This window comes from Mya arenaria, chromosome 3 (genome assembly GCF_026914265.1).
Source record: "Mya arenaria isolate MELC-2E11 chromosome 3, ASM2691426v1".
Classification (NCBI taxonomy): Eukaryota; Metazoa; Mollusca; class Bivalvia; order Myida; family Myidae; genus Mya; species Mya arenaria.
The window spans coordinates 20,635,092-20,755,091 of NC_069124.1; the positions used below are offsets into that span (position 1 = coordinate 20,635,092).

A 120,000-nucleotide genomic window follows, 5' to 3' on the forward strand; every position below is an offset into this window, starting at 1 on the left:
TCCTTTTTTAAATGCATCATGACTGAAACAGTGTGTATACATCAGTCATGCGTATGACCCACCAAAGGGGAAGCGAGAAATGCTATGTGTATTGTTTTCGCTTTACTGGACTTAAGAAGGAACACAAATACCATATGAAAAGTCAGTCATAACGATTTGTATACCTTGCATTTACATACGTTGATATATCCAATCACCTTTATTCGACTGTTACTGAATCAACTGTCTAATACATACATAAATACATCAAGTTTGAAATTTGTTCAGTAAACTTCATTTATTACATGTATTAATGTTTTTGAAGGATGAACATAAAGAAAACGAGATATACTTGAAGTTTGATTTCGATACACTGACCAACAGCCATAAACATACCATATCTGAAATCCGAAGAATCGTTCACGCACAGATGGAAGATCAAGTTGTCAAGGTAATAGCAATACTATGCCTTGATGTTTGTTGTAATTATGCAAGATTTTCAGCACGGCCGTCTTACATTTAACTTCAATGACATATTATCTTGGGAAAATTTAGGAACATACTTATATTATACAATAAAAATGGTCACTGATATTAAGTTTTACATTGTTTAATATGATGTTAAATACATTTAACTAAAATACTAAATTTCTTTTTCTTAAAGGCTATTTCTCAGGCTGTGCTGGAAGAAATGGAGCTCCCTAGAGAGACAGGGATCGTCTCCTACGTAGAGGAATGTGCTAAAATATGTTGGCTAGCGCGTTTACATGATCCGCCGGTTTACATCGAGTTTGAAGATATTAAAGATGACTCACTGTTTAAGGCTGAAATGTATAAGGCATATACTAAGACAGGCAAACGGCTGGATTACGTTGTTTGGCCTCCGGTTTTCCTGTATAAAAATGGACCAATGTTGAGCAAAGGTGTGGCGCAAGGAAAGTAATTCTAAAGTCGCTATTATTGTGTATATGTTTACTTAAGGTTTAAACAGGATACTGTTTATATTGTTGGTCACTGGTCAGTTCTGTTATTGTTACTTAAACATTGTATATGTGTGCTACTTAATGCATGTGCATTATTCTTATCGAATGAACACTGTGTTTTTTTTTTAATTTAATTTAGTGTTTAAAAATGTTTAGCGGACTGCGTAGTGTTCGTTTTCAAACCAATATTTTCACATGTGTTAAACATATTTCGTTTATGCAAATATTCCTTTTGGTTATACCAGTCTTCTAAAGGGTAATTATTATAAAAAACAAATTCAATTTAGCTCTTGGTCAATTTTTAAATATAAAACGAGTAAGCTTCTATTTGGAAACTGATTTTTTTTTCAAACTGCATGCTGTTATGTTATGTAATATTATTTCATTAAGAGCGACTAATGGCGGATTCTATATTTATATGGTCTGAGTTCAATACTATTCCCCTAATCCCCTTATCCCTCAAAATTGTAAAATATCTTTGAATAGTACATTAATTCTTCTATAAGAAGAGAAATAATGGTACAACAGGCTACATATGTTACAAATACAATGTTGTAAAGATAATGTATGCATTTTCTGCCAGACATAATTGCTTTAAGTATAATTCACAATTTTAACATAATTAAAAGTTTTCGTTTGAGTTTGAGACGTTACGAATACAGGCCTGGAACGATCTTACAGACTCTATGTTTCTCGACTGATATTAAATGCATACATCTTTTCTAACATAATGGGCATAATGTCATGATAAATATCTTGTTGCACGCTGAAAATGAAGTTATTTTTTTTCCATTACATTGTTGTAATGACTATTGTTTTAATGTTTTTTAACCACAAAAAAGCTCCAAATATCCGTAGCCTTAGGCACGTTACATTAAATGTGTGTATTTGTTTATATTAGCAAATTCGCTGGAGAAAAACTAATGGTTGATAGTTAGCAAACCCTGCTTAAGAAATACACCTTTATTTGATATGAAAATTAATATATATTTTAAGCGAAATTGAGATTTCAATGTCGGAATCATTATTATTATTACCTTAAAAATGTGTGTTTCGATTGAAAGTTTCCTATTTTTTTTTATTTTTGAATGTGTTTGTTGCACTTTGATTATGTACCACTTTTTTTTGCTTTATTTTATTGCTAATCAACAACATGTTATATCTGTAATATACTTTCAGTTACCTTAAAATGTGTGTTTGTCATTAAAATTAGCCTACTGATTTCCTTACCAAAAGTGTGTAGTGTATTTGTCTTTTACATTATTTGATTTTTAATATTAATATAATAGTATGCATGTATTTTAATTTCTAACATGGACATCTTCACATCTATGGTGAATATGTTCTATTCTTGTAATATACATATTGTTGGTTAATCAGAATATATACCATTCGATACAAAACAATTTATTAATATTCTTCCAACATTTTAACATCTGCTTTTGTATAGTACTTGACTATAGTTGTTCTTTCTTGGACATGCTAGGTATGGAGAGCTAAAGGTTTGTTGTTAGTGGCCACCGATCTTTAACATAGGGCACCGCCAGATTGTCGGTTTAGTTGCAATAAGTTAAATTGTTAATTGAATGACATTTATGAATGAAGTAACACTAATATTGACTTAAAATTAAATTGTTGAAGAGTATATCCCTTTTGACCATAGATGGGCATGACCATCATAACAAGTTGATAATGTGACGCTGGATGTAATTTATTTGAACCACGTCTGGATTCAGGGAAGACAAATATGATCGTTGTTTGCATTCAATGTGTAAACTTCATTCAAAAGATAATAAATTGGAAACTTAGTATAATTGAAGAGAATTTTCCTGGGGAGTAATTGACACTAAATTGGCTTACTATAGGAACACTTACAAACGTATTGTACCGCGAAAGTTCGCGAGATGGTTTATTTATCTAGAAAGTTGTAACACTAGTGTTATGCCATCAGTTCTTGTAAAAATCGAATTTTTCACACACATACCAATATTTACAGTTCAGTAAACTATTCAAAATTGTAACTATGTTTTATTTCAAAATGGTCGCAACAGTAGACATTCATACGTCCGTCTGCAACCAAGCGATTAATAAGGGTCATATAATGCCGGGTCGTTCGATTTAAATCCGATATTCCCGATAACGGTATCAGACAAAACATGTATATATATATATAAATTCCTCAACAGTATATTCTTATGTAGTTTGTAAGGCTCTTAAAACATAAAAAAGTGATATAACAGTGGTATTTATAAGATAAAGATTGTATTCCTTAACATATCGCGATACGCTGATGAAATATCGTGATAGCTTTAAGCTTATAAAACCCCTTCCTAAAAACGAAGGTAGATACATACAGTATAACACATTTGGTTGTAATGTTTAAATTAAACACTTAATTCATCGGGGCTTGCTTCTGACAGTTGACATTGTCATAGTTGGTATGAATTGCTAGGCAGTTACATTAATAACAAATACTTTATTCACTGACGCTTGATACTGACAGTTGTTTACGGAGGGTAGTACACGGCGGTATGAACATTTTTATTTTACTTTTATTTTAAAAATTATATTCGCTGGCGCTGCTTCTTGACAGTTGTTTACGGACGGTAGTCAACGAAGGTATGAAACAATTGGAATTAACCTTTATATTAAACATTACAATCGCTGACGCTGGTTACTGACAGTAGTCACTGACGCTAGTCACTGCCGAGATGACACACTGGGATGTTCTGTGTATATTGTACATTGTATTCACTGAGGCTTGTTACACTGGATGGTAATGCTTATTTTATACATTGTATTTACTGACGCTTGTTCTTAACAGGTGCCACTGACGATAGTAACTGATGGGATGACACACTGGATGGTAAATTTCTTATATTAAACATTGTATTTACTAACGCTGGTTACTAACAGGTGCCCCGACGTTAGTCACTGCCGGGATGAACCACTGGGTGGTAACGCTTATAAATCGTCATGGCTTATTACATCATTTATCCATACTCACTGACGGTTTCGTTTGCATGGAAAATGAGTTTTCTGCAGAAGGGAGACGTAGGTGTTGGTTGATGTGGTAGGAAATATGTGTTTACTGCAGGAAGGAGACGTAGGTGTTGGATGATGTGGTATGAAATATGCATTAACTGAAGGAGGGGGGCGGTGGTGATGAATGATGTGGTATGGAATATATATTAACTGAAGGAGGAGGAAGGAAGTGATAGTTGATGTGGTATGGAATATATATTAACTGAAGGAGGGTGATGAAAGTGATGATTGATGTGGTATGGAATATGTGTCAACTGCAGGAGGGAAACAGAGATGTTGGATGATGTGGTATGGAATATGAAATACCAGAAGGAAGGAGACGGAGGTAATGCATGATATGGTATGGAATATGTGTTAACTGCAGGAGGGAGATGGATGTGTTGGATGATGTAGTATGGAATCTGTGTTAACTGCAGGAGGGAAACGGAAATGTTGGATGATGCGGTATGGAATATGTGTTAACTGCAGGAGGGAAACGGAGATGTTGGTTAATGTGGTATGGAATATGTGTTAACTGCAAGAGGGAACCGAGGATGTTGGTTAATTACTGCATAAGGGAGATGGTAGTGTTAATCTTTTTGGTATGGAGTATATTGTTTACTGCAGGAGAAAGACAAAATTGTTGGTTGGATAACGATGGTGTCACATCGGTATATCTGTCTAACGGTATTTACAATCACTTTATACTAATATTTGCTATATAATCTAGTTCCATCCATATTGCAACATGCCGTATATTTTCGAATGCTCTGTTTATATATGACGTTTAAGGATACACATGATGTTTATTGAATATAATTTGTGAGTTTCTGACGAATGTTTGAATAACATATTTTGAACATTTGCATTTTGTATAAAAGGGCAAAAATCTTTGATAATGATTGGAGCTAGTCGCTAAATTACCGAGCGTGTCAAAAATACAAACTGTGATGGATTGGTTGATTATTAGTATATAAAAGCATAAAATCATAAATTCATGACACATGTTTGAGCAACATGTTTTGTAAATGTGCTATCAAACATGCATTTGTTAAACTTGTGTTGTATCTTATATACCATGTGCGTGTTTGATTAGAATGTAAGTGCTATTGTTTTATTGTTTATACAAAAAACTTTAATAAATAACATTCTTATAAGAAAATAAACGTTAATTGATTATAACCTCTACGCGTTTGATAAATTGGCTCAATCCGGTGTAAAAGCAAAAATAACAGTCTGAACCAGTAAAAGAAAACCAAGTAGGTTTAACATCTTCAGCTTGTTTTTGCGATTACGTGCTCGTGAATACCAACTATAAAATGAACGACTATGTGCGCACCAGCCGGGATCGATATATTTTTGTTAAATAGCCTTGTAATGTTTTAAACAATCAAAATGTTACCTGTTTTTTATTGTTCAGAAACTGTAGAATAATAATCTGAATTTGATTCGACTCTCGTCAACTTTTCAACTAAACAAAGCTAGCACAAAAGTCAAAGTTGGTTTAAAGGTTAATATATCATCATATCTTTGAGTTGTCAGGTATAAAAGAATAATAAGCACATCGTCTAAGAATCTAAACTAGCAGTTTAGGGCGCAACACCAACATATATCACTTCGCGAACTTCTGTATTAGATATGACTATAACTCTAGGACACTTGGATCGTCATTTTTGCTACTTGCGCCTTTGGTTGTGTTTTTTCTAAACCATGCATAGCCACTCGACTTAGTCTATTTCCATAGCAGCCAACCTCTTAATACTCTAGCAGACTTACAACCTTCTTTCGAAAGCAGCGTTGTCTGCTAAAAATGTTTGATTTGCTACTACCAACCACTGCATTTTTACCAGCGGTTTATTGATGTTCTCATATGTAATAAGAGAAACACTTGATTTTTACAGTATGAAATTTGTAAAGAATCCCGGTTTAGCGAGGAATTTACGTTAACGAATTGAAAACACAATATTTTAATTATTGTCTATTTCTATATTTCTTGCTATACCTGATTATTTACCTCTGTACCTTTCTGTACTAATTATTTTTATCGCTAAAAGTATACATGGTAACCGTATGCCGACCATTACGATACCCTGTCGACTGTAGTTTCCACCGTGAATCAAAGCTGCAAAGTTGTAGAGTAAAACATTCAGTCTGTGAATAAAGCCAACATTTCATTTCCCATGTTTTCTTTTAAACGTTTCTAGCTGTTGCCGAAAAGGCTCCCATTCTGAAGGATTTTTTTCTCATGTTGGTAACAATATATCACTTCGCCCTTAAAATTAGCCGCCTTATGTTTGTTCCTTATGTGCCATCACATTTCGGATATGGACAAAAAAGACAGCTTTTTATAAGTAGTGGGCCGATTATTGGTTCAAATCGATTAATCGTCGCCTCGGGCTAGAAGTTTACCATAGTCAGCGACGTTTTGTCGAATAAGATTTATCTAAGAAATGTCACAGCGTACTCTAAATTAATATGTTGTTTAACTTCCTGTCCATAGTTATTCTAATCAATATTGCTGAGAAGATAATCGCACGTATGCTTTTATAGAAATGTAATCATTTAATTTAACTCATGGACCGACTGTGAGTCATCATGATACACAAATTATTCAGTAAATAAGTCTGTCTGTCTGTCCGATAAATTGTTAATGAAAATCCAACCTTTTGCCCATCGCTTCTTTAATTCAAACATAGAAGACTTTGCTACTTGCATGCTGACCTCAGGAGTTCAGCACGAAATAAAGTATGCGCGCGTCAGTTTTACAAATTGGAATAAAGAAAATAGTGGTTAGTATGTAATAACTGATAGAACCTCAGATGATTTTAACTTAATGAGTCTGAACTTAATTTCCGACCATTTAATTGAAAATGATTTTCATTTACCCGTTATAAATGGCTTTTAACAAAATGTATCCTTTTTACAATATAACCATTGGCATTTGATAGTAAGAACGTGTACAATTTCCGTTGAATATGTTGTAACTCAGGTACTAGGACAATGTTGTTACCGGAGTCTGCCATCTGGAATATTTGACCAAATGAGTTTTGCATGTACAACCATTGTCGCATCACAACATAGTATATAAAAAACAATAACCTCTAAATGTATAATTCGTCTTTGAATTATAAATACATAGTCAATATACGATTATGCCGATGTGGTCAGCAATAAACGAGCGAACTGATAACACAGAATATCACTGGCAATGGTTCATTTACATTGGCACGTTAATGACCATTTGTTTACGTACAGAGGTTTGTTAACGGCTTTTAGAAATCTTAATGCGTAAGTGTACAATGTACGCATCCAAATGAAACGAATGGCATCCAACGTGATCACAAATATTGTCAGACTCTAACTGACAACAATTCTTCAAGTACTTGTAACACAAATCTTGCATAAAGCTCTGATGTGAATATGTAAACCTCGTGCTGATAGCACATGCAACATACAATAACTAGCTACCATGGTAAATGTTACTCCTGCTACCTCGTTGCCCAGACATTAAAGAAGTAAAACAACTGACAGCAGTTGGATGTGTAAGAATTAAAACTAAACGCAAGGTATCAAAAGTGACAAATTTGTCAGGCTCTGACTGAGACCAATTAAAAAGTACTTGTAACACAATTCCGGAATAAAAATCTGAGATGAACATGTTAACCTTGTGTTAATTATACATGTCACATACACTAACTATGAAGGTTTTTAGCCAGGTGTTAAAATGGACAGTGTGATAAAAAAGAGACAGGGTTCTGAGGGACAAAATGGCACATTATATAGGGCAGTAAATCATTAAAGCATTTTGAGTTTCATACAAAATGTTTGAAATTGAAAGTAATATGTGGTTTCAACTACCAAATATTTCCATATACAGTGAAACTGCGTTTCCTCGAACGAGCGGTCGCTCGAGAACCGGCATTCCCTCGAGGTCGGAGCTTGGTTCCGACTTTTTTCCTTCTATTTTCATATAAAATATACCCATGCTGCCTCGAAACCTAATTATGTCGAGCAGTCGAGCAATATCCTCGGTCCCAAGTACACAGATCGTGCACAAAATCATATGGCTCCCTCGAGGTCCCAAACACGTGTTCCAAAATAAACAAACAATTGCCAGGTGTTAAAATTTTCGCAAGTTGTAAAAATTGCAATAACAGTTGAAAGGCAATTTGATAAGGTGTGAAAAACAGTTTGTCACTGTTAACGCATGACCGATATTAATTGATATGGGCATTTGAGATGATAATTATGAGAAGTTGATTGTGAGAAATTTAAATGAGGAATAAATATATGAATAAAACACTACCATATCGATCGAACATCGTGATCTTCAGATGCTCTGAAGGCGGTCATGTCACATAACGATTGAACAGTTTCGCGAAACTGACAAGATGCGCCAATCCTTGATTTTGCGAATGTTAAATCTGACTAATGCCACAATATGTACTGTCATTCAAATGTTGCTTGGTACGAAAATGTGTTGTTGTTTTTTGTTAAAATAAACATTTCTATTTATTCTTTTATTGTTTTTTTTTTTTCTTTTGCGTTTTACATTTAGCTTACGACAGCCTTTGAACATATTAGCGATTTCCACAACGCAACACATAATCGGTGTCTTAGTAAACAGTCTGTTTGACGACTTCAAACTTAAAATACACTGAAAGTTATTTCATATCAAACTGGAAAATTGAAAATCGGGTCGCTCGAAACATCGGTTCCCTCGAGGTTTTGGCTCGGTCCCTGGCGACCTCGAGCGATCGCAGTTTTACTGTACCACATTTCAATTATTGATAAAAAAAACAACAAATATTTTATTGTCTTAAGCAATTAACTCTTTGAAGGTAGGACGGTTCACGTTCAGGTCTTCATGAAGGCAAAACCCTACCATAATGTTTTAAGCTAAAACCCCAAAGTAGATTTCTGAAGTTTTTTGACTACATATTCATTTCAACGAGTAGTTTTTTAACATGTTAAAGCAGTTAACATTAGTTGTACAAAACATCTTTTTAAATCATGCCACATCAATGTCTGTAGAAACATGTACTTTTATTTATTTTATTTCACTGTGTCAGGTCAACATGTTGCTTTTGATTTCTGTGGTGATATTACGTTTAAGTTTGAATGTTTTACTCCTTCGTTTGAGTGAACGTTATTACTATAAGGGTAATCAATCTGTCTTACAAAAGCATAATACATTTTCAAGTCACCATTGTTTGCATTACCTCTAACTGAGTGTCATAATATTTTATTTTCAACGTAATTTCATTAAAATAACTTGACTAAGAAAAAAAGCAGGCAGGGGTTGCCACACACTCCACGCCCCCCACGTTCACTTCATACCTGGGATCATTTCACACAATTCCACATTCAGTACTCTCTTCATTATCAAATTAAGTGCAGTAATTATTAAGTGTTTGACTCCTTTATATCGAACTTCATGTTTTCATTCTTTAACAATAAATTGATATAAGTATCCATTTACTCTGTTCGTGAATAAGCAGTGACCTGACATATGTGTGCTTCATTGTTGGAAGGCAGTATGGATCAACCAAATCGCTGTATCAATGAACTGCATTTTATACGTTGGGTAATTTCACATAGTTACATACATTTTACAACATTTTTTTTTTGTATTACGAGCTTTGACTTTTTTGGAGTGATCAAGCAACAAAAAACAACAGATTTATGCAGTCTTTACAAATTAAAACATATATGTATTCACTTCCTATCTCCACTTCATATTAACACATAATAATGATGTACACATTATGTACTCTATGCATCTATAGGCAGTGACTTGGCACTGTTGTGGCTGCCTGTAAGTGTGGATTGACCAAATTGGTGCATCACAGACGAACATTTACTAAATATTCATGTTATTCACATTGTGTTTTATGTACATTCGTTTCTATGTTCTTTATTCCTTCAAGTAACATTTCATATTTCAAATGAATGCCATACTTGACCAGTCACCAGTTAACAATCAATTGATTGTTTGGAGAAAGTACTTTATTTTGTTAATAACTTAAAGCACATTCTGAAACAGTCTGCCCACATCGAGGTTGCTATTGGTAACTGGTACTTTCTCTTCCTAATTGAGAATGATGTGTTATTTGCCGACCAGTTATATTTCTTTATATCTGTAGTGTTACTATGTGGTATAGTTGACACATAAACTACAATACCATGAATTGCCAAATCGACTTGTTTATCAATTTTGTAATGTTTTCCTTCATTGCTTTTTAAATATTATATGTTGGATTATCGACTCAACTTGTACAGATGTTGATATAATCAGTTTATTGTAAACACAACTTCAATAAATGTTTCACATATGGTTTTAAAAGCCTTAGGCTTACCAAAAGCAGAACAACAGTGTCATGTCTTTTATTTTATGATTGAAATGTATTTCGTCAACATTATCACTGATTAATGTTTTTATCCCCCGTAGATAGTTTAAAAGAGATAGTAATGGTAGGCGCGAGGGTGTGTGTGTGTTTGTGTGTGTGTGTGTGTGTGTGTGTGTGTGTGTGTGTGTGTGTGTGTTTGCGTGTGTGTGCGTGTGTGTGTGGGTGTGCGTGCGTGAGTGTGTGCGTGCGTGTGTGTGTATGCGTGCATCAGGGCAATCTTGTCTAAAGCATAATCTGCAGTTTTTCATGTTTTGACTTTTAACTTCATGTTTAGATATATCGCATTGATAAGATGTGCAATGTTCAGGAAGAATGATTCTGGAGCAGTAATGGTATTTGTTATGGTCGTTTGTTAATTTTCGTCCTTTTTTGTCTGGAGTGTTACTTGAAAAGTCTTCAAGGTACAGTATTCACACATCATTTACAAATACATCTCAATAATTAGAAGTGCAGTACACAGGAACCATAACTCTCGGGCAGTATTTAGGTTGTTGTCCTTTTGTTATTTTTAATACATTTATTTTGTCTGGAGCATTGCTTGAAAAGCCTTTTTGGTATTGACTACAAATTTCATATACAGATATATCTCATAAGAATTAAGTTCAATTCAAAAGAACCATAACTCTTTATACAGTGTATTTTGAGTAAGTGATCTGTGTTAATTCTCAATGTAATCCTTTGTTGTAAAGCAACGTTTATACTGTTCTTACTTTAATGGGGAATATGGCAGTTTGTGACTGCTTATATATTTACATCCTTACACATAAGTGGGTGCACACCTGATTTTGCCGTTTTACCTCATCACTGTAATATCATGATGGTACTCAAAACATATTTTCAAAGGTGCACACAATTTTCTGTCTTTTTTGTATGTTTTATTCAAGCACTGTGTTAACTTGAAAATCATCGAAGACTGAAACTGACACTTGGAAAACATAGATAGTCACAGTAACTATATGTTATGTTAGGCCACTTGCTTATATTAAGTTATTAGCAATGTAATACAACTCGGAAAACATCGGGTAACATCAACATATATCGCCACTCGCCGTAACAGATCGCGACGAACATCGGGCGTATTCAGCCTGTACCGGATGTTGCATTTTTTTGAAACAGAAGGTATTACCCCGCTATTCATAGGTCAATAAGGGAACTTCTACATCGTAGTATTTGGAAACTCATTGATGTTTTTTTCTCATGGATATACATTTCAATTAAATTCACACTAAAAGTGCACGCTAACATTTGATTACGATATATCTAACAATTTGAGTCATTACAGTAAAACATGGATTATAAGTGAATTATACGTGTAAGAGAAGATTTTCTGGTGAAAAAAACGTATTGTCAACAATCAGCATAGAACTGGGATATTCAGATATTCGTGTCAAAGGGCTATGAATGTAGACCTTGAGCAGTTTTGTAAGCTGATGTGTTCAAAAACGTTTGTTTTTTAATTTATCTTTGGAATTCTTAAATCATTTTTATTAGCTAAATGTAAAGACAACATGTTCATATTTTTACATGTACTTATGTACATGTTACATATTTTACATATACTTATGTACATGTAAAAAAATGTATATGTACTTATGTACATTATGCATGTATATGATATGAGTATGTAATCTTTAATTTGATTGTTTTATTTAAGAAAAATATTAGACTTAAAAGTTTGTTTAAAAATGATGTGTTTTAGTAAGTGATCATTTCTAACATAACATAATACATGTACATACCCGTTATTTATTTACAAAATGCATATTATCAAATTAACCAGTGAGAAAAAATTGTACGTGGTTTTGGCTTGAAGACACGATTGCTCAGACACTAGCGACATTCATTTGCTTGGTGTAGGTCTCGTTAAAACCCCAGACTGTCGTGAATCATTATCAATCATATGCACAACAACTGCACATTCGTGCCTACCAACCCTTACTGTTGGCTAGAACTGATATTAGTGCAGAATATATAATACTTGTCCATTTGTATTTTACGGTGGTAGTTTCTGCTTGTTGATAATCAGAAGTCTAATTTCTTTCAGACAGGAAAATACCTGAATAATACAAAGTCAACAACACTGGGTTATGAAGAAATTCCAGCCTGCATTAAATACTGGCCCGGTTGTTCAAAACTCTCGTTAGGGATTTAACGTTAACTATCATCGTTAAAATGAACGTTAACTTTAACGTTGACAAAAATGAGTTGTTCAAACTTAACGCTTACGCTTACAGCGATAAAGTAGGCGTTAACTTAACGGCTCTTCTAACGTTGATCTGGACCAACGTTAGAATCAACGTTAAATAGTCAGTCGAGGTTAAAAATGGCTGAGACAGTAAAGGCTTTTCTCAACAACAGAAGAAACGAGAGGATTAAATTATTTCTTTCGATCCACATGAAAAGTAATGACTTAGAAATGCGATGCCGCTACTGTTTTGATATCTATAAATCAATTGTACAGCTGCTTGCCAAGTCTTTCAACGTAAGACATAATGGTCAGAAGCTGTGTCAGTCTGGGAGCGAGCAAGTGTGTTTGGTCAGAGGTGGTGAATTGATTAGATATGTTGACTATACTGTCCCTGACATTTGATGCTATCCTCTGACTGGTCACTGCAAGTTGAATCACCAACCACATGTCGAAACATTTTATACAATAAGCGCAGTGTTTTATAGTACTTGTTTCTATGTTACATACACATTTATTTACAGTACCAACAGTAATCAGTAATTCTTAACAGGCCTTAAAATGAATATGGTTGCCATTAAATTGCACAATATTTACCTGCATAAATGACCCTGAGGTGAAATATCTCCATGATGACAGATTGGGCTTCCACAAATGCACTGTCAATGTGACAAGTGTGGACGACCAACTCACTTTCCTATTTCCATATCGGTAGTTTACCATAAGCGGAGGAAGCCACTACAAGTACAGTTTTAAATCTAATTTTTCTAATTAAATAATATTTTCTTCCACTGTTTACATCATCTGAACGCTTGAATTTATGACACAGATAAGTCGGTAAATAAGAAACGGTCGGACGCTTCACCCCACTGATAAGTCGCTCCTTTTATGGATCAAGCTGCTTCACTTCAATTAACAGGTTAACTGTTTATCTCAAAATACAAAATAAGCATAAATATTGCATTAGAATCACCAGTTTTGAACAACATAATTGTGAAAATGTAACACTAAAGTATTGCAAAATTATATTGCAGGAGGTTTTAGTTAAATCTCCCCATACCTTAAAGCCTAATATTTTCCATTTCTGTTGTGATCCCCATTTTCATATCATGTTCTGTTTATATAAGTAAAGCATGTTTTTCCTCCAATGCTGACCTATTTTACAAATTAAGTTTTTAAACTGCCCGTTGTGGCATAAATATTGCACATGGGTTCATAAGTTTGGTCTTATAGCACTGTATATCCCCTGTTTGGTCTATATAATCGAACACCATTTAAGAGTTTATACTTATCACGCAGATTAAATCAAAGAATCAATCCACATTACATTTGATAAGTGAATATAAAGTAAACTAGGTTCTTATACTAGTAATATTATTATTTTTTCAAAAATTGAACGGTATTAAAAAAACTCAGCTGATATCCTAGTTAAGGGCAAGTAATTCAGTAAACGTGAATATTTAGTGTAATGTAACCTCAAATCATTTTTCCCCAAATTTTTCGTTGTGGTTAAAACATGGCCTTGACATTCATGAAAAAACAACGCATTTTTAGAAGCAGTTGTAGAATTTTGGTACATATAGATATACATGTGTATATATATCATGTTATATACTGGACACCTTTACGTATAACGGTTGGTTTACAAAAAAAAAAACGTATCCTTAATTTTTATATCATTATTCATTTAATCTTGAATAAACTTGAGCAAAGTGATGAAATTAATAATGAAATACACCACTGCCTGTGACGAAGATATAAAAACTTAACATTATAAAAGGATTAATCCTTCAATTGGACGGGGTAAGCTTAATTGTAATTTTACCACATCAGGCCACAGAAATTGTAAAGGATTATGGAAATACAAACAGGAAGTGAGCTTAACGCTGATGTTAACGCCAACAGGTAAGCATTACATCAGTGTTAGCTAACGCTTACGTCGATAGATTTTTGAACAACAGGATAACGTTGATTTCGTTAGTTTACGTTAACGCTTACGGTTAACGCTAACACGTTAGCGTAAGCGTAAGTAATTTAACGATAGTTTTTAATAACCGGGCCACTATGTTGGATCCTTGGGAGCGAATTTGACAGCCATGTATATCCACAAGGCCGTCGCATCTGATAAAGATGATGTGAGTATTTTTATAAATCATATTTGACTTGGTTTTTGTTTTTAAAAATCAAGTGGTGGCGGTGATGGTGGTGGTGATCAAGTGGTGGTGGTGGTTGTGGTGGTGGTGGTGGTGGTGGTGATGGTGATGATGACGACGACGACGACGACGACGAAGACGATGACGATGACGATGACGATGATGATGATGATGATGATGATGATGTTACAAGTTACAATATTTAAAAGACATTAGTTGAGAACTTTCACTCTGGCATTTTTGGAGGGGCACTTCCGCCCACAAGATCAATTAAAATGATTTTTTTTCCATGTGTTTCAATAATGTGTTCGTTTGAACTTTTGTTTTCTGTTAACTGAAGTTTATTTTACCAGAAACTGTTGTGTTTATTTAATAATATCTGATAATGCAAGAAAAAATCATTATTTAATAACAGTACATATTGTCAACATGTGGGAAATACTGTTACCCGAGGCGAAGCCGAGGGTAACAATATTTAACCGTATGTTGACAATATGTACTGTCACATTGGAAGCCATGCAATATTTATTTTATTATACCAAACACAGTTACATTTATATACTTATATACGATTTTTACCATAACAACAACTTTCAAATTTAATTAATTTATTCTGTAATTATTGTTTGTTTACATTGTTAGCTGTCATTCTGTTGCAAATGACGTTTAGAAATAATGCAAACACCGGTTGTTACCAGATTAACAACACATTTTTAATAAGCTTGGGAAACCAAAAAATGCCTATCTTTAGACCATTTTGTACTTTTGGAATCTTTATAGACTCAACTAATGTATTTCCATCGGCCTCCGTATGAGAGGCAAATGGTTAAGAATTCAGTTTTCACTGCCTCTGATGTCCTGACAAAAATCGTAGTTTTTAATATATATCGTAGTCGATAACTTGAACGGTTCTGTTATGCAATTTTATTTATTGTGCGGGCTTTTATTATTAATGCGGCCATTAAAAATTCTAAAGCGCACGCGGATCTTTTCTGCGCATGTGATATTACTTTGCCATTCAACATTACCGGGCAATATTAAAAAATATTGACTGCTCGGGTATAGGGAATGTATCATAGAGAATATAAGTGAGGTATAATAAAGACAAAATATTTACTGGTAGCTCTTTGTAGCCCTTGGAGTTTAGGGGCGGGTGTAATGAAACATAAATATTTTTTTTTAATTCACGATTAAAAAATCTTCAAAATTTGGATAAAAGTCCCATAGTTTACCATGATATTAACTATGCTGTCGGTTAAAGCTTTCATAAAAGTGTGTATTACGCGGCTAATACCTTAAACTATTCCCTCATATGTAAACATAGCGTTGTTATAGCATTTGTACAACATCGTTTGCAATAATATATGACGACTCATTTTAAAACTACCATCAGTACCGTCCTTCAGCAATTTTAGTGCTTTGATTTTTTAAATATCTATAACCTAGTCATGAGCAGTGTTGTAAACTTTACCATTCAAGTTTGTATAAATTTACCACTGAAAGAACATTAATTCAATACACATTATACAGCATAAACCAGGAAGTAAATAACTGAAACGTTTTTCTCAAGCGGATAAAGCGTCATGTTTCAGTTATCAGCCGGTGTATTCACTTCCTGCAGTAGATTAAGATCTAGTTAAATATGGTCTTACATACATGCTGTTTTTAATTTAAGCATATATATGAATATTAAGTTGAAATGAATTATAAAATGGATTGATTTGCAGGTAGGCATTCGAGTACTTTAGTGAAATAACCTAAACCAACGACCATTTCATTTGACGTATTTAAGAAATATTATATATGTAAACCAATGTCTTATTTTAGTTCGACATATAAGTATTATACATGGTTTACTATTTATCAAATAGAACATTAATTAAACACTTAAGTGTGAAATCAAAACTACGTTATGATTTTAATAACATAAACGGATTTTGCAATTTACTTCCTGGTTATACTTGTTTACTTTGTAGAATACTCATCATGTCAAGTGAAGGGCATACGTTCAATGACTCAGGGTAAGCTTAGTGTATTATCTTTGAAGATGAAATCACAACCATTAATATTAAGCTACATAAGAAAATAGAACGTGTATAGTGGCTAAAAATAAACATAACACTCGAACAAAATGCGAACATTAATGTTAAACAAAGATAATGTGTATATATGTATTCTTCGCAGGATGTGTAAATGTATATCATGATCAAAACTACATTTAAGCCTATTTTTATCATCATATGCATGATACAATCATTACTATGTAACATTTTTCATTATGTACATTGAGCATTAATAAATAATAATATCCGTTCTGTTCTAATATTGACTCCGATACTATGCTCGTTATATTTCTTCTATATTTTGACATTTTTTTGATTTTGCAAACATCAGATGTAATGAGCGTGTATCTAATTATTGCAGAGATGAAAACGTCGGTGATATTGATTCCGATGCAGAAAATACAGAACCTCAGTCTAAAGCGATGAAGTAAGATCATGTTTTCGTTTAATTCTGTCAATATGTTTTGGACAGTGACATATTTCAGTTTGAAAAAAACAAACAAACACAAATTCAGTCCACTCCAATAATGCTCTTATACGAAATAAAACATAAAAAATAACGTAAAAGCTAATGTTCCTCTTAAATATGGCTATACAGTATATAACAAATATATGCTACGAAAACATGCACAGACGTTTGCATCTGTCCCCTGTGGTGAAATGGTATGCATATAATTTTTGTTTGACAAAACAAGCTCAGACTGTCGCTGGGTATCGTAATAAGATATCCCTGTTTGAAGTTCGGCCGTTTAGGCGCTGAATTCTTGGATATCATTGGCTTACATTCGTGTAGTATTTACGACATTCTAAGTGATCGGATTTTGTCGATCGTTTGTGCATACCTTCCATTAGATTAATGCTTAAAAGATAATCGTAAGATTATCAATTGTGTTTATGTTAAATATTCCACTTCAGTTTAATCGAATGCTCATGGTTTGGTATAATCTGATGACAGCTGGTATGGCCAATTCATTAATAATGGAATATGTTTCATAGCTAGATAAATTTGGGAAGAAAACATTCGTTTTCAATTGTAAAACAGGTCAATCGGTGACCATTTGTGAAATACAACATATCTTAGTATTTGCACGTGTTCGTGGACCAATTCGAATTCAAATTTGCGCTGGTTGTCATTCATCCAATCGATTGATCAATACTTGGATTATATTTCGTCAATAAGTAATAGGGCCTGATTTTATAATCCAGTGAATAACGGTTACCACCTCTGATACACAACCTCCAACGATCAGGCGGAGCAAAGCTAGACTCGCTTCATGTATCTTGAGTGTTGTTCATTTTGAAACGCTAGGTCGCCGACTACATGTTTATCAAGTATAACGAATTGATTGAAAACTATGCCGATTTCATGCTTAAATTAGAAGATCTAATTGAATGAGATTCGCCGGTTTGTTAAGGTCGAAACTTCAAAGACAATTCCCTTGCGAATAGTATTCAGTATACCTTACTGCGTTATTGGGAATTACATAAACTGCTATATTAAAAAGTTTTCTCTAAATTAAAACGACCAACAGATAAGCTAGTTATAAGTTAGCTCAATCAGTCTTAATCTTATTGCTATGCCTGGTGACCCTATTTGTTTTTGGTATCAGTTAAAAGGTATTTGCTTTCTGATAGGTAAAATAAAGAGCCAAACTGAAATCGGACGTAAATTGCATACTTTGCAATCTTATAAGGCCAAACCTAAGCTTGTTTCTTATATAATTTTCGGTTATTCGGTATTTCGAATATTTGCATTATTTCTGTTAAGGTCGTACGTTGGAAGATATATCCCTTGTGAATAGTATTAACAGAATAAGTATACCTAACTGAGTTATTTAGAATTACATAAACCGCTATATTGAAAAGTTTTCTCCTAAGGTAAATGACCTACAGATAAGCAAGTAAAAAGTTATCTCCATTAGCCTTAATTTTAATTGATATCTAAAATAAAGGGCCAAATTTAAATCGGACGTAAATGGCAAATTTGCAATCATTGAAGGCCAAACCAAAACTTGTTTGTTATATTAGTTTCGGTATTTCGAATAATTTCTTTATTTCTGTATAGAAAAACTCACTTATTTTCGGGTCGAAAAATTTAAACAGAAAAATGCTTACGTCATTGCCCGGGAAGCATGATGCGACGCAGAAAAAGTGAATAAGGCTCGGATATCATAGATCCCCCAAAAATTGCATACAAGTAACATGACGCGCACTTTCTTCGGGTACTACTATATACTATAGAGCTTTTCAGAAAAATATATTAACAAGTGACATTTTATTTTCTAGGAGGTTGGATAAATCAGAACAAGGCCTGGGCCAAATATCTTCGTCCAAAAATGGAGCGGGAGAAAAGTAAGTGATCAAATATTGTTTGAGAGTAGCAATTTGATGATTTACTAATAGTCTAGACATTAATACTAAAATAAAGTGAACATTGAAGCTAAGGAGTTAGTTCCATCCTTCCTAAACGGCACATCAAAATGTTTATCTCACCCATTACGTTTAAGAAAAATACTCATTAAACGTTTCCGATGGATCAACTTTCATGTGTTTTTTTCGGTAAGCAAAGTAATTGCATGTAACGCTATGTCTAAGTAACCTCAAATTGGTAGGAAAGTTAATAATGCTCAGAAACAAAAATAAATTGATATCCATTCCATTTTGCAGTGACCTTTCATTTGCATGTACATACTTTTTTTTAAATGTAATTGATCGATATTTCCAACCCCTTTGGAAGGTTGAGTAGTTCATCATGGAAATGCTCAATGTTCTCTGTCCATACTGTCACAAATGCGTATGGCTATATGTCCCTAGAGGCTTTTCGGTGGCATTTTTGCACGTTCCTGTGAAAGATTTGATTTTGTTTTGCGAAACATCAGGTGTAATAAGCATATATCTTATAAGTTTTAGATGAACATATTATACTTATTATATCACAGCGTTGAGAACGTCGGTGATAATGGTCCCGCAGTAGCAACTACAAAAACTCAGCCTATAGAGATAAAGTAAGATTTTGTGCATGCATATTACTTCAATTTACTAAATAAGTGATTATTTAGGATATCATTAACCGCTTAATTGAAAAGGTTTTCTCTTAATGAAGACGGCAAACAAAAAAGCTAGTTTCAGTCAGCTCCGTTAGCTTTAATTTTTAATTTAAATGCTTTGAAAACCAATAAGTTTTTGGTATCATTTGAAATGTATTTGATTACTGGTATGTTAAAAGAGACGCCGAAAGTTAAGTATAAGTAAATTTATCACAGTTTGTTTTGCTGCTTTTTGTTTAAGCTCTAGAAAGGGTAAATCTTTTTCAACCCAAGAAAGCCCAAGCTAAACTTTATTTGTTTGTTATTTTCCGTAAAAAACATATCTTTGTTCTGCGTAATGATAATGATTTTTTTCTGCACGAAAATCTGCTTTGAGTAATACCAATATAACATGGGGTAAACAAGCATATATAATTACAATATTTCCGGGTCAGAAACCTGAGCAAATATTTCGCTGACATTGACTAGCAATCGTGAATCCACGAAATAAATAAACTTAAGCTCGATTTACATTGGTCGACAAATACTTCCATTCACTAAACATGCTGCACACTTACTTCGGTTTCTAATTTTAGTGTAGATCGTTTCAAATTTACACTATTCAAAAAATGTAGATCTGGAATATTTATTTGTTTGGTATTACAATCGTCCGGACATGTGCATTATATATTCCATTTACCATGAAAAAGCCTTTATAATTCTAGGATGATGGATACATCAGAACAGGATCTTGGTAAAAAATCTGTGTTATGTCGTTTTATATGCTAGATATTGACACTTTGAACAGCGACGAGTAAAAGTATCTTCCACTTTTCTCAACGGCACATGGTGTATAATTATCGCACCCATTCAGCATACGGAAAACACATATTGAATCGTTTCGCTGCAACTTTTGGCATCTTTGCACGTATAAATATATGTTATTTGTAACGTTTTGACATTGGCCATTGAAGGACGTAGACTAGTTGCAGGCCTCAGACAAGATAATTCAAGAATTACTCGTTCAAAAGATTTTATTTTAATTGAGAAAAACACACACTAATAATTAAAACCTGCTATTTGGCATCGTACTTAATTACTCTTTAAGTGTCACTAGCGTTGCTCCATTAAGTCACACTAGGCACAGGTGGTCACAAAATGATAGTATCTTAAATGTCCGAAATCAGTTAAAGCTGAATAGGTAGGGGATTTAAGAATTTAAGATTCAAAAGTAATTCGTTTGTATGTTTATATACTAGTAGAAAAGAAACCAATTCATACATTAAAACACTCACAGACACGGGAAGGGGGGGGTGTATTCCTTCGAATACCCCTTGCAACCCCCCCCCCCCCCCCCCACCCGAGTGACATATCAAAAGTTCTGATTTACTGATTTTTTTGTGTTTGTCCATTTTATCTTTAATACAATGAAAACTACAAATTGTAAAACTAGAATATAACTAGGACCCTGTTTAGACGCAAAGGGGTTTAAGCAAATCAGACAGTACGGGAGGCACAAAACGTGACAAAACAACAAAGACAAACTTAACAGCCCTGTCCATATTTTTTACATACCTGTTTAGGCTACTGCCTTTGGACGGCCTACTTAGTTAAGGATTGAAATTAATTTCCGGGGCATTCATGCGATCTTGAATGCCCCGCTCAAAATGGCTATTCCCGTGAAGCGCGTCTTATTTACAAGTTGTCAGCACTCTAAGTGCAGTACTTTTTTCTCAAAATCATAAAAAAAGATTGCACTTTTACATACGAAAAGTAACAACGCGTCACTGTAACATTGAATGGAGTAGCAAAATACCGCCCTATTTTAATGGCTTTATACCAATGCAATTTTCATTACGCAGAAAATAGCACTGTTATTTTGTCTCGTATATTATTTCTTTATTTTATCTTTAAAAAAAATAAATGAAATCTGCCTCTTATCTTTCAAGACGCCTATTGTATTATGATACTATGCGTTACCTTATTTAACATCAAGACACTTCAACTATTCTTCTTTTGTAAGTTTACTATGCTGGTATTATTTTTAATTTAACCTCCGCTCCTCCTGTATTCGAGTCGCCTTGAAGCTTTATGACGATGATTAAATTTACTCGCAACTTAATTATAATTTTTCAGGGAAAGCCAAAACTGAAAATTCATAATTATGCAGCCAATTCGTTTTTCTATCATTTCCATTTATTTGCTTTAAACTTCCACAAGTTTATTCGAAATTGTTTAAGAACAAATTACTGACTCTTTTGTATGTCTTGAAATTCAGGATTTAGTTTAACATTAAACTCATATAAGGTAGAACAACTTTTTGTTCTGAATTATACATATACCTGGTATTCATTATATCAAAATATACCTTAGTGTACACAGTGTAAGGAAATACAAATTTGCCGCTTTGTTTGCATAGTTTTCAATGTCAATGTTGAAAAGAATCGTCGCCCTATTAGTCTTCACTGAGTATATCATTCTAGCATAATTTCCTCAACTGTGTCGATTTTGCCTCCCTTTCAAGTTTTGTTTTAAAAAAAACTACTGTTTGAACGGTTCAGTACATTTTGATTACGAAATTAATACTGCTCTTCGTCCGTTTTTATTTTACAGCGATAAATGAATTCACATTCTACAGGCCCTGGCCTCAAAACTAATAATGGATAAGTTATGAAAATAACAGCCGAAACCCTGTACAAATATGTTACTAACATATTTATTAATAATTGTATTTATAAACACTTATTTCATCATGTTGTTTGAAATGTTTTGATAAGAAGCTTAAATAACATTTGCTTAATAAGAAAATCACCGAAATTACTACACCGTTGATTCGTCAGGGGCTTTTTATTTATACAGAAAAGTATAAGTGAGTGTAAATATTTCGAAATGCCAATCGGATATGTTTTCTGTATATAATATCCGAACGCAAAAGCATATCCGGAATATATGATTAACGTGAACAAGATCAGTTAATATAGACATTTTTGCAGGTCGGATAAGCAAGAAAACGACAGTGAACCAAAATCAGCGTCCCAAGATGGAGAAGACAAAAGGTATTGTCTTCGTGTAGCAATTTAAAAATACGCCTCATAATAGCATAAAACATGCTTATAAGCAAATGAAAGAAAAGCTTTATTATGTATTTGCAACACTAACAAAACACTGCTAAAAAACGTTCACATGAAATGCTATTTTTTAATTGCAAAGAACCGAAGAGGCAATCACGAATATGTCAGATTTTGTCGGGTCAATGGACCATTTTGGAGGTATTGAATGGCTATTTATTTAAAAAAGTGATCATATTACCGCCATTAAAGACAGTGTTTTGGGCGTTGACAGTGTAACACTTATCATAACTTTTACTAAACAGTTTTAGTCAAACCGGGACTGCTGATCTCATACCTAAAATGCATGTAATGCTTCAGAAGAATCCTTTCCAGAATATAGTATAAAATACCTAGTCTTTTTAGGTAAATTAAGAAATGTAGTCATAAGGATTTCTTTTTGCATTGTCGTTTCTAAATCAAGAAAATCATTGGTGGCTATTTTGAATTGAATCATACTAGAATTTAATCGTTTCGTCGAGTTTTACAGGTTTATAGCATTGCCCTATCTGAATTCGTTCTAATCGATTGCGCCAATACAATACACACACCGAACAAATACGAGAACGACCAAGGCGCTCTGTCTCAATCGACTTACACTAACGCTAAGATGTTGTGTCGGTATATCACGTGATACTTATTGTATTTATCTTATCATATAGACAATCCCATAGTCGATAAGTTGACCGCCACCATTTGGCTGGCCACGTGACCAGCCAGCCATCGGTACTGAAGATTGCTGAAACTACGAAAAATGATATATTTACCAGAAATTAACTTTAATTCTGAGCGATCCACACAGTATTCGTAAGTATCTTTAAATGGTAGAATTAGGAATGGAATGAGTTAGCTGAATAGCACTTTAGTCTGATATGTAATTGTTTTTATTCAATTATGAATTGCATTATAAATCAAAGTAGACTAGACAAAAGATAGTCGGAGAAAATTGCGATCTTTGAAAAGTAAGGTTTTGGAAGTGTTTCGATCGTATCGATTGCGAACATTGAAAACGTTTAGCTTTGAGTTGGTTATGATATTGGTTTAGCTGTTGATAATGAAGATGATGTATTTCAGAGATTTTTCGCAAATTTCATATTAATGAGCGTGACAGGGGTTAAAATGTATAAAGCGGTTTTGTTTACAATCTTACGCAAATCAAGTTTACATGAGAATATCTTTTCTTTTCGCTTTATGTATCACAAGTGTTGGGGCCAGTTGAATGTCATGACTAACCCCAGTAAGAATCATTTGATACAGCTAAGCCTTCGTCAATGTCCAAAAAATCCAAATCACTGTTAAAGAATATTATATTTGTATAATTGTCAGTGTATGAAAAATACATGTGTACGGTATCGATAAACTGGGGCGGATCCAGATTTGACGTTAGTGGCCGTGTAACTGAGAAGTACAACCATTTCGATATGCTTTCCATTTTCAAAACCGAATTTATTATTGAAATGTTTATATGTAGGTGACACCCCTTCCCTCGCAAACAGCCCGCCCCTAACATATTGCTTTGACCACACACAGCTGGTTCTCACCTGATAACTCTGCAGATATATCTTAATTTATTTATTTCCAGAATTACCACCTGATTGTGTAGCATTGTCAGAGAAAAACCCCAAGGGTTAACCAATATCAGTATATGAAGAATACATGAATCTCAAGAAGGCATTCGATGGAAAAGAAATGAGGGCGTTTAGATCTTTCTGCGGAAAGAACTATGTGAAAAGCAAATGGCTTTGGAATGTATATGATTGCAAGATAGATGAGCTGCATTTCAAGGCAACTGTGTCTCCAAGTCAGCCTGTTGTCGGGAGAGCCAATAACAAATCATGGGTAGTGGTACGCTGATATTGCAAATGGAAACTCTACCGGCCTAGCAGGTACTAGCCGATCCTGCAGTTATAAAGCTGCAGTTTTGAATGCAATGTTTATGGCATTGGAGTATGGCATTCCATGCGAAACATGTACTGACTGAAGTAAAAGTAAGAAATCAACATGTGATAATAATCTTCCTAATTCGAAATGATCTTGCAAACAATGGTACTGTGAAACCATTGTGGGAATGTTAGGGATCAATGCTGAACAAAATATTAACACCCCAAGAAAATGAATCCAAGACCAACAGTCTCTTGAACACGGACACATGAAATCTCCAATCCTGAAAGTCTCGGCTTTTCTTGCTGCATACCATGTAAAGAGTTATTTGATAAATTTGTTTAAGTTGGGTAAAGACAGATGGATTGTAGAAATACCATCTGAGCAAACACCGTCATTGTGGCTAGACAATCGAGAGTTAGAATAACTATAGTAAAGGTTCATAATTTACCAAAGACAGCTCGTGGCAATATGTGACAAGTCACATCAATAACCAGTTTGAAGAATGTGAGGCTGAACCTATTGCACAAAGTGGTTTGAAGATACGAGTGGACTGTCTTTAAGGCAATCTTGAATTGTGTCTAGTTAGATCAGATGAACAATATATTGCTGCAAATCCTGATAATGGTATATATGCGTTAAATTTTGATATCCATTATATATTCCATTTATACATTTATATATATATAATGGATATCAAAATTGAACGCATGTGCCCTTTGAAACGCCTTCAAGAACTTGTGAATTCTGTCCTGCAAAATAAGGAGGCGGCTTATTTGAACCCTAAGGATAAATGCGGATACTCCTCGCAAGTGCAGCTGATCATATGCAGTGCCAATAATGTGTCATATACACTGTAGACGACCAACTAGTGGTAAATTTGCAGTTTAATTAGGACTTTCTGGGTATTATCTGACCACAGACCATGTCCTTTAATTTAAACATTGACTTGTTTGACTGGCAAATGAGTATTACTTGTGACGATTAGAGATGACACCAGCTTCTCGTGAGCTCTGTTCAAAACTAACAAAACAATTCAAAATCTTGTATAAGAATAAATTCCTTGATTCAATTATTTTTCAATCATTCATTCTTATGAATAAAGTAAAAACATATCCAGTTTTCCTTTGTAAATCACATTTACTGAAAAGATAACATTAGATTTTGCAAATATTTTATTAGAAAAGAGCGCCAGTGCGCGTTCGCTTTCAACAAAGGGGTATTATTGGAGTCACGCCTGTGGTGTGGGTATTGTATTTGGGAATGTGTGAATCAAATTTCATGAGAATATTAAATACATTTAGAGTTATGTTTAGCGCTCAATATATTGCATGAAACTCCCTTTGAGAAAGGTAATGTACTAAATGTATAGTTTACTGTTGATGCCAATTTATTCTGTTTGATTGTGATAAAAGCTTACAGCTTAAGTCCGTTTTCTGGCTCAAAATCGCTAGTTTTAGCGTCACCATTTCATAGGCTACGACAATGTTACCCAACTGGGAATCGAAACCCGGCCCTCTTGGTCGGGAGGCGGACACTTTACTTCGGAGCAATCCGGACCGTGTAAAGGAACAGGTAGAGTTATGCTGTGCTGTCTACAGCAATGTGTGTACCAAGTTTTAAGACATTGAGAGAGTTTTTAAAGATTAAGAGTGGATTCATTTCATTTTTGTTCTTGCAATTTATGATAAATAAAGAGAATACTAACTACATTCAGCGTTCATATAGATAATGAAATTGATATATATCATCTACTTTCATGAATAATGTTATTGTATATGTATGATGTAGATGTATAATAATGATGAAACTATTGAAGTAATAAAACATACATTCTGTAAGATTTCTTCACAATTTTATGCTAATGTTATAAAGCACTTAATTTGTTAGAAAAATGGTCTATAATAACTGGTGTTGATGATTAATATAATACTTTAGATATGTATGCTGTATAATTTGTGAAATAAATATGTATGATGAGTGTCCTGGTTCTATATAATTTGTAATACATATATACAGTCAATTAAAACAAAAACAAAACGAGTTCAGCATCAGCCAAATAGCATAATTGTAAGAACATCGTATTAAATGAAAACATTACACGCACCACATCCAAAATATGCATTTTTTTTTAAATTTCAGTGTTTTTTTTTAAATTATACAAATGAATATTTTAGCCCAAGAGTTTTTTTGTATTAAAATAATATCAGATTAAACTTCTTTATTGTTTACTAGTATTGAAAGTTATTTGCTGTTTTCTTTTCCATTGCCATATTTATGTTGTTAATGGCCAAAGGTTTCTTTATGCCGATTTGCCATAACTATGTTATTCTTTATTTTTTACCCGAAGGATTGCTTCAAACAAAATCCATCATGGAGGCAGCCATAATATTTAAAAAATAAATTTCAGTTCTTTTAAATTATTTATTAATCCATAACAGTCATCCCTAATCAGAGGTTCTCTTAGATGACAAAGTACTGACACTACCAATAAAATGTTTTATCCTTTTTTTCAAGGAAATGTTGGACGTTTTCATATCTTTATATAATTATGTATTCTATATGATTGCATGCGCATTAAAGCTCGCTTTACATTGATTCCTTTTGAAGCAATCCGTCAGATATCTATAATCTCCTTTTCTGAGGGCCGATCTCGTCCGTTTATAAAAGCTGGAATGTGTAGCTTTACTTGGCAAAATAACAAGTGTCATGTATTAGAAATAAATGCGTGATCTTTTTTGTTTAACTGGGTGGGGCAAAGTTCAAAAGTGATATTATCCTTTTTCAAATATTGCCAGATGTGTTTTTGAAGGATTGTTTTTTTTTTTATGTTAATTGACTTCACAATAATAGATGTGTTTTTTTTTTCATTTTTTGGAATACAGTAGAATTTATAGGGAACAAGACAGTCACAATCTTGGTGTTCAATTTTATGTTTAAAACACTTAATTCGACAATTCCCAGTCGTGTGACTGTTTGTCAATAGCGACACATTTTTTTTCAAATCAATTCGTTTATTTACAGTCTTATGACTCTATCATAACAAATAAGCGAAATATATTGGGGAAAAACTTCCGGGTTTGTTATGAAAAACTCTTCAGTACGGCATTGGCCGACGCGGAGACCATTCAGGGGCAGTAATTGGGCGTTGTCGATTACTAGGTTGTCTATTTGCACTATATAAACAAACGTCAACAAAAGTACTTATAAAGACCATGGGTAATGTTATGGTTCGAATTTGACATTTCAGCTATGACCGCTTGGACAAGACTTAACTTTAACTTTATGGGTTTTAATTGAAATAAGAAAAAATACCCATCCTATGTGATGCTCAAATATATTTAAATACAAAAGAACATTCACTGCTCAGTGCGTGAAATCCGATTATACATCACATAAGCTAAAGTGTCATAGGTGATAAGGATATATTTTTAGCAAAATATATTGAAAAAAACGGCTATTAAGTCTTAGTATTTTAACATCTGGCATAACGTATAGCAACTCTACCAACTTATTTTGAATCATTGCCTGTGCATTGTGTCTAAAGGGGTTCGCTTTACTGAATAAAAATATGTTTAAACGAGAAGCATTTGCCTGCGATATTTTACCGCAAATCTAGTTCAGCTAATCTCTTGTTTCTATGACATGTTTTCATTTTTTAAAGGCACAGAGACAACCAGCCGGAAGGTGATGTCACCAAAGATGAGTTGTTCACGGAACAGTCGACTGATCAGTAAGTTAACGATAAACAGTGAATCAGTTTTTAAAAAAAACAAAACATGGTGTCTGTCTCATTTAGAATTATGATCAAAACGTGTCAAAGTTTACCAGAGTTGTCTATAACAACGATATTTTACTTTCACCGAAACTATACTTTTATTTGATCTTCTTGTTTAATATTTGATAATTTATTTACCCCTTAAATGTATAAGAATGTATAGTACTATTTGTTTGTCACCTTTAGAAATTATGAGTATAGGGTATGTTTTCTGCAACTGGGTTTGATCCTGTCATTTTCATTGTATTATTGTTTCAGAAAAATCGCTCAGCTTTTATCAACTATTGAACTACTGAAAAAAGAAAACATAGATCTTAAACAAAGGTAAATGAATGTGTTATATGCATCTAAACTGTGTAAAGAATGACACAGGGAGAGGTTATGCTCTGTTGAAAATGGGTTTAATACTTCTAGGAAATTTGATAACAAGTTTTCGGACAAACACATCCTGGTTTAATTTTGATACTGATAAGCATCGAATAAAATATCCAAAACAGGAAGTTTGAAGCCCTTTTTCAATCAAGTTTTTATTTTCTCATGTTCTACGTTTTCTTATTTCACAAATGTTCTCGTGTCGGACAACGGACAAAACGAGGGAATACAAATACAATTTTGATATCAAAACCCTAGTATAACCGATATACATATATACATATTTTATTTATATGTACCGTTCGTTATGATTCCTGTCATGTTTTATTTAAGACGTGTAAAGTCGATGGCTATAATTGGGATTCAAGTATGAATAACTCAACGTTTACACCTCTTTCGTGGTGAAATTTGCTCTTGGCAAGAGTACGTGCGTTAAGAAAATACAACAGCACACATCTACCAAACTAAATGATTGTCAGTCTTAATCTCATTAATTACAGAACATCGACAATAATTTACACAAACTATTACACAACATACATACTGATACGTGTAGTCTCGTACATCATTTCAGTGTAGATGCAGCCGAGAAAAAGCTATCCCAAGAAATTGAGATCATTACAAATGACATGAAGAAAGTTATTGACGATAAAGTTGAAGCAGTAAGGTAAGGAGCATTACAAAAATGTTTTGTTTCTTTTCGTTTATATTCTGATTAAAGTCAGTTTATAGTAACGTTGGATAAAATACACCATTTATCTTAGATCAATGCACGTTACGTTTAACTTAACATGTACCAATGTACAAATGTTTTCAAAATCGGACAATCTATACCCTATCTGCAATTGGAGCACCTCGGCCAGTTTTCTTCAAAATAAATTTTGGATGTATATGGCGTGTTAACAATTATGTCAGAAGTATTTACATTTAGCTACGCAGCAAGTAGATCGCGTAGAAATTTCAATTAAGCAGTTAAGCCTAAGGACAGTATTCCTAGGAATCTAAATGATGTATGCAATTCTTACTTTACTAGGAATCAGTTTAAACTTAGTTATGAAAACTACGCATTGAACTATACAACAAATGAAAGTTATTATTATTATGTTATTATGCACTTGTAAACATACGCTCGAATGGCGAGGAGTTCCGAATTCCATATCTGTTAAAGTAATGAACACCGAACATGTTGTTGGTGTTGTTTTTTGTTCTATTAGGCCCTTTTAAAAAACAAAAGTATTGTTTGTTGCTTTAATACTATATTTATATTATGCCTGGAATTCCAGTTAGTGTAGCTTTTCGCAATCGTTACACTTAACAAACATCATAAGGTGTAACACAGTTTTAAACAATCTCGACGTTTTTCTCTGCCTGCAACAACACATGTAAGACGATAGTAAAAATTGTGTAAAACCCTGAATTATATATGCATTTGCTTCCGGTTTGTGGAGATTTTCGCAGTTATTATATATAACAGGCGTTACAGGGCGCAACAATTCTTATAAAAGTTTGACATATATGTTACTCATATACCATCAAGGAAATGTGTAACACACGGTGACAAGCCTTATAAACAACCGATTTTAAGAGTATTTTTCACATTTTACACCCTTTTCCGCCACCTGTTGTAGAAGGTCGTAACAGAGTATAACAATCTAAAAAGGCCAACATGTTTTATTTGTGGCCGTTTCTGCATATGTTACACGTGACAAGCGTAACAGGATGAAACACAAATTTATTAAAATGTCGACTTTTTTGTGCTGTAACTCATATTCATGTTACGAAAACCACAATTTACAGCTCCAATTTTGTATCCGTAGCATTACATTACAATTACAATTGTTACTACATAACAATTATTACAGTTTTCCAGTCCATAAACTTAACTTATTGAGACGTGCGGTGATATCTAGAGAACATGTCAAATCGTGTTCTATAAGTAACGTGTTTTATGCAGATTGGTACTCTCATAATCTATCTTTATTTTTAGAGTCGTCCGTTCTTTTGCAATTGAAACTTGTATAACATAATTATGATACAAAAAATGTTTTATCAATCAACCTAGTCATGTTTACCATACAACTGTATTCTATATGCATACGATTAGTTTTTTCAATAATGGGTGTTGTTAGCTTTTGTGCCGTATACACGGATTATTCCATGAATACGATTTTCTCAATAACGAAAAATGCTTAATGTAAGCATAATATGCATTGATAGGTAACATACCTTTCTATTTATGCTACGTTTTATACACGTGACATTGACATTATATCATCTTCATCATTACTGACTGTAGTTTATTTTTCTAGTTGTCTACACAAGGTTCGGAATCCTTGTATGCTTGTTGTTCATCATAAAAGGAGTCTGAATTAATGTAAACTACAGTATTTTGCGACATGAACAATATTCTATTTTAGCTAGAATCATTTTAACTTGTTTTATTACGTCACATACTTTAGACGTAAAACGGTTGCCTGTACTTTCTTTTGTATATAATTGTAAACTATGACAAGTGAAATTATCTTTGAAAATAAAAATTAAAAATTAAAAATTTGGTAATGAATTTTAAAATTGATGTTCCAAAACAACGACTAAGGGTGTAAACATGTCCCAGAATGTTTATAAGATGATGCACTTTTAATCATGGTTTACAAAATTGCCCCTGAGTGTGAGCATAGTGTGATATATCGTGCGTAATTAATCTGTAATTACTTTCCAGCAAATCTGCAGATGCTGAGGATGTAATTCGAATGTAAGAAAGCATCTTAATTCAAATTATATTTTTTTATATCAATGTCAGCAGCACATTTAAAAATAAATGATTAAAGTGTGTTCAATGTACACGGAGTATGATTTTATTAAAATGACATTTTTTTTACCAAAATTGTAGAATTTTTATAATTTTGCTTTATTATTACATTTGGGTGACATTGACAATTCAAGCGGTGCTTTTAACTGAGCTCTCTTGCAGAACAGCGTTAAAAAGTCCATAACGTCAAAACACTTTAATTAAATAATTTATTTTACAGGCAAAAGATTGATATTGAGGAGATGACTCGAACAATTTCCTATTTCGAGGAAAGGTATAATTCCCTTAACATATTGTTTTAATATGTGTGAGTTATATCTGAAAGGTAGAAAGTGCAATAAATGATTTCTTCAGCTCCTATTCTCTTTTCTATTATATGCCTATCAAATTCTTTTTCCATATACAACAGGGAAAAATACAGCACGCCGTATTGAAAAATCCGTATCATGATACTGTCGTTTTCTGATTTCGTATTATGCGAGTACCGTGTGTAATCTCGGAACTACTTCCGCGTTGCTAAAAACAGCGCGACCAAAAAGCTTGTTAAACATGTCAACGTTTAAATACATTGAATTAACTAACTTTACTTACGCTCCAAAAGCATGTTAATATTCAAGAACATGGTTCTCATATTCTTCAAGAAACATGAGGATAAGCACGAAGCATAGAACACTTCCACTCTATATAGACAGCTTCTTCGTTGAACTAGTTGTTTGCCATATAGAACTTCATAAATTGTTGCATTTACCATGTTTATTATCATAAATATGAGCAGCTCGCCAATTCAAAGAAGAAGGCGAATATCGTCATCGATAGAATTAGCGATTGACTCTCGAACTTCCCTCCATTCTGCATATTATGATTGAAAAAATCTCACTAATATTTGCTTTATCTAAAATGGCCGCGTTACGTCTACAGGAAATGACGATTAGTGTTAAATCGTAAAATAAGTATCGCTTTTTTGTTTTTGTTTTTGGTGCTGTGACATTTAATAATTGTTCTCGTTTTAGCAATTTGTTAATTATGCTAAAACATAAAACAGTTCTTATTTTGCTCAATAAAGGGAATTCTGTAACTTCTGACTTCGTTTCGCTGTAGTAGCCTCCCTTGAATTCATTACACAAAACTACGTAACACATTCGAATTCATACGCGCATTTGACAGATGGCGATACAATTAAATCAAATTAAAACCGAAAAAAAAAAAAAAAAAAAATAAGTAGACAGGTATATAATAAGTTAAGTACCTGCGGTCTCGACGGATACGTGTTTACACATCGAACTCGACGTGATTCCGGTCACCAGAAAAGCGTCCTATCATAATATCTATATGTATCCTATAAAGGTCTTTTTTCAAATAATTACAGTTTATAACGTTCATGTACATGAACATAGTCATTTAACAATTTATTGCTATAGACAATATATTTTATTGGGAAGACATATTGACAATTTTGTTAAAATTGAAGAGAGACTAAATAAATAAATATATATTTCGGTACTTCTCAATACTGTAAAGTCAGTATTATTGCTAGCATGGCTCTTAATCTTATTGCAATACCATTTGCTTTCAATTTTCCGTTCTTAATCTGTTTTACTTCTACTTATTCTACTTCCTACTTCTACTGCTACTGCTACTGCTGCTGCTGGTGCTGCTGGTGGTGCTGAAGCTTCTACTACTACTACTACTACTACTACTACTACTACTACTACTACTACTACTACTACTACTACTACTACCACTACCACTACCACTACTACTACTACTTCTAGTACTTCCTCTACCACTACCTCTTCCACTACTACTATTATTATTACTATTATTACTTCCACTACCACCACCACCATCACCACAACCTCCTCCTCCACCACCACCACCACCACCACCACAATCACCACCACCACCACCACCACCACCACCACTACCACTACCACTACCACTACTACTACTACTACTACTACTACTACTTCTTCTACTACTACTTCTTCTAATAATAATAATAATAATAATAATATCAATAATAATAAAAATGATTATAACATTATAACAATAATAAACCATTCCGATAAAAACCCTCCCTTTTTGTGAGAACTGTATAATCAACTACACATAGTAGCACGGAGCACTTTAACAGTGCCTATATCTCTACCGCATGTGATTGTATTATTTTGAGTGTGATTTATTTTGTTTGTTTATGATGTAAATATAAGACGAAAAGATCAGTCCCGTGAAAATCTTATTCGAATTTGTGTGTTCGTACTGAAGTAGTTTTGTTGTGCTCTGCTCATAAACATCTTTAGATGCATTTTCCCAAGTCTCATTGTTCGAAATTTATACATGCTTAAGAAAGAATATGCGCATTTTATTTTATTTAAAACTATTCAGTATTGGTATGTATTGGTATGTAAACACGTTTTTTTAAATACCAAACAAGACTTAATATATGTCAACCAATTGAAATCATATGCCTCTTGTGCTTAGTTTCATGTGTTAACGTACAATGAGTACCTTTAATGAATATATGCTCCGATTAAAGATGATCATTTAACGAATTGCGCAGTTTATATTTGCGATGTTTGTTGGCATAAAAGTTAGGAATTTTATATTATGAGTATTTCCAATAATGTGCAGCATAATTATTTGAAAGAATGATCTGTGCAAGTATTTTATTAAACTGAATCGAAAATAAACATATATCTGTTATAAAAAAAATGTAATTAAGGATTTTAGCTCATTGTTAAGAATTGTTATAATATGCTTATCGATTATATTTAACTTTTGAATCGGTTTCTTCCAGCATAAGACAGGCGAAACAACAACCAGGAAAGTTGGACAAGAAAATTAAAGAGCAGAAGGAAAAGTACGTTTTATTGACTAAAACACTGAAAGATGTCTTTTTTTACCTTCATTTTGTAATGAAAGGGATTTCCTCAAAGTTGTTCATTTGTTTTAATCTACTAAGTATTTATCGATGAAATATTATACAAGACACTTGGCTAAATGTTCATATACATTCTGAGTTATATATTGTTAAGACCTTTTAAGGTAGTAAGACCCTAATAGGCATCAGTTCAAGCTTAGATCAGCTTGATATTTTTTTAATGTGTATCATGTCCTTAATTAATCAAATGTAAAGAAATTAAACGCAAAATTACAATTTTCTTTGAAAAATTGAATTTCCCTATCCCAATTTCAGAATTATTGTTAAAATAGACATCATCCATATAAATGTCTAAATAAATTTCGCTTTCGATTTCAAATTTAGACAATAGTGAATGGGACGTAATTCGAAGGTTATCAAATTCTATATATACTGCTGTTAATAATATTATACAAATGTACTATTTTAGAGTTTAATTCATTTATTTATTATTCATGATATGTGTCGAACTCAATAGATGCAGTTGCTATTTATTTATTTATTTGATACAACATACTTGTTATATAGTTTATATGTTCACTATTTGTAGTTCTATACGTACACCATTACATATTCTATGTTGATTTGATCACGGTTCATGTTGGCCTATTTCAAATATATATCGTGTGTTATATTTCCATGAATAAACCTTCTTCTTCCAATAAACATAGAAAATCCTTTCGCAATAATTCATAATTGATCTTATATTTCACAAATTTATTCAAACTGTAATGAACGAGCAATATGGTATTATAATGCTTTGATAGCACACGATCTAGAAAATCAAAGTTTTAAATGTTCATGATCAGTTTCTTTTTTCAATAACTTTAAACTTTTGGGAACACTATGGTAAAAAATCCCAAACAATCAACCCAGCGGAAATTACTTCCACTAATAAAATATGAACAATTTAACTATTATTGTTACTTATGTGTTGTTGTTAAACCTAGGCCGTTCAATCAATCTATACGATTGTTTAACAAAGCAATGTTTATGTTTTGTGTAACTATTTTCTTTTAAACAATAATATTATTGTGACATAACTGATATCATTTTTCAGCAAGTTAAATGATGATAAATTACAAAAAAAAATAAAGGACTTATTGCTCAAACTTTAAATATGATCAGTCCTTTGAAGAAACATGTTACTGAAGAAGATACGATAATTTATGAAAACCGAACAAGATAAAGTAATGGTATGGATATGTTGCATATCAGTCATAGATGGTGATTTTTTAAGTATATACATTTTAGATTGATGAAAATATCTGCTTAACTCTTTATCCTCCCAATCATTATGATAAAAATAAATTTGCTACCTATGAAAGTAAAACACATAATAATTGATAGGAATAAAACACTTCCAGTATTTGTGTCATTATGTAAGACTAATAGTAATCGATATGAACACGTGATAATATTTTAGTCAAATGAAGAAATAAATAACCCGGATATATAATAACAGGGAGAGATGTCTTAAACTGAAACTTGTTGTAGTAATATCACAATATTAAAAGCCCAAATAAACAATCAGTGTTTCTATTTACCAACACATAGAACTGAGCCAAAGCATGATTTTACCATATCAGGACATTGGCTACATTCAACCTTTATCTTAATTGAAGCTGACTCGTAATACTTGCTAATCATGCGGGTACTAATTAGTCTACTTTGTTTTTATTTACATATTCAACGCAATGATTGTACTTCTACGCAGTAACTATTTAAGACCATTTATTTTGCTTAATGTTAGGTACACAAGTGGAACTTTTATTCCATATATGGTGAAAAACCATGGAAGGCACTGCAATCTGCAAATAAGTGTTACTGTAAATCAGACTATTTGTTACTGAATGCATATAAGGACATTATATGGTGGTCTGTAACGTATACACATATTTTTCAACCAACTTTAAAATTAAACATTTCAAACAAGTGATGCATGCTTATCTTTAACTGTATATTATGTAAAATATACACTCGCTTTTCCTCATTTCAGTGAGAAAAAACAAATTAAAGAACTGCACGATTCACAATCAAAAATAAGGAGTCTCGAATGTAGTAAAAAACAGTTACTGGACGAAGTAACTTCCTTAAAAACGAGCAACAATGATTTGGTTAAGACCAATGACAGCTTAAGACAAAAACTTACCCGGATAAATGATGAAAAAGATGCATTACGAAAAAGGCTAAAAATATCGGAAGAAGACAGAGTAGGCTTGACCCTCAGGCAAGTATATGAAAACCCTTAGTGAACCAAGTGATACGTATCTTTAATGTAAATTAAATGATTAAAACGGTTTAATTTTAGTTTTATATAGTTATTTTAAGATTGCAAAACGATTCAGGTATTGATATGAACATTATATAATTCGACACACCCATTATACAGGTTAAGCAAAATAGCCGGAGCTAACCTTGCTTTTCAAAACCCGAACATAGCAGATTTAGGTGACCCAAATCGGCCAACCAAGCTTGCAGAGATATTCAGCGAGCTTTATGACAACCAGTGGACAGATGCATTTGAACAAATAGATTTAGAGGATGATCAGGAAAGAATTAAACGACTGTTTGATATATTAAAGGTATTAAATCATATGTTATAATTATCAGTTTTGTTATTAATGGAGCTATTGTTATACGGATCAGTTTAATAATCCTATGAATTGGTAGTAGTATATTATTTTATATATGAGTAGGTGCAGCAGTAGAAGCTGTTGTAGTAGTAGTAGTAGTAGTAGTAGTATTAGTAGTAGTAGTAGTAGTAGTAGTAGTAGTAGTAGTAGTAGTAGTAGTAGTAGTAGTAGTAGTAGTAGTAGTAGTAGTAGTAGTAGTAGTAGTAGTAGTAGTAGTAGTAGTAGTAGTAGTGGTAGTGGCAGCGGCAGCGGCAGCGGCAGCGGCAGCGGCAGCGGCAGCGGTAGTAGTAGTAGTAGTAGTAGTAGTAGTAGTAGTAGTAGTAGTAGTAGTAGTAGTAGTAGTAGTAGTAGTAGTAGTAGTAGTAGTAGTAGTAGTAGAAATAGTAATAGTAGTAGTAGAAATAGTAGAAGTAGAAGTAGTAGTAGTAGTAGTAGTAGTAGTAGTAGTAGTAGTAGTAGTAGTAGTAGTAGTAGTAGTAGTAGTAGTAGTAGAATTAGTAGTAGTAGTAGTAGTTGTAGTAGTAGTAATAGTAGTAGTAGTAGTAGTAGTAGTAGTAGTAGTAGTAGTAGTAGTAGTAGTAGTAGTAGTAGTAGTAGTAGTAGTAGTAGAAGTAGTAGAAGTAGAAGTAGTAGTAGTTGTAGTAGTAGTAGTAGTAGTAGTAGTAGTAGTAGTAGTAGTAGTAGTAGTAGTAGTAGTAGTAGTATTAGTAGTTGTAGTAGTAGAAGTAGTAGCTACAACAGCTACAGCAGCAGCAACAACAGTATTAGTAGTAATAAAGGTTTAAGTAGAAGTCATACGGTAACTAAAAAAGGCATGCATAAATTTCAAAGCAAGTTTACAATATACAGAATCTCGATGGGCATTGCCTTGATGTTTGTTGGGATTATGACGCTGCTGTGAAAGATAGCCTAACAAATCTTACTGTTACGAGTAAAATCAAAGAACTAAAACCCGAACGATCAAAAGAAGCTGAAAATACCGGTTCACCATCGCAAAACGGTGTCCAAATACCATCCGAAAAGGATACCACTTTACCTTTGGAAGAAGAATCAGAAGAAGAAATGACTGGGAATGTGGGTCTATGCTACACATATATGTGGCACAAGAAAGAGACTGAGGTTTGTGAAGAATATTTACGTCTTCAAAAATAAATAATATTAAGTCTAAATATGATGTTCAATGTTATGTTTGATATGTATTGTGATATTTCAGGATATAGGAGGCAGATGCAAAATGATAAAATATAAAAACGATATTGCTGTGGTAAGTACGCATTTTTTAATCGACATTTATATGTATAATTTTGCTATTTAATGACGGTGATATGTTTGGTATTTGAAATAAACAATATCTTAAAAGTGTGTCTTATATTTTATATAAAAGAAATGTATAAGCCCTAAATCAATGACGGGATCTGAGTGTACAGGACATGTACCGGCAGAGGGAAACAATGAGGAAAAAGCAGAAAAAGGAGCAGAAGAAAATGAAGGAGGAGAAGAAGAAGAAGAAGACGAAGGCAAAGGGGACAAAACAGAAGAAAAAATTGAATCAGGTTCTTTTAAACAGGTCATTGAACACGATACTTTTGTTAACATTAAAATATCATGTCAATTATAAGTACCATTTTTTCAAAATTGATGTCAATAATAGAAGAATTTTCGAAGTATATAGGAGCAGTACTTCAAAACAGTTGGTCATTTTGTATATAGGAAACCTTACAAAGTTCTAACAGATTTATCAAATATCAAAACTAACATTTAGACACATTTGGCCTGGTGTTGCCCTTAGAATGTAAGACAGCATTTTAGTGTTACGAGTGCCGTGACACTTAAAATGTTATTTGACTTATAAGGTTCAAGTGGGTACTTGTTGTTGTATTAAGTGATTAACTAACGTATTGTATTTTTATAAATGAGTTGTTTAATGTATCTTCCAGACTGGACAAATCGAAGCAAAAATGAAAATTGGAGATGAACTTTCAGATGAGAATAATGAGTATAATCCAGATGTCAAATCAGACAATGAATCAAAAAAGGTAAGATGATGATGAAGTTGTTTAAGAATCGTGTTTATGTAGTTTTAATAATCAGTGATAGTGTGATAGTCTTTCTGACGTGTTGCATGACAGATGTAAAGGGGTCATCTTGTACGGCGTCGTCGAGCGCGATGAAACATGTTCACGTCCGCTCTCTTTTTTGAGCAATTCTTTTTCAAGTCGCCCGTCTTTATTCACCATTGAATTTATGTTGAAATATGTAAACATATGTCAAACATTCTTTTGTAGTACAGTTGTCACTATGTTTGTCAAACCAAATTTATAAAATGTATTTTGACATTTTTTTTAAACTTTATAAAACGTAATTTAATCAAAATTTATTCATAAACTCTATCGCATAAATGCACGAAAGGTATCGTTTAAAATCGGTACAGCTCAATCAGTTCTTAGTTGCATATGTTTTTATCTATTCATCAATGAAGGTCACTGCTTACTATATTTATAGTACGTCAGTTAGCTTTACACATATGTACATATCAGAGGAAAAATGGCGTACATGCTACGTTAATTTACCATTCCTAAATTCCATCATCGGAGGAATTTATTATCTCAGTTATAACAAAGTCAGCATAGCAAAACTTGTAATTAGATTCTTACTTACAGGCTGCACCGGACGTTACAAAAGACAAACAGGAGTTGAAAGATGATACTGATTGCAAGAAAGAAGCCAACAGTAAACTAGCTAATAAAAATGATTACTCTGCAGAGGTAATACTTTTATCACATCATTCCATTGCCAAATATAAATAAAATCAAATTATTTACCCCTTCAAACCACTGACATGACATCTTTGATAACAGCTTGTTTTGCTGTGACTATTAATGAGAAGTTATAATTCAATTTAAAACAAGCTATGTGTAAGCATTTCAACAAAACAATTTTAGGTTTCGTCGCAATACTGTTTACTTCTTGTTTGTTCTCCAGTTTAAATCAAACTTCAATGCAAAGACGGAAGGAAACGAACGCAATGGCGACAAATCTCAACATGATGTAGAGCCCAAAAAAGAAAAACAGACAAAAGAGGTATTCCTTTTTTAAATGTATCATAAGACTGAAACATTCTGTATTCATCAGTCATTCCACCAAGGGGAAGCGATAAATGCTATATGTGTTTTCCCTCATTACTGGACTGGAACACAAATACCATCAGTACTCCCAGTCATAAAAATTCATATACCTTGCATTTACATACGTTGATATATCTTATTACCTCTATCCGATTGTTACTAAACCAACTGTCTATAGCATAAAGAAATACGTATAGTTTGAAATTTGTTCAATGTACTTCATTTACTACATGTATTAATGTTTTTGAAGGATGAACATAAAGAAAACGTAATATACTTGAAGTTTGATTTCGATACACTGACCACCAGCCATAAACAGACCATATCTGAAATCCGAAGAATCGTGCACGCACAGCTAAAAGATGAAGTTGTCAAGGTAATAACTATGGCATGCGTTTATGTTTGGTGGAACAATGCACAATTGTCAACCCGTCCGTCATACATTTAACTTCAATGACATATTATCTGGGGAAAATAAGAATTAAATAACATCAACGTTTGCCTATTTTGTATACCATTTAGGAACATACTAATATTATACAATAAAGATGGTCACTGATATTTTGTTGGGGTGATCACTGTAAAACACGTCGTGTAGGTCTGTTTCCTTTATTTTAAAGTCATACATAGAATAACAACCAACCGGAAGTTACGTTACGTAAGTGTATTTTATTTCGCGCGTTACGTCACTCCCGTACTTCGCATTACGTTACGCCAAATTCTAAACAGATATTAAGTGAAGTTGTGTTGTTGTTTTTTTTAATTTTCAATTGAAACATTTAACTAATAGACAAAATTTCTATGTCTAAAAGGCAATTTCTCAGGCTGTGCTGGAAGAAATGGAGCTCCCTAGAAAGACAGGGGTCGTCTCCTACGTAGAGGAATGTGCTAAAATATGTTGGCTAGCGCGTTTACATGATCCACCGGTACACATTGAGTTTGAAGAGATCGACAATGACTCACCGTTCAACGCTGAAATGTATAAGGCATATACTAAGACAGGCAAACGGCTGGATTACGTTGTTTGGCCTCCTGTTTTCCTACATAAAAATGGACCCATGTTGAGCAAAGGTGTTGCACAAGGAAAGTAATGCTAAGGTCGCTTTTATTGTGCATATGTTAACTATTTATATTGCTGGTCACTGGGCAGTTCTGTTATTGTTACTTACACATTGTATATGTGTACTACTTAGTGCATGTGCATTATTCTTATCGAATTACTACTTTGTTTTATTTATTAAATTAAGTGTTTAAAAATGTTCAGCGGACTGACTAGTGTATAAATATAAACCAATATTTTTCACATGTGGAATACAAATTTCGTTCATGCAAACATTCCTCTTTGTTATTCCAGTCTTATAGAGGGTAATTATTATAAAAAAACAAATTCAATTTAGCTCTTGGTCTATTTATAAATACAAAAGAAGTACACTTCTATTTGGAAACTGTATGCATTACAAACCGCATGTTGTTATGTTATGTTATTTTATTGAGAGCGACTAATAGTGGATAATGTATGTATATGGTCTGAGTTAAATACTCATCCCTCATCCCTCACTAAATAGTAATATTTTCTATCAAAAGAGAAATAATGGTAAACCTGTTATGTGTTAAAAATACAATGTTCGAAAAAGAATTTACACATTTTTTCCCGGACATTATTGCATTAAATATATTTATGACATTAAATAAAAATATTAAACATAATTAAAAGTATGTGTTAATGTTTGAGACTGGGACTCTAAACGTTAATAAATACGGGCCTGGAACGATCTTACAGACTGTCTGTTTCTCGACTGATATTAAATGCATACATCTTTTCTAACAAAATCGGCATGTGTCATGATAAATATATTGTTGCACGCTGATAATGAACTTAGTAATTGTTCCATTACATTGTTGTAATGACTATTGTTTTCATGTTTTTAAGCACAATAAAGCTCAAAACATCCGTAGCCTGAGAACAGTACATTTAATGTGTTTTTCAAATGAGCAAATTGTTAGAAGAAAGACCACTGGTTGTAAGTGTGCATCTTCTGCGCAAGGAGAACACCTTTATTTGATGTGAACTTAAACATATATTCCAAGCAAAATTGAGATTTAATAACTTTATTATTATTATCTTTACTGTTAACATATGTTTATTAATTATCAAGCAAATCAACAACATATTATATCTGTAACATACTTTCACTTACCTTAAATGTATGTTTAACATCAAAAATAGCCTACTGATTTCCGTACCAAAGTGTGTGTTGTGTTTTTGTTTTTTATAATGTTAATATAAACATAATAGTATGCATGTGTTTTTATGTCTAACATTCATATCACACATGTTTGGTGAATATGTTTTATTGTTATAATATACATATTGTTGGATAATCAGAATATATGCTATTTAATACAATATTGTTTATTAATATTCTTCCAACATTTTAACATCTCCTTCTGTATAGTACTTGACTATAGTTGTTTTATTTTGGACATGCTGAACATTGAAGTTTCAGGTATGGCGAGCTAAAGGCTTGTTGTTAGTGGCCACAAATCGTTAACATAAGGCACCGCCAGATTCTCGGTTTAGTTGCAATAAGTTAAATTTTAAATTGAATGACATTTATAAATGAAGTAACACTAGTAATGACCTCTAGTTTATATTGTTAAATGCTATATCCCTGTTGACAATGGATGATCATGGCCATCATAACAAATTGATAGTGTGACGCTGGATATAATGGATTTGAGCCACGTCTGGATTCAGTAAACTTGGGAATACAAATATGGTCATTGTTTGCGAATGGGTAAACCTCTAGTCAAAAGAAAATTGCAAACTTACTAGAATTGAAGGTAATTTTCCTGGGAAGTATTTGGCAATGAATTGGCTTAATATAACAATATTTTTTACAAACGTATTGTACCCCGTAAGTTCGCGAGATGGTTTATTTATCTAAACGGTTGTAACACTAGTGTTATGCCATTAGTTCTTGTAAAAATCAAGTTTTTCACAGTCATACCGATATTTACAGTACAGTAAACTATTCAAAATTGTAACAAGTTTTTATTTTAAAATGGTCGCCACAGTAGCCATGTTGGATAATGCGACATGTATGTATTGTTGCATTATTGTACACATGATTTGTGTAATACTGTTAATGGTCGAGGACACAGACCGGTTAACGTTCTGGATTTGATAGGCTCGGGGCGGTTCGACTACGATACCCATGCAAACGTCTGTAGGCAACCATGCGATTGGTTAACGGAGACACCTTGTATGGTTATCCTGAAGGTAATTTCTAGGATTAATAGGGGTCATTTAAAACCGGGTCACGACAGTATTAAACCTGGTCACGACAGTATTTTTTTATGTGTAACGCTCTCAAAACAGAAAGAGAAATAATAGTGGTATTAATACAAAATACTGTATCTCTTTACATATCGCGATACGCTGATTAAATACCGTGATTGGAATTAAAGGTTATTTTAATAAATTTATTCGCTGACGCTGGTTACTGACCGGTTCCGGTTGTAAACAGCAATGTCGGTCATTTTTGCCATGAACACAGAAATGTAGTTTTTACTTCAAAACAGCGGTTTGGTTTGATCAAATGTACAACTGAATGCTTCAAAGGAAAAGGTTTCGCATTCGAATAAACATTTAAACATGTTTGACGCCTAACGGGTAAAATATGAACTGAAACCTGATTAGCTTTGTGTTCTGCTTTTCAAATACCGCCAAAAAGAAGGGTCGTTAACGAAATCAATCTTCTCCAGCTCAAAAACAAATAATTAAAAAGTACTATTTCGGTACTCCTGAACCATTGATAAGTGATAGTGAAGCATCTGATTATTTCGAGGCTGAGGAAGAACTTTTAAAAAAAAAACCACACCCCACCCACCCCGAAAACACCAACGAACTCCGATATGTCTTCCTCTGACAGCGACCTCGGTGAACAAGCCCCGTTGTTAGCTTCTATGATTAAAGAGCTAATGAAAGAGACAATAGTAAAATATATATCATCTGAAATACATGCACAAGTTAACAGGGAGATTGAAAGTCTCAGGGGAGAGGTATAGACCCTTAAACTAGACAAAACACAGCTTGAAAACAGCCATCTTGTACATAAGAGAAAGATAGATGACCTTAACCAATATGGCAGGAGAATGTGTCTGGACGTGTCCAATATACCAGGTAACGCCCCTGGTGAGAATTTAAAGCACACGTAATTGAGCGGGCAAACAAAGCTGGCGTAGCCTTGACCAGCATTGATATTGACAGGATTCACAGAAATGGGCGACCAAGAGATATGGTAAACAGGAAAGTTATTATAAAGTTCTCGTCCTCAAAAGCAAGAGATAAACTATACTCGGCAAGCAAAGGTATGGGTTATGGTATTTTTGTGACTGAAAACCTTACCCTCTAAGATAAAAGCTTGCATTTGAAGCAAGGCAACTTGTACTGCAGAAAGCGTTGGGCAAAACCTGGGTAGCCGGCTGCAAGGTCAAGTGCCAGAGACCAGACCAGCAAAACCAGACCGAGGTCATCAGGGACACGGTTGATATTCAGTTTCTCAAGGATGGGACACCTCTACCAGTGCATGAAAACTAATCTCTAGATCTTCATTCCAAAGGAATTCATTATAACACAAACTTTGTTTATATAAATATATTCATATAGCAGACACTGACCTCCATATTTATTCCAATGTTCCTGTTTAATCCATATAATCCGAATATAATCAATATGAATGATCAAATTTTGATCTCTAAACACATAACTTTTACAGGAATATTTGGCCTAAGAAAATACATAACTCATGACATGACATAATATGTAATGTACATGTATATGTTTGATATTCTTTGAGCCATTAATTATTTGCTTTTATCTGTTTTTGATAAAGTTTATCCAAAAATTCACAAAATTTGTTTATATATCAATCACTATACATATTTATTTACAATAAGTCCAACTGCTTAAACATATATGTATATACGTTTAGGATGGTTATAGTTCCAATTTTATGTTTTACACTTCTCAACAAATGTCAAAATCATTGAACATTCAGTACTTTCTCGAGTTGCATGTTTTTCTACAGCAAATTGTATGAACAGCTAGCTGTATTACTGGTTGAAACTGGTGCTTTCACGTTAATTATTTACCATAAGTAAAATGATATATTAACACATATTCAGTTTTATAATACTAGGATATTTCATTTAAACTAATTTGTGATTTGACTGAAAGGGTTTACTAATTTAAAACTTAAATTTAGATATTTATCTTAAATAGTTTGTGCAAATATTTATTTTTTATATTATAATCCTAATTATTTAAAATGAAAGTTTAGTCCAGTACTATTTATAATGTGAAAGCAGTCAGGTGCAACGACACTTAATCAATCAGTATTGGTTTATGTAAACCTAGTCTTCTTTGTGTGCAAAGTAAATGCGCAATACAGTGTTTTTCCTTTATATGAACAATTGCACGACGGCCTACTTTGGGCTATATTGATTTTTGTATTCATATTTGATCACCAAAACCGTTGTTTATTTCAAGTGTTTATACTTTTTTCTGATTTTTTCTTTATTTTTTGCCACCATGTACTTCTTTTTTCCATTGATTATCTAGCCCAGTCCGTGTTTCGTTTCGCGCTAAGGTCACCGCTTATAATTCGTTTTAAATGCATTTACATAGATCTTAATGGGTAACGATATAATGGCTTGGTGGATGGCCATAGGATTTTACTACAGAGGGCTTGTTATAAAAAGTAATTCCGTAAATGTTCAACCTTTCTGGGCATTATTCTAGATTTTTTCCTATGTGCTATACTTTCATTCCATGTTCTTAACGCAAGGATATTCAAATATAAGCATTTGTATACTATGATATGTAATCTAGCGGGTGTTTTCTACCTAATATCAACTCATAAAGCGGTACTTGGTAACAAAATACAATATATCCAAGACAATTACTCTGACTACGATATTTTGTGTTTTACCGAATCACATCTTACAAACGCGATAGGTGATGATGACGTGTCTATTGAAGGCTATGAAAGTATATTTCGAAACGACGATTCAGCTTATTCAGGTGGCATTGCCGTATATTCAAGTACACAGATATGTCCAAAATTAATTCGCGGTTATGAAAATTTACTATCAGAGTCGCTATGCTTGACTGTACGCGATAAATCAGAAGTATTAGTTTAGTTTATATGCGTTGTTTATAGACCTCCTCTGTTGAATTTTGGGACAGGTTGATCGTTGCAGTAGACCACATGAGCAATAAATACGACAAAAATTATTCTCCTTGGTGATATAAATGAAGATTTACTTAATTCAAAGAATTACAAATTTAGCGACATTTTAGCAATAAGTAATATGCGAAATATAATCTCTAAACCAACTAGGGTGACGGCTACATCCTCTACGCTCTTAGACCCAATTGCCATTTCTGAAACAATACACCCATTAGACTTCGGTATTTTAAACACCCCTATCGAGATAAGCGATCATTTTGGAGCGTACCTTTTCGTTAAAAGTAGTTTTAATCATGAAAACACTCGAACTGTTTGGAAATATAAAAGAGGAGATTATCAACTATTTAATCATCTTATTTTGACAACTGATTTGTCCTTTATTACAAATTCGTCTGTGGATTATGCATGCGAAACTTTTACTTCTAAATTTATAGCATTGGCAAGGGTGTGTATTCCATCGAAAGTTGGAACAGTTCGACCTAATGACAAACCTTCGTGGAATCTTTCATAAACGCGACAGACAGAAACGTATTGCGATAAATTCCTGCAAGGTCGCTGACTGGAACAAATATAAACAAATAAGGAATTCTGCTAAAAATTTAAAGAAACACGTTAAAGAAATATTCTTTAAAAATATTGAAGATAATATAAGTGATGCAAGCCAAACAAACCCGCGACAATATTGGAAAGTAGTTCAAATGTTGACAAAGAAGGAAAACAATAATATAAGCGGTATTTCACCACTTTTAAATACAACGACACATACACTTATTTCCACAGATGGCGACAAAGCGAATTTACTAAATGATTTCTTTACCTACGTTTCAAATATTGATGAAACTGGGGTCGTTCTACCCCAACTAATACGAAAATGCAATACTTCGCTTGAAGACATTACTGTAACTGAAAATGACGTAAAAGACATTTTATATAATCTGGTGATAAATAAAGCATGTGCACCGGATCTGATAAATTATAAAATGTTAAAGGAAACGGTTTCCGCCGTCTCATATCCGTTACAATTACTGTTTAACAAATCGCTTCGTGACTGTGTGTATCCTGCTTCTTGGACGTTTGCCAACGTTACTCCTCTTTTCAAAAAGGTTGATAGATCTCTTCCGTCCAATTACCGACCAATTTCGTTAATAAGCTGTGTAGGCAAGATAATGGAACGTATTGTCGTTAACTATGTTTACAATCATCTACATGCTAATAATCTTATTTATAAATTACAATCTGGGTTTTTGCCTGGTCACTCAACGGTTTTTCAGTTGAAAATAATTTGAATTATAAGCTAGTTGTAATATTGATACGTTAATTTTGCACGTCATTTGAATAATGTGCTTTCGTAACGACGTCATTTGAATGACGTCAAATTTAGTATTCAAAATGGGCAATACATGGTATTACTTGTAAGCACGTATTTTACACAATTTAAGTGATATCATCATGAAATTTTGAGAATGTCTTCCTGAAATATCATTTCATTCAAATACCTTAAAACATTATAATAGCATATATATGTCTGAAGGCCCAAAATCGCGCGATGCGGCTCATATGTCAACTGAAAAACCGTTGGCCAGACTCTGACAAAAGCTTTGGAAATGTCACAGAAGACCATGCATGTAGATTTATTTTCATCAAATGCCTTACGTATTTGATTGTATATGAGCCGCATCGTGCGATTTTGGGCCTTCGGACATAATTTCGATTTGTTTCGATTTAATCGTATTTTATTGCTTCATAATTGTACACTTTTTGGCAATGCATGCAAAAGAAAACAGATAAATAATAAATCTAAGTAGCATTAAAAGCATGACATATTTTACTTGGTCAAAAGCAAAAGGGTTGGGCCACAAGTTTGGCATTTGATGAAAATAAATCTACATGCATGGTCTTCTGTGACATTTCCAAAGCTTTTGTCAGAGTCTGGCATACAGGTCTTATTTTTAAAATACAAGAGTAGGGCATTGAACACAATGTGAAAGATTGGATTTAACATTATTTGTCGAGTAGGTCACAAAAGGTTATTGTTGGACAAACGTTATCTGAAGTTCGCAATGTCAATGCTGGTGTACCTCAAGGGTCTGTACTTAGTCCGCTGCTTTTTCTTATTTATGTTAACGATATTGCTGACTCCCTTGTAAGTACAACGCGACTCTTTGCAGACGATAGCTCTCTAGCCGTTTCTTCGACAGACACCAGCCATATTGAATCTAAGTTAAATAGCGATCTTAAAAAGATTTCAAATTGGGCAAATCAATGGTTTGTACAGTTCAGTCCCTAAAGACAGAAGTTATGTTGTTTACGCTGTGCAATCAGATTCTACCAAATATCGTGTTCGAGGGCCACTTGTTGAACTTTGTTCAAAACCATAAACACTTAGGGCTTTGGTTTACAGCTAATGAAACATAGCACGAACATATAAGCCAAATTATCAAATCAGTCTCTAAAGTACTTTGGTTAATGAGGTTGTTAAAATATAAACTTGATAGAAAAACGCTAAATCAAATAAACATCTCGTTTATGCTACCTTTGCTTGAATATTCATCAGTTTCTAATCATATACTTTTAATTGAAATTGGTTGGATTCCACTTAGTGAACGCAGGGAAATGCAAAAGTAAATTTTCATGTATCGTCAAAAGTTCGGTAGCTTGCCACAGTGTCTTCGCGAACAAATACCACAGACAATTGAACAAATAACCAACTATCCGCTTCGAAATTCAGCATTTCATTGTTAAAAAAATACAGGGTTTTCATATTTCGACAAGATCAGATATGTGTGAAGCAATGGTTGGACTGCAAAAGCTTACCTGCGATGTGATTATTAGGAAACTTGTGTTTTTACACAAGATATTAAGCCTTGATTGTAAAAGTACATGTCGAAATATTTTTATACGCAGATATTTGTCATTCATATCTTGTAACACTACCATAAAGTATGGTTTTATTCCAGATATTTGTAACACACTCTGTAAATACGATCTTCATTCTGTTATTAACAATGTTTTAGTAGATCCGACAACATTGCCGAGTAAGTATGTATGGAAAAGAACTGTCAAGCAATTAGTGTATAGATACGAGACTGAAATGTGGAGATACAGAATTATGACAGACTCTGACTTTGCTCGCTTCAGAATTTTACAACCAACTATCGCTCCGTCAATTGTGTACAGGACGTGTTGTCGTGCTGCTCAGAGAAACATTATGCACGAGGTTGCAAAACAATGGTGTCGCAGCTGTCGACTTGACTCTCTAACACTTTGTCAAATCTGTAATGTCCAAACCACGGACAAAATTGTTCACCTAGTCAGCGAATGTTCAGCAACAACTGAATTGCGAACTAAATATGTGTGCGCTATTTCATGTTTCGGCATTGAGTTTGTATCAGAAATACTTCAATTGGACGAATCCATGTTTACTATGAAACTGATGGGTGCACCTTTAGCGCCACTGCTTGACAATAATGACAATAAGGACTTTCTCCTGATATCGTTCCAATTTATTAGTGACTGTCTGTCATGTGTGTAAATTGTTACGAACATATTGTATTGCTGTATGATGACGATGCCCACTAATTGGGATTATGTATGGTCACACGTTATTTGTAATAGTTATTATTATTATTTATTTGTAATTACACATTGCTGATATGTTTCTTTGAAATGCTTTAGAAATTAGATATATATATATATTTGTACATATATATGCATATCTCCTTTTAGGAGGAAATAAAGATTTTGATTTGATTTGAACAATCCAATCGTCCATAGATTTGTGGAACGTGCTTGATGTTTACCTTCGTAACAGTAGCACGCATAATGAATTTATGGCACGTTTAAAAGATACATACAAAGGCTCAATTGTTCCGAAATATTATCTTGTCGGGGACAGACTTTCAAATATACACCATACAAGAATCAGAAATGCTTGTAGCAACCTTAATGCACATCTCCACATAAACTTTCTTCGTGATGATCCTATTTGTGACTGTGGACAAGGCACAGAGGATGCAGAACATTATTTCTTTAAATGTAGTAGATACGGCGAAGAACGAGTGCTATTTTTATCGAAATACACGCATATATTTCATCCTTTAAGTACAAGTAAATTATCATTTGGGATAGAAGATAACACAGTCGATGAAAACAGAGTGCTTTTTCTTGAAGTTTTCAAGTACATAAATTAACGAAACGTTTCTTTCGATATTACCCTCAATCACGATATAAACGGTCTGGGATGTTATTACATTGTTTTTGCTTTTGCTGGCAACAAATTCTTTTTTTCTAAAGTACTTAACGTTTTCTCATTTTTCTAGTTACGTTTAATCATAGATTTATACGACATTGACGCTATATTAACGCCTGGAAAGGGCTTAAACTAATGTTGTAATAACTTGTAGCCCAACCCATTTGTTCTTTTTGTTTTATTTGATTGTAAGTGTACGTATAAATTGTATGCAAAATAATTATGTTTACAAAAGAGCAATAACATATGATTAAACTAAACTGACAGTTGTTTATGGACGGTTGTCAACGACGGTATAAAACCATTGGTATTTATGTTTATATTGAACATTATATTCGCTTACGCTGGTTACTGACAGTTGTCCCTGGTGGTAGTCACTTCTTGAATGACACACGGTGTAGTTATGTTTATATTACACATTGTTTTCGCCGACTCTGGTTACTGACAAGTCAGTGCCGGGATGACACACGGGGTCGTTATGTTTATATTAAACATTGTATTCACGGACGCTGTTTCTTACAGGTGCCACTGACGGTATTCACTGCCGGGAGGAATCATTGTGGTAACTTTTATAAACAAAATAATTTACTGACGCTGGTTATTGACAGTTGAAAGTCGACGTTAACAATAAATGGTAACGTGTATAACCCTTTAAATTATTAACACTGACAGTAAATAAACGCTATACAGTATTAACCAGGTTCATTCACGTTATAACGTTATGGTTTATCGACTATATTTATCCATACTCACTGACGGCTTCGTTCGCATGGAATATGAGTTTTCTGCAGGCGGGAGACGGATGTGTTTGTTAATGTGGTATGGAATATGTATTAACTGAAGGAAGGAGACGGACGTGTTGGTAAATGTCGTATGGAATATGTGTTAACTGCAGGAGGGAGACTTAGGTTTCGGGTGATGATATATTGAATATGTATTCACTGAAGGAGGGAGACGGAAGTGTTTGTTGATGTAGTATTGTATATGTGTTTACTGCAGGAGGGAAACGGAGGTGTTGGTTGGAGGGGTATTGGATATGATGATATATTTAATATGTACTCACTGAAAAAGGGAGACGGAAGTGTTGGTTAATGTGGTATTGAATATGTGTTAAATGCAGGAGGGATACGGAAGTGTTGGTTGATGTCGTATTGGATATGTGTTTACTGCAGGAGGGAGACGGAGGTGTCGGTTGGTGTGTTATTGAATATGTGTTTAATGCAGGAGGAGACGGAGGTGTTGGTTTGTGGGGTATTTGAAATATGTTTACTGCAGGAGGAAGAGGGAGATGTTGGGTTATGTGGAATGGAAAATGTGTTAATTGCAGGAGGAAGGCGGAGGTGTTGGTTGATGTTGAATGAAATATGTGTTAACAACAGGAGAAAGGTGGAAGTGTTGGTTGATTTGGAATGAAATATGTGTTGACAGTAGGAGGGAGGTTGAGGTGTCGGTTGATTTGGAATGAAATATGTGTTAAATGCAGGAGGGGGATGATGGTGTTGGTTGATATTGTATGGAATATAAGTTAACTGCAGGAGGAAGACGGAGATGTTGGTTGATGTGGAATGTAATATGTGTTAACAGCAGGAGGGAGGTGGAAGTGTTGGTTGATTTGAAATGAAATATGTGTGAACAGCAGGAGGGAGGTTGAGGTGTCGGTTGATTTGGAATGAAATATGTGTCTACAGCAGGAGGGAGGTTGAGGTGTCGGTTGATTTGGAATGAAATATGTGTCTACAGCAGGAGGGAGGTGAAGGTGTTGGTTGATTTTGGATGAAATATGTGTTAACAGCAGGAGGGATATGGAGGTGTTGGTTCATTTTGAATGAAATATGTGTTAACTGCAGGAGGGAGAGGAAGTGTTGGTTGATGTGGAATGAAATATGTGTTAACAGCAGGAGGAAGACGGAGGTGTTGGTTGATGTGGAATGAAATATGTGTTAACTGCAGGAGGGAGACGGAGGTGTTTGTTGATGTGGAATGAAAAATGTGTTTACTGAAGGAGGGGGACGGAGATGTTGGTTAATGTGGAATGAAATATGTCTTAACTGCAGGAGGGAGATGGAGGTGTTGACTGATGTGGTGTTGAATATGTATTAACTGTATGAGAGATTCGGGGATGTGGTATGGAATGTGAGTAGCCTGCAGGTAGGAGATGAAAGTGTTGGTTGATGCGGTATGGAATAATTGTTAACTGCAGGAGACTGGGGTGTTGGTTGGTCGTACACAATGGCATGTATAACGTTGGTGTCACATCGGTATTTCTGTAAAATGGTATTTACAATCCCTTTATACTGTCATTTGTTTAATAATCTAGTGCCAACCTCATTGTGACGTGTATAATGTTCTAGAATACTCTGTTCATTCCATCGGTGAAGTCTCAGGATAAGCATGATATTTATTGCATATCATTTAAAAGTTTCTGACGAATGTTTGAAGAACATTTCTTGAACATTTGCAGTTAGTATAAAAGGGCAAATTTCTCTGATTATGGTATTCTCTAGAGTACTATAATATATTTATAATATCTTGAGGTTCATCAAATTATTCTGTGACGATAATATTTCAACATTTTGTAGCAATAATTCTGAAAGTGTTGTTCAATTTAAATAGTGCTGGTTACTGAGCGTTACTAGCGTTTTCAGTATTTCATATGAATTAAATTAGATGGGCATTAAAAACAAAAAAGGAAGGTAGTGTGTGAAAGTTTTTACGTAATGCTTTATTCCAGGTAGAACTAAGGTGATGTTTCAATTACCTCTTTGAAATTACTTTTGTAAATGTGTTAGTGAATACACTTCACTGATGCTTAAGTATTGTTGCTGCTTTATTTTTATACGTTGAGCTTTAAATAAGTGATTGTAACATAATTTAAGAAAATAATAAAAGTATGATGTTTACTAATTACTTTTACCTCAGTAACTTGTTCGAAAACGGCTAGGCCACGGCGATCGTAAACATCCGAAATCGAGAGATACGTATGGCGGCCACAGAATCGGCCTATCCCTATATTTATTAAGATTTTTTGTTCATTTCTACGTTCGCCGTTGAATAGGCATGCCGAAGCCATGACATAGAACGGTTCCACTGCCTTAACATGGGGCGTGAGGCGGCCTCGCGTGTAACGTGCGGCTGCAATAGCGGCCTACGAATTACATCTGACTTTTGCGGACTATTAATAACGGCGGCAGTATGATTTCCACGGGCTCCCTGGCGTTGGATACCCGTATTTTGCTAATGCGTGCACCTTACATCTGCCTTGGTATTTGTCAAAAACCTACAGCCGCCACAGAGTGCCCTAGGGAGACCGTGCATTTTTACTTAAAACGCCATATAAAACGGCAGCCGCATGTTTCTATCTCTACAAATTTAAAAGGCCCCGAGCGGGTAACCTAAAATTTCTGACTGCTACAGTATGTGAGAAAAGGAAAAGTACCCTTTAACTGCTATTAGTCATAGATATTTCAGACCCTACGGTAGCTGTGGCAAATGTGACTGAGGTATTGTTATCAAAAGTGATTCAATTATCAGCCTTTTGTGAGATTTGTTAGAGAGCCGATATAGTTGATCCTATTGTATCATTTTGAAAAAAACCCAACACTTTGACATCGTTTGTGAAAGCCGAATTATAACTTGAATTATAAGGCTCTATAAACGTAAAAAAATCCAAACATTGAAACTCGTAGTATCTTGTTTTAAATTCTTAATACTAATCTTTATGAAGTAACTCAACTCGGTGATGATAACTTATACTGTAAATGTTTGAATAAACTTGTTTGAGAGTTTTATTTTCACAACTTATTCTTGCTTATTTCTATTCTGAATAAAATGAACGTTCGGTTACATAAGAGAGTTGAATTACACTGCATGTCGTTACTTATGCAACTTGAGTTTGAAAGTGTATCACAAACCTTGCTGTTATCAAATATCAAAAAGTTTAAATTAAATTCAAAGTTTGGTTATGTGCAACGATAAAATCCCTACGTTAATGACTTATTGACCTAGCTATGTGTCAATTTCTAGTTCATAGGATCGTTCCCTAATATAGTTTTCTTATCATCTGTTGTTCGTGTACAGCACGATAACGATTTGAGGTGAAATCATTGTCGACCAGTACAGCACGTCGTGCTTAAAAATAACTATGCAACGTTTTGTGATGTATGGACTCTTGTTGGCTGCTGCGACGGTTCTCATTGCGGTAAGCATTTATATAGACACAATAATGTGCGGATAGGGAACTTTTTTAACATTTGGATATCCATTTTGTTCCCTAAACGCCACAAGTCTGATTTATACCAATGTAAAATATATTCTTCAACTGAAATTCCACAATATTTAATCACTGCATTGTTAAATAAAAAACACAAAAGTTAAGCATAAATTATTTTTTGCCAATAACTTTCTCTTATTACACTTAAGTGTTTTATGAAAAACAAACTTAGATCGATCTGCAAAAACAAAGCATTTCCATTTTGTAACTATCTAGCAGGTGCCCGTTATCTTTCCGCTCAATATACTTACCGCTGGGATCTGTCATTCTTAGCTAGGAAAACAACAAGTGGGATATGGACGCGTAGAGTCGCCAACAGAAAAAATCGTCAAAGATTCTGAAGCGGCTGTTTATATGGACTAGCATTTATACAGACCATGGGCCGATTGTTCAGGACTTAGTTTAAGTTAACAACGTTATTAACGACATCGTTGTTTAAGTTTTTTTTGTCAAACTTTTTCACGATGTGTTAATATATTCAAATAAAACGAGCTCATCTAAAACAGTCATCTCAAACATTGTTAAGAACACTGCATATTACAGGGGTATCCATTACACTTCCAGAACAGTTACGATTTGAAAGTAAACAACGATGTCGTTAATCATGTTGTTCACTTTAACAAAGTTCTGAACAATCGAGCAAGTGTGTCTTGCATAAGATTAAAAATCATTGTCAATTTTTTTTTTATATATATATTAGATCTAGAAAATGAAAACATGTTAAAGGATATATTATTCCTATCATTAAACAGAACGACACTCCATATTGCAATATATGTATTAATTGTTAAATGTCATAATTGTGTACTTGTAAGTTGCTAAATCCAAGTGCCTGTCGACCAAAGTAAATAATTAACAATGGTTTACTTGACAACTGCCATAAGACTAACGTCAGCAGGTCAAAAAAAACACACCCATTGAATGAATGTCGCTATGTAACACCAAAACGTGTTTTAATATGTTTATACCAACTAGAATGCCAACGCATGCACGACTGACTCGGACTGTCCAGATGGATGTTGCTTCTCTGACAACCGTCGTCCTACACCGAAATGTTATAATGTTTCGCATTTATCGGAGCCCTGCCATCTTCCAAACCACCATGTAACATTCCAACTTTATCCATGCGGATGTGCTCAAGGTATTGATATGTATGGCATCTTCAGCGGATACGAGTCCTGTTTAGAAAAAAAAACAATATGGATATGTTCATCTTTTTTGGGGGGCGGGGGTGGGGGACGGGGCAAAACACTTCGCTTCGTACGCAGTCAACCACTCTAGATTTGAAATACTGGTAATACTATCGCAAATTTAATTTCGTTTCATGATGGTTACATTTATGCTATATTCATCAGTAGCTAATTGTAAAAAAAAATGATAAATTATCCCTTTGGTTATAGTTTGGCACGTTGATTTCATTAAATCGATTTGATTGGTCGATTACTATCATTGGATAGATATTGAACAAATTGATCAATACGCAGTTTTAATAACTTTGACCAAACTAAAGAAAAACACGGTCTTTAGTTAACTAATGGATCAGTTATGCTGTATTTAGATATGTCAACAATACCTTAGACTTTAGTTAACTAATGGGTCCGGTATGTTGTATTTAGATCTGTCAACAAGACCCTAGACTTTAGTTAACTAATGGCCCCGGTATGCTGTATTTAGATATGTCAACAATACCTTAGACTTTAGTTAACTAATGGGTCCGGTATGTTGTATTTAGATATGTCAACAAGACCCTAGACTTTAGTTAACTTATGGCCCCGGTATGCTGTATTTAGATATGTCAACAATACCCCAGACTTTAGTTAACTAATGGCCCCGGTATGATGTATTTAGATATGTCAACAAGACCCTAGACTTAACTTAACTAATGGGCCCGTTATGTTGTATTTAGATATGTCAACAAGACCCTAGTCTTTAGTTAACTAATGGGCCCGTTATGTTGTATTTAGATATGTTACTGCTTCTCTAGACTTTAGTTTTCTAATGGGCCCGTTATGTTGTATTTAGATATGTCATCAAGACCCTAGACTTTAGTTAACTAATGGGCCCGTTATGTTGTATTTTGATATGGAACTGTTTCTCTAGACTTCAGTTAACTAATGGGCCCAGTATGTTGTATTTAGATATGTCATCAAGGCCGTAAACTTTAGTAAACTAATGGGCCCGTTATGTTGTATTTAGATATGTCATCAAGACCATAAACTTAAGTAAACTAATGGGCCCGGTATGTTGTATTTAAATATGTCATCAAGACAATAGACTTTAGTTTACTAAAGGGCCCGGTATGTTGTATTTAGTTATGTCAACAAGACCATAGACTTAACTTAACTAATGGGCCCGTTATGTTGTATTTAAATATGTCAATAAGACCCTTGACATTAATTACCTGATGGGCCCGTTATGTTGTATTTAGATATGTCAACAAGACCCTAGACTTTAGTTTACTAATGGGCCCGGTATGTTGTATTTAGATATGTCAACAAGACCCTAGACTTAAGTTAACTAATGGGCCCGTTATGTTGTATTTAGATATGTCATCAAGGCAATATAATTTAGTTTACTAAAGGGCCCGGTATGTTGTATTTAGATATGTCAACAAGACCCTAGACTTAACTTAACTAATGGGCCCGTTATGTTGTATTTAGATTGGTCAACAAGACCCTTGACTTTAGTTAACTAATGGGCCAGTTATGTTGTATTTAGATATGTCATCAAGACAATAGACTTTTGTTTACTAAAGGGCCCGGTATGTTGTATTTAGATATGTCAACACGACCCTTGACTTTAGTTAACTAATTGGCCCGTTATGTTGTATTTAGATAGGTCAACAAGACCCTTGTCTTTAGTTAACTAATGGGCCCGTTATGTTGTATATAGATATGTCAACAAGACCCTTGACTTTAGTTAACTAATGGGCCCGTTATGTTGTATATCGATATGTCAACAAGACCCTTGACTTTAGTAAACTAATGGGCCCGGTATGTTGTAATTAGATATGTCATCAAGACCCTAGACTTTAGTTAACTAATGGGCCCGGTATGTTGTATTCAGATATGTCATCAAGACCCTAGACTTTAGTTAACTAATGGGCCCGGTATGTTTTATTTAGATATGTCATCAAGACCCTAGACTTTAGTTAACTAATTTGCCCGGTATGTTGTATTTAGATATGTTATCAAGACCCTAGACTTAACTAATGGGCCCGTTATGTTGTATTTAGATATGTCATCAAGACCCTAGACTTTAGTTAACTAATTGGCCCGTTATGTTGTATTTAGATATGTCAACAAGAATTTGACATTAGTTAATGAATGGGCCCCTTATGTTGTATTTAGATATGTCAACAAGACCCTAGACTTTAGTTTACTAATGGGCCCGGTATGTTGTATTTAGATATGTCAACAAGACCCTAGACTTAAGTTAACTAATGGGCCCGTTATGTTGTATTTAGATATGTCATCAAGACAATAGACTTTAATTTACTAAAGGGACCGGTATGTTGTATTTAGATATGTCAACAAGACACTAGACTTAACTAAACTAATGGGCCCGGTATGTTGTATTTAGATATGTCAACAAGACCCTAGACTTTAGTTTACTAATGGGCCCGGTATGTTGTATTTAGATGTCAACAAGACCCTAGACTTTAGTTAACTTATGGGCCCGTTATGTTGTATTTAGATATGTCATCAAGACAATAGACTTTAGTTTACTAAAGGGCCCGGTATGTTGTATTTAGATATGTCAACAAGACCCTAGACTTAACTTAACTAATGGGCCCGTTATGTTGTATTTAGATAGGTCAACAAGACCCTTGACTTTTGTTAACTAATGGGCCAGTTATGTTGTATTTAGATATGTCATCAATACCCTAGACTTTAGTTTACTAAAGGGCCCGGTATGTTGTATTTAGATATGTCAACAAGACCCTTGACTTTAGTTAACTAATGGGCCCGGTATGTTGTATTTAGATATGTCAACAAGACCCTTGACTTTAGTAAACTAATGGGCCCGGTATGTTGTAATTAGATATGTCATCAAGACAATAGACTTTAGTTAACTAATGGGCCCGGTATGTTGTATTTAGATATGTCATCAAGACCCTAGACTTTAGTTAACTAATGGGCTCGGTATGTTTTATTTAGATATGTCATCAAGACCCTAGATTTTAGTTAACTAATGGGCCCGGTATGTTGTATTTAGATATGTCATCAAGACCCTAGACTTAACTTAACTAATGGGCCCGTTATGTTGTATTTAGATATGTCAACAAGACCCTAGACTTAACTTAACTAATGGGCCCGTTATGTTGTATTTAGATATGTCAACACGACCCTTGACATTAGTTAACTAATGGGCCCATTATGTTGTATTTAGATATGTCAACAAGACCCTAGACTTTAGTTTACTAATGGGCCCGGTATGTTGTATTTAGATATGTCAACAAGACAATAGACTTTAGTTAACTAATGGGCCCGTTATGTTGTATTTAGATATGTCATCAAGACAATAGACTTTAGTTTACTAAAGGGCCCGGTATGTTGTATTTAGATATGTCAACAAGACCCTAGACTTAACTTAACTAATGGGCCCGTTATGTTGTATTTAGATAGGTCAACAAGACCCTTGACTTTAGGTAACTAATGGGCCAGTTATGTTGTATTTAGATATGTCACCAAGACAATAGACTTTAGTTTACTAAAGGGCCCGGTATGTTGTATTTAGATATGTCAACAAGACCCTAGACTTTAGTTAACTAATGGGCCCGTTATGTTGTATTTAGATATGTCAACAAGACCCTTGACTTTAGTTAGCTACTGGGCCTGTTATGTTGTATTTAGATATGTCAACAAGACCCTTGACTTTAGTTAACTAATGGGCCCGTTATGTTGTATTTAGATATGTCAACAAGACCCTTGACTTTATTAAACTAATGGGCCCGGTATGTTGTAATTAGTTATGTCATCAAGACCCTAGACTTTAGTTAACTAATGTGCCCGGTATGTTCTATTTAGATATGTCATCAAGACCCTAGAATTAAGTTAACTAATGGGCCCGGTATGTTTTATTTAGATATGTCATCAAGACCCTAGACTTTAGTTAACTAATGGGCCCGGTATGATGTATTTAGATATGTCATCAAGACCCTAGACTTTAGTTAACTAATGGGCCCGGTATGTTGTATTTAGATATGTCATCAAGACCCTAGACTTTAGTTAGCTAATGGGCCCGGTATGTTTTATTTAGATATGTCATCAAGACCCTAGACTTTAGTAAACTAATGGGCCCGGTATGATATATTTAGATAAGTCAACAAGACCCTTGACTTTAGTTAACTAATGGGCCCGGTATGTTTTATTTAGATATGTCATCAAGACAATAGACTTTAGTTAACTAATGGGCCCGGTATGTTGTATTTAGATATGTCATCAAGACAATAGACTTTAGTTAACTAATGGGCCCGGTATGTTTTATTTAGATATGTCATCAAGACCCTAGACTTTAGTTAACTAATGGGCCCGGTATGTTGTATTTAGATATGTCATCAAGACCCTAGACTTTAGTTAACTAATGAGCCCGGTATGATGTATTTAGATATGTCATCAAGACCCTAGACTTTAGTTAACTAATGGGCCCGTTATGTTGTATTTAGATATGTCATCAAGACAATAGACTTTAGTTTACTAAAGGGCCCGGTATGTTGTATTTAGATATGTCAACAAGACCCTAGACTTAACTTAACTAATGGGCCCGTTATGTTGTATTTAGATAGGTCAACAAGACCTTAGCCTTTAGTTAACTAATGGGCCAGTTGTGTTGTATTTAGATATATCATCAAGACCCTTGATTTTAACTTATAGGCCAGTAATGTTGTTTTTAGATGTGTCATCAAGACCCTAGACTTTAGTTAACTTATGGGCCAGTTATGTTGCATTTAGATATGTCCTCAAGAACCTAGGCATTAGTTAACTTATGGTCATGGTATATCATGTATTAAGACATGCCATCACGAATCTAGACGTCAAGCCAATAATTGGCCGTGTATTTAAGTTACTATTAAGGCCCGGTATGTTATATTTAGACATGTCATCATGATACGGGACTTAAATGATGGGCCCGGTATGTTATATTTAGACATGTCATCATGATACGGGACTTAAATGATGGTCCCGGTATGTTGTATTTAGACATGTCATCATGATACGGGACTTAAATGATGGGCCCGGTATGTTGTGTTTAGACATGTGCTATCTCGAGCATAAAATTTAATAATCAAATAAGCCCAGTTGTTATTCTAAAATGCAATCACGACTAAATACTACAGTTAACTAATGCGCCAAATATGCTGTATGTAGACATATCATCACGACTCTAGACTTCTTTTAGAGATGCACTCTTACTCCCAAATAAAGTTTACCACAATTAATAATACTGTTTTAATATTCCAAAAAGGATGAATAAATGTCGAAAACAATGATTCTTATGAAGGATATCGAGGTCGATTTGAAAGAAATGAGCTTTTAACACGGTAATTCTACCTTATGAGACTATTGTAGACCACAGTGAATCTTTAAGCATTCACCAATCATTTAATATTTTTGCGCTTTCTGTTTTTAAATTCACGGTTACAATCTTGTTATCAGTATTTAATATTTTCCTTAGATGCATTATTTAGTAAGTAGTTTAAGGTTTATCAGTCAAAATGTATGTTTGTTATACATGTGTATGTATTGATTTTGAATAAGAGCGTCACTTTAATCAATGGGATGATATGTTGCCGAACCGTAATGTGTTTTTGTAAATATGTTGAATATCTGCATGTGTTTGCTTGTATGCATGTTCATAGATAAAATTGTAACGTAAGCTCGATATTTAAGTTTTATTATCTCGATCACATATTACAATTGATATAATCACATACAGACTGTACATTTGCCTTCTGTTCACTATCTGTAAAGGCTTATCAATATATCAGGTGACTATTTCGTATTAAGTCATCAAGACGATTCAGTCCTCGATATCCGATGTTCAAAATTTTGAACGTCAGGTGCCTGGTGACCTATTGCAGTATTATTTGACATAACTTTTTTTGGCAGGAAACAGTTATACAGAATTTGTACCTAAATAGTGTAATACATATAAAGCAACTTCATGTTTGACTTTTTAATGCAAAATAGACAATTTCAAGTCAGAATGCTATTCAAAATAAAAACAGTTATGCGTCCTGTCATATCTTTATGTTAAAATAGGACCTGCCACGAGTTCTCATATCGATAAAATCAATTATTAAACAGAACTTTTAACGATGTTCACTTAGCTGATTAACATGAGAATTGACAAAGTATTCATCATTATTATTTATAATTTTCCTGCACAGGTTTAGTATGTGACGAGATCCACTTCGACCTAACATTCCCCGACCCCGTCCATGACGCCGAGAACATTTTGCTTCATCACGGCTATGGCATTTGCATGACCACAGTTGGAAACGTGCTCGGATAGGACGCGTGACATTTCATTACTTTCTGATATAGTTTGTTATAGAAATAAAAGTGGAATAATAAACACAATTTGATATGTTTATTTTCATTCGGAGCTCCTCGGCCATTTTTATCGAAAACAAATTGTTTTAGAGATGTATTTATTGATCTTAGTTTAAATTGATTGCTTCTGAAGTATATTATTGCAAACATAATAAAGAGTCCCAAGAGTTCAGTCATAAAGTTTAACTGCTAAATAGAATAACTACGCGATCTACTTGCAGCGGACTTAAACGTACCGCTTTTTAAGTATCTAAACCTTCCAAATACATCCTGGGTTGTTTTCGATAAAAATGGCCGAGGAGTTCCGAATGGTTTATTTTGTTTGAACCCTGCTGAAAACGGATGGACGGAAATGACGCATGCCGAATTGTATGTCATTCGGATTAAGTTAGTAACAGAAACATAATTGGACACATATTAAACAGAACTTGGTATTAATATTGTGTATGACCGATGCTGGATATTTGTTAGGATGGGACGCATGTCAAATGTTTTGACATTCCGATCATGTTTTAGTACAGAAATAAAACTATATACATGTACAGACCCTGATATGTTTATTTTGTTTGATCACTAATGAAACAATACTCGGATATTGAAGTTACGCTTAAATAAAGCAAGTTTTGGTAAAAGGCTTTATTAGCGAAAGTAACATAATAATCAGGTTCCAGAACAAACGAGTCTACAACTAAAGTTCATCTTAGAGGGAAACTATCGCAAACTTCATAATGTTCACTATTGTTTTGCTATCAAGTAAAATTATTCAAAACCTAACAACACCATACAATAACAGATAAATACTTATTTGAAAAAGGGTTCTTAAATTGGTGGCGGGAATCATCAAATTTTCAAAAAGGGTTGTTCCTTACCACATTAATGTTCCGTCATTTTTTGAATACAGATCAACTCCTACTTGCTTTTCTTGTTACAGACAATACGTTCACATTACACATACAATTAAATATTTCGATGCATGTCTTTGAAAAATGGAAACCTGGAAATACCTTAAGTTTATATAAAACACAATGAAAACAATCTGCATAATATGAGGTATTATAAAAATGTAAATAAAACTAAATATCAGAGCATACACAATCTATTTAAGATTTACAAGTATTACAATCGGATCAAGTTTGTTCATGTCGGTTTTTAGCTGTCAACACGTCGTCGCCAGGCACCATTGCGGCTGGTCTGGGTTGGAGATCACGCAGAAACAGTTGTGATATTCTGGAAAATACTCCGTCATTTTGACTAAGAGGCATCCGATGAAAACCGCATTACATACGTGCGGCTTATGAGAGGGGTCCCGCATCTCTAACAGGGGATTACGTGTACTTCCGGTCATGGACGCTGGACACCTTGATGCAGCGCCATGTGCTCCGGAAACACCGGTTGCTGAGCAGCCGCACGCTACGGATACGCTCCATGTCGACAAATAGCCGGTGGCGATAACAAGTGACCGCGGACCGACGCTCCTTCCGGTGAAAGAGACGGCTCGACCATCGGGAAACCAAAGGCACAATCATCCAGATACGTTGGCGCAGCCTCACTTATATTCTGTCATTTTTATTAATGTCCTTTCTTCAGTAGGTGTCATTTAAATGTATTGTCATGAACGGATAATTAGTCAAATGCATACACAATTGATCAAAACTACTTTAGATACAGTATATATTCCTGTTTTTTATATATATATATATTTAGACTTGAAAGTATTTTGATTCTGACACGATATATAATAACAATTATACAATTAAACATCAATAATAAAACTAAGCTCTTGAATATAACTATTAAAATACACATAACATAAAAAAGATGCATAATATCTGACGAACATATTGGAATCCCAACACCAACAAAATGCAACATAAGGGTTAATATTTTAAAGCTGCACTCTCACAGTTTGACAGTTTTGATTTTTTGATGTCTTAGAATGAGCCAACGATTTTGCACATGTCTGGAAAACAGTATCAGTGGATCGCAGTATTTCATACTTCTTTTCCAAAACGTATGTTTTATGTTTCTTAGCGTTACTAACGCTTAAGAAAAATGACATTTTTAGAGGTTTTCCAGAAAGTTAACTTTTTTTTTTTTAGTTATCTTATATGACTAAAGTGAAGGCATTCATGCAAACTGAAGCGATTCTGGGACATTTAAAAAAAAAACAAATATGCCAAAACTGTCAATCTTTGAGAAAGCAGTTTTAAGCATCATAGACCAATACGACTCAAAAAATTGCGGATAATCAATTATTAGTAGCTTTGCGCGAGTCAAAAAATTGCTCAATGATTTTATTTTAGAAATTTAATTTACCAATGCTTTGCTACAGATTACTTCCTCATTTCATGTGAAAATGTTCAGAATAAAATCATTAACATGATATTTGTGGAGTTAATAATGACGTGTTTCGTTCTCGAATGCACAGTTATTTTGTTCAAAATAAGGTCCCCTATAAAGGCTGTATATAACAATAAAATCCGTATAATAAGAGTAATGATAGAAAGCGTATACCAGTTTTCATTCAAAATGTACAATACTATTAAAAGGAAACTGTGATTTGATGCTATATTTGTGACAAAAAATGTACACAGGGAAAGCACTATTCTGTCTTGATCTACAGATTTTGATAAACATCGATCTGTTTGACATGTTCTTGCATGACGTCGTAGATGTACCGAAATTGTGCCTGCAAAACAGAAAAACAATATTAATTCATATCTTAGTGGTGATCATTGTGTATTCAAACAAGATTTAAGTTTGTACATATGTTTTACTGCACACAAAATAAGTATCAAACTGAATTGCTTTATCAGTTCTGTAATTACACATAATTGATATTTGATACATACGGAAGTGAGGTCACGAAAATTGTGTCTGTATCTATACAAGCTTTAGCAACTTCTGAGTCGGTAAATAAGTGTGTATACCACATACCACGTGATAAAAAACGTCATAAATGGTGCGCCGATAGGCAATATTTTGCTTTGAATAAAGACTTAAAACAAATAAAACGATTCCTTTTCTTTACCATTTTAATCAAACAAAAGGCAGACTTTTACGTTTAAAGAGCCCCGCCTTAGTTGTATTACCACAAGTTGATAATGTGATATATTTCCTCAAACACTTCGACAAACCAGTTTCCCAAATAATGGTTTGACAGAGCTCCATCAGGCGGCGGTTTGGGGAAAAAATATCGATGTGTTTTAGTAAACTAAACTCTCAATTAAACTATGGTAAAACACCGAAGGCGGGTCTTTGTAAGCGGCGTAGACTGTGATATGGTTCATTGAAAATGGTAAAGAAATAGTAAAGTATTCTTTGGTTAAAGTATTCATTCGAAGTCAAATATTGCCATTAGCCGAAGCAATTATGAAGCACTTTATCATGTCGGTTGCACACACTTATTAAGGACGGTCGAAACGTTAGTTCATTCTAACACCATATATCGTCCAGTCTATAATTATAATAATGTAAACACTTGGTATGTCAAAATTACCGGATTCTGCACAATATCTTTGTTCCGTTGTTTCATGGTCTTCACGCTGTCCACGATGTTTATCTGGCCCTTGTTGTCTTGAACCCGATGAACTTCATTAAGAAGCACAGCTACCAACCCACTGCGACGATATCCTGATCTGTAAAATCAGAATAATGTGTTTGTTGTATGGAATGCTTCTAATTGAACACCAAACATGCACACATGGCATGTTGAAAGTATAGCATCTGTTCCATAGAATAAACAGTGGTTTGCAAACAGTTTACCTTTCTGAAAATTAAACCATGCATTACACTTATTTTTTCCAAACGTTTGTTCTCTAACTCTTTTTTTAACTCAAAATATGTATATTCAACTTTTTCGTGTATAACTAATTAAACCGTATTAATAGTTATGAAGCAAAGAAGAATAGTTCGCTGATCTTACTCGCAATGTATGAGAATGGGTCTAGTCTCGCTGAGGTGAGGCTGCCACTTGTTGACTGCCTCCAAAATATCAAGCATCGGCTGTACCGCGATAGGCGTGTCTTCATCTTCCCGCCACGCCAAAAACTCAAACTGACGGATTGTCGTTAGATAATCCTCATCCTTAAATGTACATAACATTAGCGTAGAAAATAACAGGACCCGTTTGACTAATGGTGTATTTGCTAGGTTTGCCGTGCATTATTTAGTCTAACAAAATAATTGGAATTATAGAAATAACAAGTTAAATCCTTCTTCTACCTAAATTTGTCTTCTACTTTACATAAAGTATGGGTTTCTAAGCAACGCAAAACCTGTTTTATTGTGCAATTTCAAGCCAATTTGATCATTTCAAGTCCTACCTTGTTAAAAAAATTGTTTTAAAAATTGCCTTCTATTTTCTCAATGAGATAATCTATCTTTTTAACTGTTATGCCATCTTGTCACAATGATGTGTTATTACGTTTATTTTATGTTATTTTCTTAATATGTTGTTATATTTTGTCAACCGTATACGTTGTCATGACTGAAACTTCTATACATGATGTGTTATCTTGTCAATCGGACGTATTGGTATTTCAACATAAATACTGATCTTCTATAACTACTTGTTATAAAAGTGAGTCATGTAAGGGAACTGCCCTATTTGTTCAAATGCCATGTGATTTTATCTTAATTTGCGATGATGTCTTGTCAACGTATACTGCGACCTTGTTCAAACTGAGTGTAATTATGACCAGCAATAGTGCTGTCTTCTTAATAATTTATACAGAATTATAAAATTAATGTACTTTTACATGTTTGGCAACTAAGCATGCTATTTTATCTAAATAATATACAATTATTTACTTATTAACTGTAACAAAATGCTGTCGAATTGACCAAAAATGAATTTGCTGTCAATATGAACTGATATTTCACAGCTAAAATAACTGTTTTATTACATGATACAGCATGCTATATTATAATGTCATATGACAAAGTGTTTCCTGTCTCTAAATAGACAGGTCATATAAAGACAGGTCGATACTTTTAAAGTTATTTTTCAAGCGTTATTATGACGTCATATGACAAATAGTTTACGGTCTATAAAAAGACAGGTCAATATGACAGGTTTTATTTTGTCTTTGAACATTGTTCTTTGTCCAAGCATGGACGGTTTATTTTATAGACCATGTAATAATATGTGATCTTGTCAAATTAGCGTGCTATTATATGCAAAACATATGGTTTCTTTTTCACACGATATGTGATCCTGCAAAATGAACGTGTTGTCATGTCAAAGTGTAGTTTTAACATAACAGCACGTTGGACAAATCGTCAAAACATCATTCCAAAGTTTCTATGAAACAAGGACTATACCTAGATACTCTTTGTTAGTCTGCCATATCGTTTACCTCGTGGTTTACGTCCTTGAATGAAAAACACTTTTCTTGGAAAGCTTTGTTCTGCTTCTCATGGATACAGTTGACTTTAAACCTGCCAATTTGTCTTTCGTCACTGCTTCCAAGGTACTGACAAGTCTGAAATAAAATTAAAAAATATCATACCAATAGTGCCAAAAACACTTATCTGATGGATGCGTGTGTGTTTATATTTTAGATATGCTGCTTCTTTACGAAAGTACACGAATGGCGTCTCGTAAAAAACACTCCCCTCCCAACAAAAAGCATATTGTATTATAATGATGGTAACTAAAATAAATTCACAACCTTGTACGCGGCATGTGACTGTGACGTCAGCATGATGACAGTGGTGATGTGTTGTTCCTCAATCAAAGACCAGAACTCTACCAGCGTTTCTTCTGTCGGCGATTTTCCTATCAGGAAAGTGTTCTTATTCGCGTAGTTCTATAAAGGACACCACATAAGCATATATTTCAAACATATATGTATTTATAGGGGAAACAACAAAACTAAACCAGTGTAGTAACCTTCCCTATATTCACATGTTATATACACAAACTAAGTATCTACAATTGACATGACGAACCACATTTAAATGGTCATACTTGTTAACGTAAGCGTGTTATTTACTAGTCACTTGTTAATGCTGGGCAAACAAACGCCACTTTGACTTTGAAATCCATGATTTTGTTAAACAAAGTAGGTTATTATCGAGAGTGGCCTTTTTTCCAATTCAACATGATGTCAATAAAACTAAGTACAGTATATGCCTCTCAGCATGTTTGTTCCAATCTATTATATTGTCACTAATTTCAACTTCGTTGTGAACAGTGGTTGGTATAGAAGATACATTAGAAGAACTAATATGTTGATCGTGTTCGTTATTAGCTATTACTTTTAGATAGTTTCACAAGCGTATTAAAAACCCGATCGCCTTATTGCTTATCAGTTCAGTTTAATACAGTGTTCCAAATTTATAGCATGTATTGTGTTACAAAGAGTTCGTAGTATATCAAGTCAATTTGACGTTATAAAAAGTATAAATACAAACTGACACAGATCATTTTTTCATCTTTAGCTAATTAGTCGCGGTAAATGACGTGAAATAGTTTTCGCATATGTTACTAACCGGTAAAAAAATAGTTCCAAGTCTTTGGACAATGCTAGATCCTCTGCCCTTCAGCTTAGGTCGATATGCATCTACTTAATATAGAGAATACAACATATTTAGGTATTTCTAGTAATATCAGAAGTTATATCATTAATATCACAAACAATGATACAAATAATAAAAAGTAGTTCTTTAGCAAAACATAATTTAGTATATATTCGCTTATAATAATTACTTTCAGATCGCAGGGATTCCATATTTCCATATTCATGACCACCTTCATAAACCGACTCTTCTGTGATTCCATTTTCAATCAGCTGTAAAGCGATTAAACAACATGCATGGTTTCATTAATAAATAAAATGCAAGCTCATGTATGTCTAGTAAAGTAACAATGGATCGGGAATAACTGAGAATTAGTAAGGTATAGCTTTTAGCTTTTCGCATAAATATATACATGTTTATAATTAATATTTATTATATGTCTTTCTCGCAATTGTCAAACGTAACAGTATGGTAGCTTACATCGAATTGTTCATGTACCCTCGTCCTCGGCGATCCAGGCTCTTTGTTTACCATGTGCTTGTAGAAACTATCAAACTGCTTGGAGAACACGTGATGAGTGCCGATCAGCAAAGCTTCTGCTACAGCCTCGTGGAGATAGACGTACTGTTCCTATCAAATAGTTATGAATTCCAAGGTGTGGGCTGAATAATTCCAAACTGTTTAAGACATGACTCTCACTTCAACTTATTCCCTGGTTCAATCAGATTGAACATATATTATCAATCAATGAAGATTGATGTTGTGTAAGTCATGTTCTGTGTGCGTATGAGCTGTTATAATTCGCCATTGTAGCAAAAGGAGATTGTCATAAAGTAACTAACCTTCGTTTGCACCATGTTCACCCTTTGCCTGCGCAGTGTCTGTACCATTTGTAGAGGACGAACGCACTTCTCTGCTTTTGCCTGGTGTATCAGGTTATCCAGGGCGATGAATGTTCCAGTCCGACCAACTCCAGCACTGTACATTATTAGAAATTGTTTAAAGAAGTAGCACCTTATGGTTTCAATATAGTTTAGAAGATATAAGTTTGCAATACTGATGCTATTTTAGGATGAGTAAACCGTAGACAAATGTTTTGTATGCAGGGATACATGGAGGATATTTGTTTGCAAAGCAACGAGTGAAAATATAGTGTTTCTACGATCACGAGTGAAATAAAATACGACCTTACACTGAAATTTCTGTTTCGTTTATGCCTATCGCCGGAGTTTTATTAGTTTTTAATTGATTTCTTAATTATTCCCTTTTTTGAAAAGGGTGTTATTAACGGCGCTACCCGTGGGGTGCGCCTCACGCAAAATTATAGCTGTCAACTTTTCTATTTCCGGTTTGTTGAGAAAAAGTTATCTGCTATTTATTCTTATGGTTTATTATTCGCTCGTTTTTAGTACAAAGCTTTTATGAACAGTAATCAATGAAGTTTTGTGAGTGCACATATGTTCCAAAATAACAAAGAAAACACTTTTATTTTAAGCGGGGCATGAAAACATAACCAAATTACTACGCCGCCTTTTAATGAACGAAAATTTGGAAGGTCAAATTTGTAAGCTAAACAAATGCGGATAATCATTGGATTTTTAACATTTGTCTTTGTTTTAGACTGTGTTTCATGAATTTCAAACATAAATATTCAGTCATCTTACTGTCAGGGACCAGTCTGTTTCGCTTGAAAACAGGTTTGTTTTCCAGGTAAAGAGTGAATGCCACGGTAGTTTGTTGACAAAGTTTGAGGCGTGGGTGGGTTTAAAAATACCAGTTTATCTGTAAATTGTTGTGTGAATTTACCGGGAAGCTCGTTTTACGTATTACGATAATAAACAGTTCAAAATACATTTGAAAGAAGATATAAAATTATATTTATGTCTAACAGTTGTTTTCGTCTGTAATTTGTTTGGTATGAAAGCAAATGTTCGAACATTCAGCTTCAAGATCAAGAAAATGTTTGAAAAACGGTATAACAGGTAATAAACGGTAAGTTGTTTATTTCCAAAGATAATTTTTTTTAGATTTATTAAACATTTCTTTAAATCTACAAAAAATGCCAACACTTTCTGGTTCAAAGTGAAGTGTTCTGTGTTGATCAAGGGGGAGTTGAAAGGATTTCAAAGGATTTTAAAAGTAGTTCTGAAAAATGATATTTTTACTATTTATTTTGCAGTGAAAATATCAAATTGATATTTTCACTGTTGTTATTTCACTGATAAAACCCCACTTTTCATCGAAAAACATGAAAGAAATAAGGATAATTACTTAATTAAGTATACATTGTCGTCTTATTAAGGGAATATTAATTAACTGATGCACGTCAATTTAGGCTGTAGACAGTTCACCTGCAGTGCACAACAATCGGTGATTCATTTGCTGAACTGTTGGTATCAACAGCTTTCCAGAAGTCCACGAGGCACCAAGCACTGTCTGGAACGTCCTTGTCAGGCCAGGTTTTAAAATGGAACTGGCGTATTCGGCGTGGTTTACTACCAGTCTTGAAATATCAATATGTACATATTTTGAAATATAAATGATCACCTGTATATGTAAGACTTTGAAAGCTGCACTGAAATTTCTAAATCTTATGTTTGTAGATTTTAAAACTTACAACGTAATGTTGTTTGAGCTCTTATTTGTATTTGAAAGGATATGTTAATTAACAAATTGTTTGATATCACACTGATTTATTTAGTTTTCTGAAGTTGACAAAATGTAACAAAATATGTTTTTATCAAAGTTTCTAGTGCATATCATGGGTTATTACTACATGTTATTTGTCAATTTACTTTCACTGCTTCCCATGTGCGTATATTGTAGTCTTGGAATTCTTTGGTGTCGATGTATGATATATCTATTCCGCCGTGTGAGCAAGTGTCACCTTTCTCTGGCCAGTATTGTAAGCATTTTATCTGGAGATAAAATTGTTTGAACTTAAGCGGCTTAGAGAAAGTGTTTACGTAAGCAAAATTCTCATATGAGTTTTATTGAAATTCTATGTAAAATGCACAATTTCGTAGACATAAAATAAATATATAAATATATTTAACGTTTGCGTAGTAGATATTCAATATAATAGGTAAGTTCAAAACAAATACCGAAGCCATTTCTATGAGATTTGTAACCATCACAATTTTTTCAGCCTTCTGTTGCCAAACCATCTGCCAAAATTCATCTATCATGTTCTTTGTCGGACCTTAAAGAAACACATCACAAACACAACGATATATTGATTTGCAGACGTCAAAGATTGAGAAACGGGCGAAGAATATATGAATAAAAGTATTAAAAAAGAACATTTGATTTACCAACCTTGTGATGCGATGAATTTGTTTACTTTCTCATAACCCTACAAACAAACAAGGAACACTTAGTCTAATGAGTAGATTAATTGACAATTATCAAAATAAATTCTCTAACGAAACTAGAATTCGCAATATAAAAAGCAAAAGTTGTACCAAAAGGTTAAAAATTTAATTTAAGGAATGTTTAATTAAAATGGTAATAACAAAAGAAAACTTACGTTAATGAAACAAGCATTAATATAGTCTGGGTCGTCAGGTTTAGCTTTTTCAAGTGGTACACGGGAATGGTCATCTGAAATACATTGTTTCAGGGTTTTATATGTTTACAAAGCTGATTAAAGATATAAGGTAACACAAACTCGGTAGTATATTTTATATGAGTTTGAATATGGTTCATCAATATAGAAGTAACCTATTATTTCAATAAAATGGCCAAATAATACATTTTAGGAATAGTTTTTATCTACAATTTTAATGTTAAATCATTCGAGTAAAAAAATGTAATACTGTAATGACCTATTCATAGGGAATATATTTTAAATAATTTGTTGTTGTACTGAGTAACATGCTTTTTATACAAACTTCATACTTCATCGACTGTCAATTTCTTCTATAAATAAAATCAAGTTTTACAAGTTTTACTCTTATTGAACATGTGGATAGGTTGCAGCTAACGGTGTGTTTGATATATGTATATTGTAGATAGTTTTCATATCCTTGCTTTTACGAGACAATGAGGATACAAATTGGATAATAAGAACGAGCGAATCAGTATCTATCGAGCTGTTCATGCTATAATATTTGGAGTTAAATTGGATTTGTTTAACTTCAAGCACATAGCGATGGATTTTATTTAAGTAATTCCTTTAATGTTAGTTTTTTTTATATTATTTGCAAAGTATATGCATTTTGCTATATTTCTTTTTGTTTGTATTGACGAAGTATTCATAAGGTGTTCTAATCTTTGTAAATCCGCCATCGGCAATAATATGGGCTCAAGTATTTTCGACTTAAGTATTTCGGGAACACTAGAAGAAGATGATATTCACTTTCAGCATGTATGCCTGTGATTGCAAAGCCTATGTTTTCTCGGTGTTAAACCTGCCTGTTTTAATGTTCAGTGAATGTGCACGCATGCAAAATCTTATAAAAGCATGGCAATTTTTTTTTAAATGTCATGCAAGTATTCCTCAACGCTAACACGTGTTTATATAGGAAGTATGATTCCAGTTTACCTGAAATGTTTATTTTGGCATACAATGTTTGTTCATATGTATCTATCAATAATTCGTTGAAATATGAGCTCTTTTGGGACGTCATTAATACTCTGAATTTCCCAAATGTAGCTCAGCCCATGCAGTTCAACATCAGTTTTCATCTGCAACGCCCAATTGTCAGCGTATGTTGAGCCATTATCAACAAAAGATATAAAATATTGAATATGATTTGTATAGAGTTGAATCTACTTTAGTAGTTGGGACCAATATCTAACATGTATATCTTTCTGTTTATATTAATTGTCATTAATCCTAGCTTCTCAGTTTGTTGATTTGTTTATATTTTATAATTTTCGGCAAAATTTAGTGTTGATAAGTTCCACTCATGTTATCCAAAATATATCTGCTCCATAGTTTAATATTGGGACCTCAAGCGAATGGAAGAGCTGTACTTTTTCAGAGGTTGTTTGTTTAGTTTGATTATATTTGTAAACAAGTTGTTAAAAGAGTGCGATGAATGCTGTGTAATTCGCTTTAGAATCTTTGTTCTCGTCTACTTGATGTTTTTGAATAAATGCACGCCATGATATCTAATAGAAATATTGACTTTTATTGTATGAGTATTTATAAAACATTCATAGGTTGCGGGTCTTCCTTTCTCGAAAATCATGACTTTGTCTTTTACTAAAGAGTGTTAAGCCCCATACTTGGAAATATTGGTGTTTTGAGTTCATAGATTGTGTTAAGCCTGTTTGGAAATGTGCGAAAACTACCGCATGGTCTTCGAAAAAATGGCATGGAAATTTGTGTTCGATCAAGACTAAGTAATACTCTCCAGATAAATACACTATAAATACTGGTTGTAATTTCATTTAGGAAAGAAATAACATAATAGGCTGCCAATGTGATCGCCCTGTTTTACCCCTATAATTGGTTTAAACAATATTTATTTCAAAAGAACAATTCAACGATTCAAGGTAAAAGCATCATCAATAATATAGGATTTTCTGAGGTAATAATACATGAAAGGTAAATAAGTGGTATATGCACAAAACAAAAAAAAATCTCAAGATAATTGAGAAGGAAGCTTATTAGCTTATATTATGCATCGCTTCTGTCACTCTTTCAAGTGTAAATATTGTTATGATTTGTAGATTATCGTTATCGTTATAACATGATAACATGATGGATAAGATGAAAGTTAAACGACAGACATATGAAATAAATGGTGGCAAAATGCGTTGGAAGTATGGAAGAGCCAAAGAGTGAGAAACGTGAAGAAGCAGGAAGACAGGGTAGGGCATGGCTAGGTCAGGTCAGTTGTAGAATCTGGTTTGCTCTTATTTATATTAAGGAAATCAGAAGCGTTAAATTTGGCGAATGTAGTGCTGTACGTAATTTTATATCGTTGAGTTTGTCAGGTCCGTGGCTTTTTTTATTGAAGTGACATACTAGGCCAAATAGCAGTCGTATAGGTGATGTCTTTGTTCATGATATAGGGGACATGATATAGGGGGCAGGTGAAGAGGAAATAGGTGTCCTTAATTTCACCACATTGGTAATTTGGGCCATTGATAACGTTTTTTAGAGAAGTGTTGATTTAGAGTACTACAATGTATCCACAGCCTTGCATGTGTGACAATTTGCGTTCACCCTCATAGTAGAAATGAGGAACTGTTTATTCGTGTTAAGACTGTACATGAAGATGTAGATGAACGAACCGTTCAAGGAAGTGCATTCCATGTAGATAGTGTATATTTAGAGAATTCCGAAGATTGAAAGACGGTTTTTCACCAACTCTGGATAAAATAAGTGTAGTGAGAATAGGCTGGCGTAAGAGAATGAAACATTTTGAAAATAAGAGTGAGTTTATGTTTACGTCTTCTTTACTTTAGATATTCAAAGCCTGTTTCAATATAAAGATTTGAAATGGAAACATGTCCTTTACTCCGGAATTTTTCGCGCTGCCTCATGTTGAATATTTTCTAGGTCCTCTTCGTCAAAATGCCCATGATTGTCCCAAACTACATCTGCATGTTCCAACAGTTGCCGAATAAATGTTTGATATAAAACTCCTAGCGATTTGCGATCCAGGACGTATTTAAATGATCGCAGGAGGTAAATACATTTCCATGCCTTGGTTTTGACGGACTGAATATGCACATGCCATGAGTAGTTACTGGCGAGTGTGACGCCCAGATGTTTATGAATAGTTACTTCCGATCCAATATTTGAACATTATCTATAAAGATAAGTGGGTGTGCCTGTCTGTTTGTTTTTCGAAAGATGAGAAGTGGCTCCATTTTCGCTGGATTGAATGATACAAGCCACCTATCAGCCCACATATGGATCTTTTTCATGTCATCTTTAAGTTGCTGTAAAAGGGTCGACAATGATATACACTGAATTATCATCAGTAAAAAGACATATAGGTGATTTATTTCCCGAACGGTATCATGTATATATACAAGAAAGAGTTAGGGTAAAAAATGGAACCTTGTGGAACTCCGGCATATATTGAAATCGTATCTGACATAGTACAACGCACTGTTTCTGTCATTGAGATAATCAGTAAGCCATAATAAAAGGAAGCCTGAAATATCAACTTCACAAGGCTTGAAAAGAAGACCTTTATGCCATATGCGATCAAAGGCTTTTAAGATGTCACAGATTACTGTCCTAACTTCTTTACCCTCATCTAGAGCAAGACAGAAAAAGTGATAGATATATACAAGCTATTTAACGGTAAAGACCTTTGGAAAAAAGCCTGACTGAAATGGGGTTAAGCAGTCGTTATTACAGAAGACCTTAAACATGTGTTTATGCAAAATTCATTCTAGTACCTTACTACAAACACTCAATAGGGATTTAAGACGGTAAATGCTGACAACTTCGAGATCTGGTTTCTTAAAAATCGCGCAGACATGAGCCAGTTTCCACTTGTAAGTTTCTTAACCGCTACTCATATTGTACTAAAATGTGGTGTTGGGGAACCATTTCTGGATCAATAAGTTCGTTATCACTTCCCTTTCTTTCATATTAAAATTCAACAAAACGCTAGGATCAACATTTAAACCAAAATTTTCACAAGGAGACTATGTTGAACTCCGATCGCTTGTGTCATATTTTGACTGGAATACATGTTTTCATACACATATTGATATTTATGCTAGCTGATAATAATCAGCTAATGATATGTTATAAAATATGTATACCGGCAAAGTCATTTACGATTCGCGCTCAGGACCCTCCGTGCTTTCATAATGAAATTCATAAATTACGCCGTCAGCGACGAAGAGCATACAAAAGAGCCTAACGCTAAAACTATGAATATCACTGGCAAACTAACAGGACGGTTCGCAATTATGTCAACCATATCATAAGAACTGCCAAGTAAACATTATGAAAAGCTTCGGGAAAATACCTTCTCCTCATCAGATTTTTGGAAAACGATTAAACATTTTACTTGACCTTCGTCGGTATCCAAACGCATTCCCCATATCATACAAATCTAACATTGACAAGGAAAACATTCTGAATAACTTTTTCCAATCACATAGCCTTCTTACTGTATCTAACATCCTATTGTATCTGATGTCCCACTCCTGTTGGATTTTGATATTTCCCATCAAGATGTTTTTGACTAAATAAAGGTTCAGAAATTGGCAAGGCAACAGGACCGAACTATGTAAATAACTTTATGCTAAGGGAGATAGCAACTGAATTTTCACAGCCCTTTTGATACCTTTTTTTATTACTCTCTTCGTTCTGGTGAAGTACGCCTATATTTCACCTTAAATACTCTGAGTAACTATTACAATGCGTTCTTAAACAAGCCTTAACAGAAGAATACAGTGATTGAAGTGCCTTTACTATTTTTTGAGCTTAACTTTTCTATAAGCAGCTTTTGCCACACGTGTATTGTATGAGTTTTGTCGAACATTTTTTCCAGTCGACAAATTCAACGTACAACTTTTTCTTTTTCTCTAATGTTTGTGTGATAAGTGCATAATTGATAATTAAACAGTCTATTATTGAGTTACCTTTTTGAAAGAAGTGTGGAATATATCTTCGCAAGCACCTTGAATAATGTTATACCTATAATTTTCAGCATCTTCAGGATTACCGCTTCTTATATAGGTACACTAATTCCTTTTCCTCAGGACTCTGGATGTTCTCCATTTCTATACTTTGTATTGTATATTTAGTAATGAGGGAGCAATTGTATCAAAATAATCTCTGAATAACTGAGCTGTTGCTGTAAGATAATCTACACTTAGGCTCTTTGAGATAATTTGTGAAAACACAGCTGGTGTCAATTCTATAATGCTTATGCTGTATAAACTTAGCAACGCAAGCTTGCAAATTTATGAAGAGCTCTATGTACATCTGCGCTCAAACAGCAATGTTAATACATTTTCAATAATTGTTTATCTTCACGAAAACGCAACAATTATTTTAAGTTCCTGTGCTTTAAACGAATGTTGAAGAATAACCGATAACGTTGGTGTTATGACGTCGCAGACAACAATGTTGATATTAACCAAAACCTCATAACCTATGGTCCATATGTTTACCTATGCAATTAACGGAAAACTTGTTAAAAATATGTTTTGATATATTGCAATTTTTGTAGCTTTATATACGCTACACTCAAATGCGCCAACAAAAAGACAAATGTGGACGGTGCTTACATGCATACATTTCCTTGTATCTGTTTTTGCCCTTGTACCTTTCCTCGGCTGCGACTTCATGTTTATGGACAAGTCCAGTTGGCAACATCTGTAACATAAGGGAAACTATTCAACTATGAACATAATTTAAAGATTCCACTTCCTGCACAAATCAAGACAAATTGTTGACCATAAATATATGTTTGTAATCACTGTTGTCTTGCTTGCTTTATGGTGTTTTTTGTAGAGTTATAAAGATTCCCTGAAATATATATAACACAATGTGATACTAGTAGTTATTTACCGCAAACTCCTCATAGAGATGCTCTCGGTTATTCTTCATTTTTTCTCTGATATAACTCCACAACTCATGAATTTTAATTCCAGGAGCGCTGTCGTTGAAACTGTAGTAATCGCCATCGTTTGCAGCTTCTAAATGGTTTATGATTGTAATAGTTTTATTGAAAATAAAATACAAAGCTACAAAACAATATTAGTTTACTTAAACACAAATCAAACACGTTTTTTTCTTTAAGAACAGGAAAAATAATTTTAATAATCAATCATAATAAGTACCTGTACAATCACATGTATGTATTATTATTTGTGATAAATACAAATATTCACTATGACAAGACGTTATGTCGCGTGCAGGTACAATGTCATTTCGGGCTTGACAACGTTGGCCGTTTGCCGACAAAGCTCGTAAATATGTACTATTCAATCTGCCTAATTTTATTTTCTAATTTTCAGATTGAAAAATTGCTGAACGCGGCATTACCGCGTCGTGTCTTGTATCTTATTTTAAAATCAAGTATAAAACATTTAAACAGAAGACTACTATTCTTGGACAATATGTTGTGAATTACTATATATATTTCAATATTATAATAAAAACGCATACTTTCGTTAGAAACCGTAAGGTTGACAGAAGCATTGTTCCTTAAATCATATACTTCAGGTTTGCCCTGATTTGATCTTCCTGGTGGTTTATTTGAGATGTGTGTTGTAGGCATGTCTTTCTTCAGCTTACTGCAAAACAGCGTAATGCGATTTTGATTTGAAATAATGATGCATTCAAAGTGTTGTATGTATTTCTCAAAAGAGTTTTACAAATGTATTGGAAATACCGTTGTATAAATTAATGATATCTTTAATTGGAACGAATTATACGTGAATACTGTTTATGAGCAAATGTAGTAAGTATGGTATGTTCCTTTAACGAGTTCCTTTAAAACAGGTTATATCGTCCGCGATGAAGGTCCTATTCAGGCATGAATACAAAGTGCAACATCCGACATGTTTTTTTTAATTAAAACATAATTCCCTTTTCAAAATTAAAATTAACATGTGAGTTACTTTGTCCAATACCCGTACTAAAGTTTTCGTGTAGAAAAGCTTAATTACCGTCTTCTAATGATAAAGACGACCACCACGACAGCGACTGCGGCAGCTACTAAGACTGCAAATACACCTCCCACAATAGCTCCGACTGGTTTTGATTCTGTTGTTACTGAAAATTAACAAATCGACATGAATTTCCTTAGTACAGTTATTAATGTTATTTTGATTTAATTATTTGAAATATTTATGGAATAGCTAAACCCACAAATAATGAAATATGATATGTAGTATTTCAATAAGCATTTATCTATTTAGACGTTGCTTAAAAATGAGATCGCCAAATGTATGATCTTGTAATATTACGTTTATGCTATGAATATTAAAACATTTAAAGTTAAATAATATTATGTCATGTTATATTTTTATTGCTATTGAACACATCGTTCGTTCATTTGTCTGGTAGTTTGTGAATCCATGAATGCAGAATTGCTTGTATTTATATTCTTCTCAAATATCAGTGACGACAACGAAGATGATTATAAACAGAAGTTTCACTATTAAAACCAAAGTCATTTCAATCAACGAAATTCAAACTAAGTTGAGCCTACTTTCAGTGCAAGAATCCCCTTGGTATCCAGGGTGACACTGCATCAAGAAGAATGAGCAGGATCCGTTTATATGATGGCATTTGTCACAATGACATGCCTCAAAACAGTTCTTCCCAAATCTTCGAAGGCCGCATTCTTAAAGACCAAAAAGAAATGAATTTTATATACATATAATATTTTTATATAGGAATTAACATATGCGTTGATTCAAAACGGATTTTAGTAAACGAGTTTCATCAAATTGGTTTTGGATGACCACGAATGTAATATTTAATTTCTATATATCAAATCGATGATAAAAGTTAAGTAAAAAATTATCAATATATCAAATACATCTACTAGCGTTATTCCATGATGGTGGCGCCATATATGGTATAATCAATTTTAATACACATGTTACTATATATAGTAACATTTTAACGTTGTCAGAATAGTCATTATCGGCGCGGCGGGACCATAATCATCAAAATTGATAATAGCCCCGGGGCTATTATCAGTCACGTGACCGATAATGACCCTGCGATTGTCCGCACGTGCAACGTGACGCAATTTCACGTTGTTGAAGATGGCTGACGGAGTAGACATGGGTGAACGTACGCTCGAAAATTTAGCCAACAGGCTACTTCAGCTGGATTCTGCCATCGAAAAAAATGAACATTTCACTGAGGCACAAGCCCGGCAATTCATTGAAGCAAAGAAAAACAAGGCTACGGTAACAAAAACAAGGAGTGACATGAAAAAGGTGAACGATTGGCTGAATGATGACGGTGAGACCCGCCAGATCAAAGACATTCCACCAAAGGAGCTAGATATTCTTCTACCCAGATTCCTGCTCAGTGTTAAGAAGACCAAGCTTTCGGCAGAGGCGAATGGCCCCGCTGCAACCAACTTCGAGCCATCTACCCTGCGTGGCATCTTGTCAAGTGTAAAGAGACACCTGTCCGAGAATGGTAGGCGTATTTCTGTTTGTTATTATTATCTAAAACAACTAAAGTTAATATATAAACACCTTAATAGTTATATATTTTATAGTTGTCTATAATTTTATGCACAGACTTTGATTATTTTAATCATAATCAACTCGTTTTGCAGAGTACGAAGGCGATGTCATGGGCGGAAAAGAGTTTAAACTCACACGGGACACGCTAAAAGCGAAATGCGTGGACTTGAAAGAAAAGGGACTTGGCAACAAAAAACAGAGAGCCGATCCCTTCCTCAGAGATTCAACAACTCTACGAAAAGGAACTTCTTGGAGCCGGTAAGTTTGGCAGTTAATTGATTGTTTACATATCACTAAGCAACAAACACAAGGGAGACAACTAAAGCATTAAAGAGAACGATATAAGCCAGTCCCCGGTATTCAAAAAAGCCTACCTTTATAATATGTATTGCGTGGTAATAATGAATAATGGGTAATTATTATTGTATGACGAAATTCATGGATTTTATGTCTGTTATTTTATATTTCTTTAACCTTATATATATTTTATAAACATTCATTACTATATTTATGTAGAAAAAAGAAATCTATATGCATTTAGAGTGAGTTTACAGTGCAGTACATTGTTAAACAGTAGAGAACATTATACAACATAATAATCAAGCACATTTTAACTGTGTAATTGTTTCAAATGGTATAAATTTCGAATTAATTACAGCCTCTCCAATTTCCCTCACAAATACCATTTGGCTTAACAACATCATGCACCTTGGATTGCGAGGAAGACAGGAGCACTTGACCATGTTGTGGGGGACTTGGAATTAAGCCAGACCTCCGATGGTGTGAGTTACTTGGCCTTCACGGAGAGGGCGACAAAAACAAGAAACGGAGTTGCTGGTGACCACAGGCAATATGTACCTAAGCTCTTTGAACAGCCAGGTACAAGTAAAAATAGCATTGTTATAAAAAGGTTATTTTTTCTATTGTTAACAGATGATGTTCATTTATTGCAGTTATTAGCAAAACTTTTTTAACTAAAATCCATTTAAAATAAGAATTCAAATGTTGATTTTGTAAAAAAGAAATAAATTTGTGATTGAGTACTCTAAATGTGTTTTAAAATTATTTGCAGGAGACCCAAACTGCCCTGTAATGTTATATCAGCTTTACAAGGAAAAGAGACCACCTCAGATGTCCGCCCCAGAAACAAGGTTTTATGTAGCCCTGAATCCAAATTTTGGAAAGGGAACAGAATCAAATGATCTCTGGATCATCAACCAAAACCTGGGAAAAAATAAATTGGGACAACTGGCCAAAACCATGAGTGAGCAGGCTTGATTTCAGGCTAGGCATGTTAATCACTCTGCAAGAAAAACATGCATTACAAATTTGCTGGATGCCGGTTGTTTCCCCACTGAGGTGGCACAGCTGACTAGTCACAAAAATCTGATGTCTCTAAATCATTACCATACAAACAATATAGAAAAGCAGCAAAACATGTCCAATATTCTTCACATGTGTAAGAGAAAAGAACCAGTGACAAATCCAGAACCAGAACCAGTTACTAGCATGGAGGAATTTGATGATGATGACAATCAGGAACTTGTAGCAGCATCCCAGGAAATTGAGCAAGCGCTATCCTCCATCCAAACATATGAAGAGATTCCTGTAAGAAAACCAACACATGATGAAGCTGAACAAGTTTTAGACCTTCTCATTAAACAAAGCCCAGGTGGAACACTGACCCTGCAAAAAAAATATGAAGGACACTCAGTCACTGTTTAATGGCTGCACCTTTAATGGGCCTATCAGCATTCATTTGAGATATTAGGAACCATACAGTATGCATGCATAACTGGTACTGCCTCTTTAAGTTGTAGGCACTGGAATGAGTGAACGAAGTTATTCTGCATACATGTTTTATTCCATTCATCCACTGTTATTATTATATTGATTTTATTTCACATTTTTTTGGGTTGAAAAATGTTCTTTTATCTTCACTTCCTGTGAAATAAATGTGTGCTACATGTATTTTATTTCAATTTGCTTTTCCAGTATCGGCATATCGACAGACTACTGAATACTTGAGTCAAAACATGTGTATTAAACAGTTCAATATATGACCGCGCGGGGCCAATGAGTGATAATAGCCCCGGTATATCGATAATGGCCCTCGGGCTAAAGCCCTCGGGCCATTATCAACATGCCGAGGCTATTATCACTCATTGGCCCCGCGCGGCTATATATTAATCTCTAAGTAATGTATTGTTGTACTTTAAATGTTTGAGGAAGAATGGAATAGTGCGAAAGGAGTGTTTTGAAACTTAATAAAGTTGCATAAAGATATTCCACACTTACCTCAAACTCAAAGACATTTTCATATGTTTAGTTGAAACGAATACATTAAACTATATCTGCACATTGTTAATTCAAAAATAAATGTGCCACATCATACTTTTGTCAAAAGAATTACAGTGTGATGTTTGATTTAAACATTTTTGTAACTTTTGACTTAAATTACGGAAATAAATGAACGTAAATGCGATGGGGATAGTTAAGGAAATGCAACAGGCATAATAAGCGAAGCAGAGTGGAGTGGGTGTAAATGCGATGCTTACTGAAACTTGAATCATTCGAATACTTTCTCTCCACTTTATCCTGTATGTGATTTCAATTATCAGATAGCTGCATCCCGGTGCTTACTCGAGTATTTCACAACAATTATAAGATTCAGCTACTAAGTTAATAGACTGATCAAATTTATGTTTCCGCAGCAATCTATATTTATTTTCTTTATCTCGATTTAGACGTAAAATAACGCTCTTTCCTTGGTAGAAACCAGTGCTGGTAACCATTTTGACAGGCCATCAGAAGGTACTTTTGCTTGGTATCGACCCAAACCTCTTTTGTGATAGGCGAAACCCTATACGACTAGATCGCTCCCACCATAGAACAGAAATGTTATTAGTTATTACTTGATCATGGTTTGATAACAATATATTGAGAAAGTAGGCTAACATGTTATTTAAGTCGAGTCGAGTGATAGAATTGACATGGTTTATGACTTGAAACGTTGGAACTTTGCAGACATCAGGACATTTGCAGAATTAATGCAAAATCAGATCTGAATTCATCATTTTTGAATCTGTAGTATTAATACTTATAATGCATTTTACATATTTGCATTTAAAAAAGGATTCTGTAATTATTTAAATCAGTTTTATCGTACATCAAAAATGTAAATGCTTTGCCACGCCAACAAGTGTTCCCTACATTGTACAGGTATCTTTTGGATATATTGTCTTACTGTCTCATTTAGTATCGACAGTAAGATATTTATGTTTAATAGTATGTTCACTTTATTTTGCTATTGGATATTGACAGCTTTTCCTGCATAGTTGACAACATCCTAGATAAATATTAATTTAATAGTATACATAAAGCCATTACATATGTCTACTATGATAGAGCGGATGTTGGCTTCGACTGCAGAAGGATTGAACTTGCTTTTGTTTCTTCTTATCTCTTAATTTATTTATCTTAATAATTATGTTCATAAACACAAAACACTTTTTTCAGGTTTTAATTGATAACTTTCATTTTAAAAAGATAGTTATTCACTGACAGTAAAACACCTGAATTTTAAAAGCCTACACTTGTCCGAGATCATCAACAATAAACATCGAACCCGTACTAGGATCAATCAAACGAGTTCCTGGGTAAATACATATCGGTTTCAACCGCGACATGATTCTTACATTGTTTTGCAATTAATCAACAAATATGTTCCATTGCTGCCTGTAAACTACAAAGCGCTTATAGAAGGCCAAGCATGTATTAGGAACTGGGCAAACTGTACGGAGAAATATAGTATAAGGAAATATTTAAACGTCCGTTATCATTTTAATTTACGGAAAATTTATTCGACATTATTAATGTCTTTTACGTTTTCATGTTCCAGACTATGCAGACAACCAACAGGAAATACTTAATTTTGTTCAAATATAAAATAAAAGACTTCAAATTACCTCATAGATACAAAAAAAAATGTTAATCTGTTTCGTAGAATGAATGCAGTCACAAAAAAGCCACACCAATAATGTATTTGATTGATCTAACAACGTCAGCAACTTAATTTATGTGATTGTTCCAACAACGTAAGCAACTGAAACCATTCCAAACTTTGTTATTACATTCTTAGTTTATTCCTGCGCTGTTTTTGAAACAGATACTATTGGCCAGATTTTAACGACTCGAACACATGTTTTTCTTGATCCTGCATGCCCAGATTCGGTTGCAAGCATTCATGTTTTTGAAAGAGTCTAGAATAAAACAGAGTGGAGATGCATATGAACATCGAAAGTTAAACAGATTTTAATTATCGTCCACCACCTTGAATACACAAAATATGTAAACATAATATGTGTACACCTTGATGCAAACACTTTTCTTGTTACAATATGGAAAAACAATCTTAATTTTAATTCATTCATAGCATTCGAAATTCCATTTTGTTATGATAATTAGATCCTGTGAATAATATTTGGTAAATTAAACATATTAAGGTTTATATATAAGCTTATTTGTGAAAGCTCATATCTCTAATAGGCAAATGTCTATAGGTTTAACAAAGGTCCCTTGGAAGTTCCTAAAACTATCATACATTGTGTTTATGAAACGTTTTGTTTAATAAAAGCTTTGTATTCGGTATCTAAATTCATAGAGAGGAAAGTTTTAACTTACTGGTTTTACAAAAGTCCCCTTTGTATCCAGCGGCACATCCTGTTGGGCAGTGCCCTTTGTTAGTGTCGCACGTCGTGTTGCCGTCATGACAGTAGCCACAGTTTGATGCACAGTTAGGGCCAAACTCGCCGGGAGCACAGCCTGGAAAGTTTAGTATGTTAACTAACTCTATTAAACTGATAACATATTACAAAATAATGTCTCATTACACGAGTGTAATAGGTTATTCGTCTCCAAGTTCTGTATCCAATCAGGGTTTTTACCAATAAGTTTTCAATTTGTTCCTGTAGGTTAAAAGGCAATTTAAAAATATATTTAGTATTACGTAAAAGATGTATTTTATATTTATATTTCAGATATTGTATGATTTATTCCTCATTTCCTATCATAAAGGGTATTCTGTTTAACAAATATTACAGAAACCTTTTTTAACATTGTTCTTTAATGATAAACAATGAATGACCAAACTACACCGAGGTTTAGTGCGTTAACAAATGTGAGCTGCAATTGACGTGATTGTATGAGCCATTTTGGAAGTATTGGAAAACGCTAAGGCACATAATTAGATGAAAAATATGTACAACTTAACAAACTCAGGAACATACAAATCATTTGAAAATGGCATACTCACGTATACTACACAAATCCTCTTTGTAACCAGATGAACATCCATATGGACAAGAACCGTTGTTTATGTTGCACGTGGTTTTGTCATCACGACAATGACCACAGTGTGATGTACAGCCTGGTCCATGCTCACCGGGGTCACATGCTGTCATGATTGTGTCAGATTAGTTTAGATTTATATATAAATAAATTCGACGGTTTATGCCACGTATTCATTTACATTAATGTAAAGATATGTTTACATGCATTAAAGACATATAGTATTGACAATTCTAAGTTAACATTTAAACATATATATGATTAAATCGGACTGCAAAAAATGATTGACTTGAACTGGGCTTATGTTGAAGCTATCGACTTCTGGACTTGTTTCTGTAGCTTTTATATATATATTGTAGAAAACCACCCTATTTTAGGTTTTATTTATGTACGTGAACAGATGACAGTCGATACGTTTCATAAGTGCGTGATATTTGATTTCAACAGACACTCCTCATAATTACGAGATTTGCACAAGGGTCCTTTGTATCCAGATGCACAACCGTTTTGACACTGCCCGTTGTCATTGTTGCATGTGGTGTTGCCATCTCTACACTGGCCACAGTGGATTGTACAATTTCGGCCATACTCCCCGGGGCCACAGGCTGTAAAGTTAGTGATGTTGAAAAGATAATAATATACTTCAATACATATGGCGATACAAAAATATATTCAATACATATGGCGATACAAAAACACTTTCGTAATACGATTTATTCCACTTACAATAAATGAAAGGGTGGCTAAAATGTGATTTTTTGTTGGGCAAGAATTACGAGTATTAATGTCATAACACATTCACACAACTTTAGAACTGATAATGAAATACATAAGGATTAAAATATGATAAGATATGTAAACTGAGACCAACATATTATTTAACATATATGAATTATCGTTGACGAAGATTTGTTTTTGTCTTCACATGTTAGATTATTAGAGATTCTTGGGTGTGTTTTTTAAGTTTTTAAAACTGGTCAGTGCTCACGATCGTACTCTAAATGTTTACAAGTATTTGTCATGTTAAAAAATGAGTGAGCTAGCCGTTTGTTCCTGATATAAAATGTAAAACTGAATATATTACCCCTAAACATGTCTGTGTTTAGGTTTACTTCCAGTCCTAAAATTATATATTTGTACTTTATATTATTACTTGTTGTCACCTTATGACTTTTTGGGTGTTTTGGGTGAAAATTTGAATTGCTTCAATTGATATTTTAATTTAAATACGCGTGTACAAGCAACAAACAACCTATAAATCTAAGATCGAGCTTTATGTACAACTATATTTCCAGGATATATGTGAACGATTTTAATGTTTGCAGAAACAAAAACTCTTATTTTACGCCTTAGTATTTGTTTTTGACGTTCCATTGATCATTGCACTTGTGCAGTTTGATTTTGATATGAAAACGTATATACAAATGATGCTTGTTTGTTTACAGATTTCATTAAGCTGGTTTTACTGACAGACGAGTAAAGTCGATAATCACAACAAAGTTTAAATACACAATAAATTAAACTTACGAATTGTACAAGTATCATTTTTGTATCCAGCGGCACAGCCGTGAGGACAATGCCCGTTTTCAATGTTGCACGAGGTGTTGCCACCATGACACTGACCACATTGTGATGTACAGTTTGGTCCATACTCTCCGGAGCCACAAGCTGTAAAGATAAATCTAATTTTATCAAGGACACTATAATATCTTATTTTTTGCCATTTGTGACGCAAACGGAGATTTTTCATTGTCGTTGTCATTGAACATATGTGAACACAACCAGGAACTTAGTAGATTTGCATTTTCTATTTAGAACAAGCAAAACTATGTAAATATTTAAACTATTTATTGAGCGTTCAAGACACAGATCTTTCCCTATATTGACTCCTTAACGCTATAGTAATTCCCCGTTAAACTTGTTGCAAATTCATTTGATGTTTCCCTCTGCCCCATGAATGCTTATCGGTTCTGTTGATTCATCTCCTCCGGAAACATGGGATCCACCGCAATCGTCGAATTCCTAGTTTATTCCTGCGTTATATTTAGAATCAACCACTTTGGCTTGTTTTTTTAACCCGGGATTGCATTGATTAGACCACATTCTTCTGTTTAGCCTGCATGCACATATATGCAATCATTGATCTTGTAACAATCCTACACTTAAAACACTTGTTTTAAACCTGGATTATCATTTACTCAGTAATTCGATGTATGCAACTCAGTAGAGATGTGTATGCGATGTTTATGATCATGCAAGGTGTTTTTTAAATATACCCCCTTAATATTAATAAGAAATTAAATGTTAATTCATATTATATAAAACACCTGCATACAAACGCGTTTCTTGATGCAAAGTGGGAAACAATGTTAACTCTGATAAAAGAAGTTAATGCCTTACATATAATAACCCGTTTATTCAAGATTTCAAAATTTTTTTTTTTAGGATTTTAAGTTTTTAAATGCTGTGGAGAATGATTGATTCATCAAACATCTGTTTTAAAAACGTGTATTTGTGAAAGTTCATTTCTCACATTTATGAGGCAAATTCATATAAATAGTGAAAAACGGTCAATTGAAAATTCCTCAAACAATCATTCATTGTGTATATGAAAAGTAGTAACAGTACAGTATATAAATTAAAAAAGAAACAAAATAATAACTCACTAATGTTACAAAAGTCCCCTTTGTATCCAGCGGCACATCCACCTGGACAGTGCCCGTTGTATTTGTCACATGCGGTGTTGCCGTCATGACAGTGGCCACAGTTTGATTTACAGTTAGGTCCAAACTCTCCGGGATCGCAGTCTGGAACGTTTATTATGTTAACTGACTCTGTTATAATATTTGCATATCATTTACCAAAAAATGTGTCATTATACGAGTAATTGTCTCCAAGTTCTGTATTCAATCAGGGTTTTTTACGCATAAATTTTGAATGTGTGCCTATAGATAAAAAGTTGATCGGACAATATATTCAAGTATTATATTAAAACTACGTCTTTCATATTAACTGTTCTTGGTTGGGGGGGGGGATCATTTTTCAAAGGGATTTGGTTCACACAAATATTGCAGAAACCTAAATTCAACATTTTTATATTTATAATAATTAGTTACAATGAACAATCAAACTACACCGAGGCTTCGTGCATTATCAGATGTGACCTGCCATCGCCGTGAGTGTACGTACCATTTGTTCGAAACATGGTTTATTGATACGTATATAGAACTTAAGACATTCTGGTGCATACAAACAAATTGAAAGTGACAAACTCACGTAAACTACAAAAGTCCCCTTTGTATCCAGATGAACATCCACCTGGACAATAGCCGTTGTTCGTGTTGCACGAGGTATTGCCATCACGACAATGACCACAGTGTGATGTACAGCCTGGCCCATGTTCTCCGGGGACACATGCTGTCGTGATAGTGTCAGTTTAGTTTATAATTATATATAAATCGGACTGATGTTTTTTGTCAAACTACTTATGGCTTTATGAGTGCATTAATACTTACATTTAAGATTTTTTTTTCCATTCACGTTCGTGTAAAGATAGTTTTACATATGTAAAGACATATTATGATTATGCCGTGTTTTCAATTTACGTTCTAACACATACACGATTCAATCAAGATACAATCAATGATCGATTTCTTGTCAAGAAAACCATTTTAAATTTTGATATTTTATGTCAACAGATGTCAGCCGATACGTTTTATAAGTGCGTGATTTCAACAGCGACACCCCTCATAATTACGCGATTTGCACAATGGTCCTTTGTATCCAGAGGCACAATCGTTTGGACATTGCCCGTTAATATTGTTGCATGTGGTGTTGCCATCTCTACACTGGCCACAGTTAAATGTACAATTTGGGCCATACTCCCCGCGGCAACAGGCTGTAAAGATAAATATGTATAAATCATTTATATTAATTTCTATGTTCGTTTCCATTTTCACGCACACGAATACATAAACAATAAGATGCTCACAAGCTTGGTTGTTTGTGAATAAACCTAACACTTATACACATTTACATTCTTCCTTTCCTCCTTGAGTATTGGCTCTTTTAACTCTATATCTGCATTGTAATTATTCGGAAATCATTTTTCAATCAGTTAACCCTTTGTTAAAAGGACACACATCTGGACAACTGTTGTCGGTGTTGAACGCTGTGTTTACACCACTACAATGACCTAAACCCACTGCACACCCTGACCATACTCGCCGGGATCACATGGTGTAATATAATAAAATGTTATTGAACAGATTAAGTCAAACGTTCCTAACGATGTAGGCTGTACTCTTCAACCAAGAATCAACATTTCTTTGAAGTGTATACTGTAAATAATGACACTTTCGGAAACTATATTAAAGATTATGAAGTAATTGATGCGTGTTAAGAAACAATGTACCAGAAGGAATTTAGATATATGATTGAAGAGATCATTTTTGTCCGAGTCTTTCTGTATTGGAATAATACGCATCTTCTAGTTGATATGTGAATGCTCAACATGATGTCATTTATGATGGAAGATGATCTTCACAATTTATGGGAATCTTATTTCCTTTTTGATAAAAGCTCAGACGTCTGAGTAGTAACAAAGTTGTCGAAAATTATACGATCTTAAATGAATGAAATAATATTCATATTTTTCTATAACAATACTTATAGAAATAATGTGTGTTAACATGATAGGTTTGTGTTGGTTTTGCTGACACGTTAAGTCGTTAATCAGAACAAAATTTAAAGACACAATGGGTTGCACTTACGAACTGTGCATGTATCTCCTTTGTATCCAGCGGCACAGCCGTGTGGACAATGCCCGTTTTCAATGTTGCACGAGGTGCTGCTATCATTGCACTGGCCACATGTTGATGAACAATCTGGTCCATACTTTCCGGGATTACACACTGCAAAGATAAATATGTATCAATTTCAAAGGCCATTTTTAAAATCTCAAGAGCAATGATTCGACATATTTTCTTCTTCGATTTAATGCTAGATCATAGCTTTTTTCAAATTAATTTAAATAATGCAATACTCTTACACAAAAAAAATTGAAATCACTATAGTTTGAAACATTTATGACAAACAAAATGCTGACCTTCTTGAAATTATGGTTTGTACCTCCTATTTTAATAAATAAATGATTGTTTGTGTCTGTGGGATCGTGCGTGCGTGCGTGTTTGTGTGAGAGTGAAGAAGAAAGATTATTTAAAGAAAGGTAACACACAATATACATTTGAAATATGCCATATATGACTCGTAATCAAATTCATTGAAAAATGGCTTACGTTTACAAACAGCAACACGTAGACTATAAACAAGTATATTTGAATTAAAGTAAAAGCAACTGTATCTTTAAATTTTTATATACATATCATACATAATAAATGAATAAAACTACAACAAGTATATTGTATCATTGTATTAACAACATGAATTAAAGCAATTGATATACATACTATAAATGACACATGACGTATGCACTATATTCATGCACTGAATTAACTAAACGAAGTTGATATTGTAAAAAAACTTCTGTAATGAATAATTGAGTAATGATATTTGGTATATTGTGACTGATCTATTCGGTCAACATAATACAATAACATAGCCATACTCTAAATGTGATATTTATTTTTAAAACTACTATTAATCTTACTAAAATTTCGTAACTGACTAACCTTACTAACTTTGTCCCATACCCACCCCACAAAAAGGAGGAAACGAAAAGTAAGAAGTTATTATGGGGTAAAGCTCTTTCGATCTTTGTATTGTTTGGGGCACCGACTTTAATGAATGGCTGTATTTTCAAGAATCATATTAAAGGTGCATGTACGCATATTTCCACTCACTAGATATCTATACTTGAACACATGTTTCCTTATTTCAAATTCATCAAATATGTAAACAGCTAAATTTTCTGAGCTGTTTGCATTTTCAGACTGTAACATAGAAACTGCCTTAAACATGTTTGGTCTCTCCCTATAGTATTTCTTAATATATAGGTGGTAATCATCATCTAACTTATTGCATGCTCTACAGAAGCGATTTTCTCCTGGATTGTCTGTCCTTCTTCCGGTCTCAACTGAGAGCCGATGTGATGTTAATCGGTTTTTAGTTAATGCTAAATTCAAACTCAAAATGTGCCAACGAATTATAATTCAATTATAATAGAATAATTAAAATTCGTTCAGTTCTTAATTCTACTCTGCCAATTTTGGGTAAACTTATCCTTTACTCGACACTGAAAATGTTTGATGAATGTATTTCCCATCCTTTGGGCAATCCCTATGTCTTAAAATCAATAATAACGTATCATATGTTTAGATTAAACTACCCAGTTGTTTTTTCTTTGTTTATTTCTTATTTCATTTAACATCGTTTAATACATACACTTTGAATACTTTCTTTAATTGCAATGTTAACTTTTGAATCAATATTTTAATTTATTTGTCGATCGCCTATAATTATCTGTTCTTCTAACGTTTGCCTGACATTATTGTGTGTTATATCATTTCATTAAAAAGCCCCTATATGTGTAAGCAATACGTAAATAACAATATTCTGATACACTGTCTAAATACAACTTTTTTTGTCTTATCTGTATTTACTGCTTCCATCTGCTTCAGTAGTTATGTAATATGTTTAAATTAGGTTGCCTTTCCGCACTTGGGTTCGCAATGATTACAATATCATCTGCATGCACCAATATAAATATTTTAATTGTCCCTACATCTATTCCTTTGGCTCCGTTAAAAATAATTATTCTTCAAGTCTTTGGGGTACAAAGTAAATATAATTGGGCTAAAAATCCCTTTTTTCGACCATCAAGAAAACTTTCAAACAATTCACCAGTTTCTCCAATAAGCTTTACATTTGTTTTGATATTACTATGTATACCTTTTAGACCATTAAACAGTTTTCCTCAAAGACCTTATATAATATATACAAAATGTTAGGTCGAACAAAATGATCAAATGCTTTAGTTTAGTCAATACAAAAAACAACAACATAACAACCAATTGTGCATTCGCGTTAAGGACATGACTTATCAAACTATCCCATTTTTAAACAAAACCCGGATTGTGATTCAACGTATAGTAAATGTAATTTCTCTCTGCCCATGATGCCAAACGTTCATTAATACATAGTTTATTGTTGCCTTAATACTCTCAATATTTTTTTTCCTGTAAAGATCTTAACAACTGACAGACTACCCTTATTGTGAATAGGCACTAAATATCCATCACTTCATAATTCCGGAATATGACCTTATTTTAAACCTTTATTGAACAATCAAGACAATACTGGTGAAAATATTTCGTTTCCGTAATATAAAAGTCATTTAAAAACGATTTTGGGCCAAGCACTTGGAAGGCAATTGAACATTATTTTTATTTTATTATCCACTGTAGTTTTATTAAAATTAATAACCTTCTCATCTGCTTGTAAAATATATTTTTAGGGCTAATATCTGCTCTTAAATATTCCGTGAATATATTTCAGAAAATGCTATGTGGAGTTTTCGCTATAGGTTTCCTTTATCAATCGCCTGCATAACTTTGCATTTTAAATCGTGCCTCTAATACAACATCTGTTTTGTCCTTGGCATTAACAAAGTTGAACGAACGGACGCTTTTGTTATGATTACTTCAAACCAATACAATTGCTAATCTATTTAGATCACTTTTATTCATTTCTGTACAAATTCAGTTTAAATGCAGTTTACATTTAAACTCCTGTCGTTTAGAATGAAGAACATAGTTGGTTCGACATTCTTATTTTTTACTGTTTAATTTAAACATATCTTTAAAATATTAGCGCATACATACATGACATAAACACATGTACAATCAAGAAAAAGGATCGGAACGAAATATGAATATATCTTAAAAAGTTTTCCCCAAACCTTAGCAAAAGTATTTAATGACGGACAACTTACAGTGTGTGTGTGGTATATTTGAGGTGTTTGTGTTTGCTTTCGTGACGTTTATTTTTTTGTTCTATTTTATTGACGTGTAGGTCCTTGATGTTTGAGTGTAAACATTTTTTCTTAGATTATATACTACTGGACCTGTCCCTGCTGTAGTTTTCATTGTTTTATTGAGAACTATACTAAAATTTCACCTACTCTGAGATGCCCAGTGTGAGTCAAACACCCGCAATCTGTTCGCGTAATACCGGAATGAAATCGTCCATATCGACTTACACATTTATAATGGGAAGGAGATCCTCCGGAATCAAAAGTGTCTTCAAAAGTTAAAAGGAAGTAGTATGTTTTTTGTTTTTTTAAAAATGCTCAATGAGGCAAGGTCTTGTAGACATACTCATAGTACCTGTCTTTAGTGGCAGCTCATTCACTTATTAACTGCGACTAAGAAACATGTACATTAGTTAATTACATCCAATGCTTACATGTTTCATATAAATCGTCAAAATAGTTTCAAAAGCTGGCTTCAACGAATCAAAAGTGCATATTTTTGGGAAAAAAAAATGAATGCAATCTTTTCATATTTCTGGCAATGATATTGTGATTCAAATACTACTGATTTTTTTTGATAAGTCTCTATTGGTTTTCGGGAAAAATCTCAATATAACAGAATAATTCAAAGAAGCTTTTTAGATTTAGAAAACCTGTTTAGGTTTAATCAGATTAGTTTTGAATTAACATTAACAAACAAGTTTGTGTCGTGAAAAAAACAAACAATTAACTCGCAGTTTTACCTTATTTTCAAACTTTAAAGGGGATCTTAGCGAAGATGCGAGTTTGAAAGTCTCGTATAAAAATGTTTGAGATCAAAAACAACCATGAACTACAATAACACACATGCGGCAATTAAAATGTTATCTATTCTTACCAATAAATAATAAACATAACTCATAAATATAGACACAAAATCATAACAAACAAAAAAAGACCCGATCATGAAATCGATGTTCAATCGTCGATGAAATATATTTTAAATATCTATATCAAACACTACAGAAAAAAGTTCATTGGTCGAATGTTTAAACATGAAGCTCGTTCAATAAAACAGGGTCAACCCCAATGACATAAAAGACACAAAAAACAATCTTATCCAGAAGCACATGGTACAACAACACATAACTTAACAAACAACATACTAGATGTATTAACTATAAACCTGGGCTGTCTATCAAGGAATGTTGGGTACCATCTTGGAATGGTCAGTAAAATGTAATTTGCCTGAGGGTTTAAACTAGTTGTGCACATCTTTTATCCCAGCAATATCGAATAGAGCAAACACGTCAATGGCATCAATCAAAGTATGCATTAAATTGAGAAAACTTAAGGATAAAACAAATAAAAAAATTATAAGTACTTTTTGATTACGACCATGAAATACTAAGGTTATTGGTTTCATTTCATGATATTGACCGTGATATTTTGACATAATTTCATTTTTGATGATAAAGGTGATATTGATGATATCTTTGATCGCGCAAAACATTAATTAATTTTAAAATTTATTCATAAACACACAGTTTTGAAAACAAATATCAATATTGTCCTAGAAATCATTTTGGCTACCATCCTAACATGTTTGGTCAAATGATTGAGGTTTGTCTCCATTTTTTTGCAAATTATCATTACTCAGGTGAGTAAATAAGTGGTTCTGGGAATTCTGATTTTTGTTAAACTATTTAAAAGAAATCCCATAACATAAGTGCAAACACCGCAGAAAATATGCATATGGCAGTAAATCCGGTCAATAAACTAACATAAGGGTTCCATCCAGTATCAGTCCTTTTAGGTTATTAAATTACTAGCACGAAAATATACATATATATATGATAGGATTTCATTGTCACCCTACAATCTAACAAGTAATAATCCACTAAGTTAATCAACAGAGATCGTTAAGGATTGATTAAGTATCGTATAAAATACTACAATGAGCATATTATTAACTAACAATAAAAAATACTCACTTTTATCAAACACCTTGACTTCACAAATCATCATCAGCCCACCGCTCTTTTCAATACGGATGTATCTCAAGAAAGTTGGTGTGGACAATGTTAGTGAAAACGATTGCTTGGCGTCCGTCGGTGTGTTTTGTAAAACATCTACAGAAGAAGCGGTTTTTCCTACTTTGATTACCAAAGGCCCATTCTGCTGCTGCCACGACCCTATATTGTAATGATTTATCAAACAATTTAATGATTTATCAAAATAAAAATACAAGGCTGATCTGGCCTAGCACTACTTTGAAGAAATATAAACATTGCAGACAGTGCATTTTGACACTTTGTGTTGTCTGCCTAGACATCTTTGAATTTAAAAAAATGTGTTTATAGAAATGTATGAAATCATGCATATAAGGTTTCCAAGAATGGTTTTGTTGTGAATTTGCTATCAAAATTGCAACAATATAAGGCCATGTATTGGTTATTCATCAGCTATTTATTGATCTTAGTAAATTCATTTAGCATAAAACGAAATAATTGCTATCAAACGTTCCCTAGATGGACTCTTTGATATTTGATGTTATAGAATATTATCATGTACTGGGATCAAAGCTAACAGTAACACATACATAAGCAATACATTAAGGGCTTTAGTTTAAGAAAATTGCAAAACATAACTATTCGATTGTTGACAATTTCCATATTTATTGTGCAATGTAGAACATCTTTATATAAAACTAGTTAATAATCAAAGTACTGAAAGTACTGCTGGAGGGTGATTTATACTGCTTTATACACACACTACGAATCATTCAATCGAACATACGTAAATAACTCGCGACAAACCGAATGTGTGTCATTTAAGTTTGTTCGCTTGAATAATTTGTAACAACTCAGAACGAAACAAAGTGGAACTTTGACGTTTCGGATAATAAAACTTTATTACCCAGAGATGTTGTGGAGGTTTCGTACCAATCATACCAATATATTTGAGACATTTCGCACACTCATCACATGTCATATATCAGTCATATCTGATGGAGCATTTCATTAGCTCTGAAAATTCTTTTCATACATTTCTTTTCATTATGCTTCTAGAGGCAACTTCGTGCCAACATTCCTAACAGTAGTTGCAGTACTTTGATTTCGTAAGTATTGTAAGCAAGTTATTGTAAATACTGTAAGAAATGTAAGGGTTTAAGGTACTGTTTCGTTAACCACATAAGCGGTGGTCACATTATTGTAGTATCCATATGTGTTCTGTCTGTTTGTTTAAAAACTGTTTATTTTGGTCTGTCGCAAGCCACGTAAGAAATATTGACTTCCTATGAAAGCAATTATATACGTGAAAAGTAGGCCAACGACACTTATAGAGAAATCCAAGTTGTGAAAATAGTGTCGCACAAATGATATTTCGCTTATGCGAAAATCATCAGAGTTTTTTGCTTCATTTCGATTGTGACTGGTCGCTGGTTTACACACAGCTGTTATTCCCTTTGTTAAGGGAAAGCACTGTGCTTTAAAATCGCCTATATGCACGCGCATAAATGTCGTTTTAATGACAAGAGCCACGGGTACAGTTAGTATATTAGAAAATTAGTAGAGCCAACTTTATAGTTTGCCATCTTACCCTCCCGATAGCTTAGTGATAAAGCGTTTGCATTGGATCAAACCTAGACCGCGTCAAATCGAATGATATTAAAATATGGATAGGGTAAGTCCAGTTTCTAACGTGAAGTTCTGGGAAAAGGTTTAATGGTTTAACCGAAACATGTTATATCCCATATATCGGTGCTAAACAGCAAGCACGTACAAGAACCAACTGAGAGATAGGGTCCGGTACCAGGATCTCTTGTAACCTGCTCTGCTTCTATAACTAGATTTGACTTGAAATTGCAATCATTCATAATTCATGTCACAAAATTTAAGTCTTGATGGAGTAACGGCAGGTTCATGCCATTATGAAGTTACTAGGCGCGGGCAGACTCATATAAATATGAATACATAAACGAACATTTAACGGCATTACTAGTTCAATATTCATAGAGTGATAAGCGAAAGAGCACGTTACGTTTGTCGTTCAAAGAGACCCCACACGTCCACCATAGAGCTAAGTTTACTGAAATAGGCAGACATTAGGCGAGTAAGCGATCTTATGTAAATGTAACATTTTGCAAATTTATCTTAAATTGCCTCTTAGTATGATCACTTTAAAATACGTTTATTCTTATGTTTACCTTCGTTCAAATTTAATAATGATAAAAATATACATGTAATGCACATGTTAATATTCAAAAGTAGTATTTCATTGGGCAAATAAACACTGACAATGCTTTACAAAATTTATATGGGAAAAATAAAACAGATCAAAAGCATGCTATCCGATTCAAACCATGAGAAGCAACCACGATACAAATCTCAGGGAAGCAAATTGTATACGCGTATGATCTTTGATCTATACCCTCCGCGATCTTTCATGATTTGAAAGGTAATCACCGATTCGAGGTGTAAAGGCACAATTTGAGATATTATACCGCTATATTGACATGAATAACGTCTATGCATAGTAGAGCAGAGTGTTAAAGGACCCTTTAAAAGACTTATTTTCTTACACGCATTTTAATATCTTTATTAATCAAGCTTCGCTATTGGTTACTAAGATTCAATATAATACGAATAAAACTTTGCCTGACACAAAATGCAATTACTTTTTAAAGTAATGCCAATATTATGCATTTAATATTAAAAATCGAACTACTTCACGTACATTGTAGTAGTGTGTAACAAACGCGATATACGACTGAATTACGACATTCAAGATGATTATTGAAAAAAAATCACCTTCCAAAAACGCTACATTTGATGCTGCGGCATAATATTAGTATCTGAGTTGGCTGTGCAATCTTAAAACATATAATTAAAAAGTACCGTCTGTTCGTCCGTAAATCTTTATTTCCTGTATCAGATAGTTTCTTCCGAGATCAAGTTGCCACCAGTTTTCACCCCCTGTTCCGCTGCAGCATCCACAAGCGTCAGGAATAGTTGAGTACTTGTTATCGATGGCATTATTTTTCGAGTAATCAATTCTACCGTAGTTGATAGCTGAACCCATGGTAACACTAACTCTAGTGCGAATACGTTGAATCAAATCTGGTTCTGAAAGATACCGAGTTGCTTAAAATATGTTCTTAAAATAAATTGTTTCTTCTAAGGCAAGTTATTTAACATGTTATTTATTTCCATGCTTTTCGCTTGCCAAGATATTCTAATTGTTTTCCAAGAGTCTGTTACGATTCCTTGTATTTGTTGTCCGTTCGAAATATGTTATTTTCAGAGGTTATTATAACAAACGGGATTGATTAGTTGTAATTCATATACATATGATATTAAATGATGGGTTGATACTTTGGAAATACTCGAGAATATACTTTCGACACAGGTGAAGCCAATAAAGCAACAAAAATAATGCCAAAAAGCAGTGTATGAATTTATTATTGAATAAAAATCCGGTTTAGCATGGTGTAAAACATGTTCAACAAAACATGGCGGCTTCCGTAAATCATATAAGTAACCTAAAACATTGTTTTCACACTTGTGCAGTTCTTACATAGGACAACATGCCTTAAAAAGCCGCTGATGAAAATGAACATATTCAATTAAATGCAGTAGTGTACAGGTAGCCTTTCATTCTGTTTAAGAGTTAAAAGCAATCAAAATGAGGATGCATGAAATGTTTAAGATCATTTCCTTACAGCAATGTAATTATTTATTATAAATATGTAAATATTCGTTCTTAGCTTCGGTTACAGTTTTAAGTAACAATTGAATTCAAATGGGTTAAATGCTATAGGTTTTGAAATGTCTCTTATCACTCTTTTCGTATTATTCTCGCAGACTTGCTCCATGTTGTTGCTAAAATCCGTTGAACAGCAAATTAATGTGATATTTATAGTTATACGACATTCCATACGTTTTCAATTTTAAATTGTAACTTTAGCGTCGGATCAGGGCATGTCTGAGGAGATGATGAGGTATATATTAATGCTCGTTTAAAGTAAAACCAATGTTACGTTTTGGTTTTACCCCGGTCACGCAGTCACGGCAAGTTGAACGCTGGTCAAAATGTCTCGCATATTGTCAAAAGATTTTCTAACTTTTTATATAATATGGCAGAGATATCTTGTTTTGCATTCGATAAACTGTTCTGATAAAACTCTTAATCATTATTTACTGTGGCAATTAAACCACATGCTGCGACATGGCGGAATGCTGACAATAGATCGTCTCGCGCTTTCAACAAGGCAACGAGCAATACACGAGTTTTTACGAGTAGACCATGAATTAACAATAATCTTAATAAAAGCCAAATTTCATTTTGAACGCGGTTTTTTGCGAAACTCTTAAACTTAAAGGAAAGTACAAGTAACTATTTTTAAATATTATTGATTATAACGCCTAAATAATAATTTGAAAACACAAACACGCATGTTGTGCAAACCCTTATAGATACTGCCACAGTAACTGTTGATATTGACTTTTAATCAAATCATTTGGTTGCAATGGGCGGACTATTAAAAAGTAACACAACACAACGAACAAGATAGTCGGAAACTTTTAAACGTGAAATATTACACGGTGTGCTAATAAAAACAGTTCAAATGAAAAAGTTGTATCAAAACTTGTTAAAAATAATGCATATAGCAGTTTTTTTTTCATTACAATTTTAGAGCAGTAAAGATTTAAAAGTTAACAACGATGGCGTTATCACCGTTTATTTTTTTTAACAAAGTTCTTAACAATCGGCTCTCTGCTATATTGTACAGATGATAACCAATCCGATTCATTAAATTGTCGTACAAACTAAAGTCTAGTGTTGAGTTTTCCAATCTTCATTAAAGGAAATTGTTGTAGTAATTAGCATATTTATTCCATGTTGAAGTCACTGGTATATCAAATATACACTGGCCAGTATTTTGATTGTGTAATGAGTTAAACACGTAAGTCATTGAATGATAAGAAAACCGATCATCAATTCCATTAAAACAGACGTTTGATGAATTTATTAATATAAATATAGTTATTTTTATGGCGCTTATCAAATTGTGTTGATTGATTACGATATTTAAAGTCAAGTATACATATAAACAAACACTTGGTCAATGCGTAGAAGTAATGTAGTAATAAAACAAAAGTGTTGTATGTCATGCATGTTCTCTCTTACCATTATTTTACATTAAAGCTAGATAGTGAACACGTCTTTGTTGTAACAAGAACGGCTTGAACTTAAACCATTACCGATGACGATGAGCGGGAGTTCCTTATACAAATTGTGAAACAATATATATATATTACATACCTAAATTTGCCATTAAACACAATTCATTTATTCAAACATATTGGGAGAGTAAAAACATGAACCGGAAACTGATGTAGATAGTTATCAAATTTGGAAGTAGTACATCTAATATACACGGGCTTACATTTGGTCTGCGTAATTATGTAAGAACATCAGTCGATAAATTGAATATTAAACCTAACGATTTAATTAAATCAAAACACGCCATTGAATAGTTGACTGACTAATTTAAAAGGAGATTCACTCATAACGTAATTGATATGAGTATGGTATACTGGTATATTACATTTTCATTATGGCCATCGTTATTGACGGCTAAACACATTTGATTGTAAAGCATGATACTGCAGTGATGGGGAAGGTTGCAGAAGATGGGCGATAAGTTGTTAGAGATGTTAGTTATATAATTGAGGATCAGAATGGAGTTTTGTTCTATTATGTACAAGTATGCTATATAAAATGTTTCTGTTTTATGTCAAAAGCCTTTATAAATAAAATAAAACGCTTGTGTACAAGGGGTATATATTATGGTGTTAAAAGAAAGCGATTTATGTTGTGGTTTGAATTTTATGTACCATAATAACATATCGTTTGAAGGATCCTATTACGTATACAGTTTTGCTTTATAGCAAGTTAAAATAAAATATGCACAGGACCTTGGTAGGCTTGGCCTTTACAGTCAAAGGTTAACACTAATGAAACATTCAGCAAGTGTCGTTAAATTCATCGGTCTAATTAGTTCTTGTCATTTGGCATTAGTGTAAATTACCATGATTTATCAGTTAAACAGAAAAGTCAATTTAGATATTAACCAATTTAATCATGTGTGAAAAAGAGTGTTCTTGCCCTGCAATAAGATTTGAAATGACTGCTGTTGTTCTCTACTTGAAACATTTGTTTTAGTAAGTATGTAAGAAAATGGTACACTAAATGTTACTAATTTTATTCCTATGTTTTGATATTATGTTTTAACAGTTTAGATTGTTCCTTTCCAAAATGTTATTTAATTGGACAAAATGCTGTGATTGAGACGAAATATTTCCTTTCTATCTATTCTTTAAGGTGGTTAATATCCTTCGTTTGGTTGTATAACTTTAAAGATTCTTTCTAACATAAAACCTCTATCATAATGGTTATTGTGAATCTAAAGTGGCATTTGCATGTTCTTTTCATCTTAGTTTCAGTTCAATTAACTTTTTTGTAAACGGAAATGTTACAAATCGAATCATTTTTAATTACATCACTTGAAAATCATACCTGTTCCGTAGACTTCCACTTCGCAAAGAACTATTGGACGGCTTTGACCTGTAGAAGCATCTATTTGAAGGCGACAAAACCTTGCCTTGCGTTCTGCAACTGGTATATCAAATATACCGTCACTTGGATATACTGATGAGTCGTATGTCACCACATTGTCGCTGTTGTTCAAGGCACTTTTAGTCTCCGAAAGATGCACTTGGAATCCTTTAAGTTGAACTGGTGAAAGAAAACATCATTTAAGACTTTAATAAATACGCATGCAAATAGAAATATTCTACTTCGTTGTACCATATCCTAATTAAAAAATATGTTTCACAAGTTTCTCTTTTGGTTAGATTGTTGTAAATCCAGACATAAACAAAACTTCATTACAAGCTTACCGTTTAACAGATCAATTCAGTATCAAATGCTGCAGTGGCCGGAAGACATGCCAACCGGTTATTTGTAATTGTTCATTTTACAAGTTAAGAGACGTGGGATGAACAGTTCTTTGAATGATGTCCTCAATAAATACTGACGTAACTATTTTGACATTTCATTAAAATTATCGAAAAAAACTTATTACTGTCTGCTTCTCGTCCTTTTCTTCCAAAAACCTTTATCCCCTGGATGTTATAAACTTTTCCCAGGTCCACTTGCCACCAAGGGTATGAGCTATAACTTGACAAGCTATAGTAGTCTCCATTAACGACGGAACAGTTGTTTACGCCATCAACAGCATTATTTGCATTCCAAACGTCTCTATTAGTGGGGTTTGTATCAATGTATTGTGATGTGTTTTTATGTTCAGCAATGTTACCTGAAAGCAAAATGGTCATTTGAAGGTAAAATCAATCGAAAAAACTTGGGTCATAACGTGATAAAAAAGGAGATCTTGACCACTGTGGGGATAGTTGTTTACGCCATCAAAGCGAAGAAGGCCTTCAAAAATGAAGCATAATATTGTAATTTGTTTTTGTGATCATCAATGTTAAATAGAATGTTACGTTCTTGATTTTTTAATCGCAAGTAGTGTGTAACATTGGGACAACAGCGCAAGTTTACGCATTTTAAGAGCTTCTTAAAAGCATGTCTCAAAAATTCTTGAACAATCCCTATGATCCTCATGTTAGATACTGCTACCCTGCTTATCCTAACGTACTTAAACCATCAACTTCACCGCTCACTAATGAGTTTTGCCATATATCCTCCAAGAAAAAAGTAAAATGGAAATACTTATTGATATCCGTGTTTGTGTTATGCAAAACGAATAAGTATACTAAATTGATTTTAAAATATATTTAAAGGAAAAGTGCATGAGTAAAAACATACTTCCAGTATTGATTATATATAACATTTAAATTTATTCCAATAGCCCGAAATTATATTGCCAGTTGCCTCCATTGTCGAGAGGTCTATGTGATTGGTAAAACATGTAGTTATATGTCGGTCGTGGAACTATTTCAGTGTCTGTAAAAGTTTAAACATACAGAAAACAGTGACGCGCCGATAGTGATTTACCGCAGGTTAAGGCATGCACATGAAAATAACGCCGGAATCGTGATTTCTAACAAGTTAAACTAATAACATTCTTTTCAATAGTTAATTTGCTCAGTTAAGCATGCGAGATCACACAAAGTTAAACATCTTTAAAAAAACTGGATCTTGAATGTATAAAAATAGCCTTAATAATCAGGGAAGTATGAACTCACGTTGTAGGAACACACATTGTTTGACATTTAATTCATAATAAATAAGAAAACTTTTTTGTTTAATTAAAGAAGTAATTTAATATAAATTTCGAAATATGAAACCAAAACTCAATTAAACAATTATGTTAAACAAATGAAAAACTACATGCCACAGTCATCTTTTAAATTATAAATACCTTTTATAAGTATTCTGGGAAGACTAATAGCTTTTTCATGTGCCATTGAATTCATTAATGTATCATAATAAAATCCATTGTTATGCCAAACTTTGGAGCAGTAAATATTTCAACGCTTAATTAACAAAATAGACAAGATTTCAATAAACAATGAATTATTGATAGAAGACATATAACATACCAGAAACGACGAAATAATAACTGTTAAAGAAATGGATAATAAGGATAAAAAAGTTATCATATCTAAGGACTACGTTTGTTATAATCAATTACATTGTTCAGGGTAGAAATAAGACTTGTTGTGTGTGTTAACTACTCCAGTCATATTACAGGACACCAAAAGACATAAGATTAAATTGTTCCCATTACATATTTTCAAAGAGAGTATAAGAACATTTGCACTGACCAACTTATAAATACAGATTTTTACAATTTCGCATTTTAAGAACCATATGATTTTATTCATTTAGACAGATCAGGTAACGCAGTTGAAAGAATTATAATATAATTGTATAAATGATATTTCCTGAGAATCACAAAGCAACCAACCAGGCAGCAACAAGTCACCAACTATTTTAAAACACGACGTTTTGCTATCAGTTTATGATTAAAATAAACAGTTAATTATGTTCTGAAATAAACAAACAAGATAAATATTTTATCTGAAGTTTTGACATTCATGAAAATAAAATAAAAAATCAATCAATATGGCGACTTCCAGAAAACACATTGTGTCTCTAATATTGAAAATTTGATGTTATTATCAAAGGAATATTAAGAGTAAATGTGTTGTGACCATGCTCGAAGTCATTATTTATCAGTCCCTTTACAACATACTTATCAATCGTTCAATTAAAAAACGTGTACAGGATACTGATAGCTATAATATTTCGCAGATGGTTGTTATTTTGCGGATGAAATTCAAATGATAAATATAGACTTCGAGCATGCATTGGTCTTAACTCATTTACTGTAAATATTAACATTTAATTTCCAAAAGTTGATTCTCCGTTGTTATTTTCAAACTGAGGTCAAACGATGTTATCTCTTTTAAATGAAGACTTATATTGAAATGGCATAATTTGACTGTGAAATGTTTATCATGATGATAAAGTCTTTTTGCTGAAAGGCTATCTTTTTATTCAAGTTATGTTACTCATGACTAGAATATGACCCGATGACATCAATGATGTAGAAGGCAACCATAACTCAAAAGAAATATGTCTCATTGTTTGGTCGGAAATAATGTTTCAAAGTATCACGACGGAGATTCCACGTGACCAAATGGTTGGTTTCAGTTCAAAGTGGCGTATCCAGCAGGCTCAATCGGAGACGAAACTCAAGTTAATACATATAGTTAAAAATAGTTTCTTGAATTTTAAAGATTCCCGATCACATGCTTGCAAATCTAGTGATTATAAGAATATACATGCTTCCCTTTATTTTTTACCGTTTTTGAGAACACTTGCAGATTTAGCGGAAAATGAGGGAATAGTTTGGAAAAGATGTCTTACACACTCAAGTTTTGTTTTAATATTACAGGTGCTTTCATTTGTGAACAAATAGATAAAAGATAACCGTTCGTTTCTTTAATTTTCAAAAATCAATCATAATAAATGTCTAAATACAATTGTAAATAATTGGTTTGGTGTTGTGTCATTGGCTTTGACCCTATACCATTGAACGGGGTTTTATGTTTAAACGCTCGACTATTGGACTTGTTTATGTAGTTTTTGATAAAAGTCTAAATATAACATAGACGTATGTGTAAGTTTTTTTTTCAGAAAAAAAAATGGATCAAGATGGTGATTACGGAAAATTTGGCAGTCCTTATTAAGCCTCTAATTCATTTAAAAGTCACTTCCTATATTTTGCGACAAATTTGACGTAATGTTTTAAAAATTGCCACACATTTTCTATTGTTATGTCCAGTATTATTTTGTTGACATTTTTTAACATAAACATACCATACTAATATGTATAAAGCCAATTTTACAATTAACCATGGATAGTCAGCGGTCACAATATTCACTGAGCTGTACGGCTAATTGTTAGAATATGTTAAGATAAACATGGTAGTTGTATGTAACCTCGGGATCACATGGACATTTATATTTCGGAACCTGCTTAAAGCGGTCTCAAAATATGTAATCTTGCTCTGTGATCCCCATGTTACATACTACTATAGTTTTTCAAGTAATTAAATTTGTAATAAGCATGAACAATCATACTTGAGTTTGATTATAAATAAATATGTATATACGAACCTATATCATTTCCTTTTATAAAGTGCAACGAATGTATCATCAGAAAAGTCCAAAAGACAACCCGCTGCAATAACAATATCATGAATTTAGCAGAAGAGACTTTTCGTGCAACGTAGAAACAACAATTCTAAAACATTACATATTATAATGAGTACAGTCAAAGATATTTGAATAAATTTTCATCTTTATTTATAATGGTGATACATAACCATCAAGTGTAGTGGGAAAGGGGTTTTTCTTTATTGTGTGCATGTAAATTATCTTCAAATCGTGAACGTCAATAATGAACGATAAGGTTCTCGTATTAAGTTTACTTCTCTATCAGATTAACCGAGTGTCGAGGGTCTGATAACAAATTATGTCAAACTTTTCGTAGAGGGATTACTTGATGATGCTTTTAACAAGCCATTATCCGAACCAATATATTGAAATCCTTATATATCCATATAACATTTTACAAGTGGCCGTTGTTTGTTTTGTCTTTCAAATAGGCAGTTTTGCCAAGTTGGATGCAATAAAGAAGTTTAATTGATTGTGTTCTCAACCTTCTCATGCCCCTGTCTTCCTGTGTTGATTTGCGACACTTTGCTCTTTTATAAATATGTCAATTTTATATCGCCATAATTTGATTGCGTATTGATAATAATTATTATAGAGAAAACCTAAGATAGAGACATAGTATATGAATATGTAGATATATACCATATTGTCCGTTTTGTAGTAGAACTAAAATATGTATGCTGTAATAATTTATCATTGTAAATATATACTTTTTATCAGGACATATGAAAGGTTTGATCATCTATGTAACTATAAACTTAACCCTAGATCACCTTCTAAATGAGGTCATCCTTCCAAAACTGTTCATTAAGAATGGACGATAAGTTAGTTCCTTATTCCTTATTCCTTTTTCGAATAAGGAATAGGGAACTGGTTCATTATTCCTTATTCAAAATAAATAATTGTAGATATGCATAAAATGACTTCTTTGGTATGTGTTTCGTAATTTCATAACAATTAAATAACTAGTTCCGTATTCCTTATTCAAGCTCGAATAAGGAACTTTAATTAAAACATTATTTTCAAATAACTATGCAGGATTGGTCTAAATAAAAAGTTTACAGAAATGCATTGTCTATTTAAGAGAGTTATAGTGCTTAAAGTGCTTTAAAACGCTCCAAAATCCGAATAAGTTGCATAATTTACGAAAAATACTTAATGCTTAATTTGCTCATTTATTGAAGAAATATCAAAAATTGATCTTATTAAACAATTTGAATAAATGCATTGACTTATTTAAAGGGATGGAGAAATTCAATTACTTTATAACGCACACTAAGTCGAATAAGGAATAAGGAACTAGTTCCCTATTCTTTATTCAAACTTGAATAAGGAACAGAAACGGTGAATTTTCAACTTTTGAAGGAAGACATTTTTTGATCAATTAACTACGGTGGCACAGAGGAGACATGTGTATGTTTTTAGTTATCTCGTGCGCACGAGTAACTAAGTCGTGCGCACGAGATACTTAAGTCGTGCGCACGAGATACTATGTCGTGCGCACGAGTTACTAAGTCGTGCGCACGAGATACTAAGTCGTGCGCACGAGATACTAAGTCGTGCGAACGAGATACTTAAGTCGTGCGCACGAGATACTATGTCGTGCGCACGAGTTACTAAGTCGTGTGCACGAGTTACTAAATCGTGCGCACGAGATAATTAAGTCGTGCGCACGACATATTTAGCCAATCAGAATACACTTTACATACATTAATTGTTGTTTTTTTATATTATAATCATATTACATTATAATATATTGTCTACCTCTATTCACATGTATAATGTGTTAAGCGTAATAAAAGAAAGAAAAATGAAAACGGCTGATAGCAGAAACGATTTTATCCTATAATATTTTAATGCAGTGTTAACGTATGAAGAAATTCGGTTTCGTTTAGGCGATCAACATAAAATACACATATCACTCAGACATTTACATACTTAGAATGTTACGCGGATGAATGTTGGGACGAAGAATCTGTGGTGAATCTCTGTGCTGTGGTTGACTTTATTAGCAACGCAATTGAACATTCTGGACCTCTGCATGGATACCGAGTCATGCGCCAACGTTGCATTGTCAATGGTTTACGGGTTCGGGCCAACGATGTTGCTACCATCCTTCGTATATGCGACCCTCGGGGTAAATTAAATGTGACAGCGTGAAGCTAACACCTTTAAAATCTACCTTTAATTTTCCAAAACGTATACTGAAAATAATATTAGCTTCTGACGTGTGATGGTGGCGGTGGTGGTGATGGTGGTGGTGGTGGCCGGTTTACTCATTTGGGCGTGTGGAGGACGTATACATATTATGATTTGCAATCAAACATAGAGCGTATACATTATATTTTAGTTTCAAGGCCAGGGATTTTATTTAACAGTGATGCGAGGTGTGTTCCAGAATTAACAGGAATTCCCCCTATTTATGTGTCGATTAGTCAGCAACACCACTTCTATCGTTTATATCCCTTTCAATTGATCCTCTGGAATGTCGCACAATAATCAAGTTGTGTTATTCTTTCCCTTTTATTGCATCACCAAAAATCTTAATTGGTGATATTCCTGCTGACAACACAACTTGATTATTGTGCGACTAATTATCTTATTTAAAGTCCATTTTGATTGGCTAATTATGTCGTGCCTTTTACTTAATAATCTCGTGCGCACGACTAAGTAACTTGTGCGCACGACTTAGTATCTCGTGCGCACGTCATAGTATCTCGTGCACACGACTTAATTATCTCGTCCGCACGACTTAGTATCTCGTGCGCACGAGATAAATAAAAACATACACATGTCACCTCTATGCCACCGTAAATAACTATGCAGAAGTGGTCTACATATAGGTTCAAAATATCTTTCACTGACAATTTTACTTGTCACACAAGTAGTGGCATTTCTATTAATTTTGTTAAGCTTAATAGTTCATAAAAATTGAATCGGATTGGATAAGGCCCTTACAAATTCAACCGTCTGCTTTAATATTTGGTATTTCCAAATTCACGCGTGGGAGTAGAATGTTTCCACCAAGTTAAACTAATAAAATGAAGACATATTAGATAATGTGAACACATTAACATTTGAAAACGTCAAAAGCAGGTAAAACACATAATTGCAAAGACAGTGGTAATTATTCAAAAGCGTATACTTACCAGAACATGCGCCATTAATACACACCAGCTTCTCTTAAACAATATTCCTATTATCCAGCAACACATATCAAATGTACCATATTCGACAAGGAAGTTTACACATTACCGCTATCAGCCGCAAATATTTAAAGCTGAACATCAACTTAAACTTACTGATAAAAACTGAAATAAATGGACCGACCATACCATGGCCTCTAAACGCCAGCTTCACCACTTTACGGTGGTGCAAAGAAAAAGAGCTGTCGACACTTCCGTGGTGGAGCTGTGCCCTATGTTTACATGGACAAACGACAGTATGATTTGTTATGATACTTATAGTTATATGGTAAAATTAACAGCACCTAGCCATTTGTTTTCGAAATAGTTTTCAGTAAGGTTAAGGTAATTCGCGTAGAGTTTTGTTTCCCTAAGTAGTATGCATAACCAGCCTAATTTTCAATGAATGATAATCATAGCAACTGTTGTATTCATTCCAAAAGCGTTTACTTTTTATATTACTTCAAGCGCAAAACATACTCGATAGCGCCACCACTAGGGCAACAGCGCCACCACTTTTATAAGCATGTGCATTTTTCCTTTTTAAGAAGTGCTTATCAGTTTTGTTGTGTTCCGGCATAGGTACTTTACATAACAGTTATGTTTGCATGCGTGATAAAGTTCTTACGGGGTGTGTAAGCACCGAAATGTACTTGCTATGCAAGCAGATCTCAAAATATGCACAAGTCCGATTCGGGAGAAAAGCTCCTGACACCACAGTTTGCTCAATATTGAAACGAAATAGTAACCAGCCTACAGTAAAAGTGTTCTTACACGGTACCACATTCTACGATTTTCGAAATATGTCCGTTAAATGAAATTATCAAATAAAACATAAATCATACTCACGTTTGTTCATGTAAACATAGGGCACAGCTCCACCACGGAAGTGTCGACAGCTCTTTTTCTTTGCACCACCGTAAAGTGGTGGAGCTGGCGTTTACAGGCCGTGCATACCCTCCTTTGCTTTATCTTAATATTTAGGATTGAAATACCGTAAAGATATAAATAAACCCAAAACGTATCCTGTTCAAGGCTGGTAAATGTAAATACACTATTTTAAAAATTAAGGATTTGATTTTCTCTTTCAATTTAGATATTTAATTATGTGTGTCATAACAATCAGTGTGTCCATACCACGTGATACATTGCGTCATAAATGCTACATCGAAAGGCAAATTTTTTGCTTCGAATGAAGACTTTAAACAAAGATTACTTCACTATTTGTTCACCATTTTAAATAAAACATAGCGCAGTCTACGCGGCTTACGGAACCCCGCCTTCGGTCTTTAATAAGAGTTTGATTGAGAATCACTTCGACAAACCTTTTCACAATGCGACCGTTTGACGGAGCACTGTCGAAACATTATTTTGAGAACAGGTTTGTCGAAGTGTTTGATGAAACTAATGACCTCATCAAGTTTTGGTAATAATACAAATGCGGGGCTTTTTAAGCGGCTTAGACTGCCCTTTTTTACTTAAAATGGTGTTGTAAATGAAAAGTTATCTTGATTTAAGTCTTCATTTTTGCCTTCCGACGTGGCATGTATGACGTCATTTATCACGTGGTATACACACGTTGACAATACCAGGGGTGTGTTTCAGATAGATTTCACGATCTGCCATTAGTAATAGTGAACGATCATAATAACGACCAGCTTTACGATAATCATAAAGGAGTTTCAGACACGAGACTAGAGTGAAATGACGTCACTTCATATTAACCCTGTCATTCACTTTTAATTTCGTTTTTTTTTCGTTTCATTAATGCATTATGATTAATTATTTTTATTATTATTATTATTATTATTATAATTATTATTATTATTATAATTATTATTCTTTAATTATTACTATTATTGTTATTATGTTTATATTATTATTATTATTATTATTATTATTATTATTATTATTATTATTATTATTATAATTATTATTATTATTATTATCATTATTATTATTATTATTATTATTATTATTATTATTATTATTATTATTATGAACATAATTATTATTGTGAACATAATTATTATCATTATCATTATTATTATTATTATTATTAGTAGTAGTAGTAGTAGTAGTAGTAGTAGTAGTATATTAATTATTATTATTATGATATGTTGATAACATTTTGATGATACTAAAAACTGAAATGATTTAGAATGAAAAAAAACTACAATATACATCCATCGTATTGGAGGGGATGGATAACCATACAACCCAGTCTCGGAATCTAGTAACATATAATTATGAATTGCACTGGTGTTCGGGAAATTTCCCGATGACAACTTTTCAGTCCAAAAACATACGACATCAAAATTGGTGCTTGCCAGTGACTACTTCGGTATCGTAATGAAATAGTTTCTGCAAGGGAACCCGACCAAGACAATATTTTGTAGTTACATAATGGAAATCTGAAATTTCAAGCTAAAATAACGATGTGTTTCTAAAAACCCATTGGAAAAAAGTAAACAAAAATCGATTGGTCAGCTTTGTCATGATTATTTCAGATAGAATCCGCATCGGCGTCGGATAGCACCCAAAATTGCCGAATATTGCCGGAACGAATTCGCTATATAATTCATCATCACCGTGCAACAATAACGTTAAATGTTGGTAATCGGTCGTTGGTTTACGATCAGTATTAACGATGAAGCAGGTGCACGATGTTTATCTGAAACGCTGCCAATCGGTAATTTTGGTCGATTACCAAATTTCGCAAACGATCACAGTAACGATGATCACTGTAACCCACCCTGGTATCTTTACTATCTCAATCATTATAACATTGCATTGAATTGCTGATACTTTAGTTTTGAGAATATAATATACATGCTATTTTCTTTACGTTATCGAATTGTTGTTTATAAAATCTAAGGAATCGTTTGCTGTCTAATCTATATATGAAAAGCCGTGCATGTATTTTGTAACTATATTCATCATTTGTATTTTCTTTCAAATTGACATTGAAGCTTATTTCTTGTTAACACAACGTTTATTTAAAGATGCACTTTTACTCCCAAGAAAAAATTACCACAATTAATAATATTGTTTTAATATTTCAAACAGGTTTAATTTAATGCCAAAAACAATGGTTCTTATGAAGGATGCCGAGTTTAATTTGAAAGAAATGAGCAAAAAATACGCTATCTATACGTTGTGAGACTATAGTAGACTACAGTAAATCTTTTAGCTGTCACCAATCATCTATTATTTTTTGCGCTCTCTGCTACGGTTACAATCTTGTTATCAGTAGGTAATATTTTCCATAAATGGATTATTTAATAAGTAGTTTAACTTGTATAAGTCAAAATCTATGTTTATCAGTCCAAATTTATGTTTGTTATACATTGTGTATGTATTGATTTTGAATAAGAATGTCGCTTTAAGCTTGAAATATGTTTTTTTTTTTTTTTTTTTAAATTTAAAGCATCATTAGATACAAGACTTCTTAATGATTACCAAATTTGTTTTGCAGAGAAAGCAACAAACATTACATGTAATTAGAATTTACATTAATCTTTGATATTTGTTGTTCAATGTTCCTTTAAACAAAGGGATAATTGGGTAATTTTGCTTCATTTACTTTTTCAAATCAGGGCACTCGCGAACATAAATATGAAAGTATTAAGACAAGCTAAGTTTTAAAGTTTTGTCAATCAAGAAAGGAAGTGCTTAGGTGGCCTAACAACTAAAGACTTATGCTATGTCATAGTAGTCATTATACTCAGAAATGCTGTTATAATAATGAAGCAACCAATGAACGTACAAACCAAACGTGCAATTGTTTTGTATCGATGAAAAGCAATAGTCATAATTAACAGTTTCAAACGTCTGTTTAAACTGACCTGTATATTACATATTTTTTATATTTCTGGAGCTATAGATTATCTCCAACATTTGTTACATTAACTCAAACGTGACCGATTTGTATTACAATGTATAAGGCTTTTTCCGCACATACTTTAACGGTTTTTACATCAAACATTTCGAAATTAGTTTATTTTATGGTTACTATTTAATGGTTTTATCGCTTCGAGTTGTTTGGGTAAACCTATGTCAAGTGCGATTTATCGTTTCGCAAACAACGAGAAGTTATACAAATCCACTGACTACCTAAGTGATGTAGTATTTCATTTGCTTCATATCTTTCAAGTATTTTAAAAATGAAAGTCGTCTTTGTGTACAGATTGGAATGCATTGGAAGGTTTATAATAAATGCATATGTTATTTATTTATTTATCTGTTTATGACCTTAAACAAACAGTCTGGGAATGTTAGCGAATGCTGCTTTGAAGTGCATTACAAATACATGTTGTGTGATATATAAAGGACTAAACGATATATGACGGAACAGAACAAGGACGATACACTTGTACTTCACTTACGGTTCGGTTACGTACCAGCTCTCAAATAAAGTATAAGCAAACACTGATAAATTAAATGTGAAAGGCAACAATATGAACTATTTAAACTGACAGATTTAAAGTCTTAATGTTTCATATCCCCGTATCACAATATTCAAGGAGTGATCAAACGGAAAAATATTCTCATAAATCCGGATGCATTTTATTGGCATATCAATTCGTTTGTACAATTAGGTAAACACTCGGACCTGATTTCCTCATCCTTTTATTTTACATAACCTAATGTGAAATGATTTTTGTTTTTGATACGACTTATTTCTTAAAATAGCCTGACCTTGACACAAGTCATCACTATTAAAGTGGACAATACATTATTTAATGTAGTTCAGTTTCATGGAGATGTGCGTTCAAGAGTGTTAAAGATAATTCATTGAAAAGGATTTCGCATGACGGACAGATAACACTCGCAAAAACTAACCACATTGTTTACTTAGTACAAGCTGCGGCTGATGTTGTACTTAAAACGTTTGTTTACACATGACTCGGATGTTTGCAACGGGACTGAAAGCATTTCATATGCGTTTACTTTTCAAACTAAAACAAAATTTCTATGCGCTTTGTTAACGCGCAAAACATTGACCAGTTGTTGCTCTACCATGTTCGATGTGCGATTTACGGGTGCAAAGTTGTAAAAATGACCTCATCAATGTAAATCGGCTTAAATATTTCAGTCTATGTCAAATATAAAAGAAATATAATATAAACTCCATACGTGTTTTGAAAGCGTCATTATGGATTGTATTCAATTTTTGCCTTTTCGACCTTATTTATTAGATCCCACTGAAAATATACGTAAGCGTATCGCGTATGTTTTCGGCATTGTCCGTCCGTGCTACAGTTCCTCCTATGGTCACCATGCCATACGCGCATTCACATAATTAATTTGACGAAATATTTGCAATCATATCGAGCAGACGTGCAAAGATATGTTGCAGATCCCTGTCTTTAAAGCCAAGGTCACTTGTTTGAGTCAAATGCCAAATCAATCCGCTATGTAACTACTCAGCCGACGGACATATTAAGAACACAGCTTAGTGAATGGTGCATCATTACGAGTCGACATGCAAAGCGCATGATCCAGGATAAAACTTATGAGGTCTAGTTCACACTTCGTCAGTACGCCAATTTTATATCCGCCTAGTTAGCATTAGCAGCTGCAGCAGCAGCAGCAGTGGTAGTAGTAGTAGTAGTTGTAGTAATAGTTGTAGTAATAGTAGTAATAGTAGTAGTAGCAGCAGCAGTAAGAACATCAGCAACAGAAGCAGCACTAGTAGTAGTAGTAGCAGTAGTATTTCGCGCTTGTCGTCTAAGTCAATTGACTGCTGGGCTTGTCCCTGTAGTTTACATTGTTGAAATTAGAAAAAAAACACATTACAATCAATTTATTTTTGTAATTATGTAATTAAACAGTTCAAGATGTGCGCATTGTTAACCTAGTCTCATAAGACTAAACTATACTTTAAATGCCTTGGTAAGTCTCGTCTATTTTTATTTAAACAATTCGTTTATAAATACTGTATTAGTCTTAAATAATATTCTCACGTAAAGCAAAAGGTCCTTTACATAGAGACTACCTAACAAGTCTAATATATTAACCTGTTGCTGATGTACTGTATAATGACATATTGAATTTTATGTTTTGCCGTATTATAGAACTTATTGAATTTCTAGCATTTAAAACACCTTCCAAACTTCATGTACTATAAGAACCCCTCCTCGATGTTCCCATTGTTAGAAACACACGAATTATGTGCAGTCTGTATTAACAAAAGTCTATTAATGAGCTACATAATACATGTCACCTATTTTAACACAAACTCTTTTGATAATCCTTGATCAATATTTGCTATATGCTTCATAAAAAATAAACTAATGAATAGTTTGGATTAAAATTTGGGCAAAAAAACGCACAAGAATGAAGTTTGTACTATAAGGCTGAACGGTTTATAGAGTCAAAAAATATTTCATGTCGACCCTTGCTACATATAAACGTTTACCGTTGATAACCTTAAGTTCGGTCAAGCAATTAAAACTACATACTCAGTGTGTGTATACCATGTGATAGATTGCGTCATAAATGCTACGTCGGAAGGCAAGATTTTGCCTCGGATGAAGACATGAAACAAAGATAACTTCACTATTTCTTCACCATTTTAAATGTCTACGCCGATTACGGAGCCCCGCCTTGGGTTTTTTACCTGAGTTTGATTGAGAGTTTCGTTTTTTAAAACGATTTGACAAACCTTTTCAAAGTACGGCCGTTTGACGGAGCACTATCAAAACAATATTTTGGAAACAGGTTTGTCAAAGTGTTTGATGGAACTAATTAACTTATCAAACTTCTGTAATAACACAAAGGCGGGGCTCTGTAAGCGGCATAAACTGACCTTTGTTTTATTTAAAATGGTGTAGTAAAACAAAAGTTATTTTTGATTTAAGTCTTTATTTTAGGAATAATTAAACGAATTCAATATTTTAAAACGATCCTTTTTATCGCCAAAAAAATAAATTGTTAGATTTTGAAACAGATATATGCTAATGACCGTATAAATGTTTCACATAATGTCAATAAAAGACATATCATTACACCACCTTCAATGTAAGAAATCTGGACGGGGTGCAACTCTATCATCAGACTGAATTTGCGCTGAGTGAACTAAAAACACAACTCATTATACTTTTAGTCTTTATCTTGTTTCTGCCCGAGAAACACGGAAGCTGTAAACCTAGCTGAAGTACACTAAGCGTTATCAAAAGTCAAACAAACAAGATCTCATAAATGTGATTAAGAGGGTTAAACATGCCACTTAAATGTTAACAGCTCTTGCTTAGCATCATAAATATTTCAAAAAGTAATAAATTCTGATTAATTATTTGAGTTAATAAATCGACGGACTAAATTAAGTTAATTCAGGTATGTATGTGATTTAATTGCTATTTTTCCTCAATATGTTAAGGCTCTATTTATCACACAGAGGCGGGAACGAAACGATTATAAAAGGTTTTGAGAAATATGTTAATTATTATTCCTTAAAAGTGCGCTCTCACAGATTGAACGTTTTGACAACTTTTTTAAATTTTTGTCTTGGAACGAGCACATTTTGCCTAAATATCTGCAAACTAGTGTATAAAGACTGCCGATAAAAGATCAAATCGCAGAGTGTCGTATTTCTGTTCCAAATTTGATGTTTTATGCATTTTTCTTAAACCGTTAGTAACGGTTTAAGCCATAAAACATCAATTTTGGAATGGAACTATGAAAACCTGCAATCTGATCTTTTGTCAGCAGTCTTATATCACTGATTTGCAGATATTTACACAAAGAGTGTTTCATTCTAAGACAAAAAATAAAAAAAGTTGGAGAAACCGTAAATCTGTGAGAGTGCAGCTTTAAGCGATCTTGTTTAGTGCACATTCTCGTTGAGGGATTAAACTCCATTATACATAGTTAAATCATGGTAGATCGCTTTTGGGATTGACCTTCCGTTTACATCTGAAGAGAACTTGCATAGATTTAGATCACATGTCACTTAATATTTCAGGTCATACGACAATGAAGGACATAGAAGGAGTTCATTTAAAGCTGCACCCTCACAGATTGAACGTTATGACAACTTTCTTTATTTTTTGTATTGGAACGAGCATTATTTTGCGATAATCAATGGGAACGAGTTATATGAGACTGCTGACAAAAAATAACATCGCCGATGTTTATATTTAAGTAAAAAAATAATATTTTTTGCATTTTTTTAAACCGTTAGTGACGGTTTAAGCCAATAAACATTAATTTTCGAACGGAAATATGAAAATCTACGATCTGATTTTTGTCAGCAATCTTATATCATTGGTATGCAGATATTTACGCAAAGATTTGCACTTTCCAAGACAAAAAAAAAAAACTTGTAAAACTGGTAAATCTGTGAGAGTGCAGCTTTAAAGGTGTTTGAATACATGAAAGAAATGACCTGTGCCCGGCTTATTCCTTTTTCATAAGTTTAAAACGAGAATAAAACACGTCGAGCTACTCTGCTCTGAAAACTCATAAACATTATACCATTGACGAATGGAAAAACTGTGGACAATCCAATCCAAGCCTTTTCGATTGAGAGTCCGATTGTCAACGATGTACATACTACTATTACCCTTAGAAATGAATAACGGTTTTGTTTGAAAGGTCAACGTTAATTTGGATTATCGCTTAAAAGAAAATGTGTGCCCCTGATAATGGAAGAGATTCTATAACACAACTGAAATTGATGCTATAGGCACGAAGTTCAACTCCACTAATGTATATTAAACGTGTTTTTCCATGAACGAAACAATAAACGGTTTGATTTGTTTATATTTTAAGAAATGGATGGGACTTGAGCTTTGTCTTTCGAGCTTTCAAGAGATGTCCGAGCTTTTGTACAACCCATTCACGCACTTTTCCTTCATATGTCCTTCATACCAAACGTGACCAAGACTCGTCAAGAATAAATAAGTGCTGGTAAGACCGGAATATTATCTTTAAAGGAACCTTTCCTGATAAACATTATATATGTATGCTTTTATAACGCACACAAACTCAAATTACTACAAATGCGGATTTTTTAAATTAGATAAAATATAGATGAAACTTTGTCAAAGAGTATACCCTGTTGTTTGGCAAGCCAACCAGTCCAACTATGAGTTAAAAAATAAGCGCACCGTGACTTTCCGTCATTATGCAAATGCGGTCTTTCCGGTAAGGATTAAAATAGCTACAATCAAATTTTCAGAAATGATATTACCGCCTTTACAGTCATGTACGCATATTTTATACCACACAGATGCACCTAACT

At 33.5% G+C, this 120,000-nt stretch overlaps 7 protein-coding genes across 10 annotated transcripts in view; 3 read left to right on the plus strand and 4 right to left on the minus strand.

The window, feature by feature from the left end:
* The window catches only part of LOC128228431 (myosin-10-like), a 46,794-nt gene extending 43,988 nt beyond the window's left edge, over positions 1-2,806 (plus strand). The window contains exons 20-21 of the mRNA XM_052939739.1: positions 305-430; positions 644-2,806. Coding sequence (XP_052795699.1) covers positions 305-430; positions 644-922 — 405 coding nt within the window. The 3' untranslated portion in view covers positions 923-2,806. The remainder of the gene's footprint in view (positions 1-304; positions 431-643) is intronic.
* A 13,485-nt stretch (positions 2,807-16,291) lies between these two features.
* On the plus strand, positions 16,292-42,858 carry LOC128228432 (uncharacterized). 4 transcript variants are annotated; one of them, XM_052939740.1, is made up of 21 exons: positions 16,292-16,461; positions 16,711-16,755; positions 17,159-17,224; positions 19,084-19,149; positions 19,737-19,802; positions 22,817-22,879; positions 28,476-28,544; positions 28,848-28,913; positions 29,536-29,628; positions 31,681-31,713; positions 31,991-32,044; positions 34,568-34,630; positions 36,690-36,920; positions 37,083-37,275; positions 38,176-38,445; positions 38,540-38,590; positions 38,711-38,893; positions 39,987-40,091; positions 40,309-40,407; positions 40,702-40,827; positions 41,264-42,858. In XM_052939740.1, the coding sequence occupies exons 2-21, from the start codon at positions 16,721-16,723 to the stop codon at positions 41,540-41,542; spliced, it is 2,211 nt and encodes a 736-aa protein (XP_052795700.1). In that variant the 5' UTR covers positions 16,292-16,461; positions 16,711-16,720; the 3' UTR covers positions 41,543-42,858. The 4 variants fall into 4 exon arrangements, with proteins under 4 accessions (XP_052795700.1, XP_052795703.1, XP_052795702.1 ...); XM_052939743.1 differs by lacking the exon at positions 38,176-38,445; XM_052939742.1 differs by lacking the exon at positions 28,848-28,913.
* Positions 42,859-55,049: 12,191 nt separating this feature from the next.
* Positions 55,050-62,745, plus strand: LOC128225803 (uncharacterized). The gene is made up of 3 exons (XM_052935700.1): positions 55,050-55,155; positions 56,203-56,368; positions 62,621-62,745. Exons 1-3 carry the CDS (start codon positions 55,099-55,101, stop codon positions 62,743-62,745), a joined length of 348 nt encoding a protein of 115 aa, XP_052791660.1. The 5' UTR covers positions 55,050-55,098.
* Positions 62,746-65,403: 2,658 nt separating this feature from the next.
* LOC128225804 (receptor-type tyrosine-protein phosphatase alpha-like) lies at positions 65,404-78,930 on the minus strand. The gene is made up of 16 exons (XM_052935701.1): positions 78,817-78,930; positions 78,534-78,621; positions 72,841-72,914; positions 72,630-72,666; positions 72,416-72,513; positions 72,107-72,229; positions 71,663-71,814; positions 70,154-70,289; positions 69,792-69,941; positions 69,502-69,583; positions 69,285-69,358; positions 68,462-68,599; positions 68,147-68,272; positions 66,712-66,872; positions 66,286-66,424; positions 65,404-65,475 (listed from the first exon to the last, which is right to left on the minus strand). Exons 1-16 carry the CDS (start codon positions 78,853-78,855, stop codon positions 65,404-65,406), a joined length of 1,689 nt encoding a protein of 562 aa, XP_052791661.1. The 5' UTR covers positions 78,856-78,930.
* Positions 78,931-85,649: 6,719 nt separating this feature from the next.
* On the minus strand, positions 85,650-86,926 carry LOC128225805 (multiple epidermal growth factor-like domains protein 6). Its single transcript, XM_052935702.1, has 3 exons — positions 86,779-86,926; positions 86,148-86,288; positions 85,650-85,726 (listed from the first exon to the last, which is right to left on the minus strand). Exons 1-3 carry the CDS (start codon positions 86,924-86,926, stop codon positions 85,650-85,652), a joined length of 366 nt encoding a protein of 121 aa, XP_052791662.1.
* Positions 86,927-87,230: 304 nt separating this feature from the next.
* LOC128225806 (multiple epidermal growth factor-like domains protein 10) lies at positions 87,231-99,867 on the minus strand. The gene is made up of 7 exons (XM_052935704.1): positions 99,684-99,867; positions 91,586-91,726; positions 90,571-90,711; positions 90,090-90,230; positions 89,480-89,620; positions 88,341-88,481; positions 87,231-87,418 (listed from the first exon to the last, which is right to left on the minus strand). Exons 1-7 carry the CDS (start codon positions 99,865-99,867, stop codon positions 87,231-87,233), a joined length of 1,077 nt encoding a protein of 358 aa, XP_052791664.1.
* Positions 99,868-103,351: 3,484 nt separating this feature from the next.
* Positions 103,352-120,000, minus strand: part of LOC128225807 (multiple epidermal growth factor-like domains protein 10) — a 34,491-nt gene continuing 17,842 nt past the window's right edge. The window contains exons 9-10 of the mRNA XM_052935705.1: positions 103,937-104,170; positions 103,352-103,587 (exon numbers count right to left, since the gene is read on the minus strand). Of these exons, the coding sequence (XP_052791665.1) occupies positions 103,352-103,587; positions 103,937-104,170 (470 nt within the window). The remainder of the gene's footprint in view (positions 103,588-103,936; positions 104,171-120,000) is intronic.

Excerpts from the sequence above, each read along its gene's own strand:
- LOC128225805 (XM_052935702.1), bottom strand. The coding sequence starts at position 86,926 with ATGACAGCATGTGACCCCGGTGAGCATGGACCAGGCTGTACATCACAC. Across the intron at positions 86,289-86,778 it reads AGAGGATTTGTGTAGTATAC|GCTGTGCTCCCGGCGAGTTT; the intron begins GTGAGTATGCCA and ends TAAACTTTCCAG. Across the intron at positions 85,727-86,147 it reads AGGGGACTTTTGTAAAACCA|ACTCTTTCAAAAACATGAAT; the intron begins GTAAGTTAAAAC and ends GTTTTATTCTAG.
- LOC128225803 (XM_052935700.1), top strand. The coding sequence starts at position 55,099 with ATGCAACGTTTTGTGATGTATGGACTCTTGTTGGCTGCTGCGACGGTT. Across the intron at positions 55,156-56,202 it reads CTGCGACGGTTCTCATTGCG|AATGCCAACGCATGCACGAC; the intron begins GTAAGCATTTAT and ends TATACCAACTAG. Across the intron at positions 56,369-62,620 it reads TCCATGCGGATGTGCTCAAG|GTTTAGTATGTGACGAGATC; the intron begins GTATTGATATGT and ends TTTCCTGCACAG.
- LOC128225806 (XM_052935704.1), bottom strand. The coding sequence starts at position 99,867 with ATGGGTTCAGCTATCAACTACGGTAGAATTGATTACTCGAAAAATAAT. Across the intron at positions 90,712-91,585 it reads AGGAGATACATGCACAGTTC|CCTGTTGCCGCGGGGAGTAT; the intron begins GTAAGTGCAACC and ends TTATCTTTACAG. Across the intron at positions 88,482-89,479 it reads AGGGGACTTTTGTAACATTA|CTTGTGGCTCCGGAGAGTAT; the intron begins GTGAGTTATTAT and ends TTATCTTTACAG.
- LOC128225804 (XM_052935701.1), bottom strand. The coding sequence starts at position 78,855 with ATGAAGAATAACCGAGAGCATCTCTATGAGGAGTTTGCG. Across the intron at positions 69,942-70,153 it reads TGAACATGGTGCAAACGAAG|GAACAGTACGTCTATCTCCA; the intron begins GTTAGTTACTTT and ends ACTATTTGATAG. Across the intron at positions 68,273-68,461 it reads AGTCACATGCCGCGTACAAG|ACTTGTCAGTACCTTGGAAG; the intron begins GTTGTGAATTTA and ends ATTTTATTTCAG.
- LOC128228432 (XM_052939740.1), top strand. The coding sequence starts at position 16,721 with ATGTCAAGTGAAGGGCATACGTTCAATGACTCAGG. Across the intron at positions 19,803-22,816 it reads ACTCAGCCTATAGAGATAAA|GTCGGATAAGCAAGAAAACG; the intron begins GTAAGATTTTGT and ends ACATTTTTGCAG. Across the intron at positions 40,092-40,308 it reads AAAATGATTACTCTGCAGAG|TTTAAATCAAACTTCAATGC; the intron begins GTAATACTTTTA and ends TTTGTTCTCCAG.